The sequence below is a fragment of the Zosterops lateralis genome (assembly GCF_965231275.1).
Source record: "Zosterops lateralis genome assembly, chromosome: 6".
NCBI lineage: Eukaryota > Metazoa > Chordata > Aves > Passeriformes > Zosteropidae > Zosterops > Zosterops lateralis.
The window spans coordinates 1830135-1968325 of record NC_139761.1 but is presented as its reverse complement, the minus strand read 5'-3'; the positions used below and the strand labels follow the sequence as shown (position 1 = coordinate 1968325).

The window sequence follows — 138191 nt, the reverse complement described above, 5'->3', positions numbered from 1 at the left end:
GAATTACCTTCCAAACTAACAGGATTGAATATTTTTGTTCCACTTGGCCAAGACTTTATTGACCGTGGAGAGGCAGAAATCGCTGCCGCACACCCACAACGCGGGTGGAGACGCCGAGGTCGGGGATGGGGCAGCCGGATTGACATCCCAAACCCAAAGGGACTTGGGGAAGCAGCAACTTTGGCATCGTTTTTTTTTTTTTTTCCTCTGTGCTTCCCCCAAAAGCCTGGCTGTTGGCACTTAACTGACTCCAGACACGCTGTATGTGCACGTACATTCCTTGGCCATGCGATCAGCCCGGAAAAGATTGCCTTGAGCCCAGGAACCGCAGCGGGAAGGAGGCTGGGAAGAGCTGTGCAGTCACCGGGGCGGGAGCGCTGCAGCCTCCAGAAAAGCTGCAGTCAACACTTTTTACTTTTTTTTTTTTTTTTTTTTTTTTTTTTTTTTTTTTTTTTAAGGAGACGTAGTACTAAAAGAGGAACCGCTGCGGGACGCGCGGATGGAAAGGCTGAGATGGGTGTGGGGAGGGAAGTGCTGTTACTTTGGCAAAATCCCTCTTTCCTCCAGCAAATCTCCCTTTTATTAGTGTCCCAACCCTCACAGCGAGTCTTGCTCCAGTCCCTCAAGCCTTGTGCTCCAGATCCCACCAAACAACCCCCCGAGCTGCCATTGGGAACCTCAGCATCCTCAAAACACCTCCAGTCCCCCGACCATCAGGAATTTTGGCAACACCGGTGTGGCTGATGATCACTGAGTGATGGTGTCAGCTCCAAGCAGGGGGTGTTGGGGCAGGAACTGGGGTGGGCTGGGATGCTCAGGAGCTGCGGCAGGAGGGCTCTGAGCCCCTGTTTTTACCGGGATAAGATGGGCCTTCCATGCTCCACCAGCCCATCCCCAGGCCAGGAGCGCGTCACTCACTCACCGGTGCCGCACCGGCATTTGCATAATTCCAATTACGTTTCCAAAACGGGGAACAGGCTCTGACAACTCTGCAGTGCCTCCAACAATCGGAGAAGATGGGAAATCGTTGTCTCGGACCTGATGGCCCCGCAAGCGCCTTTTGCTGGCACCGAGTCAGCGGCGGGATTGCGGCGTGGGAAAGGATGCGGCAATCCGGGTTTTGCCATCGAAACCGATGGATGTTAATGTGCTGGAGCCTCCCCCGGGCACTGCTCTGCCTCTCTGTCCTCTTGTCCCTTCATCCTCCACCCCCTGCCTCCCCAGGGGCCACCACAGCTCCTGCCTTTCCCGGTTTTCCCTCTGCCTGGAGGCAAAAGAAAAGCAGGAATGACGGAGCCTTGGTGTGTTGAGCCATCGTTGCCCACGAGGCGGGCACAGCAGGATATTTCATCTCCCTGAGTCACCTCTCCCTCTCTCCCTTATCTGCCATCTGCAAGTGCTCGGGCCTGAACTGCAGGTTTGGGAAGGGGCTGCGGCTGTCCCGGAGCCTTTCCCGATGCCGCCGTGAACATTTTTGGCAACCTGGGAATGCCGGGGAGTTGGTAGGTGTTTGTTAAACGAGTCCAAGGCTCCCATGCCTTAAATAGCAGCTGGTTTCCCAAGGGCGGATTCTGGCAGGTGGGACAGAGCCCAGGAGGAAGCTGCGGGTGCCCCAAGCCTCCTCTGCAGACTGAGGAACCAAACGCTCCGGCTCTGCTGTTTAATTGCCCGCGGTTAATTGGCAATCCAAGCTCAATTCATAAACCCTCAAGTGTTGGGAAGCTCCAGATTTTCCGAAGGCCCGAAAACAGCCCGGCTGCTGAATAATGCATCAGGCTGCCGAGAAGTTGGCAAACACCGGAACCAGTTAATCCACAGATCCCTCTCGGATGCCAGCACTCCTCCAGTGCCAACGGGATTAACCAGTTTCACTACTGGGAGCGTTTCTGGGAGCTGGAGAGGGGAAGGAGGAGATGCGGAGCCCCTTCTCCCCCATGGCAGGACGGGGTTGGGGGGGGCACTGGAGTGGTGAGGAGAGAAAAAGTGAGTGTGACATCAAGGCAAGACATTCCAGGCTTTGACCTGGAGGCCTTGGGTCAGGGAAACCCACAGGCAACTCCAAACAAGGTGGAAAATCTGCAGTTCATCCTGGTGGGGAGATGCATCCCCCTCCAAAAATCATAATAATGGCCATGATGAAATAAAAAAAAACTGGGAAGTTTTGGTGCTGCGGGTAAAAGTGTAACCTCACATCCAGGGGAAAATGCAGAGCAGGATTTCTCTGTGAGGCATCGGCCAAACAGGTACAGCAGGAGCTGAGATCCTGAGATTGCAGGCAGCGTTCCTTAAAGGAGAACACACCTCTGCTCTATTCCCTGCAACATTCCCAGCCCTCCCTAAAGAGCCTGAAACGCTGCAGCCAACGTGGCCAGGAGCAGACCCAAAGCAGAGCTGCAGGAGAGAGCAGGAGCAGCCCAGGAGCATTGCCAGAGCTGGATGGTGACCCTGGCTCTCAAATGCCACATATTCCAAATGTTTGGAGGCAAGGGCTGCAGGACTTGGGCTTCATTAAGGAGTCCAAGGTTGTAAGATGAGCCAGATCCAGGGACGGCTCGTTGGCAGCCGTTCAACTCCTTCCACGAGGCAGCGCCGGAGGCCAGCGGCTTCCACACCGGCCCTGGCTGGGCTTGGCTCTTCTTCCAGAGAGCAAATGCCAGGGAGGATCATCCCAAAGCTTTGTGTCAGGCAGCAAGGAGCCACCGAGCACACCCAGCAGTGTCTGTCCTGCTGCTGCCCCTCACCTCCCTGCCCAAACTCTTCTATTTTCAGTGCTGATGTGAAAACCAGTCCAGTCTGAGTCATCACAGCCCCAAAAAACTCATTATATTGAAAATACGAGCAGCTCCAGAATATAGAGGATGGAATTTGAACACTGAGCAGACATTCTTTGGAGGCAGAGGTAAAGCCAATCCCTGCTGGCCTGCCAAAGTGTGAGTGTGAGGAGGGTGCTGGGGTTGGTTACAGCCTGCAAGCCACAAGTAAGTGATAGGAAAAGCTTCCTGGAGAGCTGGGTCAGCTCCAGCCTCATCCAGCCCCTGTGGGGAAAGGCATCCTGGCAGACGTTGAGCTAATGGGATCTCACTGCAGGCACATCCCGCTCCAATGGTGTGTGGTGGTCCCCAGCCACGGGCTCGTGCTGCTCCACAGGAGCCTCCTGCTTCCTGGGGGAAAATGTACAGAGCTCCTCAGGGCAAAAATAACAAACAGCAACAGCACAGGGACTTTGCAATCCCACGTTCCACTCACAAAGTGCAAAGTCTCCCTTGGAGAGAGCCAGCGGTGCTGCCCAGTTAGGAGCTGTCAGCACCAGGCACGGCAGACCCTGGAACTCCCAGCCTTCATGGAATGAGTTCCTTCCCCAGTAGCAGCTTTGCAGGAATGGCAGAGGTATTTCTGGGGCTGGATTGGCACTGGATGCTTCCCTCTGCTCCTCTCTGTCCCCTGCAGTGATGAGCCAGGCTGGTGCCTTCCTCTGATGGACCCGGGTGGGATGAGAATCATCCACAAAGAAAGCAATGAGGTCTTCTCAAAAATCCAGGGTAATCCTGGGAAATTCCTTCCCTTGCTTCTGAGGTTTCCCAACCAGCCCACCCCGTGTCCTACTCTCTTGTAACTACAGAGGCTGCTTGAGGTTTTCCCCCTAAAATGTGAAATAAAAGTGCATTCTCATAAAACAGCTCAACAATAATTGGATGCAATGCAGCGTTTGCTGCAGCTTTCCACAGGTTTTCATGCCTTGCAATGATGAGAGAGGAAACCTCCCCTCCTGCTCCATCAGAAACTTCAGGATAGAGCCAGTGCCTGATCCAGGCAGTGGAAAACCAAACAAGGAGTCCATTCTAGGCACAAGCATGGGGATAATTTTAGGAGTTCACAGAATCATGAAATCTCAGAATGGTTCGAGCAGGGACCTTAAAACACATCCAGTGCCACCCCTGCCATGGGCAAGGACAACTTCCACTATCCCAGGTTGATCCAAGCCCCATCCAAACTGGCCTTGGACACTTCCAGGGATCCAGGGGCAGCCACAGCTTCTCTGGGCACTCTGCACCAGGGCCTCATCACCCTCACAGCCAGGAATTCAGGATCTTTTCTACACCTTGGCTTCCTCCTCTTCTCTGTTTAACCCCCAAGGGAGTTTTCACCCACTGAAAGGCAGCTGGGGACAGGGATCCTGTAGAGATCCAGGAGCTGGTGGCACCCCTGGGAGTTGCTCCCACCTGGTTGCTCTAACAAAGCTGAAGTGTTTTATGTGTTACCAATTTCCAAGCATCACCGATTTCCATCTCGCAGGACACCCATTAAACCCTGCTGAAGCATTTTTCCTAACTAAAGCTATCTTGGAAGATGCAACTAAAAAAACCAGGAACAGAGGAGCAAAGTGGAGCCTCTGGAAGGGAAAACTTGAGGCAAAGCAAGGGCCAGAGCCTGTTAAACTACTGTGAGACTCAGCAGTGACTCACATCTTGACTTTTTTCCCCCACTCCTTTCTTAAGGAGGCCAGAGATACCTGTTCTTAAGCAAGAGCAGAGCCACTTCCTGGACAACCCCCTGCACACCCCATTTCGCGCCTGTAAAAACCACCTTCCACAGAGCTCTGACTCACCCCTGCACCTTCCAGAGCTGACACAGGGTGAAAATTACACCATCCTGCTGCTCTCGGGGTGCTCCCACTTTTGAAAAGGAGATGGATTTGGGGCTCCACCTCAGCCTGAAGCCCTGAGAGCCTTTGCTCAGATCTAATTCCGAAACACGAGCGGCGCTGGGACCTCAGAAGAGGAACTGAGTCAGTCAGTGGTGGTGACACTCACTCACCAACAGCCCCTGGGAGCTGATGCTTCCCCATGAGACGAGAAGAAAGTTTTTTTTTTTAACTTCCAGAAAGCACCAAAGCTGAGGGGATTTCAGATTGCCCACACTGAGCCTGTCAGGTTGGACAGATATTAGAAGCAAATCTGAGATAAAAAGCACAGACTTGTGTTAGAGGGAAGTCTGAGTCACAGTGTTCACACCGAGGCTGCTTCCTAATCCACAGCAAGTTCTCTGCTCCTGGCACTGCCTTTTTCCCCATTCCCAAATCCCAGTGAGAAGGGAGATCACCTCAGCTCCACCAGCTCTCCCCAGCTGTTCTGACAACGCTTTTTAAGCGAGACACATTCCTTTGGAAGGACTTGCATTAATAATTTCCAATTAGGAATGGTGGGCACACTTTTCCCAAGGCCTTCCCATGAGGACAGGGCCCTGTGACTGGGGGCAGAGCCCTGGCACAGTCTGGTCCCAGGCTCACCACGCTCCGATGGGACACGATAAGCGCCGGCATTTTGAAATGTGACTCACTGCTACAGACACCGGTTCCCCCTGCTTGTCTCTCCAAGCTCCAGAGGAGTTTAATTAAGTCAGAGTAAGTTCATTTACACAGCCACACCCTGGACTGACAGCCAGGCAGAACCTGAACACCCGGGAAGGGGAAGGTTCTGCAGAGAATTGTGGCTGTGGTGGCCCCACGGTCCTGGCTGGATAATTATGGAATCACAGAATGCTTGGGGTGGGAAGGGACCTCAAAGCTCAGCTCATTCCACACGCAGGGATGATCCTCCTGAGCATTCCCAAAGCTTTGCAAACAAGGAGGCAGTTCCAGGGCTGTGCCTGGCCTGGCACCTGCAGCTGTGGGAGCAGCCCTGGAGCCCCCTGTGTTCCCTGTGCCTGCAGAGCTCCGGCTGGGAGGTCCCTGCTGCCTGTCCCAGGGGGTGGCAGCTGTCACAGGAGCCAGACCCTGCTGCTCCCCAGCCCCCCCGCAGCCCCAGCACCTGCCCAAGTCCTTTTATCGGCTCACTCGTGTCCTATCCAGGCACTACAGAGTCCCAAGGCCACATCTGTCACTCCACAAGCACCCTTAGTCACTCATCAGCCCCTTTGTCCATCCCTGAATGTTCCACACTGGCCTCGTGGCTCCCCTTTGCAGGGAATTTCCTCCCTGGAACACGGCAGTGACAGTCCCTCTGTGCTCTCACCTTCCCAAGTTACGTGGGGCTGGCACCGAGGCTGGAGAACCCTGACAATGAAGTGGGAACATTAAAGCAGCATCCTCCTTTTCCACTTATAATAAAAATAGTCTCTCATCTAATTCTCAAAGGAATTACAGCCAGGCTTCCAATCTGGGAGATCCAGAACAGAGCCCTCTTTATGCCAGCACAACGCCCGACTCCAGCACCAGATTGCCCCTTTCTGCTTCTCTCAGAATTCAATACAAGTAACATACCAGGAGAGCTCCGCTGTATAATTGCTTTATTTTCTGCTTATTAGTTCTTTACCAACACTACAGCCATATTGAGAACACAAAAATTCCTGGGTACTTCAGTCAGGGAGATCACAGGCCACAAACTCAGTCACTTGGTCGGACACGATTGAACGCCATTCAAAACTGAACTCCATAAATTCAACACGAACACAAATCGATGCACTTGGAACTCCAGACTGGTTTGTTTCGTACAGAATTCCCACTTTATCCTACTGACAGCCACTACCTCGTGCTGAGGTCCAGCTACAGCCTAGAAAGGGCGTGTTGGAAGTGAAACCTGTGGGGTTTTTGTTCGGTGGCCGCAGCCGTCGGTCGTTGACGGCTCTGCCACATGTTCCAGTAACTTTTGTCTCCCCCATCTCTTCCTCCCCACTCCCTCCCACCAAAAAAAAAAAAAAAAAAAATTAAAAAAAAAAATCCAGAAGCAAAAAGCAATTTTCTTTCACCTACAAAACAGAATTACAAAGTTACTTCTAAGGGGATACAAAATTGTGAAGCCAACTTAATGCAAAGGCTGCCCCAGCGCTTGGAAACACAGGAAACCAACTCAGACAAAAAAAAAAAAAAATGAAGGTATTGAAGTTGTGTTGACTGAGAATAGGTTTAAGAAAGTTCAAGAACCATTAATAGAGCTTCAAGTTTTCCAGTTTAGGCATTTACTTTGTGCTTGGCTATTTTATTGATGCTCCAGAAGAAAACAGTAACCATATTGTTGTAATTTGAAGTTTTTATACCACCACACTGTTCATTAAGTTACAGCAACAGGAAAAGAAAAATAAAAAGCTAGAAAATAGAGCAATGATATTCCAATGGCAAAAAAACCCTTGGATTAAAAGAAACTAATCTCATTTCCTCTTCTTTAGGGCTGAGATGGAAGAGTTATTTCTACATTAAGCTTCTGCAGACTCTCTCTGATTCACAAAGTCCATCAATGCTCTATCTTCTAGCACCAAGAACCCATCCAGTCCCATTTTACAACCCACATCCAGAAAAGTCTTTTTTTTATTATTATTATTTTTTGGAACCACACTCTAAAAGGACTTTGAAGTGCTCCAAAGCATTGGATTTCAGAAGTGAATTCAGGATTTTTAATCTTCCCATACATCTTTGGTAAGAGCTCCATGTACAAGGTACTCAGCATGCAGAGTCTCCACTGCAGCAATGTAGTGTAATGCCCCCAATTCCATGTAAAACTTATATTCTTGAAAAAGAGAAAACAATTAAGGAAAAAAAAAAAAAAAAAAGGAAAATAAAAGCCATTTTCTTCTGGTTTTGTAGCATACATTCCTAGAATTCCCCAAAGGGAGTTTTAACTCCTTGAGGAAATCTGAAGTTAATCCTTAAGGCTGAATAAGAACCAGCTGCTTTAACAGTTTGTGCACCCAGCGTTAATTAATACTTGATTGAGTTTTTATGCAAATACTCGCTCTGGGTGGGGTTTTTGATTGGCCAGTCCCAGCTACAGGCTGTGACATGGCTAACGAGCTGCTTTGCCCTTTAAGAACTAATTATGGAAGTTTACATTCAGCGTCGATTCTCTCTCTCTCTCCCCTCCCCGCTCTCATTAGGAGTTTCTCAATGGGCCTCAGGGTTCCAACATAGTCCATACAGGACTAGAGCAACAACCGGGACACAGCCGGGCTCCAGCTGCTGCAGGAGCTCACTCCAGCCTGGGAAAACTAAAGCAAGAAGTGATTTCCTCAAAATGGCCATTCCTGATGTCAGAAGGCCCGGGCTGGAGCAGGGCCGGGCACGGGACTCGCCCCTTCGCGAGGCTCCAGCAGGGAAAAAGAACAATAATAATAATAACAACAACAATTTCCTTCTCGCTGTTGGAAAGACTCAGGAATCCTTTCAAGGTTTAGGTGTTTCCAGCTGCCTTGAGATGGAAGCGAGAGGCAAAGTCAGAGCTGGACTTTTGCCAAAACATCTGATTTAAAGTCAAAACTCGCTGCAACATTTTATTGCTGCATCTGCTGGAAGGAGCCTCGGCCCGGGGACCGACACCAAATAGTAAAAAACTGCAACTAAACCTCATTTTAGACAAAAACCAAAAAAAAACCCTGCCCAGTTGCCTACCCTGGAACTACATTCATGCCTCGTTTGCTATGTGGTGTGGGGAGCTGGTTCTGCATCCCTCCTCATGCACGATGGATGGGTCAGAACTTCCCAGCTGATATTCCAAAGCAGTTCTCACATCTCCCGGTGCCCGTTACGGTGGAATTCCCACTCTCTGCCACTGCAGGCAAGAATTCCCCTCATTAGCCTGAGCCGTGGAGCCAGACTGAGTCACTGTTTAGTTACAGATTAACAGAACTTTTTTTTTTTTCTCTCTTTAAAAAAAAAAAAAAAAAAAAAAAAAAAGTCCTTAATATAAAAAGACAGACTGCGGTTTGATTTTAAGCAACAATTTTCAGTTTACTAGATGAAAGTCGACCTAGCAACATATCCTGCAGGAATGCAAAAAAGTAGCAATCTACAGCAAAGTGAGAGAAGAGAGAGAAGAAGAAGAAAAAAATAATATATATAATCAAAGAAAAGTAGACCCAGAAAGCATACACTGAAAATGGACCCCCTCCCCCAACATCCCCCAAAATAATCAAACCAGCAAAGGGCTATCGAGAGGAAAAAGGAAAAAAAAAACCAACGAAAAAAAAAACCAAATCGAAAAAAAAAAGTTACTTAGCAAGTCTATAATGTGTCCTTCCCCTGTTTGCTGGAAGTCTGCCATAGCATCTAGTGCCTGTGTTCGTGTCACATTCGGAGGTTAGAGCATCCTAACGCCAAGCAGGAGGAGTTAGAACAGGAATCCAGCCAAGGGTGCAGGAGGAAAGGGTGGCAACTGGAGAAAGGTGATCATAATCCTATGGATGCGGTTTTTTGTTTTTACTTTTTTCAGTAGAGAATCATTCTTCTGGAAAGCCACGTGGGTTATTTAATTTTTTTTTTGTTTGTTTCTTTTTATTTTTGTTTAATTTTTTTTTGTTTGTTTTATTTTGTTTTGTTTCTTTAATTCTTTGTAGACTAAATAGTTCCTCTCCCATTAGGATTTATAATTGGACGTTAACCACGTCAGCCCTTCGTAGAGTCCATCCCCCGTCGTGGCACAGGAGGGCTGCACATACCAATTCCTATCCCTGATCCGGGTCAGGCCCAGTTTCTCCTGGATCTCGTGGGGTTTCATGGCGTCGGGCAGGTCCTGCTTGTTGGCGAAGATGAGGATGATGGCGTCCCGCATCTCCCGGTCGTTGATGATGCGGTGCAGCTCCTGCCGCGCCTCGTCGATGCGGTCGCGGTCGGCGCAGTCCACCACGAAGATGAGCCCCTGCGTGCCCGTGTAGTAGTGCCGCCACAGCGGCCGGATCTTGTCCTGGCCGCCCACGTCCCACACGTTGAACTTGACGTTCTTGTAGGTGACGGTCTCCACGTTGAAGCCCACGGTGGGGATGGTGGTCACCGACTGGCCCAGCTTCAGCTTGTACAGGATCGTGGTCTTGCCGGCCGCGTCCAGCCCCAGCATCAGGATCCGCATCTCCTTGTTCCCGAAGATCTTGGACAGCACCTTGCCCATCTCGGCGGCATCCAAGGGAGGGCGAGAGGGCGAGCGCCGGCCCGGCGGGGAAGGGCGGGCGGGGCTCAGCGCGGGCCGCGCATGGGGCGGCGGGGAGGCGGCTCCGCTGCTCCGCCGGGCCCGCGGCGGCGGCTCCGCCCGCTGCTGCCTGGGCTCCCGCCGCGGCGCCTCAGCTCATGGGTGCCGGCGCGGTGTCGGCGGGAAAGGTCCCGGGGGCCGGGGAGCGGCGGGAAAGCGCCGGGAGTGCCGGGGAGGGCCCGGGAGCTCCGGCCGTACCTGAGGGCCCCGCGCGCCGCTCCCTCCGCCCGCGCCGCCGGAAAGGGGCTGCGCGCGCCCGCGCCCGCTTCCGCCCTGCCGCCGCCGCCCCGCGCATGCGCCCGCGCGGGCCCCGCCACGCCCCGCCGCGGCCCCGCCCTCCTTCCGCCCGCGCCTTCCCGCCCGCCCCGCGCGCATGCGCCGACCTCGCCGCCCCGCCCCCGGCGGCTGGGCGGGAAGCGCGGGGAGCGGCCGCTGATTGGCCGGCGCGCGGAGGGGGCGGGGCCGCGGTGGGGAGAGGCGCCACGCGATCGCGCGTCAGCGTCTTAAAGGGGCCGCGCCCGGGGGGACGGGGCGGGAGCGGCCTCGGGACCGAGCCCCGAGCGGGGCGATAAAACCCGCCCTGGGCCGGGCGCGCTGTCAGTGAGGGCGGGGAGCCCTGGCACAGGGGCCCGGAGCAGCTGTGGGTGCCCCCGGATCACCGCTGTGCCCCAGGCCGGGCGCACACGGCGCTCGGGGCGGCCCGGGCCGGCGGGAGTTGTCCCTGCCTTGGCGGGGCGGGGCGGGATGAGCTGTCCGGGCCCGCCCAGCCCCGGCCGTGCCGTGAGTCACCGGTGCATCACCGCCTTTGTGACTCCACCTTGTCTCGGGTCACTCCCTGCGAGTCCAGCGGGTGAAACTCCGCGGAGCAGCGCTGGGGACACGGCCCTGCCCGGGCCTGGAGCGGTGCCCGGGCCCGCCCAGCCCAGAGCGGGGCGGCTTCTGCTCACACAGATACACACACCCCACACACACAGGCCGGGCCGTGTCCCACCCGCGCCCCGGGGCCAGGACACGGGAATGTGTTGAGGTGTCTTGTCTCTGCCTGGGCCAGCCCTGACACCTCGACAGTGAAGGGTTTGGTAGCAGGATGAACCTCACCCACCCCTGTGAGTTCTTGTTTGCCCCAAGGAGTGAAGCAACGACAGCAGGAAAAAAGAGGAGGCTGTTCTGGGTTAACTGCTGGCTTTATTCTTCAGGGGATCTGCCCCAGCAGACACCCCTCAGCAGAAGCAGCAGGGGAAAAAGCAAGGAAAAAAAGCGGGAAACCCCCTAATGCAACACCTTTTATTGGGGGAGGAACTCAGGGATGGGTTTAACTGGGGACAAATCAGGGCCCAAGGGGGTCTGGCTCTGCAGGTAAATGACACACGTTGTAACAAATCAATAACTCGGGTAGGGAGACAGCTGAAGTCTTGTCCAATCACTTGGGGTCCTCACTGGAACTTTCCAGACTTTTGGGAGAGACCCCAAAGTGACAGATAAGGCCCAGGGGCTGGATAACTTCTGACTGACACAGAACTGGGGTTGGGGCGAAACCAATAAGGGTGGAACACGGGTGACATGGGGCAAACCATTACAACTTATAAAAATGAACTTAATACAAGGAACAAACACATACATAAAACTGATAAAACCAAAACCACTCCACTGCAGGAATGGGGCCGGGACACGGGAATGGGCCAGGAATATTTATCTGCTCCTCTGGGCCGGGGCTTGGAGAGCCCAGCCTGGGCTGGCGGCTGCTCCAGAGCTCGTGGGGGCACCTGGAACACAAATCCCCCAAAATCACAGACTCACAGACTGGCCTGGGTTGGAAGGGAGCTTAAAACCCATCTCCCCCCAGCCCTGCCATGGGAATCCTTTAACCACTTCACTCCATCACTTTGGGGTCTCCTCCTGGAGTTCATTCCCTTGAGCCTGTGTAGGATTGACTTCACTGTATCTCCCCCTTTCCCTTCAAAAATACCAAATTTTGGGTTGATTTATATGGTTCCAATCCTTCTTGGAGCTGCCAAAGGGAATGTTTTGGTGTCTTTAAGGGAACAGGACTCCTAGACTGCAGAATTATGAATGGATCAAACCCTTTGGTGAGGAACAACTGGGAGGTTGAGGTTGGAGATCAGGGAAAGGTTCTGGCTCTTCCCCCAGAGGGTGATTTGTGCAGGGCCAGGGGTTGGATCCACAATCCCTGAAGGTCCTTTCCAGCTCAGGATTTTCCACGATTCTGTGCTGTCAGCAGGAGTTCTCCAGGAAGGCTTTGCTGATGCCAAGGAAAACAGAAAACACAAATCCATGGCCTCTCCTGCTGCCCCCAGGGCTCAGGAGTGTCCCTGCCTGTGCTGCCACTGCCAGAGTTCACTGTTCTGGTGATTAAACCAGATAAAGCTGCTCATTATCATTCGGGATTGGGGGTTCCAGCCAGCCCTGACCCCGCTGGATGCAGCTGGTTCAGGCTCCTCTCTCACCAGCCTGGGATATTTATCTAAACAGAGATGTAAATATTTGCAGGGCTAAAATTAACCTCAGGATGTGGATATTGGTGGGTTTTCACTTGGCTCTGCTCCGTGTGACCATTTCTGTGCTGGGGAGTTCAGTAAATCAGGCAGCAGGAGCCCACAAAGGTTCAAAATAGCCGGGAAAGGTGATGCCAGGAGCTTTAAAATCCTTCTTTTGCCCATGAGCAAATCAGTCGTTCTTCCCTCAGCCTCGGAGCAGCTTTTTGTGCTGTCAGGAAATGACTTTTGTTGCCTTTGTTCTGACAGTGCAAAGCGTTGAGAGGAGGGTGTGACTGTGCTGAGGTTGTTCTGCTTTCCTTTTCCAGAGCTCAGGGCTCCTCTGGGGCTCTGTCCCAGCACCCAGCAGGGTGAGGAGGGTGAATCTCGAGTGAAAATAAAGCACAGGGGGTGGAACACACGGGGTGGGGTTTGGGCTCAGCTCCCTGAGCTGTGTCACCCACTGTGAAACCCCCTGGAATGAGGAACTGCAGAGTGGGGAGTGCCCTTTCCATCATCTGCTCACCTTTTTGCACCCAGAGCTGCTGTTCCTTGGGTCTCTCCTCTTCAATCTTGGCCTTTTTTGGGGGCTGGGTGCAGGTAGGGCTTGGCCTGCTTTGGCTTTGCCCATTTCACCTGGGAAACAGCTCTGCTGAACTCCTGCTGTCCTTTCCCTCCTGGAAAAGTGACAGGAACTGTGCAACTCCTGCCCAGAGTTTCTGCACTGGAGCTCCACACACAGGGCCCTGTTCCCATCCCTCTGCCTGCTCCTTTCCCTGCCAGGGATGAGTTGAGCAGTTCCAGGCTGTGCTTGCAGCTTCTGCCTCTGCATGACCCACTGGAAGCACCCAAAATTGATCTTTCCCTGATCACCCACAGCTCAAAACCTGCACATCATCCCACAGAAATCCCAGACTGAGGTGGGGATGTGCCCTGAGTGGCTCAGGGTGGAAGGTGGTGCCACCCCCCAGCTCCAGCAGGGCCATCTCAGGTTGTGTCCAGCTGGTTCTGGAATATCTCCAGGGAAGGAAACTCTGTTCCAGTGCCTGGGCACTGCACAGTAAGGAATTCTTCCTCAGAAGAGAAATGGGATTCACTCAGGCAAAAAAATGCTTTTCCACCTGTGCAGGGATTTATTCCCAAGGATCCTCCCTGCCCTTCAGGAAAACTTCCCAACCTCACACTCTGTGCACCAGGGGAAGATTTTGTGCTTTTGAAGGAATTATTCCTGCTCTTTAGGAGGGTAGATAGCAAGGAGCCATTTGAACACTCAGCACTTGGGGTAGTTAAGATCTCAAATTAGTCACTAATGAACTCTGTGCACGTCAATCCCTGCAGGGAACGGGGGAGAAGCTGGAGACAGAGCACCACCTACTTTTGGAACATTTTAGTGGAGAGTCCTCTTGGTTTCCCTAAGTGCACAGGAAGGAGGGTAAACAGGAAGCAAGTGGAAATAACTTTAGTAAAGCAATAAATAAATAATTTTAAAAAAAGGCTTTGCTGTCTGAGGGATCCCAGTGCAGCTCACCTGGGAGAGCCAGGACACAGCACAGCCTGCAAAATGGGAAATTGTTTGGGTTCTTATTTTTAACAAATAGGTGGAGGTGGGGATTTGTCACCACAGATGAAGTGTGATGGTCTGAGCAAAGCAGGTTCTTCATCTCAGGATGGATATAAATCTGCTCCCTGTAACCACCCTCAGGGAAAGAAATGCACCTCTGGGCATTACCTGCTCCTTATAGCTCAGCCTTACACTGCTGATTGATTCTCAAGGTAAAACACCCCCCAAAAAAGCACCTAAAATACCCAAATATGTTCTAAATTACCTGACAAACGTGAGCTCTTAGGAGAGGTTCAGTTTTCACACACCTGCCTGAGAATTAAAACCCTTCTCAGGTCCTTGGCAATCCCCAGTGAGTTACTGGGTAGCCTGCAGGAGTTAAATATTTTAAAAGTGAGTTTAATATTTTAGAAGTGAGTTGAATGTTTTAAAAGTGAGGTAAATGTTTTAAAAACCAGGTAAATGTTTTAAAAATGAGGTAAATGTTTTAAAAACGAGCACTGGCTGTCAGTGGAGGGGATGTCCCTTGTACCTGCTGAGGATTTACAGCCCAGAGAGTAAAAAACAATTATGGTTATAAAGTGCTTAGGGGTTACACAGGGCAGCAAATACCTGTGGGACCTTGTGGGAGCTCAGCCGGGCCTGGCTGCTCCTTATCTTTCCTTATTTTTATCTTTCCTTATCCACAAGGAGCCTTAGGGTGGTGCAGGTACCAAGGTTTGCCTTTGTTGTTTTCCTGGGATTTGTTTCCATGTTCTGCCCTCCACCAGAGGTCCAGGTGCTGTCACAGCAACATGAACACACCCAATTAACCAAACCTCGAGGAAATCGATACTCATCAATCAGAGATTTTTTATCTCTTTGAATATAAATCAAATTCCAGTCACTTTGGACCTTCAGGCCAAGCCTGTTGTGATGTGGTGCAGCCCATCTTTCCTCACTTCCCTCTTGGCAGAGATGGGAAATCCTCTGTTGACTGATCCTTCAAAGACCTTTGTGGCTTTCCAAGGGAGGAAAAGGGAACATAATAATGGTCCGGGCTTGGGATCCGTGTTAGATAAATTCTCCTGTTGTGAAAACAAATGACATCCTCCAGCCAACAATGGCATTGCAGGGGTAGATCTGTCACGTCGATATCTGACACAATGGGCCGAGTGTCCTGAGCAGGGGTGACTCAGGGAGAGTCCCTTTCCCAGAGCACTTGGCCTGGTGTCCTGGTCTGAAAAGCAAAACGAGTGAGAGGCTCCAAGTCAGAAATACAATTTAATAAAAAGAAAGGTAAAAAGGTAAAAATAAAATAAGATCAATGCAATAACACAAAGGAGCACTGCCAGAGTCAGAACACACCCTGAGCAGGGTGGGGGGAGCAGTCCAGGTGAGGGGCTCTTCCTGAAGCCACAGTGATCCCACAGAAAGGTCTGGGAGCTCTGCTCCTCTGGGAATCCAGTGGCTCAGGGCTGCTTGTCCTGTCCCAAATCCCAGATTCTCTCCAGGTGGGAATGCTTGGCTCCTCCCCCTGGGCATTGGGAGCATCTCCCAATGGGATGAGGAGTCGTGCAGTGGCTCCTTGATGGCCCATTAAACAGAGAGAGCTCCTGGAGGGAGTTCCCTGTGAGTCCTGGGCAAGGCATTGATGGGCCATGAGCAGAAGAGCCCAAAGGAGGGGCCTGGGAAAACACTGCCCCACCTGGTTCCAACAGCTCATGGGGATGGAGATGGAATAAATACTTTGTGTACATCCTACACTGCAACCCAGGACACCTGGTCATCCCTGCCTGAGGCCAGGGAGGGTGGGGATGGTTCCCATCCATGTCTCAGCCCCGTGTCCTGTGATTTGGGATTGGCAGGAAGCTGAACCTGAAACCTCCAAGTAGCAGCAGAGACATCTCTGGATCTTCCATTAATGGAATGGAGGAGTGGAGGTGGGAGAGGGTGTTGGAGAATGTCCTGACAGGTCTCTGTGAGCCTGAGTGGGCTGAAACAATGCCTTGAGGAGCCTGAAGAATCAATAAAATCCCACAGGAGCCATCAGGAGAAAGCCCTGGCCAGGCCTCCAGGTATTCCTCCTTCTCCCTCTGGAAATGAGGAAGAGACTTTAATTTCCTTTCATTTCCTCATTCCTTTCCCAGCAGGAGAACCAGTCTGACACCCTGGAGAGGAGAAGGATCCAGGGAGAGCTCAGAGCCCCTGGCAGGGCCTGAAGGGGCTCCAGGAGAGCTGGAGAGGGACTGGGGATGGAGGGACAGGACAAAGGGAATGGCTTCACACTGGCAGAGGGCAGGGATGGATGGGAGATTGGGAAGGAATATTTTATTCAGAGGGTGGTGAGGTATTGAAACAGGTTTTCAATACCTTTGGCTCCCTATGAATCCCTGGAAATGTCCAAGGCCAGCTTGGACAGGGCTTGGAGCACCCTGGGATAGTGGAAGGTGTCCCTGCCCATGGCAGGGGTGGAATGGGATGGGATTTAAGCTCCTTTCCCACACAAACCATCCTGGCATATCCTGATTCCAGAATATTTAGGGGTTTTTATATATCTTAAGTACCTCAAGATGTCTTTACAGGTACTATTGACAAACAATCTGGGCCCTCCTTTCCCAGGGTGTTCTCAGGAACAGGAGAGGAAATGAGGGGAGTGAAAACTGCCTGACCAAACCTACATCTGCCAAAATCCTGGGTCACCACCATGGCAACACCAGCCTGAAAAACCCAGAAGCCTTAATAAGAATATGAATAATTTGAGGCCCATGGTGGGATTTTGGGGTGTCCTGTGCAGGGCCAGGAGCTGCACTCGATGATCCTTCTGGATCCCCTCAGCTCAGGGTATTCTGTGGCTCTGTTCTGTGATTCTGTCGTTGCTTTGCCCTTGGAAGGAGGAGTTTTGGAGCTCAGTGGGATCCCCAGGCTGGTTATTTGTGGGGCTGGAGCCCGGCTTAGCTGTAACTCTGTGCACAAAGCCCCAGCTCCAGCTCCCAGCAGGATTCTGGAGCAGCTGCTCCCGCTGTGGGATGAGCTGCAGAGGGCAGGGCACCCCCTGGGCTCAGGGATGAGCTCCTGAGCTGTCCCCAGCTCTCAGTGGGCTCATTTTCCATCTCAGATGTTGCTTTTGGTGCTGTCAGACCCTCTGTTTGCATCCTCGCTCTGCCTGGGCCCTCCTCAGCCTGCCAAGCCTGTTCCCATCAGACTTTCTCTGGGAAATCACATAGTTTCATGCCCTTGTTCTCTCAAATCCCTTCTGCTGTGGTTTTTTCACATGAGGAAAAATGTGTGTGTTTGTGGCAGGAAGAAGAATCTCTGTGTCAGTGGCAGGAGGAGGTGCCTGGATGTGTTCAGTGTTATTTCTGTGTCATTTCAGCCTTATTTTCTGTTATTTGCCTTTCTCTCCTGTTTGTGGGTGCCAGGCCTCCCTCTCCTCATGCCTTGACCCCTAAATCATTATCCTAATGCCTTTAGCCAAAACTCCAGCTGTCACCAACAGCTCTTCCTTAAGGAGCTAAAAAAAAAGCCCAGAACAAAATCTGGGATCTCTCCCATGCAGCCCTGACACCCTTACGGCTCCAGGCTTGTGCAGCACTGGGGGAAAATCTTATTTTCCTTCTCTGAGATGGGATTGCCCTGTGGACTTTAGCCCTGGACTTTGCTGCAGTGGCTCGGGATGGGCTGGAGAAGTGCTCAGACACCTCCTGAGCAGGGCTGGCAGGGCAGGACACCCTGGCCTTGGCCTCTGCGCTGCAGAAACACAATCCCAAGAGCCACCCGAGGAGGAGAGAAACCAGCCAGTTATCCCCATGGCTTACCCAGGGCAGGTCTCTTTGACAGAGAGGCAAAACACAGAGTTAAGATGAAAAATCCTCAGTGAAAGTGTTCCCAGGCAGCTGCAGGGAGTGGATAAAAGCAGGAAGCGGCTGGATTTTATTCCTTACCTTAGGTTTTTGTTATTTTTATTGCTGAGAATCATTCAGCTCATTACACCTGCCGGGAGCAGCCTGGCTCTCAGACATTCTGCAAATCCTTCTGAGCTCTCCCTGGACCACGAATTTAAATCTCCATCCTGCAACAGCATAACCCGGCCTCTCTAAACCAAAAAGCCTCGCGTCGGACGCTCCCACCAAGAGCTGAATTTCGCTCCCTGTGCCTGCTGCTCCTCCCACCGAGGGGGGGGGCCGGGGGAGCGGGTCCAGGAGTGATGGAGAGCAGAGACAGCCCCGAGGAGCAGCCGGGCACGGTGGCTTGTGCCTGTAATCCAAGCTCCGGGGAGGCTGAGGCTGGCGGATCGCTGAGCCCGGGGGTTCTGGGCTGCCGTGCGCTGTGCCGAGCGGGCGTCCAGGCTAAGGCCGGCATCGATATGGTGACCCCGGGGGAGCCGGGGGCCACCAGGTCGCCTAAGGAGGGGTGAACCGGCCCAGGTCGGAGACGGAGCAGGTCAAAGCTCCCGTGGCGGTCAGTAGCGGGATCGCGCCTGTGAACAGACCCTGCAGCGCAGCCCGGGTGACAGGACGGGACCCAGCCTCTTTTGGCATCTCTGTCCCTGGTCCCGGCCTCTTTTGGCATCTCTGTCCCTGGTCCCGGCCTCTTTTAGCATCTCTGTCCCTGGTCCAGGCTGCTTTTGGCATCTCTGTCCCTGGTCCCGGCCTCTTTTGGCATCTCTGTCCCTGGTCCCGGCCTCTTTTGGCATCTCTGTCCCTGGTCCCGGCCTCTTTTGGCATCTCTGTCCCTGGTCCCGGCCTCTTTTAGCATCTCTGTCCCTGGTCCAGGCTGCTTTTGGCATCTCTGTCCCTGGTCCCGGCCTCTTTTGGCATCTCTGTCCCTGGTCCCGGCCTCTTTTGGCATCTCTGTCCCTTGTCCCGGCCTCTTTTGGTATCTCTGTCCCTTGTCCTAGCTGCTTTTGGCATCTTTGTTCCTGGTCCCGACCTCTTTTGGCATCTTTGTCTCTGGTCCTGGTCTCTTTTGGCATCTTTGTCCCTGGTCCCGGCCGCTTTTGGGATCTTTTCCCCTCGGACCCAGCTCTTCTTTCCCCAGCAGCCGGGAAAGGCAGATGCTCCTCCTGAAGATGCTGTCCCCACCCAGGCGCGCTCAGGGCTCGGTGGGATGTGTTGGGGTTGGGATGGCAGCAGATTGATGTGGGTGTTAAACGGGGAAATGCCGGATTCGTGCGCCGGGCAGGAGGAATTCCCAGCCTGGTTGTGGCTGTGAGTCCCTCTAAAGCTGCCGCTCCAGCCCGGGGTGTCCCAGCTCCCGGGAGTCTCTCATTATTCTGCTCCGGGTGGAATTTACTGTCACAGCTCATCGGTGTCCTGGCTCTGAGCTTTACACCCTCAGGAGAAGGCTGGAATCCCGGGAAGCTTTGCTCCATGAATTTTCCAAAGCAGGACATTCCTGGTCTTCTCAGTCGGGGACAGAGCTCCGGGCTGTGCCTCACTCGGCTTGAAATGAAAACAGCATCAACAAAACAGCCCAAACGAGGGGTTTGGGCTGTTTCAGCAGCTTAAACCTCCTCAAAAACCACTCCTGTCTATCCAAGCGTTTTGAGACATAACCCAGAGGGAGCTCAAGGATGTTCCCTTGCTCTGTGTGGGCAGCAGAGCTCACACAGGACGGATGTGAGAACAGCACAGCTGGGTCTGGGGATTGTGGATGGGATCCCAGTGCTGGGAAGGACGAGGTTGGGATTTTGGGCTGCAGTTGTTGTGCTGGTGGAAGTTCAGTGGGGATATGGGAGCCCCTGATGCAAAATCCCACTGTGGATCTCTGGTAACAACACCCAAATTGTGTAAGAAGTGAAGAGTTTGGGTTTGTGCTAAAGATGGGGAGGGGGAGATCCTTCCTTGGCCTGGCTGCTCCCTCAGCAGGGAAAACTGAAATGTGTGCTGGGAGTGAGACAGGGATGGAGGGAAAGGGGAAATAGGAGGGGAGGGAGAAGGGAAAGAGGGAAAGAGAACTGAGAAGGAGAAAGGGTGAGGATGGGAAGAAGAAGGGGAAGGGGTAAGGGAAAATGGGGAAGAAAGTGAAAGCGGCAAAGGGGAAAGGGAAAGGAGGAAGGAGAGGAAGGAGAATGGGAAGAGATAAGGAAAAGGAGAAGGGGAAAGAAGAAAGGGGGAGGATGAATGGGAAGGGGGAAAGAAAAGAGGAAAGGGGAAGGTGGAAAAGGATAAAGGGAAAGAAGGAGAAGAAGAAGGAGGAGGAGGAAGAATAGGAGGAGAAGGAAATAGAGAAGGAGAATAAGAAGGAGAAAGAGGAGGACGAGAAGCAGGAGGAAGAAGACAAGGAGGAGAAGGCGGAGAAGGAGAAGAAGGTGGAAGACGAGGAGAAGGAGAGGAGAAAGAGAGGAGGAGGAGGAGGAGAAGAAGTTGGAAGAGGAGGAGAAGGAGAAGGAGCAGGAAAACAGGAGGAGAAGCGGGAACAGCAGAGGCAGCAGCAGGAGGAGCAGGAGGAGAAGCCGGATCAGCAAGAGGAGGATCAGGAGGCGGGGCAGGAGCAGGAGGAGGGTCAGAAGGCGGGCCCGGGGCGGCTCCACACAAACCATGTCTCCTCCAGAGCGGCTCTGCAGCGCCGGGCGCGGTGGCGCGCGCCTGTAGTCCCAGCTGCCGGGGAGGCTGAGCCCGACGGATCGCTTGAGCCCAGGAGTTCTGGGCTGCCGTGCGCTGTGCCGAGCGGGCGTCCAAGCTAAGGCCGCCATCAATATGGTGACCCGCGGGGAGCTGCGGGACACCAGGTTGACTAAGGAGGGGTGAACCGGCCCAGGTCGGAGACGGAGCAGGTCAAAGCTCCCGTGGCGGTCAGTAGCGGGATCGCGCCTGTGAATAGCCACGCCAGCGTAGCCTGGGCAACACAGAGACACGCGGGCTCCCCTTTTGCCCCCAAAACACACACACACCCTCTTCAAAACGCCACAAAAACCCCTTTTACACACCGCACACACGCACCCAAACACCGCCTCCTACTGACCAAAACACGCAACGCAACAACCCGCTCCATTCCTACATTCGCACCGACAACCCAACCTCAAACACAAACACCAACCTCAAATAACACACCTGGACAAACACTGCTCAAAAGAGTCCCCTTTGCTGCCCTCACGGACACTCCTTTGTGTGCCCCTTTGCCCCCTCAGCACACACAGACGGGCCCCTTTCCTGCCCCCGCACCCCTTTCCCACACACGGGACCCTCTGGCGCCCCTTTCTGTCCCCCTTTCGCCGGCCTCTCCCTGGGCCCTTTGATCACACACGGACCCTTTTCTGTCACCCCGGACCCTTTTCTGTCACCTCTGGATCCTTTTTTGTCACCTCTGGACCCATTTTTGTCCCCCCCGGGCCCCGCTGGCCGCCCGCCCCCTCAGCGCCCCCGCGCCCACAGCGCCTCCTGTCGGTCCCGCGCGGCACCGCCCCGCCCAGCTCGGCCCGTGAGCGGCCGCGGAGCGCCGGGGATTGGCACCGGGCGCGACCCGTAGCGGCCCTGAGCGCAGGCGCGGGAGCGGTGAGGGAGCGGGGCCGGTGCGGGGCCGGGATCGGGGTCCCGGTGGGTCCCGGCGGGTCCCGGCGGGCGGCGCCGGCGCCATGAAGTCCCGCTTCAGCACCGTCGATATCCGCGCGGTGCTCGCCGAGCTGCGGCAGAGGTACCGGCACTTCCCGCCCGTGCGGTCCCGGGGAGCGGGGCCCGGCCCGGTGGGTCCTGGTCCTGCTGCTGGCCCTGGCCCTGGCCCTGGCCCTGGCCCCGTTTCTGGTTCTGGCCCCGGTTCTGGTTCTGTCCCCGCCGTGGTTCTGGTCCTTGCCCGGTCTCCCCGCCCCGGCGTAGTGTCAGGGTTGTGAGGGCTCTGCTCCTCCATCGTGTCCTGCTCTCACTGCTCTGCCCTGCCCGGGCTCTGCGGACCCCCCTCAGCCCCTGTGCCGGCCCGTCCCGCCCCTGCCCCAGGCTGTTCCCAGCCCCAGTGCCCAGCCTGGCCTTGGGCACTGCCAGGGATCCAGGGGCAGCCACAGCTGCTCTGTGCCAGGGCCTCACCACCCTCACAGGGAAGAATTCCCTCCCACTCTCCCATCCATCCCTGATCTCTGGCAGTGAGAAGCCATTCCCTGTGTCCTGTCCCTCCATCCCTTGTCCCCAGTCCCTCTCCAGCTCTCCTGGAGCCCCTTCAGGCCCTGAAAGAGGCTCTGACTCTCCCTGGAGCTTCTCTTCCAGACTGAACATTTCCCAGTTGGGAAACTCCTCACATCCCTGTGGAGCTGTGACACATTCCCGTGTCCAGGGCACTCTGCATGTCCAGCCCCACCCTGAAGGGAGTGACTGACCCCCCCCAGGCCAGTTCAGTTCCCCAGCTCCAGTATAACCAGTCAAAACCCACAAACCATGGGCAGGAGCTGCCAGCTTTCTGCATTATACACAGTAATATAAATTTCTCCACCTGGTTTTTCTCCTCCTAATTGCTGTGTCTTAAGAGCAGTTTCTCCATCTCCCCATGGTTGTTGTTTGCAGCTCATTCCATGAATCTTCCTTTGCTGCCCTTTTGGTTACTCCTAGGCAATTTTTTGTAACTGATCATAACTTGATAATTAATAATTATAACTTGAATAATAACTTGAAACTTGGTAATAATAACTTGAAACTTGGTAATTTATCATAACTTGAGAATTTATGTAATTTGGTAATTTAACTTTAATTTATTTAACTTATTTTTCTGTGTGCTTTAATTGCCCCTGGGATTTTTCCAGCCAGTTGAGTTTTGGGTTGTCCAAAGCATTCCTTGTTTTCCTTTTGGCAGCTTGTTGGGGATGAGGGTGAACAACGTTTATGATGTGGACAACAAGACCTATCTCATTCGCCTGCAGAAGTAAGAGCTTGAAATTACCTTCATTTAAAAATTCTTTAGAAATGCTGTGTAAAATTTAAGTTTTTTTTAATATTGTCTGCAATAATTTCTGACTCGTTTTCAGTGAAATTCTGCCAGATTTTGGTAAAACGCAGTAATTTTTAGCCCAAAAAGTTCTCAGGAAAGAGGATATGGTGGGGGTGGCTGCTCCTGTGCCTCGTGGCATCCCAGAATACCCTCCTTTGGAAGGGATCCCTGTGGATTTTGGGGTTTCAGCTCCTTTGTTTTTCCCCTCCCCAGGCCGGACTGCAAGGCCACGCTGCTGCTGGAATCCGGGATCCGCCTGCACCTCACCGAGTTTGAGTGGCCAAAGAACATGATGCCATCCAGCTTTGCCATGAAGGTAAACCCACCAGAGCTTGGTTTTTAATGGAATGTCTGTACAGCAAGAGGGAATGTTCATCTTCTGTCCTTAGAGGTGAGAAAATAGGGAAGGGTTGTCCCAGTGAATCCTGATCCGGCAGATCTGAAGACAAGACAAGAGCAAATCTGGGCTTGGGGGTCACATCACTGATGTTCAGTGCCTGAAACAGTGAATATTTAAATTTATAAAATTACTGTTGATGTCCTGGGTGTCTCTTCTGGACCTCCCAGACCTTCTGGAATGATGCTCCAGCAAAATCCTTGTCATTCCAGTTGGGTTGTGTGAATTTTCCCTGTGGTGCAGAGTCCTCTGTTCAGGCTGCTGAGCTCTGAGGATTCAGGCCTTGCTCCAGGCTCTTAGGCTGGGCTGCTGCAGGTGCATCCACAGGCAGATCCACGGGGATACAGCCTGGGATGACTCCCAGGGATCTGTTCATCCTCTGGGTGCAGCCAGAAATGACTCAGCACAGATTCCCTGGGGTGGCTTTCCATGGATGCAGGGATAATCCCAGTTCTCTTTACAAAAGAAACTCTTAGAATATGAACCAGCTGCTTCCTTGAGCTAAACAACCTGGATAAAATGTCTTCATGTTGAGAATTGGGCTCAATTATATTTATAATTATAAAAATGAAAGAGTTACTTTGGTGAGCACCAACATTTTTACTCCTGTGATGAGTTAAATAGGAAGTGGTTGGTGCCACAGGAGGGCTCTACAGCCAAGCCATTCCCAGATGTTTTCAAATGTTTCCCAGACATTTTCCCCACCCTTCTGATGCTTAGATAGGCTACCTAGAACAGAGACTAGACAGAGTTGGAGGATAAAGGCAGGTAATTATAGGGAGGATTTCAAAGGGTACACCTTGGGCAGTGCAGGAGTCTTGCAGAGAGTACACCCAAAATGGATGACAGTATGACAGTCTTGAGTTTTTTTGACAGATATAAGTTTGGTCTAATTTACATATCAGAAGTTAATTGCCCAATTACACTCTCAGCTAATGAACTTACTCCAGGTTTTCCCCCCTGATGAATTCACTGTTCACACTCTCCGGGCCCTGAGGCAGTCAGGCGTCCTTGACTTTCTCCCCTATCCCTGAGTGTCAGGCCTGGAGAGGAGCTGCCTGAACAAAGCAGGAGAGCAGTAGCTGACAGTTTTAGGGTCCCCCACTAAAGCAGCAGTGGTTTGAGAGCTCTGTGAGCCCAGCCTGAGGCTGATCCATGCCCTGCAGTGCCGGAAGCACCTGAAGACACGGCGCCTGGTGAGCGTCAACCAGCTGGGCATCGACCGCATCGTGGACCTGCAGTTCGGCAGCGACGAGGCCGCCTACCACCTCATCGTGGAGCTCTATGACAGGGTGAGGGAGGCCTCCAGCAGTGTCCCAGGGGCCAGGGACACCTGGGTGGCCTCACTGAGGGTCCCTGTGCTCCCAGGGGAACGTTGTCCTCACCGACCACGAGTACCTCATCCTCAACATCCTGAGGTTCCGCACGGACGAGGCTGACGACGTCAGGTTTGCGGTGCGGGAGCGGTACCCGGTGGACAGTGCAAAGACTGCTGTGCCTCTGCCCACCCTGGACAGGTAATCTCAGTTCCAGAGCTCAGAAATTGTGTATTTATTGTGGGTAGTGCCTCTGCCCACCCTGGACAGGTAATTTCAGTTCCAGAGCTCATTAATGGTGTATTTATTGTGGGCAGTGCAAAAGCTCATGTGCCTCTGCCCACCTTGGACAGGTAATTTCAGTTCCAGAGCTCAGAAATTGTGGGGTTTTTATCTTCTTTTCTTCTGGTAGAGCTGGGATTAAATACTCGAGTGACGCAGTTTTTGTGTTCAGATGTTTATTAATTCTTATCTATGTCACAGTCTCACAAGTTGTGAGTTCCAGCTAACAAAGTGAAAAATTACTCTATCTCTTTCCAGGGTCTTTTAAGCACTAATTGTCCAATTATGAAATGACATCTAAATTATTTTGACTTTTAACCCAATAACCAACCACCCGTGGCCACAATGCAGATTTTTCTACCCAATTACAAAAAAACCCCCACCCAAACCCATGGAGAAGAAGGTGAAAAAGAAGGACTCAGCCTCCGCCCTAAATTCTCCGTCTTGCTTTATGTATTACTACAGTCTAAAACCTTAAATTCTTAAGTTTTGCACCCTGTGATATCACACACTTCTATCCCAACCCCACCCCCACAATCCCAGTGCTGTCACTCAATTTTGGAAACCTTTCCCAAGGACTCAGGTCAATGCAGTGTTTGCTTGGGGGTCAGTGCCTGTCAGCACAGAGAGTCTGGAATTCTCAGTGCCCAGGGCTCCAACAATAAATGTATTTCTTGTGGGCAGTGCAAAAGCTCCTGTGCCTCTGCCAACCATGGACAGGTAATTTCAATTTCAGAGCTCATAAATGGTGCATTTCTTGGGATAAACCCAAATTGATCAGAGCTGTGAAAATCTCTGGGTGGTTCCTCACCTATTACAGGCCATTTTTAGTTTCATTTTTTAAGGCTAGAAATATTTTGTAGCTTCTAAGCAATGCAATGTTGTTTTAAAACACTCTTTGGAACTGCAGCTCTCCATTTTCTCCTGCAGGTTGACTGAAATCATATCAAATGCACCCAAAGGGGAGCAGCTGAAGAGGGTTCTGAACCCACTCCTTCGTAAGCAGAGAATTTCCAAATCACACCTAAGCATTACTTCCCCCATCTCTTAATTCTCTTTTTCACCACCTTTTTCTTTCTCTTTCTCTACCCTGGTCTGCTAAATAATTACTATTGCTATATAATAATAATATTACTGTATGATTGCTAATTATTGTCCCCCACTGATCCCAGTTTTGCTGGAATTTGATGTTTCTGTTCCTGCCACGTAGGAAACCTTGGCCTTGGTTTTACTGATCCAGTTACCAGGCTCAGCTGCTCCACTCTAAAATCCTCACCATTTTTCCCTTTGTGGGAATTTTGGCTGTTTCTCACCCCCTCCTCTTTACCCACCCATCCCTCCTGCCCCTTTCCCTGATTTTTGGCACTTCTCACACTCTTGTGTCCAGATTTTAAATGCAAATTGTGAATTTTTTCTACAGATTCACAATTTTATTTTTTTTAACAGCTTATGGGGCCACTCTCATCGAGCACTGCCTTATAGAAGCTGGATTTTCTGGAGCTGTCAAAATAGATCAACATCTGGAAAATAAAGGTGCCATATTTTAAAAGTTGGGCCACAAATACGGGGATTTTTATGTCCTTATAATGGTTGGTGGTTTTTTTTTTTTTTCTTTTCCCAAAGAGATGAGTAAACCTCTGGTTCTGATAATGAGGTTTTATTTTTAATATTTTTAGCTTGGGGACCAAACTTGTTTACATTAAAACTCTTTATTTGTGCATCAATTGGAGAAAAAATATCAGATTGTTCCTGCAGTCTAAATGGTTTTATGGTGAGACCTCAGTCATGAGGTGAGTTCAAAGGGTGTTTGACAAGAAGAAGTTACATCCAAGTCTTTATTTGTGGCAAACATTGGGGATTTGGTAAAGAAGCAGCTTTACATTCATTGGGAAATTAAAGATTTGCGTAATAAAATCAGAAAATATTTTCCTGCAGTCTTATTTTCCTCGTGTGCTTTACATTTGCCATAAATCCAGAGGGATTTTTCCTTCCTACTGCATTATGGTGCTGTAAAAAAATAACTTCTCACAGCTTCTGGTTTATGCTTTGCCCCTGCAGCTTTAATTTCATAAAGTGCTGGTATTTGTGGGGTCTTTTTTTTCTCCTGAAACTTGAATAATTACGTGCTAAAAGCATCTAAACAGATTTTTATATTAAAAAATTCCCTGATGTAAAATTAACCTCCTGTTTAATGATTGAAAGTGAAGCACCAGGGCTGAAACATTTCTGCTGTTTTCTCTTCAGAAAACCTTGAAAAGGTTCTTTCAGCTCTAGAGAAAGCAGAAGAATACATGGCCCTCACTGACAACTTCAGTGGAAAGGTGGGTCTGGGGTGGGTCAGCAATGATTTGGAATTGCAGAGTTAAAGTGGCATCAGGAATTCCTCAGGGTGGGCAATTCCTGCTTTTCCCAGCTGTGGATTTGATTCCTGGGTGTCAGGTGGAATAAAAATTGCTGGGCAGCAATTCAGTAATGCACAGGCAGATTGTATAAATCCTGGGAGATTTACACTGGGGTTTTAATGGGTTCTGTAATAAATTCTGCACATAAACTCTGCATTTATGGGTTGGAAGAAATTCAGTTCTTTCTCCAGAAGAAATTGGGAGTCAAGGCAAGCCAGTGGGTCAGGCACAGCTGGAATTATTTATTGATGATCCCTAAACCTTTCCACAGACAAATGATGTTTTTGGATTCTTTCAGGGTTATGTTATCCAGAAAAAGGAGAAAAAGCCAAGTCTGGAACCAGATAAACCAGCAGAAGAATTCTACACGTAAATATTTGAAATATTTCTTCCCTTTCTTGCTACTAGCCTGCATAACAGAGATTAGTTTTCAGGTGATAATATCAAATGTGTATTTTACAGATATGAGGAGTTTCATCCTTTCTTGTTTTCTCAACATTCAAAATGTCCCTACTTGGAATTTGACTCATTCAATAAGGTACAGTGCTTTTGCTGATGCTGCACTTAAGAGCTTGAATTGACTGCTGCTACAAGGAGTGATTAAAGCACAGTGCAGGGGGTGTTAATGAAAGCAGAGGAAGGGATAATTCATTTTATGAATGTTTGATGAGGAAAGGGCAGCTCAGACAGGACTTTTAGGCTGCAGCTGTCCCTGGAGTTGACAGTTCTGACAGACATCACATTTACACTTCTGTTACTGCTCTGAAAACCTCAGGCCTCTTATTTGGTGATTCCTTGGGCATTGTCCTTTCTGGTCCTGGACTCATTAACATCTGGAGTAGTTAATTAACATCTGGAGTCATTCACTGCCTCGTGTTCCTGACCTTGATCTCCAGAATTCCCACTCCACACTCCTGTCCTGCTTCCTGCCTGGATTTTTTCATCTCCTTCAGTGGTCACAGAATCCCAGAATGGTTTGGGCTCAAAGGGCTCATCCCATTCCACCCCTGCCATGGGCAGGGACATCTCCCACTGTCCCAGCCTGGCCTTGGGCACTGCCAGGGATGGAGCAGCCACAGCAAATCTGGGAATTCTATTCCAGGGCCTCCCCACCCTCCCAGCCAGGAATTCCTTCCCAATCTCCCATCCATCGCTTCCCTCTGGCACTGGGAAGTCATTCCCTGTGTCCTGTCACTCCATCCCTTGTCCCCAGTCCCTCTGATGAGCCCCAAACCTTCCTCACCTGCACAGCTGGAGCACCAGGAGCACTTCTGGGGCATTTTGGGTCTTTGTGCTTTTTTAACTGACCCAGTGAAGCAGCAGGAATTCAGGGCAGGCAGATCTGGCTTTGCAATCATTTAATCTGAACCAAAGCAGCTGCTTTGCCATCATTTTTTAGCAAAACAGAAAAAAAAAAAGGCTGAGCCATTGCTTGGCCACTTTTTTCCTTCTGTGTTTGCAGAGAGACACAGCCCTGAGTGTCCTGCTGGACTCATCCCATGGGAAGGGAAATGGGGAAAGCTCCTGGAGGTCCTTTCAGCCTCTGTCACTTCTTTTAGTGCTTTGCAGCCCCTTCTCTGCAGAGAGCCTCCTCTGCCTGCTCTGGGTCAGGCCACATTCTCCAGAGTTCTCCAGGATCTGGGGATGCTCCAACCTGGTTCTCTCCTGCAGGCCACGGATGAGTTCTACTCCAAGCTGGAGGGGCAGAAGATTGATCTGAAGGCTTTGCAGCAGGTGTGTCTTGATCCCTGATCCAAGCCTGGGCAGCTGGGGTGGCTCCCAGATTTCCAGAGGTGATTCCCTGATGGCATTTGGATTTATATTTCTAATTTTTTTTTGTTGTTTTGTATTTAACAGGAAAAACAAGCCTTGAAGAAGCTGGAAAACGTCCGTAAGGACCATGAGCACAGACTGGAAGCTCTCCAGCAGGCTCAGGTAAGACAGATTTTGGGTTTTAATTTAAAAAAATGCATAATCACACCACCATGGGATGGTTTGGGTGGGAGGGAACTTCAATCCCATCCAGCTCCAGAGGGAGCTTCCGCTATCCCAGGCTGCTCCAAGCCCTGTCCAGCCTGGCCTTGGACACTTCAGGGATCCAGGGGCAGCCACAGCTTCTCTGGGCACCCTGTGCCAGGGCCTTCCCACCCTCACAGCCAGGAATTCCATCCCAAAATCCCATCCATCCCTCCCTCTGGCAGTGGGAAGCCATTCCCCCTTGTCCTATCCCTACACTTCCTGAGGTAGAGTGTCCAAATTCCTACACTTCATGTAGCCTCTTCAGATCCTGGAATGTTGCTATGAGGTCTGTACACAACCTCCTCTTCTCGAGGCTGAACAGCCCCAATTTCCATGCTCCAGCCTGGCCTGGAACACTTCCAGGGATTGGCAGCACTGGAGTTGGACCTTCTCCTGTGCCACCACTTCAACCCATCCTTGGATTCCTTCACCGCTCCCTCCTTCCATTTCTTTAAGAAAAGCCCCTGCTGAGCAGGTGTGTGTGTAGCTGCAGTGTCCCCAAGGTGCTCTTTCCCCAAGGAAGCTGACCAGCTGAAGGGGGAGCTGATAGAGATGAACCTGGAGGTGGTGGACAGGGCCATCCAGGTGGTCAGGAGCGCCTTGGCCAACCAGATCGACTGGACCGAGATCGGCGCCATCGTCAAGGAGGCCCAGGCCCAGGGGGACCCCGTGGCCACGGCAATCAAAGAGTTAAAGCTGCAGACAAACCACATCACCATGCTGCTCAGGTCAGTGCCTGCTGCAGGAGCTTAGAGATTAAAAAAAAAAGCAAAAAAACCCATCCAAAATGTCATTTTTACACCCAGAAGTTTCGGTGTAGAAGCTGGGATGTTGCAAAGTTAAGCTGTGAATTTTTAGTCACCTCAGTTTCAGAAGTGAGGTAATAAACTAGTAGAACTACATGTCTGTTTAGAGAATAAACTTGTTTTCAGTCAGTTTCCTTGGGTTGGAAATACTGAAAATACTCTTTATGTTCTGGAAAAGAAGATAGATAGATATACATATATATATATGTGTGTGTATATATATATTTTTATATATATATATATATATATATACACATATATACACAGACATATCTCTTCTCTATAAAGAGTATTTCCAGTAGATAAAGAGTATTTTATATATATATATGTATGTGTGGAGATATATATATATATATATATATATATATATATACATACATACATACATACATATATTTATAAAATACTCTTTATCTACTGGAAATACTCTTATGTTCTGGAAAAGAAGATATATGTGTATATGTATATATATGTATATATATAAAAAATACTCTTTACTGGAAATACTCTTTATCTTCTGGAACAGAAGATATATATGTATATATATATGTATGTATGTATATTAAAAAATACTCTTTATCTCCTGGAAATACTCTTTATCTTCTGCTTTTATTTTTTTTCCCCCACAAATTTGGCTGACCAAAAAAAAAAAAGACAAAAGGTTGGCACATGAAGCATTGCAGGGCTTCCTGTGTCTGCACAGTTTAGAGGCTCCTTGGGCCAAACTTTTCAGAGAATTAAATTAAAAGCACATTGCACCAAGGATTAAAAATGAGCCAGTTCTCTTATCTTAATCTTATGATGGAATCTTGACTCTTTTTAGGAACCCCTATGTGTTTTCTGAAGAGGAGGAGGAGGAGGATGATGCTGTTGTAGAGAAGGAAGGAACAGAAGAACCAAAGGGAAAAAAGAAAAAGAACAAAACCAAACAGTTGAAGAAACCTCAGAAAAACAAACCCTCATTGGTTGATGTTGATCTCAATCTGTCTGCCTATGCCAATGCCAAAAAGTAAGATTTTTCAGTAAATGTGTGTTTTTGGAGGAGAAATTTCTCTGGGTGTGCAGTTGTTGATAATATTGCAAGAGAAAGGGTAAAAAATCAGAGTTAAAAATTGAAAGAGCAGCTTGTCCTGAGCTCTGGGATGGGAATTCCCCTGTGCAGACCCAGTGGTGCAGAGCAGCTGCTCTGTGCCTGTGACACTGATTGAATTTGGAGTCCAGTTCTGCCCAAACAAAATGCAGAGGCCTGGGCTGAGTGGGGTGAGGATCAAGGAGTGGATCTGCTGGGATTTCAGTGCCAAACCTTGTGTCTCACAGGTACTATGACCACAAAAGACACGCAGCCAAGAAAACTCAGAAGACAGTGGAAGCTGCAGAAAAGGTATTTTTGTTTTTCCCTTGGATTTTAGAAGATGTTTGAAAGGAAAATTCCTGCCAGTGTTCAGTGGGGAATTCTGAGCCCTAACAAAACATAAAAGGGGAAAAACAATCAGCCAGGGTTGGTTAATTCTTGACATTTTTGAGCTCAGTGGAGAATTGCAGATCCCTGATGGATCCTCCTTTTGCACCAGCAGCATTGGGGATACTCAGAGCAGGTGGAGATACTGACAGAGTGGAAAATCAGTGGAAATCCTTCCAAAATCCAAGAGCTGGTTATTTCAGCTCTCCAGGGTTTGGAGATCAGGGCTGGGTGGAGCCTGCCCTGTGACCAAGTCCGGAGCCGTTTCCTACCAACTTTCCCAGTGTTCAGTCAGGAATTTTGGGATTCCTGCTGGATGGTGACACTGCTTTCTGTCCAAATAGGCGTTTAAATCAGCTGAGAAGAAGACCAAGCAAACCCTGAGGGAAGTTCAGACAGTCACCACCATCCAGAAGGCCAGAAAGGTCTATTGGCAAGTACAGCTCCATCACCCTTCTCTAATGTCTTGTGTCAGGATGAGTTTGCCCTGCTTTGGGAGTGAAGTTATTTAGGATTTCTGGGCACTGCACTTTGGCTGGAGTCTCCTTAAAGGTGCTGCTCAAAGTCAGAGAATCCCAGAATGGTTCCCAGGGGGAGCAGCTGTGGCTGCCACATCCCTGGAAGTGTCCAGGGCCAGCTTGGAGCATCCCGGGATAGTGGAAAGTGGGGACTGGATCATCTTTAAGGTCCCTTCCAACCCAAACCGTTCTGTGCTTTAAAAAAACAAACAAATGAAACAAAATCTCAAAGCTTTTAATCACTCTAATGACTGAATCATTAAAATAGAAATAAATAGGAGGACTCTGGTGGTGGTGCTTCTTGTTCCATCTCCAAATCTCACTGCCAGTGGTGCTGTAGTTGTCCCAAGCCTTGTTTTTATATCCCAAATATGTGGATGGAAGTAAAAATGTTTTCAGTGTCATCAATTGTAGATGCTGAGATGGATAATCCTGAGTTTGGTATCAAAAACCACCTTGTGCAATGTCCTGTTAGTTCCAGGTGTTTCTCACACCGTGGATTTGCTGGAATTTGGCAGGTTTGAGAAGTTCCTGTGGTTCATCAGTTCTGAGAATTACCTGGTCATTGCTGGCAGGGATCAGCAGCAGAACGAGCTGATCGTCAAGCGCTACCTCAAACCTGGTGAGTCCACGGGGGGGATGTGGGGGTTTCCTCCTCTTCCCCAGCTCTGGGAATGTCCAGGAGTGACATGGGAAGGTCTCTCTGCTTTGTCCTTGAGCTGGGCCTTGGATCAAAGGGAATTTTGGCAATGGGAGTTCCCCGTTGCCGTGGGGCGAGAGCAGCTTGGACGGGCTCCCCTCAGGAGGAGAAGCTGATTCTCCCTGGGACAAGGATGGGCTAAAAGGCTTCTGTGTCTCCACCCTGCCCCTTGCAGCCAGACCAGGCATTTCCATCTAAGTTTAGAGGCTCCAGGGCTGTGTGGGTGTGACTGAAGCCTCCCTTTTCCCAGGGGACATCTACGTGCACGCGGATCTGCACGGAGCCACCAGCTGCGTCATCAAGAACCCCTCAGGTACCCCGGGGACTCTGGGGCTGGCAGTGGGATGGGGATCAATCCTCCCTGGGGAGCTCCCAGGCTGGATTAGGGCAGGGTTTAATGAGTTCTGGCTGTTCCCAGGTGAGCCCATCCCACCACGGACGCTGACGGAGGCGGGGACCATGGCCCTGTGCTACAGCGCTGCCTGGGACGCCCGAGTGGTCACCAGTGCCTGGTGGGTCACCCACAGCCAGGTGAGCACTGCAGACAGGAGCTTTCCCACAGCATCCCAGGGCATTGGGCTGTGACCACAGGCAGTTTGTGGATCAGACTGCAGTGTCAGAGTTGTGGTTTTATTCCCTGAGTGCTGCTGAGCACATCCCGGGTTTATTTCCTGAGTTCCTCACCCAGGGGTCCTAAAGCACAGTGTGTGTTTGGATTGAAACATCCCTTAGGAGAGAAAAAACCCCTTGGATAGAGTCCTGCAGAGCTGTTCCCAGGAGTTCAGCTCTGGTTGAGTCAATGTTTCTCTTGGTGCTGTTGTCACCTGATGTTGGCTTCCTGTCACAGAGATTTTATCATGGTTTTCTTTTAGGTTTCTAAAACTGCCCCCACGGGAGAATATCTCACCACTGGGAGCTTCATGATCCGAGGTGAGGCACGAGGGAACAGTGGGAATGGGAGGTTTTCCCAAAGGTGCTGGGCTGTCCTGCAGTGGCAGCAGATCCCAGAAATCTGTTGGGAATGGCCTAGTCTGAGCATCAGGCAGGTGCTGCAGCACTTTGAGCTGAGCCCTGGGCAGAAGTTCATTAACTCAGCTGCTTTTGAGCTCTCCTGTTCTCGTCCTAGAGATAAAATAAGCCCCAGTGTAATTTTTGGTAGCCTAAAGCCTCTAATAAAAATGAATTTTGGAAGTACATCCTGCAGCATGGCTGCTAAACCTCCTCATGAGACTCTCTCTTTGTTTTTCAGGGAAAAAGAATTTCCTTCCACCTTCCTATCTGATGATGGGCTTCAGCTTCTTGTTTAAGGTACAGCTTTTCCCATGCAGCCCCTGCTGGCTTTTGTAATTTGCTTTGAGCTGCAGGAGGCTTCTTTTCTGCATCTTGCTTATCAGTATATTCCCAATTACTTCTTTTCCCACTGGGACAAATCCCATAAAAGGCTTCTTGCTGATAATGGCTCTGCTTTCATTTCCATCTCAGCCCAGTGTGCACTGTCTGCATTTCAAACAGGCTCTGGGCCTTCCTGCCTCTGCCAGGGTTGTTATCCCAGCTCTGTTTGGAGCTTGGGAATGTTCAGGGAATCTGGGAGTGCAGCTCTGTGTGTGTCACCCTGACTTCTGAGCCTGGCACACTCGGGTCCGGCTTAATTTTCTTGCCTTTTGATGGCAAAAAGTGTTAAAAAGGGAAGAAAAAAGCTGAGGGAGGTGTTGTGTGAACAGCACCAGGCCTGACACAGGCTCCTGTTCTCAGGTGGACGAGAGCTGTGTGTGGAGACACCGGGAGGAGAGGAAGGTCAAAGTGCAGGATGAGGATCTGGACACGGTTTCCAGCAGTGCCAGTGAGCTGGTGGCTGAGGACGTGGAGCTTTTAGGTACAGGGGAGGGGACTGAGTGCTGTGGGTGCTGCTGGGGGGATCCTCCAGGCTCTGGGTGATCCCAGGGCTTGGAGCACTGATGGGACACAGGGAATGGTCTCACACTGCCAGAGGGCAGGGATGGATGGGATATGGGGAGGAATTCCTGGCTGGGAGGGTGGGGAGGCCCTGGCACAGGGTGCCCAGAGAAGCTGTGGCTGCCCCTGGATCCCTGGCAGTGTCCAAGGCCAGGCTGGACAGGGCTTGGATCACCCTGGGACAGTGGGAGGTGTCCCTGCCATGGCAGGAGTGGAACTGGATGGGATTTAATGTCCCTTCCAACCCAAACCATGCTGGGATCATGGCTCAGTTTGGTGTTTCTATGTTTTCCTGCCCTGGGTGGCCCAGATGGAGGAGACAGCAGCAGTGAGGAGGAAAAAGCTGAGGGTGAGGAAGCTCCAGAGGATGTGGAAGCCCCAGCTGAGAGTGCCCATGAGGAGGGTGTTGCTGAGCTGGAGCAGGGAGGAGGGAACACTCCTGCTCCAGAGGCTGACTCCGAGGAGGAGGATGGAGAATCTGAGGAGGAACATGCAGAGCCCAAGAGGGAAGTGAAGGAGGAAGAGGTGAATTACCCAGATACCACAATCGACCTGTCACACCTTCAGTCCCAGAGGTGAGAGAAGCAGCAGCACCTGAGAGTCTCCTGAAAAAACCCTGCCAGGACAAGGCTGGGATGTGTTGCCATTCCTTTCCATGCTCAGGATTGGGAATGCTGCCTCATTGTCCTTTCAGGGCTGAGAAACTGAGCCCTGAGCTGCCTCTGCTGTGCCGAGCTGGTGCTCTGTGAGCTCTGGGATGAGCTCATCTCCCTGTTGTCCCTGGAAGTGGGAGCCCTTGGAGGGTGCAAGGAGCAGGGCCTGGCTGGGTGCTCATGGGGTTTTGTGCCTGGGATGCTGCACTTTAGGGCTCCCTTGGTGCCCAGGCTGTGTGTGTTTGTGTGGGAGAGGAGCTGAGATTGTTTTCTGAAGTGACTCCCAGTATTCTGCCTTTTCCAGTCACCAAAGCTGGGATTGCCTCTCTAGAAAGCTGAAAGTTACAACCAGGTTGGTGTGAACATGGGGAGCTGCCCTACATCTGCTGATGAGCTCCTTTTCCATCTCCCCACAGGTCCCTGCAGAAAATCATCCCCAGAGAGGAAGAGCCCAGCTTGGTAAGGTCCCAGCTCTGCTGGGTGGCCCAGAGCAGTGGGAGCTGCTGGGCAGGACCTGCCCTGACCTGCCTTTCCCTCCCCAGAGTGACAGCAGGGCCCAGGGCCGGCGGCATCTCTCTGCCAAGGAGAGGAGGTGAGGCCCAGTGGGTGTTCCAGGGAATCCCAGGATGGTTTGGGGTAGAAGTGACCTTAAATCCCATCCCATTCTACCCCTGCCATGGGCAGGGACACCTTCCACTGTCCCAGATTGCTCCAAGCCTCATCCAGCCTGGCCTTGGACACTTCCAGGGATCCAGGGGCAGCCACAGCTTTTCTGGGCTGTGTCTCTTCCCAATTCCCTCCCCATGTCTGTACCCAGCCTGATCCGTGCCCATTGTCCATCCTGCATTTCCAGGGTGAGGTGCTGCTCCTGTCCCTTGGGAATGCTGCCTGGGAACAGTTTTACTCGTGGGCTGGGGAGGTTTTTCTGAGGACAGGCTGTTTCCAGAGTCCCTCTGGGTCCCTGTGGAAGGGAAGCAGGGTGGGATTGCTGTCAGAAGAGCAGCAGCCTCTCTCATCACAACAAATGAGGATTCTGTGATTGTTCTCCTTAGAGAAATGAAGAAAAAGAAGCAGCAGAACAACTCTGAGAACTCGGAGCTGCCTGAAGAGAAGCAGAAGGAGGCAGAGACAGAGACCCAACCTGCAGCTGCTCCCAACAGCCACAAGGCTGCCCCAGCCCCTCAGCCCATCAAACGGGGCCAGAAGGTGGGCAGGGAGCAGGGGGACCCTGGGCTGAGCTGTTGGCATGGAAATACGGACAGAAATCCCAGATTTCCCAGATATCCAAGGTGGTTTTAGGCTGGTGGTGGTTTCAGGATGATGGTGGTGGGGGTTGGCATGGAGCTCACTGGAACCAGTCCCTTGGCTGCTGGTGAGCTGCTCTGAAAAGAGTTTGGGACACTGGGAAGGAAAGAACACATGGGGTCACCATCTGGGCTTGCAAAACTCTGCTGGAAGTTGTCATTTCTGAGGCTGCTGGTGTTTCCCCTGCAGAGTAAAATGAAGAAGATGAAGGAGAAGTACAGGGACCAGGACGAGGAGGACCGGGAGCTCATCATGAAGCTGCTGGGGGTGAGGGGGAGCTGTGCCCTCCCTGTGGTGGCTCTGGTGGCTCCAGTCACCAGCCCTGACCCCCTGTGTCACCACAGTCTGCAGGCTCCAACAGGGAGGACAAAGGGAAAAAGGGGAAGAAGGGGAAGACAAAAGAAGAGGCAGCAAAGAAGCAACAACAACAGCAGAAAAGCAAACCCCAGCGTCGTGCAGGGGGCAAGGAGCCCCTCCCAGCAGGAATTCTGCACGAGGCACAGGAGCCAGGCCTGGAGGAGCTGCAGGAGGAGAAGGTGAGGAGTGGGATGGGAAAGGTGAGGAACAGGGTGGGAAGGTGAGCAGCAGGAGGGGAAAGTGAGCAGCTCTCTGTCCCCGTGTCTGTCCCTTGCTGGGGCTCTCCTGGCTCAGTGTAGCTCTCCCACCCAGAGGCTGAGCAGCTCCCCATGGATTCTGGGCACTGTGCAGAGCTCTGTGCCTGCTGCCAGGGCTCAGGGAGCTCACTGGATTCCCAGAGCAGCCCAAAGCCCTGCAGCAATCCCTGTGCTCCTCCTGTTCCCAGCACAGCCAGAACTGGGGCTCGCAGCAGTCCCGAGGATCCGTTGATCCAACACCTCCCCCTCAGCCAATGGGGCCGAGTTCCCAGCCCTGGAGTTGGGCTTTGGTATCTCTGGGCTCCATCTCCCTCCTCCCAGCTCGGTGTGTGCCAGGCAGATTAGAGGTTGGAAAGAAACACTCCACCCTCCACCCACGGCAAAGTGCTGCTCTTACCTGGGTTGTGAAATGAGTTCAGTTCTCTTTGCAAGGACGGGGCTTTCTGGGGCCTCCTCATTAAAGGATTTACTGGGGACAGGGGAGGAAGAAGCAGCTCTGTGGTTTCTGCAGCCCTGATGTATTCTCTGTCTGTGTGTGCAGGAGGAGCAGGACCAGGAGCAGCCAGGACTGGAGGTAAATAAAGGCTCAGTTCTGTAAGTGCTGAGGTGGAGGCTGTGTTCCTGCTGGGACTGGGACATGTGGGAGCTAGCTCTCCAGGACTGTTTGAACGCACCTGAATTGTAGTTTTAATTGTATTTTTAAAAATTCATCTCCTTTTGTGCCTGCCCTGCTCATCTCCACATCTTCCATAAACCCAGAGCTGCCTCCATGGATGTTTGCCCTTGGTTTTGCCTTGGTGGCTCTGGGCTGACACAGTGAGCAGGGCAGGTTCTTCTTTAGTTTAGAAGTTTATTTACATAGAAAATTGCTTCAAACTTTCCTGTAATTACTTCTGTGTAATTACAGGCTGTGGGTGTTGCCCAGGGCTGGGAATTAGTGAATTCCTCTAAATTCCCTAATGGAGGATAACGGTGTCTGCTGGGGGAAGCTCCCTGTGACTCCATTGGGGAGCCCAAACCAAGATCCAGCACAGGCTGTGATTTTAGTGATGGAACACAAATCTGCCTGGGAAATTCCATGGAATGGTTTGGGTTGGAAGGGACCTCAAAGGCTGCCTGTTCCCACCTCCTGCCCCGTGGCTCCAGGGAGGGCTGAGCTCAGGGCCTGGTCCCAGTGGAATTTTGTCTCCCAGGACAGCGAGGCCCTGCTGGACTCCCTGACTGGGCAGCCCCATCCCGAGGACATCCTGCTCTTTGCTGTCCCCATCTGTGCTCCCTACACAGCCATGACCAACTACAAGTGAGTGGCAGCACCTTCCTGGGAGGGGACGTGCTGAGCTCGTTTCATTTACAGAAACTTTTCCTCTGGGCAGGTATAAAGTCAAGCTCACCCCGGGCACCCAGAAGAAGGGCAAAGGTAGGTGTGAGAGCCCTGAACCCTTCCCTGTGCTCTGCCTGCTGCAGCCAGCCTGCTTTTCCAGGCTGTTTCACTCTTCCCTGTGGTGTTTTTGCAGCTGCCAAGATCGCCTTGCACAATTTCATGCAGTCCAAAGAAGCCAGTGCACGAGAGAAGGATCTGTTCCGCAGCGTCAAGGTGAGGTTTTCTCTGCAGAGCAGCAAAATGTTCATAAAGTGCAATTTGGGGAGGAAATGCTGCCAAAACTGAGAGTGCTGGTGGGTTTTTTTTGTCAGTACTCCTGAGGAAGGTCAGAGTCCTGCAATGGTTTGGGGTGGAAAGGATCTGATCCATGGGCAGGGTGACCTTCCACTCTCCCAGGCTGCTCCAAGCCCTGATGTCCAGCCTGGCCTGGGACACTTCCAGCTGCTCTGGGGAGGACCATGAGGAGCTGAGCTTTGGCCCTTTGTTTCTGCATTGTCACTCATCTGACAAAAGCAGCATCTTCCAATAAACCCTCAGCGTTTGGGAGGGGAATTCCTGGAGCAGGGGCTTGCACTGGGAGTTGAGGCTGGAGCTGTCCTGGGCCCCTCTCCCAGCCAGGTGCTCACCAGGGCCAAGGAAAGGGATAATCCCAGTGCTCCAGAAAGGCTTTCCTTTCCTGCTGTGCTCACTTTCTCCTCTTCCATGTTTCCATAGGACACTGATTTGTCAAGAAATATTCCTGGGAAGGTGAAAGTGTCTGCACCTCACCTCCAGAACATGAAGAAGAAGTGATTCCATGCTGGGGGCTCTCATCCCAAACCAGACCCAGGGACACAGACCCATGACCAGGACTGAATTCCAACACCCAGGACCTCCATTCCTGGTGCTTTAGCTGGACTCTGATACAAATTGCAGATAAACATGGAAGTAAATTGCTGCCATTTGGTCAGGAACGTCCTTCCCTGCTGCTGCTTCTGTGCTCATTCCCCACACTGGGCAAAGGCTCTGGAATTTGGGGCAGGAAATCTCCAGGGTGTTCAGTTCCAGAGAGAATGTTTCCTTTGGGAAGGTGCAACTGTTTCCCCCCAAACACTCCCTGGCTGTGGAGAGAACCCTGTGGAGGGGAGGAAGAGCAGGGCTGGGAGTCAGGAGAAACCCCCGGGGATCTCTCAGGAATTACAGCACAGGAATTGTTCTACAAGTCAACGTTTTTAATTGGTTCTTGAAGACAGCTTAAAACATGATTCCCCCGCCTTTCCCCACAGCAGCACGGCCTGGCCCTGTCCCCAGTGTCCCCACAGAGCTGGGGCAGCCAGGGCAGGGCTGTCCCTGTCCCCACAGCCAGGGGACACCCCTGGGGCTGTTCCAAGTGCAGGGGAGCTCCACAGGGCCAGGAACAGGCACAAACACTCTCAGTTACACTCCCAGGGCAGAATATCTGCTACCTAAGGTTCACAATTGAAGTTCCACAACATAAAAATTAAAAAAAAAAAAACAAACAATCAAAAAACAAAACCCCAAACTACAGCCAAGCAGAGAATAGTGGTGCTTTAACATCTCAAAGTTTTACGACAGTTTATCGACCGACAATGGGACAACTTCCAGATCCTGCTTCTAACTTCCAGATCCTGCTTCTCTGACCTTAAGCATCTGTGGCAAAAGGTGAAGTTGTGGCCTGAACAGCACTAAAGCCAGGCTCCAGAGCCGTGGTGTGCTCAGCATTCCCAGCTCCTGTCCCCACGGACACCCCCCGCTCTCGGCCCCTCGGGGCGCAGACCTGCTCGCAGCAGCAGCTTAAGCTCAGGCTCGTCTCCTCTGGCATTCAATACATTTATTGGAACATCTCACACAAAAAGAGGTTCTCTCTAGGCCATTCACATGCACGGGAGGGCGAGAAGCGACTACCTACACACAGAGGGGTCAGCACACACCTTTAATGTGCCCGGGGGGGCTCAGGAGCCCGAGGTGTTGTTGCTGCCGAAGCGCTGGTTCACGCTGTGCAGCAGGTGCTTGGGAAGGCAGTGCCACGAGCTGGCCAACATCTCCTTGAAGCAAATCACTGCCTCGAGGCACAGCCTGGAACAACAGGGAGAAGGCTGCACTTGTGCCAGGGGTCCTGAGGGGAATCCTCCTTCCTCAGCCCTGGCTGCGGATCTGGCAGCGTTTGGTGGAGGTGGAAATGTCCTCCAGGGTTTGAGGAACATGAACAGGGCTAATGGTAACCCTGTCCCGCTTGTCAGAGGATCCCAGGATGGTTTGGGTTGGAAGGACCTTAAATCCCATCCCATTCCACCCTTTTTCCATGGGCAGGGACACCTTCCACCATCCCCACCCTCCCAGGAATTCCCTGCTCCCAGCCAAGCTGGGACAGGACAGTTCCCTGCTGAAGTCCTGCTCTTACCTTACAAGAGATCTTGGTTGTAGGGAGAACACAAGGATTTCGTTACTGTGAGCCTGGAGGGTGGGAGAGAGACAGAGACAGAGAATTGGTTCTGTGGGTGCTCAGCAGGAGCCAAAGCAGCCCAGGCTCACACAACCACAATCAGGGAATCCCAGAATGGCTTGGCTTGGAAGGAGCTTAAAGCTCATCCCACTGCAACCTGCCCTGGGCAGGGACACTGGAGGAAGCCTTGAGGTTTCCAAGCCTTGAGGCATCTGCACCAAGGGATTCTGGACAGGAGCAGAGCATTTCCCCCTCAGGCTTTGCACCTTTGTGATCCAGCACTGCAGATCCCATGGGAAAGGCAAGCTCAAAAGCAACTCACAGCTTTGGAATGGGCCAGAAGGTTGTTGGCACAGCCCCCAAAGATGATCACCTCGCCCTCCTCGCTGGCACAGGCCGTGTGCCACAGCCTGGGAACAGAGAGCAGCACTGCATTAACCCCAAATCCCAGCTCTGGGGAGCTCCCTCCTCATCCCAGCCAGGCCAAAGGCAGAACACCAGGAAACACCAGTGCTTTAACTCCTTAACCTGGCTCAGACCACTTCCCAAACCAGAGGGAGGAAGACTCATGTTTTCCATGCCACACTTGTGCAACACAGAGGTTTTGGGGCTTTAAACTGCAGGTCACCAACTCCTATTTCCTCAGCAGGAAGCCAAGAACAGCCCTGGGTGTGCACAGGAGGACCCTGGTGACACCAGCCTGTGCCTGGTTGGTGGCAGAGCAAGGACACTGGTGCTGCCACTCACAGCTCCGAGTCCTCTGCAGCCACATCAAACCTTAAACCCCAGGAACAAACCCTAAATTCTGTGTTTCCTGCTGTTTCACAGACTGCCTGCCCTGTGTGGCCCTCCCCCAGAATTCTGGGAGCACACAACCACCTGCACCTCTGGGACACATGGAACAAAAGGAGAGCTGTGAGGAGGAACCAGTGTCCTCTCTCTGGCAGCCACCACCCCTTCTGTACCCAACTTCCAGGGAATTGTTTGCCATACCTTGGTTTTTCAGAGTAGTTATGCTCAAACTGTACCCACTCGTTCTTGCTGATACAATAAATCCAGGCATCACCTGAAAACAAGCAAAATCCCAGATCAAACCAGGATTTTTTTCAGTTCAAATACTCCGGTGTAGCACATCCCATTTCTGTTCTTAGATAAATCAAATATTTTAGGAAAAACCTTATAAAACATTGGCTGCTGTTTGACAACAGGTGTTCAACGTAACAAAGATTTATGGGGGTGAAGGTGGAGGATTGTAAAGCTGTCACTAATTGCAATTTGCACCTTTAAATACATTTTTAGAGCAGATGAACTGCTGGAAGTTCTGGTGTCACCACACCCTCAGCAACTCGTGCTCTGTGCAATGAGGAGTTGGAGCACAGGGGAAGAATTCAGAAAGAATTCAAGGCAATCACTCGAGCTCCTGTGCACAGCTGCTCAGCAGAGCACAAAGCCACCAGCAAATCCCTTTGTGGAATGACTTACTCAGGGGCTGCTTGTCCGTGGTGAATCCTCCAAAGAGGAAGAGGTGATCCGAGGAAATGGGCGTTAAGGAATGCCACGAGCGGCCCACGGGGCAGATGCCTTGGGTGAGTCTGGCAATAAAAACACCCCAAATCACCAGCAGGGACAGCAAAATCCTGCTGCTCTCTCCTGCTCTGATGATTTCTCAGGGATCTGCAGGATACTGCAGCGACCCAGGGACAACTTTAATTTCTTTAATGTTACGTGGCTGCAGCCTGAGCACGCACATTTCGTTCCACTCCCACGTGTCCAGGTTCAGGTAGTAAAAGTCGTTCATCCTGGACTCCTGAAACAGAGCAGAGCGTGGCTCAAACCTCCTGCTGAGGGATTTGTGTTTAGGCACAGCTCAAAAAGGGGCTGGGCTTACCCTGTATCTGCCTCCAAAGACGTACCCCCTGTTCCCGATGGTGGCGCAGGCGTGAGCGGCGCGAGGGGACGGGGTCTTGCCCTGGGGAAGGGACAGGGACAGGGACAGCACAGATCAGGCACCAGGGGACAACACAGGCTCAGCTCAACTCGGATTTAAAGCCAGCAAGGAACAGAGTGAAGAAAAAAAAACACAGCCAGTGAATCATCCTGTGTGTGCAGGCTTGTTGGTTTTTTTTTTTTTTTTTTTTTTGATTGATGGAAGATCAGAGAACTCATTAAAAATGGGGTTTATTTTTTCCCTCCTGAAGTGTATAAATTTTGGTTTTAGCACAGGGTTCAGCCACAGAAGACAGACTGTAAATGAGACAGTGACATAATAACTACTTATATTCATAAATCTGTCCAAGGCCGGGTTGGACAGGGCTTGGAGCAGCTTGGGACAGTGGAAGGTGTCCCTGCCTGGATGATTTTAAGGTCCCCCTCACCCAAACCACTCTCAGATCCCATTAAAAACCATTTTCCTTGACTTTCTGAACTACCTGAGACCTGTCTGAAGTAACCAGAGCAACTCTTTGGCAATCTGGAGTTCCTGGTCTCATATTTCACTTCCTCCAACCCTGGTGGCCTCACCAGCCCATTTCCCTGTTCCTGAACACTCCTGGAACACTCCAAATGCGTGGATTTGCAATTAGCAGTGTTTAATTGTCTCCTGACCACAATTCAGCACCCCAGGGACAGGTCCCAAGCATCCCCTGGCAGGAGGGTGACAGCAAACCGCACATTCCACTGTCCGGAGCACAAGGCAGCTGGGGCATCAACCAAAGCAACAGAGAGGAAAAAATAGATGAAGCCAGATCAAAACAAAAGGCAAATTTTCTCTTTTTGCAGAGTGGATCTGTCTAAATGAATGGTTTAAATTCAGTGGAAATGCCTCCAAGAACACTCCTAAATAACATTACTGAGCTGTGATTTAATTAACTGAGAGCAGAGCATTAATTACCGTAGTTATGGGCTGGCTCCAAGTGAAAGTTTCAAGGTCCAGAACATGCACATGGTCATTCCACCCTCTAGGAAGACCTGAATTCTTAAAACAAAACCATAAAGAAGCAACAAGTTTTAACAAGCACTGATTAAATATTAAATATTTATTAAATATTCAAAGTTGAAATGGTTTCCAGGGTTACTTACCCAAAAAGAGGTTTCATCGAATTCAAATGTTCCACGTTGTTTCCCTTCAGGAAAATAGCCATAGCCTCCAAAAAAGATCAGCCTGGAGGAAAACAAGAGCTATCAGAAATTCTGTCACATCTGCTATTATAAATATAAATAGATAAATATAAATATATAAATATATGTAAATGTAAATAAAAATATAAATGCTGTGCTCAGAAAAGCAGGGCAGCTCCTTTGGTTTTCCAGGTGTGGGGCTCTGTTGCCTCATGGATCTTCCCACCCACACTAAATCCCTCTGGAGCAGTTTCCAGCCTCAGGCTCCCCTAGTTTTGCTCCATTTCCTGGCAATCCATGGAGCTGTCAGGGTGTGCAGCCTGGTCACTGCACTTTGGCCTTTGCCACGCTGTTCTCCTGGAGTTTAAATGGGAATTATCTCCAAGTTTTTATCTTTGGGGTTTAGCCTGAATTAGGAACTGGCATGGCTTTGCCAGAAATTCCTGCAGGATTATGGAGTGACAGGAAAAAAAAAATTAAAATATTGCAGCACCTAATTAACCACCCACAAGTGTTTAGATTGACATCTAAACTGATGCTGGCAGGTGTGGTAATGAGGAGCTCACTCCCCACATCAAGGAGCTGGAAAAGCAGCACTGTGGGCAATTCCACGGAATCACGGAGTATCCCGGGCTGGAAGGGACACACAAGGATTTCCCCACCTTTCCTCAGTGTCTGCAGCAAATCCCACAGCAAATATCCCAGCTGGGAGCTCTCCCCACGGAGTGGCCAAAGCAGCACAAGAGTGAAACTCCAAAATCATGGAATGGTTTGGGTGGGAAGGGACATTAAAAGTCCATCCAGTTTCACCCCCTACCATGGGCAGGGACACCTCCCACTGTTCCAGGGTGATCCAATCCCCATCCAGCCTGGCCTTGGACAATTCCAGGGATCCAGGGGCAGCCACAGCAAATCTGGGAATTCCAGCCCAGCCAGGAATTCCTTCCCAATCTCCCACCCAAATCTCCCCTTTTCCAGCCTAAAGCCATTCCCTGTGTCCTGTCCCTCCATCCCTTGTCCCCAGTCCCTCTCCAGCTCTCCTGGAGCCCCTTCAGGCCCTGCCAGGGGCTCTGAGCGCTCCCTGGAGCTTCTCCTCTCCAGGGGAACATTCCCATGGTGACTGCAGGGAGGAGGAGGAGGAGGAGGAAGAAGGAGAATCCAAAAGAGAGCAGAGCCCTCCCTGGGCCCTCACCTGTTCTTGTGCACCCACACTCCCAGCTTGTCCTTGGAGGAGGGGGGCACCCCCTGGCACTCCACTCTCACCCACTGCAGCACCTTGTCTGTGGATCTGGCGTTCAACATGTAGAACTGGGAAAATAAAGAGATTTTTTAAACTCACATGGTCAGCTTAAAGTCTGCTGTTAAAACAGCAACTTCAAATTAATGTGTGTTGGCATAGAAATAGTAGTAAATGGAAAGTTCTTTTCCTAGCTGAAAAGTAGAGCACTGAGAATACTGGGAACAAAATATGGATTCACAAATCCTGACCTTTCTGCAGAGTCAAACACCTTCACACCACACACAGGGCTGTGGACACTGAGCTTCAGCATCCAAAAGCTGTTGTGGGATACAGTGAAGGTGTGTACAGAGCACAACTGTCTCACAACTAAAAACTGGTTAAAAAGTTTACAAAGTGACATTTTTTTACAGTATTACCCCTCCTCTGCATTAATATAGAGGAAGAGAAGGGGTAATACTGTAAGAAGTGGTTTTTTATTTCTCTGCAGGAAGAGAACCAGCTGCTGCACTGACACACAGGAACTGCAGTGTAAGAATGGCACAGCACGAAGGGAGGAAATCACACCTTACAAATGAGGTTTGGTTCAATCTCTCCGCAAAGATTCCTTCAAAGTCCTTCTAGTTTATATTTACATATGAAATATATCATCTTATATTTAAATATATAAAGTACATATTTAGATAGACCAAAACTATTTAATTTAAGCCACACTGCCAGACTATCAGAAAAGATCATTAATTAATTCTGGTTGATGGGGTGGTGTTTGGTCAGTGATCTTGGAGGACTTTTCCAACCTCAATGATTTTGGGATTCTGGGATTACCACAGACTCCAGGGAATAGAAACACTTCAAGAGCAGTTCCAGATCAGCTCCTGATATTATCCAGGCAGCTCTGGCAATTCCCACCTTTTAAAATCAGCCAGCTCAGAGGCTCAGAGGCAGGGACAGACACAATCCAAGTGCTCGGGGGAATTGCACAAGGGCAGGAGTGATGCCAGCTCTGCAGGGCTGGGAAGTCCCCACGGGAAAGGAGGGGATGAAGGGATTGCTGACCTTGTTGGTGTTGCCCCGGGCATGGTGGCCCCCGAAGAGATAAACCACTCTGTCCACACACACGGCACAGCTGCCAGACATGGAGGGGGGAATGTCTCCCTCTGTCTTGCTCTTCTTCCTGCAAAACCAGGCTGGAAGATTTCACCTGCTCCCACTGAGCCAGGATGGGTTTGTTTGGAGGGTTTTAACGACAGCAGTTCTCAGCTCTTCCCACCTTTTCAGATGGAACAATTCACAAAGCTACTCTGTTATGATGGAAAAGGCAGTTTAGTTAATACACAGAGTTTTTGGGGGTAGGAATCCCATCTGCCCAGCTCAGGGGTTTGGAATGCTCAGAAGCCTCAAGCAAAGAGGATTCACCCGTGTAAACTGCAGGTTTCCACTTTGCTGCAGGATTTTTTTCCTGTTTGTAAACATCATAACCACAGAGAGGAGATTCCTGCCCCTGTCCAAGGTTGTCCCTGACCCCAGGGAAGGCTGGGAGTGGAATCTCACTTCCTGCAAAGCACTGAGCAGCTTCTTTGCCTGCATCAACCTTTAAAAACAACTGGAAAGGCCAAAAACTCAACAGGGATTCCCTGAAGCACCACTGGCATCAACAGTGGTACAAACACACAATTTCCAGCTGCTCTATCCTGCCCCAGGAATCCCAAACACCTCACACTGGTGATCACACACTCCTATCCAGGCTGCCTGTCCCAGCTGCCTCTCCTACTTCATCCTGGAAAAACATATTGGATGCTTTCACAGAAAATAAAAAAAACCCACCAAACCTGAGATATTTTACATGTTTTTTCAATAGTTTGATTAGTGGAAACAAAGAGATCAAGGAATTCTCTCTCCCTGCTCAGTCCCTCAGCGTGCTTTCCACACCAATTAAAGGATTTATCAATTTTTCCCCCCCCAAATTAATGATTTACTGTACCATCTTCCAGTTTCCATGTTGTAGATCCATATTTCATCCCTAGGCAGGTAGAAGTCATAAAACCCCCGGACCTGGGCGTTCTGCAGGACAGGTCAGAGAAGGGAAAACAGCGTTGGAAGGATGTTTGACACACGGAATTACAGAATTACAGACTCCTGGGAATGCTGACACCCCCTGTGGCACCTAATGACAGCAGAGATCACAGCAGGAGCAGTGCCTGTACCTCCCACACTCCTGTGCCTCCCACCTGCACTGAGAGTAGGAATCAGCCCAATTTAGCACCTGCTGGGGACAATCAGCTCCCAGCAGAGGCAGATGGGGGTAAATAGAAGTTAAACCTCTGTTTTACAGCCTGAGCCAGAGAGCAGAAAACAACTAAAAGCTCCTTGTTCATTCCCCCAGCCCCTCCACGACAGAAGTTTATTTACTGAGCTCACTGACAACGATTTTGTCAAGGAAACGATTCTGTGGTGCTGCACACCCCCCTCAGTGTGACAACAACAAACCCGGGATCCTCAACACCCAAAACAAAACTTGTGCAAATAAAACCACCACTCCCAGCCCGGAACAACACCCCAAAAAAACCCCTCCAGCGTGCCTGCCAAGCTTTAACACCCGCGATGTTGCAAAACCCCCCTGAAGGCCGCGTTACAAACTGTCCACTGCGGTTCGGGGGAGGAATAATTTCCCAGAGTAATGGATAGAACACAAGGAATGAACCCAGGCGGTGCAGAGGAGCTGCTGTTACCTTGTATCCTCCCCAGACGTACATGCAGCGCCCGTCGGTGACGGCCACATGCCCGCTGCGCTCGGCGGGGCTGTCGTTCTCCAGCTGCTCGAAGGCCTCCTCGGCCGGCGCCGGCAGCTCCTCGTCGGCCGGCAGCTCCTCGTTCTCATCTGCCATGGCGGGACGTGCTGCGGGCACAGGGGACACACAGGGGGATTCCCTGGGCTGGAGCGGCCCGAGCAGCCCCTGGTCCCTCCCAGAGATCCCACCCGGGGCAGCCCTGAGGATGTCCGAACGCTCCTGGAGCTCTGGTTCTGGAAATCCGCCCCGAGGGCACCTGAATCGCCTCAAAAATCACCCTGAGGGCACTTGAACCACCCCAAATTTCATCCTGGGGGCACCAGACACCTCCAAAATTCACCCTGGGGGCACCTGAACTACCCCGAAATCTGCCCGAGGGCACCTGAATCGCCTCAAAAATCACCCTGTGGGCACCTGAACTACCCTAAAAATCACCCTGAGGGCACCTGGACCACCTTGAAATTCATCCTGGGGGCACAAGGCACCCCAAAATTCATCCTGAGGGCACCTGAACTGCCCCAGAATTCACCCCGGGGGCACCTGAACTACCCTAAAATCTGCCCCGAGGGCACCTGAATCACCTCAAAAATCACCTTGGGGACCTGGACTACCCCAAAAATCACCCTGAGGGCACCTGAACCACCTGAAATTCATCTTGGAGGCATCAGGCACCCCAAAATTCATCCTGAAGGTACCTGAACTGCCCGAAATTCATCCTGGGGGCACCAGGCACCCCCAAAATTCACACCCAGAATTCACCCCGGGGGCACCTGAACTACCCCGAAATCTGCCCGAGGGCACCTGAATCCTCTCAAAAATCACCCTGAGGGGACCTGAACTACCCTAAAAATCACCCTGAGGGCACCTGGACCACCTTGAAATTCATCCTGGGGGCACCAGGCACCCCAAAATTCATCCTGAGGGCACCTGAACCACCCCCAAAATTCACCGCGGGGGCACCTGGACTACCCCGAAATCTGCCCCGAGGGCGCCTGAATCGCCTCTAAAATCACCCTGTGGGTACTCGAACTACCCCAAAAATCACCCTGAGGGCACCTGAACCACCTGAAATTCATCTTGGAGGCATCAGGCACCCCAAAATTCATCCTGAAGGTACCTGAACTGCCCGAAATTCACCCCGGGGGCACCGGGCACTCCAAAATTCATCCTGGGGCCACCTGAACCACCCCCAGAATTCACCCCAGGGGCACCTGAACTACCCCGAAATCTGCCCCGAGGGTGCCTGAATTACCCTGGGGGAGTTTTTCCAGTGTTTATTCCACCCTCTGAGGGAGGAATCTTTTCCTGAAATACAACTTGACACTCCTCTGACACACTGTGAGGCTTGGGAGAAAAAGAGAGAAAACCAGGAGAAGCTACACACGGTTGGAGTAAAAAAAAAACCCAAACATTTGAAGTGGGGACTCCTCAGTGGTGCACGGTTTGTAATGGGTTTTCAGTTGCCAAGGTGACTCAAAAGTGACCGTTTTTAAAAATATTTTAAATTTTACCTATCGATATTTGATTGATTTGCCCAGAGAAGCTGTGGCTGCCCCTGGATCCCTGGAAATATCCAAGGCCAGGCTGGATATTGGGGCTTGGAGCAGCCTGGGATAGTGGAAGGTGTCCCTGCCCATGGACAGGATGGGCATTAAGGTCCCTTCCAACCCACACCGTTCCACCACGTCAAAAAAAACCCCCAACAATCCAATCCAAAGAGGAATAAATTTAACAGCTTCGCCAACAACAGCAGCAAATCCCGGAGCTTTCCAGTGTCCCCCCACACAAACCTCCCCACAGCGGGTCAGTGCAGGACAATGTCACTTATCCTACACAAAATCCCACAGAATATTCCTGCCCCAAACCCATGCAGGACGCCAAAACCCAGATTGTCCTGGGAAGACACAGATCCAAAGCTCAGGGAAGCCAAAAAAGCCCAAATTTGTGCACTCAAAGCCAGGGAAAAGGACCTTAGTGGGACAATCCCGCACTCCAGGGTTGGATATCCTGGCTCTGATATTTCCTGAAGGATTTTTTGCTGTTTAATTTTAATCTCTCCCGCCACGGAGACGCTGCACCACCTTCGGAGGGTTTTACCCGTACGCTTTAATTACGATTTTTAATTTAGATTAGCAAGCCTTGCCCACGGCCCCGAGAAACCTGCCCGCTTCGAGCTAGCGGTGTCTTCACCGCCTCGGAGCAATAACGCAGAGAGATAATATTTATATATAATAAATATGTATCGCATTCTATTACTCATTTTACCCCTCAGACAGGCCGGGCCGTGTCCCTCCAGCCATTTCCCCCTGAGCGCCCCTCACACACCGCGGGGAGCAGCGGCGGCTCCTCACGACACCATCTCCTGTCGCGACATGCCCGAGGCGCAGGGCGGGCCCGGGGGGGCTCCTCACCGCACCACCCTCAACTGTCGCGACACGGAGCCCGCCCGAGCGCCGTTACCGGCCCGGCCCGAGCCCGCCCCGCTTCCCTCAGAGCCCCGAGAGCCCCCCGGGCCCGTCCCGCTCCTACCGCGGCCCCGGCGCTGCCGCTCCGCCGTCCGGCCCCCCCTCCTTCCCTCCGCCCCTCCCTCCCTCCTTCCCCCAGCGCGGCCGCGCCGCAACTTCCGCCGGGCGGGCCGCGCCTTCCGGCTGCGCTGCGCAGGCGCGGAACCCCCAAATAATTGACACTGGGGGTAACCGGCACCCCGAAATCAGCGCTGAGGGGGCCTGAGCCACCCCGAAAATCATCCTGAGAGTACCTGAACCACCCCCCAAAATTACCCTGAGGGCACCTGAACTACCCGAAATTCATCCTGAGGGCACCTGAGCCACCCCAAAAATCACCCTGAGGGTACCTGAACCACCTCGAAATTAACACTGGGGGCAGCGGGCACCCCCAAATCTGCCCTGAGGGCAGCTGAACTACCCCAAAAATCACCCTGAGGGTGACTGAACCACCTCGAAATTAACACTGAGGGCACCAGGCACTCCCAAAATCACCCTGAGGGTACCTCAACCACCCCAAAAATCACCGAGGGCATCTGAACGACCCCCAAATTAACACTGGGGGCAGCGGGCACCCCGAAATCAGCCCTAAGGGTACCTCAACCACCCCAAAATCATCCTCAGGGTACCTGAACTACCCCAAAATTAACACTGGGGGCACCAGGCACCCCGAAATCCGCCCTGAGGGTGCCTGATCCACCCCAAAAATCACCCTCAGGGTACCTGAACCACCTCGAAATTAACACTGAGGGCACCGGGCACCCCCAAAATCACCCTGAGGGTACCTCAACCACCCCAAAATCACCCTCAGGGTACCTGAACTACCCCAACATTTAACCCTGGGGGCACTGGGCACCCCGAAATCCGCGCTGGGGCCCCTCAACCACCCCAAAAATCATCCTGAGGGCACTGGGCACCCCGAAATCCGCCCTGAGGGTACCTGAGCCACCCCAAATATCACCCTCAGGGTACCTGAACTACTCCAAAAATCATCCTGAGGGCACTGGGCACCCCGAAATCGGCCATGAGGGTACCTGATCCACCCCAAAAATCACCGAGGGCATCGGGCACCTCGAAATTAACACTGGGGGTACCTGATCCACCCCAAAAATCATCCTGAGAGCACCGGGCACCCCCAAATCCACGCTGAGGGCGCCTCAGTAACCCCAAAAATCACCTTGAGAGCACCGGGCACCCCCAAATCCGCCCTGAGGGCGCCTCAACCACCCTAAAAAATCACCCTGAGGGCACCAGAACTACCCCAAAAATCACACTGAGGGCACTGGGCACCCTGAAATCCGCCCTGAGGGTACCTGAATCACCCCAAAAATCACCCTGAGGGCACCAGGCACCCCAAAATTCATCCTGAGGGTGCCTCAGCCACCCCAAAAATCATCCTGGGGGCACCTAACTACCCCAAAAATCACCCTGAGGGCATCTGAACTACCCCAAAATTAACACTGAGGGCACCGGGCACCCCAAAATCAACCCCGGGGGCACCTGAACCACCCCAAAACTAACACTGGTGGCTCCTGAACTACCCTGGAATTAACATCAGAGCACCCAAACCACCCCAAATTCACACTTGGGACATCTGAAGCTCCCAAAATCAACACTGGGAGCAAAAATAACCATGAGGGCACCTGATGTCCCCAAATTCACATTTGGGGCACTTGAGCCACCCCAAAATTAACATTGGGAACTCCTGATCAACCCCTAAATTAACCATGAGGGGACTTGAATCCCCCAAATTCACACTGGGGGCACCTGAACCTCCCCAAATTAACCATGAAGGCACCTGAACAACCCCAAAAATTTACCTTGGGGGCACCTGAGCTCCCCAAAATTCCCACTGGGGGCACTGGAACCACTCCAAAATTAATCTCAGGGACACTTGAACATCACAAATTCACAGTGGGGGCACCTGAACCCCAAAAAATTCACACTGGGGGCATCTGAACCTCCCCAAATTAATATTGGGGGCATCTGAAACTCCCAAATTAACCACGGGGGGCAACTCAACCCTCCCAAAATTAACTTTGAGGGAACTTGAACTCAATAAAATGAACCCTGGGGGGCACCTGAGCCCCTGAAAATTGACCTTGGAGGCATCTGAATCCACCAAGTCAACCCCAAACCCCCAAAATCAAACCTTGGGGGGCACCTGAACCCCCCAAAATCAAATCTTGGGGCTCAGGGGGGGCATCTGAACTTCCCCTCCCCAAAAAAGGAGGGAGTTCAGCACACAAAATTGGGCTGTTAAAATAACCAGTCACAAAAACTTCCTTTTTGAAACAAATTCGCTCCTCCCAAACCTCCCTTCCCCCAAAGAATTAATTTTTACAGATTAACAAAAACATTAAAAAAAATGTGTCCAAATGCCCCTTGCTTCAACTCTCTATAAAATTTTAATGACTGTGCTCCTGTTTAACCAAATATTTGAAACAGAAAAATAACCAGTACTACATTTGCCTGGTTGGTTTTTCTTAAACAAACAATAAATAAGCAACTTCTTCGTTGTTTTGTGTTTTTTTTAAACAAGAATGAAATATAAACTTTGCACATCCAAAATACAATATACAACTTATTTCCCAAAGGACTTCCTGATGACAGAAAACAGCAAAACCAAGTGATGAACTGAAGTTTTTCCTATAGAGACCAGGTGATAGTTGCTCGTTGCAGCTTTTTTCTTTCAAGTTTCACAATTCCCTGATGGATTTTTTCCTGCTTGGAGTGTGAGATGTGGGGGCTCCACGGTTGGATTTTGGTGGAATCAACATTTGGTGGTGGTGGTAAATTTGTTACCTTTAAGACTGAGAAAGTGTAAATGTCCCCAAGACACCGAGCTGAATTTATCTTTTTTGGGAAGACTGATGGGGGTAAGGCCAAGGAGGATTTTTAGACTTAAACCATATTTTATCCAGCTGAAATGGATCATGTCCCCTTCCAAAAGAACAAAAAGGTTGTGAGGGCTGTGTGCTGAAAACCAGAGGTGAGCAATTATCTAGAAATGAAGCTGTATCAGTTTTCCATAACTCAGGAAACCAGAGATTCCCATAAAAAGGATTTGTTGTCAAACTTCACTCAGAAACCCAGCTGAACACAGAGCTGCAGTGGAACAGCAGCAAAGTTCATGAACAAACCACTCTGAGGTGCCCCAGCAGCTGCCTGGCCCTGCCTCATGTGGAGTGGAGCTGGTTTTGTCTCTCAGTCTCAGCTTTCCTCTCCTGCCTGTGGGTCATGGCAGCCCAAAAGGTGATTTTTTTCAGCACTTCCTGCAGGAGTTTGGATGGCAAACAGGGGATTTGGTTTTCCAGGAGAGCTGCGTTCTTCCCAATGCAGTCAAGACACAGCCTGAGGAAGGGAAACACAAAAAAAAAAAAAAAAAAAAAAAAAAAAATTGAAGTAAATGATTTATATTCTAACAAATGACACCTAATAGAAGTTGGTGATGTGCATTAATTACAGGTGTTAATTACAGGTGTTGTGGGTGCATTACACAGCACCAGTGATTAAACTGCTGTGCAGCATCACACACTAAAAGGCTCAAGCATTTCCTGAGGAGAATAATAACCAAATAATTGGTTATTTCACCCAATTTCTGCCGGAGCACGTGGCTAAAACAGCACCTGGGATAGTGGGAGGTGTCCCTGCCATGGAACACGATGGGATTTAAGGTCCCTCCCAGCCTAAAGTGGGATTTAAACCCTATTTTTAAATCCTAATTGTGGGATTCTGTAACTCCAACTCACCTGAGCAGGGAGTAAGGCTGAGTCTGAAATATCAACAAGTCACTGCAGTGACCCTGATCAAGAGGAAAAAAAAAAAAGAACCATTAAAATTGCAAACAATTTCTCTACCTCAGCAATTTCCTACATTAATGTCACATTTATTACCACATGCATGATTTAGAAATTTTATACTTAACCAACTATTTATAAGGATTCTGAATTATAAATTCCTTTTTATTCTGTCAGTCAGTCTCAAGTGGGGATTCCTCAGTGGAATCAGTGGTGTGTAAATGATAATTAACTTACAATCTGTGGTGTGTAAATTATAATAATTTCCTCAGTGGGTGTGTAATTTGTAATGGTTTCAAGTTACCAATTTGAGCAAAGTGTTTGAGCCAAACTCAATCTGTTTTTTTTTTTATTATTATTTATTTATTTTTTCCAATTAAAATCCTATATAAATTTACCAATTTGAGGAAAGTGTTCGAGTCAAACTCAATATGGGTTTTTTTGGTGTGTTTTTTTTTTCTCCAATTAAAATCCTATATCAAAATATATTTATTAATTGATTTGCTCAGAGGTTTTGGACTCCAAGGCCAGGCTGGATGATGCCTGGAGCAACCTGGGATAGTGGGAGGTGTCCCTGCCCATGGCAGGGGTGGATTAAATGGATTTTAACCTCCCTCCCAAGTGAAACCATTCCATGATTTTTTACTGAATTATAATTATCCCAGTGATGGGATTTATTGTGCAGTTTACTGACCGTGTCCATAAAAAGCAAATCATCTTTGCTGCCCCCAAACACCATCACTTCCCCCTCCTGCCCAAGGCAGGCTGTGTGCCACAACCTGGAAATCAAACCAGAAACACAATCAGTGCCCAAAAACAAAAACTTGTGTGTTATCAGCAAGACAAAGCCATTATTTCAGAGGTAAAAAATAACACCTTAAAATAGATTACTTGTTTGTTTAATAATATAAAATAAAAAGAGCATTGTGACTCCCCACCTCATGAGAGTTCTGTTCATACAGACCAATGGATTTTGTCATCATTTGACTTTTCTGTACTCTGGGCATATAAACTTTGTCTTATTTATCACCACAGTGGAAAATTTGCAGGCATCTCTCCAAACCAAGCTTTTTCCTTTGGCAATTTTCCACTTTCTTTGGTTCAGAAGTACAATTTGCTGGGGGAGTTCTCAGTGCTGACACAGATCCCTGAGCACTTGGATCTGCAGTTCTCCTGTTCCAGTCTCACCCTTTCCCAGGGATTCCTGGGGTCACTTTCTGGGAGTCAGTAACTGACATCACACCAAGGAAGGTTCATGATAAGAGACCCCACAAAAGCAAAGCCTGACTTTATCATCTTTCAGAAAGCCACTCCTTGTGGGATTTATTTTGTCATGATTAGATTTTTCTGGTCTATCACCACTTGCTGCTGGGCTTTAAGAGCTACTGAACCAAAAAAAAAAAATAAATCAAAAACACCACTGAAGTTTCATGCAAAAAACAAACGTCCCCACTTTGTCTCTCCCTTGACATCAGTCCTTAGCAGGTTCCTCACCTTTTCCCTTCCTCATACCTGTGGATAGATCTGTCTCTGCCTGATTTAGGGGAACTCTGGGCTTGGTCACGGAGAACACTGGGAAGCCTTTCCTGCCTGGACTCTGGTGACACATCCTAGCTCGCTGAAACCTGAGGCTTTTCCTACTGCCTGAGAGTTTTCTGTCCTCCCATGGGCTGCTCTAAACTTATCACCTAAACATTCTAACAAAGCACGTTATTGAAATCACACACAGGGCTCTTCCAGCTACAGCAACAGCATCACATGGGGAATGAAAACATTGGGAATCCAGGGGTTAAACAGTTGGTTCTCTATTGAAACCCAGCATGCAAAACCTTGGCTGAGGTAAAACAGAGAGAGGAACGGTGTTTTCTACCAATTCAGGATCACCTGAGAAGGCAGTTTGTTAGAAATGGCTAACACTGGAGGTGGAAGGAAATTATTCTCTATGGAATTTAGGGGAGGGAATCAGAGTTGCAGAAGCACACTCATGAATTTTATTACTAAATAAGAGAAATGTATAAAAGAAGAACTCATAGATGTATTATTGCTCTGCATTTTACATTTTAAGAACAATTTAAACTATTTAATGCTTTTCCAGCTGCAGAACATAAAATTATGGTACAAATACTTGACATTTAACCAGTTCAGTGTAGGGACAAGGCTTTTGGTGTGGCTCCCCAGCCCTTCCCAGCCTCTTCCAGGAAAAAATCACATCACAGGGAAGGTTTGGGACACTCAGGAACTGAGCACAGAGCCCTGGCTGCTCCTGCTGTGCTGTTTAAAGACTCCTCAGTCCTTAAATACCATAAAAACATCACTGATCGTAAAACCAAAATATATTCGGTGAGGTTGAGGTCTGAGTTTATTTGGGCTGGAAAGAGTTTGAAGGGTAAGAAGGCAGAAAAGTTGGTTTGGCTGTGGCTGTTGTGTTTAAAAGACAGCCCAAAGTAGGAGAAAACAGGAAGAAAATTAATTAAGGTAAAGATATTTCAGTAACAAGGCAGGGAGCAGAGCAGAACTGGATATTTTTGTATGAGAAAAAAAAAAAGATATAAAATTGTGCTGGGAGTTCCTAGGTGAATGCAGGGAATGGATTCAATGAAAATCTGAATATTTACTATCTACAGCAAATCAGTTCAATAGTTTTTAACTCAGAAACACAGATAATGCTTCAAACACTGGATTAACACTCAATTTTGCTTTTGAAAGAGGCAGAAACTTTTTCATGGTTCTCTCCTCCCCTGTTTCTAATAATGTATAAATATTAATGAGCTTTTATTATTCCCCTTGGTTTATTCATTCCTCCAATTTTTATGGTTTTGTTCATGTAACAATAATTTGGCTACAGAGCACCAGGTTGTTGGACACCCAGATCCTGCACCACAAAAACATCTTTTTATGCAAATAAGCATCAAATACACAAATAAAAAAATAAGGTATGAAGGCAGAAAAGGCATAAAAGCAAACTATTTCAACCACACTGCATTAATATTCTAAACTATTTGTTAAATTACTGTCCAAGGATATAAAAATTGGTTCATTTTGGAAAATGATTCCATTTGAGCACAAATTTTGTGTTTCTGTACCTGGGCCTGCTCTTGGGCAGATGGGTGAGCTGCTTCCATCCATTTGTTGCAATGCTGTGGATCCAACCATCACCTGCAATGGGAGAACACTCAATAATGGGGGTTTTGGGGACAAAAAAATTACCATTTTATTCATACAAATAACTCTAAGAGAATGTTTATTTAGGCAATAGTAACATCAGCACTTCATGAAGCTGCATCTTTTCACTCTTTGTAATTTAATGGTGTCACAGAATCCTCACTGCACAGAAATCTGGAATTAAACCACACCTCATTTCCTTCTTTTGGGTAAATAGACAAAATCACCTCCTCCCAGTGGATTTATCTGTGAAATTATTATTTACCTTAAAATAATTTTTGCCAATTTCAGGGTTTTTTTCATGGAAATAAATCACCTTCTCTACAAAAATAACTCCTGTAACCAATCCCACAACCCTGTGTGTGTGATCTGAAATGCACACTAGAATTATAATTACTTTTATACCTCTGAATTACTTACTCAAAGGAACATTATCAGAGCTTAGTCCACCAAAAAGGAAAAGTCTGTCATCCCCAATGGGGGTCAGGGTGTGCCAGGAGCGATCCCGGGGTTTCTCTCCACTGATATTAATCCTGGGGCAAACAAAGAAACAAAAAACCCCCAAAATTTTCAAACAATGCTGAAAACTAATATCAATTTGGCAGGAAAATTTCAGTTTGTCCAAGAACCACCTTTGGGTTTTTACCCCAGTGAAAAATCAGATTAAATACTCAAATAAATTGCAGTTAATTGAGATAAAATTGGATTATAAAATTCCTCTGCTCCAAGGAAAATGATTTTAAATAACACAAGGATTGTGTCAATCCTAAATCTGATCCAAAAGCTACCACCTCTTCAACTGGATGCTCACCAGAGTTTGAAATAATTATTACTAAAGAGGGGATTTCCTAAGTACAAAACAGATGGAGGTTTATTATTGATAAAATCTTGTGTTAAAAAATCAGAGATTTGAAATCTGTTTCAGCTGAGCTGCATTGAAATTGATTTTATTTTAGTTGGCTTTGCCTGAGAATGTGAAAAGTAAAGATCCTGATATCCCCCAAAAAAACTAATTCATCAGAAATAATTAAATAGGGATTGCAAAAGTGCTCTGCTAAATTGGGCACTCAAGTTCAGGCCAAGTTGCAACATTTATTTGAATCCAAGTGAAGGAAAGAGACTTTTAAAATTGGCCAAGGGGCAGCCTGGGCTTTGATGGTTAAAAAAAATACATCAGATACTGATAATTGATAAAATTTCAATTTTCATGCACAAGAAATGATCCCAGTGCCAGAAATAACTAAATATTGAATAACAATTTAGTAGAGCTCAGGGTAGGGAAAGCAACTTTTGGGTAGTGGCAGCAGAAATGAATTTTGCAATCTCCTGCTGGATGATAATCCTGGGTTAGCAGGATCATATTAAGCAATTCCTTAAGAAAGCTGTGTAGAGTTGAGTGAGGAAAAAAAAACCAAAACCTTGACTGGTTAGTAAATAAAATCATTATTTATTAATAAATAATTATTGGCTCCTTTTGTGATTAGGAGACGAAAGAAATAATGAATAAATACAAACACTTTATCTCCTGTGAGGTGCCAACAGCAGCAGACACTGTGAAAACTCTTTTTTTCCCCTCAATATCTTAAAATTTTTTTTTAAGTCTTAAATCTCTTTTTTTCAGTCTCTCCAAGACTCTTTGCAGAGGTTCTGCAACAGCTGAACAGAAGATTCCTAAATTTACAGTGATCCTATATATATATATATATATATTTATGTACTAAATCACAGGTAAGTCTTATGAGTTATTCTTGGATCACAAAATAGAAATAACTTGAATTTTGGAAAAAAAAATCTTCATTTTTTAAAGATTTCATGGCTTTTTATGGAAGAGACCTTTTCCCAATTTGTGCTGTAATTAGCCAGTAAACCCAGCACTGAAAAAGCCCAAAAACCTGGAATTCCATATGGATAAATGTAGCCAGCCTGAAAATGAGGGTGTTAAATCACTCCACACTGTGCTTTAAACAGCACCATCAGTGCTCTGGTGCAGAGCAGGAAAAGCTCAGTAACCACTATCAAATTCAATTCAATTGAAATCACAACCCAACAGCTGTTAGGAGTCTCCAAACCCTCATTTTCCTCTTGGAAAAGCTGCAGGAACAGCTCTGGAACTATTTAACAATCTGTTTCCATCTTCTGAATTCAGGTTTTTAAGTGTTACAAAAGCAAACTTACCTTCCAGACCAAGTCCAAGTGTCTAAATTCAGGCAGTGCAAATCATTCATTCTGGTTTGCTAAAACAAAGAAATAAAATCCCACTCGGGTTATTTTAAGCAAACAATCAACAAAATGTTTCAGTGAGGCCTTCCTGAGACAGAATATTCCAAGCATCAATAGTTTGAAGAAATCTGTACCCATGTGCCTTAATATAAATCTGAATTATGTGGCAGATGAGAAGCTTTTCTCCTCACAAAAACCATGCAACTCTCAGGGAAGTGCCTGGCAGAAATATCTCCAGTCATGCAACAGAACTAGTGGGGCCAATTTTAGCTTCTAAAAGTGAAGAATTTTGTGGTTATTTATCCAGCTCCTGCAAATGTTTTTTTAACTTCCATCCACAGAACTTCCTGGCAGGGAAATGCAGAAGGTGTTTTACTCTCCTATTGTTGCCTCCTGTTATTTTTTCCTTGACACTGTGAGCAGAAGTTTGTTATCCTCCTGTCTGGTCACTACTCCTGGAGTATCCTGGTAGTGCTGTACTCCGTATATTCCCAGAAAAAAAGTCCAGCATTTGTGCTTTTCCCTCTTTTCCTTTTCACAAAGTGACCACCAGCAAGGTTTTAGGACCCTTTAGCTTTTTGCCATAAAATAAAAGGGGAGATCTTTCCACTTGCTCATCTGCCTGGGATTGGAGGTGCAGGAAATCTCTGACTGCCTTGGGGGTGGTGGAGAAGGTGATAAAAGGATTTCTTTCCTTGCCTGGGAGCTGTGATTCCCCTGGGGACTACAAAAACCATCTGGGAAGTAGGGAAATGTTTCTTGCCTTACCTTCCAACTCCTTTTCTCCCTGGGCAGTCCATAGATCTATTAGAAAAAGCCTTTCTCCAGCTTGCAGATCCTCCTGAGGCAGAACTAGGCTGAAAGGAGTGTTTGTAACCCCTAGGAGTGAGGCTGAGGGACTTCCAGAGCTTGTCCAGCAGAGCTCTGGGAAGTCTCTCAGGGATTTCAGGGAACAGCAAAGTTTTTCAGGAATGCTACAACCTCCTCTGCCAAGTGCTGCTGACCCTGCTGTCCTGGCAAGGGAATGGGAACTAGCATTTTGGGGAGGGCAACAGGATAAAGACAAGATTGTGAGGGTTTGGGGCATTGCCTGAGACATTTTATCCCTCAAGAGGGTGACTAAAAACAACCAAGTGTGACCAGGGGAACAGATCTGTCTTCCATGACAACTCTATCCAGCTTCCTGCTCCTTCTGGAAGGGGATGAGGGGATCAAATCATCCAAGCAGAAAGCAAAATGTAGCTGGGATCTTCTGCACATGTGGGGCAAACCCAACATCCTGGCCTCTACAGCTGAAAATATTCAATCATGGTGGAGTAATACAATTTGATATGAAGGGCATCTATCACAGGAAGTTGCTGTTGGGTTGAAAATTAAGGTTTCAAGAGGATCCTGCTCAAGAGCTCCTCACTGACTTTCCTTTCCTGGGCTTTAGGCAGAGGATGGAGAAGTTCTCTGTTTCCTGCTCCCTGGGAAATCAACGTTACCATCTTTGCATTCTCAGCTGGACAGATGCAGCATTACAGCAACCTCATTTTGAATTTTTGAATTCAAACCACCAGCAGCTGTCCAAGCTTCAGGCCTGTAACAAATCAAAGCACTTTCTACCCAGCCTTTCTTTGGGAAACTGGAACCACACAGGATCATCCCTTGCCAAGCAGTTTCTCCTGCAGCTTCTCACAGATTTCTGTTTCCAGCTGTATTTCATCATTCTGCTGCCAATCCTAACATGATTTTTAACTGGCTTAAGAGCACCAAACCTCCAAATAGGGTTGGCATTTCCCTTGGAGCTCCAAGGGCTCCTGAGACACTCTGCTCATCTCTGGCAAGTTCATTTCTTTGCAGCCCAGTCAAGCAGGACCTGCTTTGTCTCAGGATTAGCACAAGAAAGGCTGTCAGGGTGACATTATTCCCAGCTCACTGCTGGCACAGGGAATTCTGCAGCTCTCCCTCCTGGATTTACAATCAGCTATTCCAGCTCCAAGCTTTGCCAAGAGAAGGATTGCAGCTCCATGGATCTTCTGAGCTTTGCTGACAAGGAGGGGTGACAGGAAATTATAAACATGCTTACATTAAGGCACCAGATGTGTGGAGAGCTGCTGCAAAGGCTTTGGTTTATTTACTTCATTCTCAACATGAAATTTTTTTTCCACTTAAATCAAACACAAGACTCGCATCAACTTCTGGACTAACTCTCCTTCCTTCCCACTTTCTCCCATTTCTGTTTTTCCAGGGGCTTACCTGAAGGAACTGAGTCCACATAACACTTCTGAGCCTGTTTTCAAATGATTCCTGGTACAACTGATTCTCTCATCATCATCATCATCACCATCATCATCTTCTTTTACCAGTTCTAGCTCCAAGTTTGGAAAAAGGTGCCCTTTCCTCCCAGAAAGATGAATAGGAGAAGCCTCATGACACTTCCTGGCCCTTTCTGGTTCCTTGCAGAGCCTTTTCCCTGGGAAGATTTGTATTATGGTGAACTAGAAGGAGAAGGAGGAGCAGAGCAACCCCGTGTTTGCTCCTTAATTTCTGGAGAAAAGCAAAACTTCATCCTTTGGGGAGGGATTATTGCTGGTGTCAGGAAATTTAAGTGTTTTTCTGCTGTCTTTAGCTCTTTCTTTTCATGACTTACATTAATTCCTCAAGCCCCACTGAATGTTCCCTCACCTTTTTAATGTCTCCTTCCATTTATTTCTAGGACAGAAAAAGGATCAATAATAATCACCAAGGTGAAAATTACACTTTGCTGCTCCCCTACAGAATTAAACACAGCTTTCCACAATTTCACTCTTCTCTGACATGGCTTCCCAAGTGGCTTCACTGAAATTTAGCAAGTTTCTAAGGAAGCTGAAGAGAAAAACCTTTTGAGATCAGAATGCTGCAGTCAAACAGAGTTAAAACAGAAGCCTGAGGGCAGATCCTCTGAGGGCAGTGCAGGAATGACAGGCTGAGCTCCAGCTAAATCTGAATTTCACTGCACAAAACCCCAGCTGGAGTCAGAGCAGTTCAAGAGTGCAGCAAGGCCAGGGTGAGCTCACTGACACAACCCTGAGGGAAGGAGGCTTTGGAGGTGCTCAGGAGGAACTGGCAGGGCAGGACCAAACCATCCAAGGGACATTTACATCTCCACATTTGGGTTTTTCCCCCCTCTCAGCTCCCTGAGGGAGGAGCAGAACTTGGCTGTGGGTCAGCAAAGGTTCAGCTGTGAGCACACAGGACAGGGATAACCCTGATTTTTCTCCAATCTCTTTATTTCCATAAGTTATTTGCAAAGTTTGTCCAAGCCTACAGCTCTGGGAAGTGCTGAGTGCAGCTCTCTCAGGCTTGAGCAACAATTCCAGAGATCCTGAATCAAAGGTCACATAAATGGCAAGAACAAACAGGATCAATTTTCTTTTTTTTTCTTTTCTGTTTGCTCTGGAAAAGCACTTAAATAAAAACCTTCCTGCAGGTGTGGGAGGCAATGGAGAGTGGGTCACTGTGCTCCCTGCCTGGTATGTGGGGCTGGTTTCTGCCTGGAAGGGATGCAGATCTGCCAGAGGAATGTTCCAGCAGGGAAATCAGGGAATGGGGAACAAAGGGCACTTTTACACTGCTCTGTTTGCCAGGATTTGGGAATACAGGGGTGAGGCTGTGGCAGCTTTCCAAGGTGGAGCTGGAATATGTTCATTCCCAAACTTCTTTTCATTCCCTTCGCTTTTTTTTTTTTTTTAGACCAGAACTACAGGAACACAGCACTGGGAGCTCTCAGAAACTTCTTCACTGTCACTTTTTTTGGAGAGAGAAAACATCCAGGCTCATCCTCTAGCTGAGTAGGATTAAAGGCTCTAAATCAGCTGTAGTGAAAAGAGCTAAAAACTTCAATTAAAAATAAACCACAAGAGTTCACAGTCACTGAAATTGGGAGGGTTTTGCACTTGCCTTACAGGACCTGCTCCTTACATCAGTGCTTCAGCAGAGAGGAACTGAGTAGAAAATCTCCTTTAATTAGCACTGGAGAAATTCCAAGTGCTGCTGAGAGGTTTGAGTATCTCCCTGCTTACCAGTGGTGGCTTCATGCAATTTAATCAGGGGGGTGGTGCCTGTGGCTTTTTTTTTTTTTTTTTAAGTTAAAAAGAGTCAGGAAGAGTTAAAACTACACAGCCACAATCCAAGCTTAAATTATTTATGCACAGATTGCATCTTTTTGTCTGTTACCTCTTCCAGACATCTGTATTTCAGTCACTTATGAGCAAAAAAAAAGGCAAAATTCAATGATAAAGCCAACTCTAATCTGTTATTTACCACACAATCATCTGTGTTTTACCTTTTTCTGGGACAATCATTAACATTACAGACAGAAATATTCTTCTTTTTGTAGAGGGTGATGACAAGCAGCATCCTGGATTCAGAGCCCTGAACATTCAGGTTAGGCCAAAGACATTTGGGATTTTTTTTTTTTTCTCCTACTACAAAATGACAAAAAAGAAAAGAAAAAAAAACCTGCCAGGAAAATGATAGAACTGTCAAGAAAATATTGAATTACCAGCACTCGTCCTCCAAAGATGTAACCTTTGTTTCCCAGCACAGCACATGTGTGAGCTGCTCGAGGCTGAGGTGGATCTCCACCCTGAAAGGAGCAAAAAAAATTCATCAGAACAGCAAAAAAAATCTCCTGGGCAGTTTTATTTTCTGACCTACAAATCATCAAGAGATGCTACTAAAACCTTTGGAAATCACATCTTGAAATTTGATGTTAAATCCACGTGCCACAAAGTCCTCCCTGTGGAAATCAGAACCAAAGGTGGCAAAAGTGGCTTTTACTTTGCAGCGGTAATTTTAGATTTTGCATTTGGTTTTAGAGGAATTTTAGGACATCTTGTAAATCCCATAAAATTCTGCCAGACAGTCCTTAAAGTATACGACTTCTGCTGAGTTCTTAGATAAATTCACCTGGATTTTATGAACTTTATAGAATATTTTCATCTCAATAAGGCAGAGCTCTCCTGTTCTCAGGTTATCCATGGTAACTGTACATGGATACAGTTTTCCAAAGCTGGAGCCAGGCTGGGAGAGCTGGGAATGTTCCCCTGGAGAGGAGAAGCTCCAGGGAGAGCTCAGAGCCCCTGGCAGGGCCTGAAGGGGCTCCAGGAGAGCTGGAGAGGGACTGGGGACAAGGGATGGAGGGACAGGACACAGGGAATGGCTTTAGGCTGGAAAAGGGGAGATTTGGGTGGGAGATTGGGAATTGGGAATTCCTGGTTGGGCTGGAATTCCCAGATTTGCTGTGGCTGCCCCTGGATCCCTGGCAGTGCCCAAGGCCAGGCTGGATGAGGCTTGGAGCAGCCTGGGACAGTGGGAGGTGTCCCTGCCCAATTTCTAGAGCACAATAATTATCCCAAACTCAGTAAAATCCCAATTGTTGTCGAGATGTGAGATTGAAAACCACTCACTCGAATTGTTGGTTGAGACCAAGTCTGTGTGGTTGTATCAAAAACATGAACATCATTGTGCCATCCCCAGAATATCTGTCCTTCCTTAAAAAAAAAAAGAAGAAATAATAATAAAAATATATTTTATTTTAAAATAAAAAAGATATTGAAGGATACAAACCTGGAAGGGATATGTCTAGATAGAAAATACACCTAAAATAGGCAATTTCATTAGAAGATGTGGTGATATTTTTAACAATGCTGCACCATTGAAGGTCAGCAGCACCTGGGCAAGTTCAGGTTGGTGACACCTGAAAATCAGACACTGCAGCAAATTTCACCTTTTAAATTTTATTGTAACACACTGAGAAATAAATAGATTGTAAAAACCCCAATTCTTTAACATTTGATGTCAGGAGCTTCCTGTCAATACTCTGCTCAGTCATCTTTGTATTAACTATAAGGAATTACTGTAGAAAAGTTGATAATCCAGGCATCTTTCTGGAGAATAAATTCAATAAATTAAATCAGACTATTTGTCAGTTTGACTTGGGAAGCTATAAATTCCCTGATGTTACTTCAAAGAAATAAATCATAAATTTTTCTGATGAAAATTTTGCCTTTTTCCTGCTTTGACAGCATTTCATTTATTGCACTCCAAGCCCAGCACTGGGAACTTGGAATATGTGGAACAACCACCACTCCCAACGTGCAATATCTGGAATTTCAAACCTTAAAAAGATTCCAAATTTGCATTTCTGCTGATGCCAGAAATAAAAATCAGATTCTCATGCTCATCAAGGATGATAAAAAGGATCTTTTTCTCTCAATCAGAAAGGACAAATCAGAGGGAATGGGGACAAATCCCTTACCCAAAATGCATCGTGGACATCGAAACAATCACTGAGCTCGTTGTGCTTCCTGCAGCCATAACCTCCAAAATAAATGAGCCTGAAACAACAAAGGCAGTTCATTGAGCTGTTCTGTAAATAAGATTAAAATGAAGAAGCTGCATTAATGAGTGTTTTGGGTTCCTACTGCAGTCACACCAACAATGGGAATGTTTTGTGTAGCACCTGATGATGCAAACCCCAAAGCAGGTGAAGGTCACAGCCACACCCTCAACAAACCTGACTGGAACCCACACAAGGAAATTATTGAGGCTTTGACACCTCAAAGTCTCTGTTTCTCTCTGCAGAAGTTTATTTCCAGTGCTCTTTGCAGCCAGGACAGTGAAATGCCTCATTCTTTGCCCTTCCCCAGTGAAATTCCTGTGCTCCTGATGTATTTTCTGACCTTTTGGTCTAACTTTTGGTGAGAAATGTTCCCAAGGTTTGTCCTACAGTCTTTTTTTGGCTTAAAGTCAGATTTTTCAACCAAGCACTACTGAATCTCCCATTGCCAGGATCCTCAAGCACCTCCCAGCCCAATATTCCAGCCAGGAAAGGGCCATTCATAAATCATCTTTATTTTTTTTTTTTTTTTTTTTTTTTTTTTTTTTTTACACATCAAAAGGTTTTATTCCATCATCTAAAACAGGTGATTTGCTCAGCATGCAGATGACACAATACTCTGAATAAATGCATTTAGTATTGAATAGTCTTGTGTTAACAGCCAGGGAGTTGTTCAAATACCTGTATTTTCCTATCTCCTGCAGTTAAATTAGAATTACAAAAGCAAGATGTGGCACCCAGGGGCATTGCAGAGCTCATGCAAAACCTCCATAGATGTGGAGTCCAGAAAGAGATAAATCACTTCCATCTGATAATGTTCACAATAAATCCATTCTGACTCATTTGTAACAGATTTAATAATAAATCACTGACATGGCACCTGCTTGTGATCACTTCTGCCTCATTATCCAGCCATTTTCCAAAACAAACACACAATCTGGAGTATTTCTGTTTGGCCAAGTCTGTTTTCTAAACACCCTCAGTCACTTTTCCACCACAAATCTCCAGGCTGACTCAGTCCTTGCAAGATAAAAATAATCACTGGGATGCCTTTGCAACTGCCAGCTGTTAAAATCCTTGGATAAAATTAAAATCCTTGGAAATGCACTCAATGGATTTATTGCAGGTAAATATTTAAGGCTTAAAATAATGCATGTGACAGAGAAAGTGATTTTTATGGTATTTTTCAATATAATAGATGCAAAATAGCTTTCTAAAGTATAAAACATTCCATAAACTTTCCATAAATTTCCCAGCCCTCTCTCAAAGTGGGATTTTATTTACCATTAATTCAGCTCAAATGTGAGGAAACTCTGGTACAAAGTTGTTACAAAATCCCCCAGCAAGTCAAGCTAAAAATCAGAGTTTCCTCCATCCCAAACCCGAGTTCCCTTCACTTTTAACACTTCCTCTCTGCAATTAACACAAATTAAATATTTTTTTTTAAATCAGTTACCTGTTTTTGTACACCCAGCAGGAGAGTTTGTCACGAGGTGTGGGAGGTTGACCTTTAAAGTTTGTGATTTTTTTCCACCTGTAGGTTCCGGTTTTTGTTCTCAAATTGACGTAATACAGCTTGAAAGGAACAACAAAAAAATGACAATTTTTCAGTCTAAAGCACAAATCATCACCAGAAAAAAACCCCAACCCACCACCTCCAGAAGCCTGGAAGTAAAAGAGGAACTGGCAGTGAGTTTATGATGGCAAATACAGCACAAAAACAAAGTTAAAGGGGGAGAATTGGCAGAAAGTTTCACATTTCACTGATTTTCTACTCAGGAGTCAACTCTTTATTGACTTTATTTATATTAAATGATGAAATAACTGATTTCATCTCTTTTGTTAATTCAGTTTTCACTTACAAGGAAAGCTGGTAGCTTTATTTTAACCTGGATTATTTAAAGAAGTGAATTGCTATCAAAGAGCAAAAATAAAAGTGATATTCAGAGATTAGTCTCAATGAAGAGTGTCAAAATATTTTTTTAAAACCACTTGTGGAAGCACTGGCATAAATATAGAAAGTTTTAGAAAAAAAATAAAGCTTTTCCTCAAATTTCTCTTTAATTTATATACAAATACACCAGATAAACAGCAAGGTCAGGATTAGCATTTATTAAAATACAATTTTATGGAAAGAAACAAAGATTACAATACCCTGTTGCTGTATCCTTTGTCATCAAATCCCCCAAAAATGTACAGCTTGCCATTGATGCTGGCCCCACAGCTGCCTGACATGGAGGTGGGTAACTCCCCTTCCATCAGGTGCATTGTCCTGCAATTTCAAAAAAAAACCACATTCAGCCCCTTCAAATCTGCCCAAAATGTAACAATCCCAAACAGGTTTATTCAGAATTTTCAGATTTTAAAAGGTGAAAATAAAGTTTGGGCCATAATGAGGATTAGGAGCTACAGGTGAAGTTGGGCTCCTGTGGTGGGATGAAACTTCCAGGTGGGTATTGTGTGATTTATAAAGTATCTTGATTTTTCTGGAGGTGAAATTCACATTAGCAGAGCTTTAGTAGAGCTGAAACGTTAATTATTTGAAATCTGGAAATACTGTTAACTCCAGGAATTCCTGAAATGAGGATCTGGCATTGCTGGGATGTCAGAAATGGAAAACTGAGGCTCCTGCTGGGCCCTGCACGTGTGAAACTGTGCTGAGAGCTCAGCCAGGTCAGCAGCACATTCCTGGGTAAATATAACCCTGAAGGAAAAAAAAGTTCTGTTTAACCCAGATCACTTTCCTGATCCCTGGGAACACAAACTGCTGCACTGGGACAGCAGGGAAAAAAAAAATAAGGGAGTGTGGAGCAACTCTGGCCCACAGGAAAGGGATAAAAAATCATGGGCTGTGGGAGGAAAAAAAATGGGGAGAAAAAAGGAAAAAAAAAGGGGGAAAAGGGAACAAAAGGGGGCAAAAGATTGAGGGGAAAGGGAACAAAAGGGGGGAGAGGAAAAAGGAGAGGAAAAAGGAGAGGAAAAAGGAGAGGAAAAAGGAGAGGAAAAAGGAGAAAACAAAAAAGGGGAGGAAAAAAGAAAGTGGAGAGAAAAAGAAAAAAAAGGAGTGGAGGGAAACAGAAAAAAGGGAAGTTCTGAGTTATTTTTGAGTTGCAGTGTATATGGAATTAATACTGAAAATAACAAATACATAACTGTAAGTAGATCAAGAGCCCAAGCAGCCAGTGTTTAACTGTTCTAACATAAAAATTAATGTAAAAAAAATAAAGTGCCAAGTAAATGCACCTGTGTTAACAGAGCCTGGAGCCAACCATTTCCACCATCCCCTTGCACACCATCATTACACCTCAGCAAGGGTTGTGTTTCCTGGAGTTGTTTACATCCAACACCTGCTATTTATCATGACCAACATCCCTGAAGGCTTTTCCCTGCCCATCAGTGACAAAAACCAGCTTTAGGGAACAATTCAATGGGAATGGAGGCACTTGCCATAGGCCACTGTCCATGTCGTAGATCCAGAGCTCGTCGCTGGGCAGATAAACTTCATTCTCTTCAATGGACTGGAAGGGGAACAAGGGGAAAATGTTAAACCAGTTCTGCTTTCCCTTGTTTGCACATGAAATGCCAAACCATGTAACTCAGCAACACTGAGTGAGCTGGAGGAAACCAGAGCAGGAGTCACACCCCAGTGTTACAGCTCTGATCAGAAAACTAATTTATTGTATAAATAAACAACTTAATTCCTCATCAGGGCTGCTTGATAAAGGCACAGATTGACCAACTCAACATTTGGCCACGGGAAGATGTGGAACAACATCAGCCAGGTTTGAAGCTCCTGAATTAAAACTCATTTTAGGTACTTTTATTCAAGAGCTGTTTCCATTGGCATAGTGGAAAACTGTAGAGTAAAAAACAGAATGTAAAAAGTGGACTAAAAACACAAAGTCACTTGCAGCAGTTAAGCTGAAAGACCAAGATGTCAAACATAAAGGAGTAAATTAATTCTTCTGTGGAAAAAAAAAAGATTTATGAAAGCTCCCTTAATGACAGAGGTCATTAAGAAAGAAAAATAATTTAGGAACTAATGATGAGGAATAACAACAAACAGGAGAGGAAGCCCCAAAAAAATGTAGTATTCATGGTGAGTAACAGCTACAGCATTAATTACTGCCTTGGCACTGGAAAGAAATTAAAGCCTGGCAGTGAGCAAGCAGCCAGAGTCAGTAAATAAATAAAAACTGGCTCAAAATTAAATGAACGTGAAGCAGCTGAACGCAAAACTAAAATTTAATTACTGACAATTCAGTTGCTGATATTGCTGACTTCAAACTGAGTTTTATTATGACTTTCTCACTGTGAAAGGTGCCAAGCAGGCAGGTACATCCTATTTTTGGTACATTTATCCTGGCAGCTTCTGCAACCTGCACAAGTCGAGTCAATTTGATCTGGATATGTCAGAGGTCGGGCACTTGCCAAAAATAAAGTTTGCTGGGCAGGACTCCACCAGCAACACATGAAAATTGATTTATCTGTGTAAAGGGCTGCTTAGAGAGCAACAATTTTCATAATATTCTCAACAGATAAATAAGTAAAGCTACTAAGAACACTTGCAAAGTTTATCTGCCAAACTTCATACACGTTGTGTTTTGAATGTGCCACGGACACACAGTTTTTTATTTGAAAATGTTATTTGTGCTCAGTAGTTCACCCTCAGTTTTAAAGAGCAGAGCATAAAAACTACTTTTTATGATTTAGATTTTTATGATTTTATTATTTTTATGATTTAGATTACCAGTGATTATGGGGATATTTAGTTATACAGAGTATTATGGAGTTTAAATCCAGGAGTCTCCCACTAAAGTTGAGTATGGAAGGACAAGCTTTGAACATTTTAAAGTTACTTTAGCCTGTGAAAAATATAGATAAGAATATGAAATATCTTTACAGAAATAACAGTTTCCACCTGACCAGGAATTACACCAAGCACAGGTATTTTCAATTTTATGGCCGATGTGCCCAGCAGACAAAATGAACAGATAAATATAAACAGGAAAACAACACTTAGTAAAACTCAGTGGGTGTATTTAATGTAGTATCATTCTTAGCTCCCTTTTGGGTCGAATTCATAGAGTTAAAAGACACAAGGAGTTATGACAGAAACAGAAGTGTTCTGTCTATGAAAAACAAAAACCAAAACCAAACAAAAATAAAATTTGTGGCTTTTAGCCTGCCATCAGCTTGTTTTTAAGGTGACAGCAGCACTTTGTACGGGAGGAAAACACACTGCAAGCTGCACAATGAATAGAAATCTCGGGGACTCGGCAGCGAGAACACGAATTACACCCTGGAAAAGCCGAGCCACAAATTCCAGCCATTGCGGCTCGGAGGGAGACGCGCTCTGAGGAGCGGAGGGTGCGATGGAAAAGGGCCGGGAGCGAAGCGGCTCCGCCAGCCCTTCCCCACACGGGCTCCGTGACGGGGGCGCCGCAGCCGGGCCGGGAGGAGGGCGCTGACCGCGGGCTGCCCGCGCCGGGGAAGGGCGGCGGGACGAGGGGACCGGAGCGGCCAGCGCCGACCCCTCAGCGCCATCCCCGCCGTCCCCTCAGCGTTGTCTCCTCAGTGTTGTCCCCTCAGCGCCATTCCCTCAGCGTTCTCCCCTCAGCGCCGTCCCCTCAGTGTTGTCCCTTCAGCGCCGTCCCCTCAGTGCTGTCCCCTCAGCCCTCTCAGCGTTGTCCCCTCAGCGCCGTCCCCTCTGCGTTGCCCCCTCAGCGCCATCCCCCCAGCGTTGTCCCCTCAGTGCCCTCCCCGCCGTCCCCTCAGTGTTGTCCCCTCAGCGCCATCCCCTCAGCGTTATCCCCGCTGTCCCCTCAGCGCCGTCCCTCCAGTGTTGTCCCCTCAGCGCCATCCCCTCAGTGCCGTCCTCGCCGTCCCCCTCAGCGTTGCCCCCTCAGTATTGTCCCCTCAGTGCTGTCCCCGCCGTCCCCTCAGTTGTTCTCCCCTCAGCGCCTCCCGCCGCCATTCGAACGGCGCGCGGCGGCCACAGCCAATCAGCGCCCGCGCCGCGGCCCGGGCGCCCGCCGAGGGCTGAGGGGCGGCGGGGGGACCCCCCCCCCTTCTCTCCCTGCCCCGCCCGAGGCTCCGCTCCCCGCTCCCGGAGCCGCGCTCCCGCCGCTCCTTCCCGGTTCCTCCCGCACTCCCCCCACGCCCGCCTTACCACGTATCCTCCCCACACGTAGAGAAAGTTCCCGTCCACCACGGCGCAGTGGCCGCTGCGCTCCTCGGCCACGCAGAACTGATCCGCGGGGTCCGCCGCCATCTTGCGGGGGGAGGAAGAGGAGGAGGAGGGAGGAGGAGGAGGAAGCGGCTCGGCCGCCTCAGGGCTCGCGTCCCGCCACCGCCTCCTCCGGGTGAAGCTGCGGCTCCGCCGCCGGTCGCTCCCCTGGGGCGGACGGGAAGCCGGGAGGGTCCAAAGTGTGGGGCGGCACCCGGCGCGGGTCTGGCTGGGAGCGGACGGGGAGAGCCCCGTGCTGCCCTCGGTCCCGGGCCGGAGTGTGAGGCGGAATGAACCGCGCGGGAGGATGTGAATAATGCGGGAGGATGTGAATAATGTGCGCGAGAGGAGGAAAGAAGCGCCGGGAATGGGAGAGCGAAACACAAACCACAGGGCAAAGGAGGGAAAGAGGAGCTGGGGCTCAGAGCGGGACGGCGTTTAAGGCTTCGGGCAAGGGCACGGAGTGATGGACAAGGGGGAATGGCTTCAAACGGCCCGAGGGCAGGGATGGGTGGGATTTTAGGAAGGAATTCCGCCCTGTGAGGGTGGGGAGGCCCTGCCAGAGCAGCTGTGGCTGCCCCTGGATCCCTGGAAGTGTCCAAGGCCAGGCTGGACGGGATTTGGAGCACCCTGGCATAGTGGAAGGTGTCTCTGCCCATGGCAGCGGTGTGATGAGAGGGGATTTAATGTCCCTTCCAACCCAAACCATTCCACGATCCTGTGGATGCTGTGATAAGAACAGCAGAACTTCCTGTCTCTCTGGAGGTGAGACAAGCCACGCTCCTGCCAGAAACAGCAGCTGGTATTAAACAGTCGGACGGTTCCAGTTCTTACTCTCTTTTATCAACAACTGAGTCAGTTCCAGCTGAACTCTGTGTTGGGCTGGAATTAATGGAATGCAAAATAAAACAGGTACAGCTCTTCAGAATTAGTAGAGTAGAACCTGGGAGAAATGTGCACTTTAGCATCTTATAAAAGGGCACCAGAAAGTGATGTCCTTTCTTGTGGCAGTAGGACATACACTTCCTCTGTTGGATCTTGGAGGGAAGATACTAATTATTCACATTCATAAACTGGTAATATTAATCACAGAATCTTCTGAATTGGAAGAGACCCACAAGGATCATCCAGTCCAGCTCCTGTCCCTCCACAGACCCCCCAACAATCCCACCCTGGGCATCCCTGGCAGTGCTGTCCAAACACTCCTGGAGCTCTGGCAGCCTTGGGAATGTCACCATTCCCTGGGGAGCCTGGGCAGTGCCCAGCACCCTCTGGAACCTTTCCCTGAAATCCAACCTAAACCTCCCTAACACAGCTCCAGGTGTTCTCTCAGTGGTGACACAGAGATCAGCACCTGTCCTGAACCCTTAAAATCAGGCAATATACTGATGGTGCATTGGGCTGGTGGTGAAAATGCAGGAGTCAGCATTTGGAAGAGGTAAAAAAAAGATGGGAAGCAGACAAATTCTATCTATAGATCTCTAGGTCAGGTAGAGCTGCAATGTGCTGTCTCAGGAGATGGGATTTTGCCAGTGGAGCAGTGACAGACAAGAAAATGAGCTGTGTTGTCAGTGTAACAAAACAATTCCATGGATCCAGGTGGATGCAGTCTGGCTGATCCTGGAGCACTGGGCTCCCTCCAGCTGCTGTGATGTCCAGCAAAGCCACGGAAGGTGATGGAGACAAAGATCTGGGTATGGCTTGCAGAGCTCCAGATGGCTCAGTGAAACACAAGTCTGCAGCTCATGCTGGAATACTTTTATATCTCTGGTGGGAGGCAGCCTAAGAGAGCCCCCAAATCCAGCAGGATGCTGTAGGAATGTAATGCTTTGCATTCCCTGTTTGGTCATGGCTTTAGAGAGAACTATTTTTGGACAAGGGGCACATCCCTTCTCCAGGTGCACCTTCCTTCGTGTGGCAAGACAGGAGCTGAATGGCAAGATCAGGTTTTCTCAGAAAGAGAATAAGCAGTAATTTTAGCAAATGATGGTACTTATGTAAGAATTGGGCTTATAATTTGCACCTAGCTGCATGCCTGCGACGAGAAATGAATCATATTTCCTGCCAAAATAGCTGAGACCTGTCAGATGGCAGCTCTTTGTCTGAAGAGAGTAGCAGCAGCTTCACCCATGAGCTCACTCCCCCGATGAGGAGCGATTATAAATTATGCAGTTGAGAATGGGCTATAGAAAATAGCTGACATTTTCTGTCTGTCTTTAAATCCCCGCAGTTTTCCGATCAAACTCTCTTTCAGGAGTTGCTTTGTGAGCCTTGTGTGGAATCAAGGTGTACTTTGAGAGATGGGGATGAGTGTTTGAATGAGACATCAGGTGTTTTTCATGTGGAGAGAAGGCAGCTACCCCACAATCCTGGAACTGTGGCTTTCCCTGGATTCCTGGAAGTGTCCAAGGCCAGGTTGGATGAGGCTTGGAGCAACCTGGGATAGTGGAAAGTGTCCCTGCCCATGGCAGGGGGTGGGATTAGATGGGTTTTAAGGACTCTTCCCATCCAAATAATTCTGGGATGCTGTGATTTTGTAAAAACAGCCCTGGAGAGTATCCTGTGCTCGTAGGAGCAATTCACAGCCAGATGTATTTGAAGGATGTTTTGTGGCAAGAAAATCTGAAGTGGGAGAGACCCTGGAGTACTGGAGATGCAGAGGAACCTGTGCTCGGCCTGCAGAGAGAGAGAGAGAAATAGTGTGAACTGCAATACCTGTAAAGGAACAAAATGATACTGTGGATAATTGTGTTGGGTGACTTGTGTCACTCACAGCAAGTGTTTTCAATGGAATCAGGGAATTGTTTAGGTTGGAAAAGCCGTCTGTGAAAGTGGAGTCGGCCAAGGCCATCACTGCCCCATGTCCCCTTATGCCACATCCACGTGGCATTTAAATCTTTCCAAAGATGGGGAAACTCCAGTACTGCTCTGGAAGCCCGTCAGGGACGGACATCCATTTCCATGGAGAAATTCCTGCTGATGTCCAACCTGATGCCATTCCCTCTCCTCCTGTCCCTGTTCCCTGGGAGCAGAGCCCGACCCCCCCGGCTGTCCCCTCCTGGCAGGGACTTGTGCAGAGCCACAAGGTCCCCCCTGAGCCTCCTTTTCTCCAGGCTCAGCCCCTTCCCAGCTCCCTCAGGGATTCTCCAGCCCCTTCCCCAGCTCCCTCAGCCTCTCCTGGTGCTCCAGACCCTTCCCCAGCTCCCTCAGCCTCTCCTGGTGCTCCAGATCCTTCCCCAGCTCCGTTCCTTTCTCCGGACACGCTCCAGCCCCTCCATGTCTCCTGTCACGAAGGGCCCGGGGCCGCCCTCAGGACTGGCGGTGCCCCAGCTGAGGGGACTAACTGGTGCCCCAGTCAGTGGCAGGGGACAGTCGCTGCCCCAGGCCGGCTCTCACACCAGCCCTGTCCCCACACGGGCGGAGCGGGGCCGGCCCGGGCTCCTCCCGCGGCGGGGCCGGTCGGGGCTGAGGGGGCGGCCCGGCCGCTTTTGGCGCCATGGCCGCCATGGAGCCCGAGCGGCTGCGGCGCCGCCTCAGCTCCGCGTTCCGCCTGCGGGGGCTCGTCCTGCGCCCGTGAGTAGCGCCGGGCCGGTTCCCGCTCCGGTTCCTGCCCCGGACCCGCGGGGATGAGCCCCGGGCGGGCCTCGGGCCGGGGCTGTGGCGGTACCGGGACGGGATCGGGGCCGCTCCGCATCCCCCGCGGGATGTGCTGCTGCTTTTCCCGCCTCTTCCTCCTTCCCCCGCATCGAGGCTCCTCCAAAGTCATCTTTTGCCTGTGCTGCTGTTGCTGCGGGCCCCTTCCTTCCACCTCTCCATCCCTCTCGTGGCCGTGGGTGCCACCAAAAGCCACCCGTGGTCTCCCCTTGGAGCCCGCCCTGATGCTGGGCCGGGTGTTTGTTGAGGTTTTTTTGTTTGCCTCTGACCCTGACAACTCTGGGATCTCTTTCCGAGTTCCGCTTGCTCAGCATCCTTTGCTGCAGGAAGAAATGGCATTTCCAAAGACAGGAATGGTGTATTTTCAAATATAATAGGATGTATTTTTTAGAGATGCCCAGGTCAATGAAAAGGGGCACCTGCTTACAGTGGAAGGTGTCATGATTTATAGAGTTATCTCTCTTATTTTCCCTTTCTTTCTCATGTGTTAATATCAATTAAATTCTGTCGTGGATAGGATGTGATTATTTTGGACAGTGCCCTGATATTTTCATTAGAGAGGAGCACAAGTCCACAACTCCCAACTCCACAGCTTGTGAGACATTTTGAAGGTCAGGCTGATCACCAAAATGCCAGTTTGGTTGGCCAGCAGATGACATTAATAAGATTTTTTAATTTTTTTTTTTTTAATGTGAGACTCTAGTCTAAGGTTGAGGGGAGAACCATATTTCTAAGTCTTGTATTGTCGATAATTAAAATAACTCCAATTTCAAAGATATTGATAAACTGGAGCAGATCCTGTGGGGGCTGTTTGAGGTGTTCCTGTGGTGTGTGAGGGGAGCAGGGAGAGCTGGAAGCTCTGCTCTGGTGACATCCCAACTTCAGGGCTGCATCCAGCTTTGGAGTCCAAAATGAGAGGGATGTGGAGCTGCTGGAGTGAGTCCAGAGAAGCCACGGAGCTGCTCCAAGGGCTGGAGCCCCTCTGGAGCCAGGCTGGGAGAGCTGGGAATGTTCCCCTGGAGAGGAGAAGCTCCAGGGAGAGCTCAGAGCCCCTGGCAGGGCCTGAAGGGGCTCCAGGAGAGCTGGAGAGGGACTGGGGACAAGGGATGGAGGGACAGGACACAGGGAATGGCTTTAGGCTGGAAAAGGGGAGATTTGGGTGGGAGATTGGGAATTGGGAATTCCTGTCTGGGCTGGAATTCCCAGATTTGCTGTGGCTGCCCCTGGATCTCTGGAGGTGTCCCAGGCCAGGTTGGATGAAGCTTGGAAAAACCTGGGATAGTGGAAGGTGTCCCTGCCCATGGCAGGGAGTTGGCACTGGATGGGATTTAATGTCCCTTCCAACCCAAACCATTCTGGGATTCTGTGATTAGAGGGTCAGAGAACCTGACATGGAGAGGATGTGAAGGATTTGGGGATTTTGTACCCTCAGGAAGGGAAGATTCATGAGGAGCTAATCCCAGTCTTCCTAAAAGTGAGAAGTGTTCTCCAGGATGCACAGTGACAATGGACACAAGTTTAATTCTTCATTGCAATAGTAATTAACCTTTGAAGTTGATGGGGTAGAGAAGTGCTGGAATCTCCCTCAGTGGGAATACTCCAGGCTTGGCTCCACAGGGCCCTGGACACCAGAACCCCAGCCCTGCCTTCAGGAGAGGATTGGACCACACATTCTCCAGAATTCCCTTCCAACATGGAATTTTTTGTGTGAAGCTGAGCTCTTCCACTTTTTTCCCCTGATATTTTCAGTCCCAATAATTTTTTTTTTTTTTTGCTTTGATTTAAACCAAGGTGCTGTTTTGCAGTACTAATTATTTCTGCTTTTTAACCACGAACTGTGTGGTGATGAGGTGCACACCTGCCAAAATCAGCACAGATTGTGTGAACTATTGAATATTAATTGCTTTTTTGTGCTCTCTCCTCTGGGATTAGGGATGCCCTGAAGTATCTCACTGAAGCTTTCCAGTCCACCAGTGAGGGAGAACTTGACGATGTAATTGAAAATGTCATCGATGCCGTTGAAAAACAATCTTGTAAGTAAACAATTCCTTTTTCTTGAGCCCCTTTTCCTGGCATTTCTGATGTTACCAAGACAGAGACAGTTACTGGCAGCAGAGGCACTGAGGTGTCATGGTAGTTGATTGAGATAAATGTATTTTTTTGGCCTTTTGGTTGAACACTGAAGTTTGCAATGTCAGCAGGAGACATTTCTGCCATTTAAAGTTGGCAGTGCAGAATATCCTGACTTTTCCAAGAGTCATAACATTTTTCAGTGACAGTCACTAAAAGTTTGTATGGACATTGTTGTACCTCAAAGTGTAATTTTAAATATTAAAATGGAGAGAGACTATTTACACATGGAGTGACAGGAATGGCTTCGCACTGCCGGAGGGCAGGGATGGATGGGATATTTTGAAGGAATTCTTACCTGTGAGGGTGAGGAGGCCTTCATACTAATTTCAATTGTCAGTTCAGATCCATAAAAACAACAATGTGCCCATCTCCAGAATTGTGTTGGAATACTTATGGCAGCAATGCTCTGCAACCAAATTAACCTCCAGAATGTGATAGCTCAGCTCTCACACATTTGTGATGTATTTGGCAGCTTTGCATGAGCTATAATTGTCTTGTTCTCCATGTTTAGGGAATTCAGGGTGGGCACAGGCATTATTTATTTCCCAGGAATGTGTCCTTTTAGTGGCAATATTAACTAATCCATCCATGTGTCATTACAGAAAACATGCATTATTTGTGTGTGTTCCTGTCAGGAGACTCAGCCATTTTCTATGAAATATTAGAGACCCACTTCCCCTCCTTTCTGCAGGTTTAATTTTTGGGATTTTTTCTTTCCAGTGTCATCCAACATGATCGAGCAGCCCGTGGTGGAAGCGGCTGTCCAGGAATGCAGCCGGGCCCCGGATGAGGCCATGTAGGGTGACATCTTTCATTTGATTGGAACTTCTGGGAGCTGCTGTCATTTCCTTCTTCCTCCTGGGAAAATGAGCCATTCATTTTCTGCATTTTCTACATTTTCTGCAGAGCTCCACTTGCAGTCATTGCTCTGTGCTTTTGCTTCAGGTTGTTCCTCTGTTGCAAGAGGACACGAAGGAATTATATTCACTTGTTAGGTTGTGAGATGAAAAGGGAAGTTTATTTAGGGGATTTTAACTTAACAGCGTTTTTAAGATTTGGTCAAAGATTAGAAGACAAGAAAAACACCTTTTTAACCATAGTAGTTAACTCAGAAGTTTATCAATTTGTTTTTCTACTTAGAAAAAATTAATAAATCTTTGTTTATGTCACAAGCATAAAAAAAACTCCAGTAAAAATATAAAAACAAAAACAAAAGCAAATAAAAAAAAAAAAAAAAAGCAAGGTGACACTCCTTGGAGTCTTTGTTCTCCTGGCTGGGCCTCCAGGGGGTTCTGAATATAACCTGACTTTCTGGAATTCAGCTGCTGGGCTTGTGTGTGGTGTGTGCCACAGGTTGAATATTAACCAACATTTCTCTCCATGCTTTGTTTGCTTTGCCCTGCATGAAAGTTATCTCAGGTTGGTTTTGTTCCTTTCTTTCTCTGAAACCACTTTGGAAAAGTTTTCCTCTGGGGTAGCTGCTCCTGCTTTTTTTGTTTAGTTTTTTGAAGGCCTGATTGATTTCCCTTCTGTGATAACAAAATTGTGGAGCAATTACTGGAGTTTCTGAGGACTTTGTGATCCTGATGGATGTGTCTCCTTTCGTGATGCAAAGCATGAAAGGAGATGGTTTGCTGGGCATGTCAATTAGATCCTGTCATCCCACAGCCCCTCAGGATAGAGAAAATTTGGGTTTAACTTTGCTCCTTGCCATTGGAATCTTTATGATGCAGATGGTTTGAGTGTGACTTGACTTCATGGTGCTTTTTTGTACTTTATGTAGGTTTTTTTTTCTGCAGAAGTGAAGAGAAATCCATATGTACAAATTCTCAGTGCAGAGTCCTGAAGGGAAAAGCTCTACAGATCACAGGAACAAATCTTTTTAATTATTTAACTAGAAGATGCATGAGAAAATAAAATAGAAAATAGAATATAAAATAGAAAGAGAAAGGGTTATGATAGTGAACAAAACAAATGTCATTTTATCCAGTAGATTTGTTAGTTTGTTTCATCCACCTCCTGGAATTACAGAGTGGTTTTGGTTGCAAGGTAACATTCAGTTGATGCTCTAACTCTTCTTATTTCAGAGAAAATGTTTTCAACATCATCGGAGCCTTTGACATCCCACGTTATATTTATAATTCAGAGAGAAAGAAGTTTCTGCCGTAAGTCTCCCATATTTTAAATTTCAACCATATTTATTTAAGTTTCTCCCATATTTTAAATTTCCTGTTTTAAGAACAAAGCCTCTATTTCTATAGGATAAGTCTGGTTTTAATCTTTCCCTCTTGTCTCTGTTCAGCTGAAGCCTGAATGAGAAAGGTAATAAATGTTTAAGATCATAAACCAAGTTTATGCTACTAATGAATAAAAAAGACAGTGAGGCTAAGGACATACATCACTAAAGATGGTTTGGGTTGTTTTTTTGTTTTTGTTTTTTTTTTTTTCTCACACTGGGCTGTTTAAATTTATTTTTGTAATAAATTTGATCTGTCTGTTGCCTGTATTTATTTCTCAGTCTGTATCTTGCAGCTCCCTGAAGCCCTGGGGGGTTTCTAAGGAGAGCTCCAAATGGTAGAAAAGAAAAATTAGGAGCAGCTGGTGAGAAACTGGAGGAATAATGCTTTTGTCCACAACTGCTTGAAGGCATAACTACTTTTCCTAAAGTGGATTTCTGCAGAGGTTTCTTTGGGTGGAAGGATAAATCTCAAGGCCTGTGGGTCAGAAATGCAGAAACCAGGAATTCCTGAGCAGGAACGTCCCTCACTGAGTTCCTAAATCCTGGTGTAGCTTTTACAGCCCCCCAGACCTTTTAGATCAGGAAATCATTTTGATGTGTGGAATATCCTCTTTTTTTTTTTTTTTTTTTTTTTTTTAATTGTGTCTATGTTAATTCCTTGCAGCCTGTCCATGACTGACCTGCCTGGGCCGAGTTTATTTGGGACTGCCAGGGACAAGGCAGAGCTGTTCCGGGAGCGCTACTCCATCCTGCAGCAGGTCAGGAATGTCCTCAGGGAGGGATCCCACACCTCCTGCCAAAAATCCATCCTGCCACTGCACCTCTCTGCCTCCCAGCTTGTCACAAATAACTTCTTTCAGCACTTCATGACGCTTTTTTTTTAGGCTTGGTTTTATTACCCGATGTGTTTTTTAGGCTTAGTTTTATTATCTAGTGTTACTGATCATCTGTTTCTCAGAAGCAGATTCTTGTCAAAGGGGCTGAATTATTAAGAGCTGCTGGATGAAATAGAGTAAGAACTTTCTGGAGTGTTTTGCATAGTGCTGGTAGCAAACTGCCTTTTTGACAGTGCTCATTTATTTTTAAACTGAATCGCTTCAATTTCGATTTCTGCAGAGGACTCACAGACATGAGCTCTTCACTCCTTCGCCAGTTGTTGCTCATCCTGATGACAGCAAGAGCAAATTCCAGGTGAAAAATTGAGTTCTTTCCACTTTTAATCCAAATAATCACAGCAGTTCTTTATGCTAGGAGCCATTATTGGGAATCTTCTCCTAAGCCACGTTCAAAAATATGACTCTGATTTTTGTAATGAGCCCACACCCTCTGGCTCATCTGTGTGTTTGTGTAAAACCAGGTCCTGTGTGGGGCTTTGTCTTGCTTGAGAAAAGGCACCTGGAGAGTTTGATTGAATTCTGATTGGATTTTTCTGCCTTTGATCCCAGCTAAAGACAGTAGAAACTCTCTTGGGCAATACAGCCAAAGTGGGAGAAGTGATTGTGCTTGGGATGATCACTCAGCTCAAGGAGGTGAGTTCCTTTTTATTGTGGAGTCTCTGATCACTGCTCATCCAGCCCTAAAATACATTTAAAAATGAGAAAACTTTAATATCTCACACTTGGCCCATTCTGAGAGACTTTTCCATGAGCAGTCAGTTCCAATGTGTGTGGAAAATGTCTTTCTTTGTCTTCACGCTCTGAAATTTTTAATGTCAGCAACCAGAAGCTGTTGGGATTTTTTGGCATGTCCCTTCTTGAGAGGCTGGAGCCTCCAATGGCTGAGTTTGGACTTGTCAAAGCCCTGGACTGTGATTTTAGTGAGGGAAGCAGCAGCAATCCCAAATACAGCTGCTCCCAGGGAAGCTGCTGAGATACATTTACTATAAACTACATTATTTTCTTGCCAGTTTAAAGCATTAAACCCAGCCAAATTATTTCTAAATGCTGACTGATAGATGCTTCTGATTGAAGCTTTTGTGTGTTTGGTATATTTTGCTTTATTAATGAATCCTGGTTTTTTTAGGGGAAATATTTCCTGGAAGACCCCACAGGAGTGGTCCAGCTGGACCTTAGTAAAGCAATATCCTTTTGCTGTGATGGAAGAGCTGGAGGAATTTCCTGTAGACCTGCAGGCTTTTAAATGGAACAGTAAATCAATGCTGGCCATTTAAAATTGTACATTGAGAGTTGCAGCTCTGTCTTTCTCCTTCATTTCCAATTCCTTGGCTGCTGCAGCTCCTGCCTTTCTCTTGGATGTGCTCACTTCTCCTCCCCTGTGGAAGCAGAGCCGGTTCCAGTTCCTGGGCTTAATCTGGATTTACCTGCTCAGGTACCAAGGAATTTCCAGGCTCTCCAGGTAGCCTGTGAACTTTCAGTGCTGTCCAAACCTATTACAGCAAATTTTGGTAAAAAAAAACTACTTGAAATCTAAGAAAAAATACATTCCTTAACCTTCCTGCACCAGTTCCACAGTGGGTTATACACTGAATCCTGCTTTGTTCTGGCAGAAGGTAAAGCAGACTGGGGTTTATTTTTTTTTTAGCTTGTAATAAATTATGCTGTTGATTTATTACAGGTGTGGCTGAGCAGAGAAGTCTCATTTTGGGGACCATCAGTGAGTTTGTGACTGGGATTTTTGGCCTGTGACCTCTGGAGGCAGAGAGGAGGAATTTGAGGGTTTTGGGGCATATGAGGGTCTGGAGCAGCTTTGAGGATTGGCCCCAGAATGCTTGGAGAAGTTATAACTGGATTAGGAAGACAGCCTAGAATAACCAAAGGAATGATTTAACGATCTGAAAATGCTGCTTTGTGCTGGCAAAGCTTTAATGAGGCTTCTCATTAGGATGATGTAAGAGCTTGCAGATTTGGAGCCTTGTTTTAGCAAAAAAAAAAAGGCTATTTCTGTATGTAGAATATTCCTCTGTGCAAGATTCACAATCTCAGCCTGTTTTTTAGTGTGTTTTGTGTTTGTAAGTAGAAGTTGGGAGCAGAAATGAGAGTGGGGATAAATAAACATCATCACCCTGTTCCTTCTGTTCTCAACAGTGGGATTTGAGACAAGGAGCAGTTGGATGGGGACCCTTCCAGGACAGGGCCAGCAAAATGATTCCTGTTCCCCTGCATTCCTCCTCCTTGGCTTGAGGGGCTTGTTCATGTGGCTGTGCTGCAAATCCATGCACAGAACTGGCTGGGGTTTGGGAAAAAAAAAAAAAAAAAAAAGTTGATTTCTTGCTCAGCCCTTTTTCCATTTGGATCGTTCCGTGCTCTGGTTGTGTGGAGCTGCCACAAGAGAGGGATTGATGGAGGCTGGGGCTGGCAGTGCAGCACAGCTGCCAACTCTCTGACTAATGTCTAGGACATGATGCTGTTAGAGAAACTTAAGGGTTATTTTGCTGTTCCAAACCCCTCCTAGGTTGGTATGAGGATCAAGTTTTTCATGTGAACGCTTTTGGATTTCCGCCCACTGAGCCTTCTGCTACCACGAGGTACAAAAAGTGACTTTTGGCAGCCTCACTCCATGTTTTCCTATGGGTTTCTAAGTAAGATCATTGTTATTCTGTAATTTCTCTGACATTCAAGTATGTTATTTTTCCTCCCCTCCAAATGCTTTAAAATAAATATCATTTTAAGGAAGCAATTCTGGGACTTGCAGGCACTAGAAACCTGTAATGTTGGCAGAAAAACTCTTCCAAAGGCCTTTGGGTTCTGCATATTAATGGAAATTGGGATGTGAGGCCAGGTAACTGGTACATGGGAAAGATAAATTCCTTGTTGCTGAGAGAATGGGATAGAGGAAGGTGTCCCTGCCCAGGGCAGGGGCTGGAATGGGATGAGCTTTAAGGCCCCTTCCAACCCAAACTGTTCTGGGATCCTAACTGGAGCGTTTTAATGATACCAGAGCCTTCTATGGGAGTATCAACTTCTTTGGAGGGCCTTCCTCATCCTCAGTGAAGGCTTCTGCAAAACTGAAGCAGCTGGAGGAGGAGAATGAAGATGCCATGTTTGTGTTTGTGTCTGACGTGTGGCTGGACCAAGCCGAAGTGCTGGAGAAGCTTCGCGTGATGTTTTCAGGTAGGTGAGAATTGCTTTCACTCTAAACCTCACTCTAAACCTTGTTTTCATGGCTTGTTTTGTTCTAAACCTTGTTTCCATGGCTTGTTTCCATAAATTCTCAGTGAAAATAGTGTTTTGACCAGCAGCCATTTTCTGGGCTGTGGTAAGAATGTTTCCCTTGCTGCTCAGAGTTTTTCCTGGGCTTAGCTTAAAGACAATTCCTTAGTTCAGGAGATGAACTAAGAGGACAGGGATGGGTGGGATATTGGGAAGGAATTCCTGGCTGGGAATTCCTCCTATTCCCTCCTAATCCTGGGAGGCCCTGGAATAGAATTCCCAGAGAAGCTGTGGCTGCCCCTGGATCCCTGGCAGCATCCAAGGCCAGGCTGGATGGGGTTTGGAGCAGCCTGGGACAGTGGAAGGTGTCCCTGCCATGTCAGGGATTTAGAATGGGATTTAAGGTATTTTCCAACCCAAACCTTTCCAGGATTCTGGGATCAGTAAGGTGGACAACACTGGGAAAAACAAGCATTTATGAATTGCTCCTTTGTGTTGCAGCAGTTTTGGAACAGCTTGTCCCTCCTGCCTCGGGGAGAATGGAAGTGTGAGAGGATGACTGGTTTAAAAACAACACAGAATTCAGGGTGGGAAACTGCTCCTCACCAAAAGGGAACTGGACACAAATTAGCAGAAGTTACAAAACCAGTTCAGTATCTGGATCAGAGCTGGCAAATCCTGGGGGCAAACTGGGCCTGTCCCAGGGTTGCAGGTGCTGGGGGCAGAAAGGGGCTTGGGTCAGGGACACTCGTGTGCTGAGCTCACCTGGCAGAGATGCAGACCTTGCATTTGCTGTTTTGAGGCTTGAACAGGCAAGTGATAACCTTCTTAATTATAAACTAAATGAGCAGCTGGGGGGGAGAGCAAGGGAAAAATATTGATGAGCCATTTCTCTGGGATAAGCAATTCTGTTCTATTTACCAGCCCCTTTGAAAACCAGTGAAGTAAATCCAAGTGTGATTCTGTGTGTCAGGAAAATGGAGAGTAACTGGGATGTGAGATGAATGCCTGAGTAGCTGTTTCTATTTTTATTTCAGGGATGGGAATCAGGTTTCTTTTTTCCCCCCTTTGCTCTGAAGTGGGTGATGGGTGAGCACTCATCAGATCCTCAAACTGCTCAGGCAATTCCAGTTATTGTTGCTTTGTAATGCCAAAGGGGGAATTGGATGTTGGGAGAGCCCTTAAATTGGAATGATCATGGAGGTTAATAGCAATCCAGTGCTGCCTGCTTGCTGTTTTCCTCTTGAAGGCAATAATATGTTTTAAAACAGCATTATTTATTATAATTGCACTTTGTATGATTCTCTGACTGGATCAGCAGTGGGATACACACAAACACTGCTGGAACTCAGCCTGAAAATGCTAAAAGTGGCATTTCTACATTGCCACCACCTTTTGGAGCTAAAACCAGCCTGGATCAAGAAAATCAGTCAGGTGTATTAATAGCAGCAGAGCTTGAGGTGCAGTTTCAGTTGCTGCTTTTCCTGGAATGGGCTGAGTGCTGGAAGATGCTGGAGTGAATGGATACACTCACAGATCCTCTCTTTTCCAGGTTATTCCTCTGCACCTCCCACCTGCTTTTTCTTCTGTGGAAATTTTTCATCAGCACCATATGGCAAAAATCAAATCCAGGCCCTGAAAGGTAGGGAGGTCTTTGTAAACAGCTAGACATGTGCATTGAATTAAAATAATGATGGCAAACAAATGAAGAGAGCAGAAAAGAAACCCTTCTTTTTAAAGTGCACTGCAGCTGAGGGGGGATTGATCCATCCAAGGTGTGTTTATTCCTAACCAGGTGTTGTGTCCTGTTTTTCCCAGGTTCTTTGAAGGCTCTGGCAGATATTATATGTGAACATCCCAGCATCCATAAAAGGTACAGAGCAAGGGGAAAAATCTCATTATTTTGTGAAGCCTTTTAATTACTTGAAGAAGCTGAGAGTTACCCTATTTTCTCTGTCTGGTGAGCAGATAAAAAGCTGGTTTTGTAACAGGCCTGCAGGTTTGTTTGGGAGCAGGAGAAGTTTGATTTTATCTAAAATAGCCTGGGCATGGAAACTGCTAATGAGGGAGCCAAGGTCTCTCCCTGGAATACTTTTCCTGGCTCCTGCTCTCTAAATTCAGAACATCAGACCCAGTTTTTAGGATCAGTTTATATAAAAGAGATTTGTTAAACTTTTTTTTTTTTTTTTTTTTTAGTAGTCGATTTGTGTTCGTCCCTGGTCCTGAAGATCCCGGGCCTGGTTCTATTTTACCAAGGTCAGTTTGCTTCACTTCCTCAAAATCTTGCAATTTTTAGTGAAATTTGAGTTAAAGATGGTAAGAGTTCTTTGTTGATACCTCTGTTATTCATTTTAGACCTCCCCTGGCTGAACATATCACTCAGGAATTCAGAGAGCTGGTGCCATTTTCAGTTTTCACCACAAATCCCTGCAGGTAACCATGTAACTGCTACTTTTTATTACATTTTCTTTTTTTTACTAAAAAAATTTTTGAAAGCTACAGATTTTGGGGAAAAATTGCCTTCAATTTTTTCAAATGAATAGGATTCTTCACTTGCATGAATTGTAACTAGTTTTAAATGCATTAAGACACAAAGAATCAGTGAAGAAAGGAAGTAATGCTAAAAAAATGGATATTGAATACAAAAATCCTGCTCAAAAGCATCATGTCTTTTCTGAATCAGAAGGGAAAGAATTATTTTCATTCAATTGGTTGCATTAGAACTTTATAATGCATCTTCCTCATTTTTAGGTTAACCTGAATTAATCCCAGTGCTGTTCTCCACTCAGGATTCAATACTGCACCCAGGAAATCATCATTTTTCGGGAAGATTTGGTCAACAAAATGTGCAGGAACTGTGTCCGTTTCCCAAACAGCAACATGGACATTCCCAACCACGTGAGTGAGTCGAGTCCACTCATTTTTTGCCAAGATTTTTGATTTTATTGATCAGCAGGGCTGGATTTTGGGGACTCTCATCCTCATTCTTGTGTGAGGAGTAACCCAGAAGGATTTATACATTTAGTATTCATAGTTTTCTTTATATTTTGTCAGGAAAATAACTCAAACCACAATAGTCAGAGCAGCCAACTGTGTGTGCACCAACCATCAATGGCCTGCCAACAAACACTGACTCCTAAAGGCAAATTTTAATGCAAATTGCCATTTTTTCCAAGATTTTTTGGGTTACCCAGTGCCATTTGCAGTAAAGCAGCAGGTCACTTGCTCTGAAATCCATCTGCTTGTTTTGTCTCCTCACTTGGAATTGAAATTCTGCTTCTCTCCCATCAGCAAAGGGCTCTGGGTGGTGGTTCCTTAATGAATCCACAGCAGGAGCTGATGGGATTTACTGAAATAATTGGATGGGAAGGATCCAGGTACTCCTGGCTCATTGCAGTGATGGATGGAGTCTGGTTTTATTTATTTTACAGGAGGTTTTTTTTTTGTTTGCTTGACTCAGAAAGTTGTTTTAGCTCAGTGTCTCTGTGAACAACCCCCATGGACACTGAAGTACCTTGATTTTGTTGGGCACATTTTAATTCCTGACACTTCCCTGTCCTCATCCAGGGCTTTCCAGGAAGGAAATGTAGAATTGCAGAACTTTCTGCAGGTTGTTTTTTTGCATATTCCACTTTTCCTCTGCCTTTTTTTTTTTTTTTTTTGCCTATTTTAATTTAGCCATCAGTGTAAAAAGCAAAAAGAGAGAGGGAAAATGAGGGAAATTTTGTTACTCAGAAAGGAAAATCATCTGGGAATCAAATAATTTCTTCAGTTCAGGGAAAAGACTTTTCAAGGGTGGGTCTTGTGGTTAAATGGAAAGCAGTAAGGAAAATAAAAATCAAAAAATGAGAGTTGTGGCAATGTTGGTACTTTTTGGGCTGGAGGAACAGGTGAGTAGATTCTTCTGGAGAGTCTGATTGATGAGAGAGTTTTGACATCTTCAAATACTGGCTGATGTGCTTTAAAAAGGCCTTTGTGTATTAAAACCCCCACAATTCAAGAAGAAGAGCAGCTCAGTGCTGCAGGAGAGTTGCTGCTTTACTCTAGAAATCATTAATAATCAGAAAGAAACGAGATACAAAAAAACCCCCATCATTTCTGGGTTCCAAAAACTCCTTTATTAACACACACTGGCACATGCAGGGATCAACTGAGCTTGCAGCAAACGTTTCAAACCAAGTGTTTGTGTTTTGTTGTTTTTTTTTGCAGTTTGTAAAAACTATTTTATCCCAGGAGATAAATGTTTCAAAACCAAGTGTTTTTGGGGTTTTTTGCTGTTCATAAAGACAATTCTGTCACAGGGGATAAATGCTCTAAATGTTCCAAACCAAGTGTTTGTGGGGCTTTTTTTGCTATTTGTAAAGACCATTTTATCCCAGGGGATAAATGTTTAAAAAAATGTGGGGTTTTTTTTGCAGTTTGTAAAGACCATTTTACCCCAGGGGATAAATGTTTCAAAACTGTGGGGTTTGGGATGTTTTTGTAGTTTGTAAAGACCATTTTATTCCAGGTGATAAAACGCTTCAGATGTTTAAAAAAAAAGTGTTTGTGGGGCTTTTTTTGCAATTTGTAAAGACCATTTTATCCCAGGGGATAAATGTTTCAAAATTGTGGGGTTTTGGGGGTTTTTGCAGTTTGTAAAGACCATTTTATTCCAGGGGATGTTTCAAAACTGTGGGGTTTGGGTGGTTTTTTTTGGTTTTTTTTTCAGTTTGTAAAGACCATTTTATTCCAGGGGGTAAATGCTCTAAATATTCCAACCAAGTCTTTGTGGGGTGGTTTTTTTTGTAGTTTGTAAAGACCATTTTATCCCAAGGGTTAAATGTTTCAAAACTGTGGGGTTTGAGGTGTTTTTTTGCAGTTTGTAAAGACCATTTTATGGCTTCAAATGTTTCAAACCAAGTGTCTGTGGGGTGGTTTTTTTTTTTCAGTTTGTAAAACCCATTTTATTCCAGGTGATAAAACACTTCAGGTCTCAAACCCAAGTGTTTGTGAATTTTTTTATTTTGTTTTGCAGTTTGTAAAGACCATTTTATCACAGGAGATAAATATTTCAAAATTGTGGGGTTTTGTGTGGTTTTTTTTGGTTGTTTTTTTTTTTTTTTTTTTTTTTCAGTTTGTAAAAACCATTTTATCCCAAGGGATAAACGCTTCAAATATTCCAACCAAGTCTTTGTGGGGTGTTTTTTTTTTTTTGTAGTTTGTAAAGACCATTTTGTCCCAAGGGATAAATGTTTCAAAATTGTGGGGTTTGCGTTTTTTTTGGGTTTTTTTTTTTTAGTTTGTAAAGACCATTTTATTCCAGGGAATAAATGTTTCAGAACTGTGGGTTTTGGGGTGTTTTTGGAGTTTGTAAAGACCATTTTATCCCAGAGGATAAATGTTAAAAAATTGTAGGGTTTTGTGGTTTTTTTTGCAGTTTGTAAAGACCATTTTATTCCAGGAGGTAAACACTTTAAATATTGCAAACCAAGTGTTTGTGGGGTGGTGTTTTTTGCAGTTTGTAAAGAGCATTTTATTCCAGGGGATGTTTCAAAACTGTAGGGTTTGTTTTGTTTTGTGGGTTTTTTTTGCAGTTTGTAAAGACCATTTTATCCCAAAGGATAAGTGCTTAAAAAATTGTGGGGTTTGGGGTATTTTTGCAGTTTGTAAAGACAATTTTATCACGGGATAAATGGCTTCAGATATCCCAATCAAGTGTCTGTGGGGTGGTTTGTAAAGACCATTTTATCCCAGGGGATAAATGTTTCAAAATTGTGGGGTTTTTTTTCAGTTTGTAAAAACCATTTTATCCCAAGGGATAAATGTTTCAAAACTGTGGGGTTTGGTTTTTGGTGGTTTTTTTTTTTTTTTTTTTTTTTTTTTTTCAGTTTGTAAAGATAATTTTATTCCAGGTGATAAAACGCTTCAGATCTCAAACCCAAGTGTTTGTGACTTGTTTTTTTCTTTTGTTTTGCAGTTTGTAAAGACCATTTTATTCCAGGGGATGTTTCAAAATTGTGGGGTTTTGGGGTTTTTTTTTTTGCAGTTTGTAAAAACTATTTTATCCCAAGGGATAAACGCTTCAAATATTCCAACCAAGTGTTTGTGGGGTGGTTTTTTTTTTTTGTAGTTTGTAAAGACCATTTTGTCCCAAGGGATAAATGTTTCAAAATTGTGGGGTTTGCGGTTTTTTTGGGTTTTTTTTCTTTAGTTTGTAAAGACCATTTTATTCCAGGGAATAAATGTTTCAGAACTGTGGGTTTTGGGGTGTTTTTGGAGTTTGTAAAGACCATTTTATCCCAGAGGATAAATGTTAAAAAATTGTAGGGTTTTGTGGTTTTTTTTTGCAGTTTGTAAAGACCATTTTATTCCAGGAGGTAAACACTTTAAATATTGCAAACCAAGTGTTTGTGGGGTGGTGTTTTTTGCAGTTTGTAAAGAGCATTTTATTCCAGGGGATGTTTCAAAACTGTAGGGTTTGTTTTGTTTTGTGGTTTTTTTTTTTGCAGTTTGTAAAACCCATGTTATTCCAGGAGATAAATGCTTCAGATGTTTCCAACCAAGTCTTTGTGGGGTGGTTTTTTTTTGTAGTTTGTAAAGACCATTTTATCCCAAAGGATAAGTGCTTAAAAAATTGTGGGGTTTGGGGTTTTTTTTTGCAGTTTGTAAAGACAATTTTATTCTAGGTGATAAAACGCTTCAGATCTCAAACCCAAGTGTTTGTGACTTGTATTTTTCTTTTGTTTTGCAGTTTGTAAAGACCATTTTATCCCAGGAGATAAATATTTCAAAATTGTGGTGTTTTGGATTTCTTTTTTTTGCAATTTGTTAAGTCCATTTTAAACGCCTCAGATCTCAAACCCAAGTGTTTGTGACTTGTTTTTTTCTTTTGTTTTGCAGTTTGTAAAGACCATTTTATCGCAGGAGATAAATATTTCAAAACAGTGGAGTTTGGGGTGTTTTTGGAGTTTGTAAAGACCATTTTATCCCAGGAGATAAATATTTCAAAATTGTGGGGTTTGGGGTATTTTTGCAGTTTGTAAAGACAATTTTATCATGGGATAAATGGCTTCAAATATCCCAACCAAGTGTCTGTGGGGTGGTTTGTAAAGACCATTTTATCCCAGGGGATAAATGTTTCAAAACTGTGGGGTTTGGATTTTTTTTTTTTTTTGCAGTTTGTAAAGATAATTTTATTCCAGGTGATAAAACACTTCAGATCTCAAACCCAAGTGTTTGTGACTTGTATTTTTCTTTTGTTTTGCAGTTTGTAAAGACCATTTTATCCCAAGGCCACCTGTGCCCGCTGCCCCTGTACGTGTGTCCCGTGTTCTGGGCCTACGACTATTCCCTGCGGGTTTACCCGCTGCCCGACGTGCTGGTCACGGCTGACAAACACGACCCCTTCACTGTCACCAACACTGAGTGCCTCTGCATCAACCCTGTAAGGGTCAAACACAGTCTGATCGCTGCCTGTACTGTGTTGTGCTTGCTGATGTGGGGTTTTCTCCCCCTTTTCTTCACATAAATGTGGTTTTTTCCACTTTTCCGCTGCGTTTTCCTCACTAATGTGGTGTTTCCCCCCGCCCCTTTTCTCATATAAATGTGTTTTTTTCCCCTTTTCCACACCAATGTGTTTTTTCTTCCCCTTTCCCACTGCATTTTCCTCACACAAATGTGTTTTCTTCCCTCACACAAATGTGTTTTCTTCCTCCCTTTTCCGCTGCATTTTCCTCATACAAATGTGGTTTTCCTCCTTTTCTGCTGCATTTTCCTCACACAAATGTGGGTTTCACCTCCTTTTCCTCACACAAATGTGTTTTCTTCTCCCCTTTTCCACTGTATTTTCCTCACACAAATGTGTTTTTTTCCTCCCCTTTCCCACTGCATTGTCCTCACACAAATGTGGTTTTTTCCCCCCCTTTTAATTTTCCTCATACAAATGTGGTTTTTTCCACTTTTCTGCTGCATTTTCCTCACTAATGCGGATTTTTTCCCCCCTTTTCCTCACACAAATGTGTTTTTTCCCCCATTTTCCTCACACAAATGTGGGTTTTTTCCCCTTTTCCACTGTATTTTCCTCACACAAATGTAGTTTTTCCCCCCCTTTCCGTTTTCCTCACACAAACGTGGATTTTCCCCCTTTACCTCATACAAATGTGGTTTTTTTCACTTTCCACTTAAATTTCTTCACACAAATACGGTTTTTTCCCCCTTTTCCACTGCATTTTCCTCACACAAATGTGTTTTTTTCCCCCTTTTCCTTATACAAATGTGGTTTTCCCCCTTTTCATTTTCCTCACACCAATGTGTTTTTTCCCCTTTTTCACTATGTTTTCCTCACACAAATGTGTTTTTTTTCCCCTTTTCTACTGTATTTTCCTCACAGAAATGTGGTTTTCCCCGTTTTTCACTTCATTTTCCTCACGCAAATGTTTTTTTCCCTTTTCCGCTGCATTTTCCTGACACAAACGTGGATTTTTCCCCCTTTTCCTCATACAAATGTGTTTTTTTCCACTTTTCTGCTGCATTTTCCTCACTAATGCGGATTTTTCCCCCATTTTCCTCACACAAATGTGTTTTTTCCCCCATTTTCCTCACAGAAATGTGTTTTTTCCCCCTCTCCACTGCATTTTCCTCACAAATGTGTTTTTTCCCCCCTTTCCATTTTCCTCACACAAACGTGGATTTTTCCCCCTTTTCCTCATACAAATGTGGTCTTTTCCACTTTCCACTTCTATTTCTTCACACAAATATGTTTTTTCCCCCCTTTTCCACTGCATCTTCCTCACACAAATGTGGATTTTTCCCCTTTTTCCCACACAAATATGTTTTTCCCCTCCTTTTCATTTTCCTCACACAAATGTGTTTTTTTCCTCCCCTTTTCCACTTCAATTTCCTCACACAAATGTGTTTTTTTCCTCCCCTTTTCCACTTCAATTTCCTCACACAAATGTTTTTTCCCCTTTTCCACTTCCCTTTTCCTCACACAAATTTGTTTTTTCCCCTTTTTCCACTGCATTTTCCTCACACAAATGTGGTTTTCCCCCCCCCCTTTTAATTTTCCTCACAGAAATATATTTTTCCCCCTTTTCCACTGCCTTTTCCTCACACAAATGTGATTTTTTCCCCCTTTTCCTTCCCCAGGGTTCATTTCCCAGAAGTGGATTTTCCTTCAAGGTGTTCTACCCCTCCAACAAGACAGTTGAAGACAGGTAAATGCATTTTTTTTTAATTATCAGGAGAGAAATCACAGAAAATTGGTAATATCTGAATGTTCCAGCAGCTTTAATTTATACTTCATACTTAAACAGTGTAACAAAATCAAAAGCCCAGAACTAAAGCAATAAATTTAGGAATTACAAAGCTCAATGATGGGAAGCACAATCCAAAAGTAAAAGAAGAGATAAATTATTGCACTGCCTGATTTTCAGTGATACAGACCTAATTGGGAAAGCAGATTTGTTCCTGGGGATGATGGTTTTTACATAAATTAATTAAATTTAGGAACAATTTTTGCTTCATTCCCTGATAATCATCAAGCCCTGAAGCCACTTTCAGGCTTTGATTTCACATAATTTTTAAATCTGCACTTGTTCATTCCACTAAGTGGGAAAAAAAAACCAACTGCAACATCAAGAAAGTATTAAAATGTATCAAAAGGGGCTTAAAATGGATGAAAATCTACCTGTTTAAATGATGGTATAACCCAGTAAGAAAAGCATAAATTTAATCTCTTTATTGGAGAGACCTTCCCAGGGAATTAATAATGGCTCAACCCAATTTAACTTCTTGACTATAAAAAATACCCATCATGAGATACTGCAGGTCTTCAAATAGCTGAAAACATGATCAAGTCTTTCTTAGATAAACAGAGAATTATTAACTGTGAATACATAATAATATATTATTATAAAGTGTGAATTATTTTAAAAATAAACCTTCTAAATACTGTTTTTCTTTGGTATTTTCAGCAAGCTCCAAGGACTCTGAATTCCTGTGGCACAGAAAAAAGGGGCAGTGAACCCATGTGAAACCAGCTGTAGATCTTATTTTTTACATGCCTTAGTTTTATTATGGACTTTTTATAATAAATGTCAAAGTCAAAACCCATTTGTTTTGTACCCAAATAAACTTTTACAGGAAAAGACACTGGTGTCAGTTTAGATAAAGTCAAGAGTGAGAAATAATTGGCCAAGCATTAAAAAAAAGGTAAGTGGAGGAACCAGCTGTGTCAAACAGGAAAAGGAGCATTTTAAATAAAGAATTGAAGATAAGGAGAACTTGGATGGCTGGTTATCTGCAAGGGAGTCTGGAAATAGAAATAGAATTTTTCTTTGGGAAATGCCCAGGAAAGATCTGTGAGGTGTTTTTATGATGGCAGCACCTGTCTGAAGATGGTGTTCTGAACCAAACAGGACAAGGAGTGGTAAAAGCGAGGACATGATGCTTTAGAGCTTCTGGAGAAGGAAATCTTGATGAAAGAAAGTGAGAAAAAGTGAAACTAAACCAAAAGCTGCTCCAGGTGCTTTTGAACGTGGAGAACAGAGTGGGGCCACCCCAAAGTGCCCACACGAGCACAGGGGGGCCTCGGCCAGGGCAGGAACGAGGAGGGACAGACAGGGGGACACGGGCTCTGAGGGGACACAGCAGGGCTGGGGTGGAAGGCGGGTCCTGGACTGCCGGGGATTTAAAAGAGCTCTCTGTGAGGGGATGGCCGTGGAGCTCAGAGCTCTGGGATGGGGAGAGAACATAAACTTTGCAGAAGGATGAGATGACGGTGATAAACCAGCCCTGCTGATGCCAGGAAGCCACTGAGAAGAGGGAAAACGCGAAGCCAGGATAGAGGCCTCAGCCCTGAGGGACAGCCGCCATATTGTTTGCCGTCTCCATAGCAACCACAGCGCCGCCGCCATCTTGTTTACCGTTACCACAGCAACGCCCGCCATCTTGTCTGGCGTCCCCACAGCAGCTCCGGGCCGTGCCGGGGCCATGGCGGGCGCGGGGCGGCTGCACGACCTGGACCTCAGCGCCGAGGAGGCCGAGCGGCTCCGGAGCGCCTTCCGCGACCAGCGCTTCCGCGAGCTGTTCGCAGAATTCGCGGCCGAGCTGAACGACCCCGAGCAGCGGCGGCTGTACGAGGAGGAGGTGGCGGCGCTGGAGCGGGAGCGCGGCGTGGAGGTGCGTTTCGTGCACCCCACACCAGGCTTCGTGCTGCGGACGAGCCAGGAGGGCTCCCGCCGCTGCTACATCAACGTCTGCAGCAACGCGCTGATGGGGGAGCCGCGGGCCCGCGCCGAGCGCGGCGGGCAGCGCTGGGAGCTGCCCTACAGCCTGGCCCCGGGCCGCGAGGAGCTGCGCCGCGCCGGCCGCCGCCGCCTCCTGTACGACGTGGTGTTCCACCCCGCCGCGCTGCGCCTGGCCGCCCGCAGCGCCCGCTTCCGCCGCCTGCTCTGCGACACGGCGCTGGAGGCCGTGGAGAGCCGCTGCGGGGTGCGCCTGGACCGCAACAACGCCACCGTCCTAAAAGGAGTCTCCTACAAGGGCGTCCCGCAGGCGCCCGTCATCCGCTCCCCGCTGCCCGGCGGCGCCCCGAAGCCGCCCGACGACGGGGAGTCCCCGCTGCCGCCTTTCCCTTTCCCCTTCCCGCCCGCCGCCGCCCCGGCACCGCCCGCCGCGCCCCCGCCGCCCCCCGGCCCCACCACGCCGCGCTGGAGCATCCGCCACCGCTCCTACGTGGACCTGCAGGACTACCGGCACTGCCGCGACTCGGCGCCCAGCCCGGTGCCGCGGGAGCTGGTGGTGACGGTGGAGCTGCCGCTGCTGCGCTCGGCCGAGCAGGCGGAGCTGGAGATCCGCGGGCGGGAGCTGCGGCTGGACTCGCGGCGTCCCGCCTACCGCCTGCGCCTGCTCCTCCCCTACGACGTGGACGAGAGCGCCGGGCGGGCCGCCTTCAACCGGGCCCAGCGGCAGCTGCAGGTGACGCTGCCCGTGGTGCTGCCGCCAAACCCGCGGGAACGACCGAATTCGGGCGGGGAGCGGCTGGAGGAGGCCGAGCCCGGTGCCGAGGGGCCGGCGGAGGCAGGGCCGGCGGAGGAGGGCGGCGGGGCGGCTCCACCCCCGGAGCTGGGCCCTGGCGGCGCGGCCCGGAGCACGTGTGGCGGCGGGGAGCCCGGGGATGTACCCGCTGAGGGGCTTTGTGATCCTCCCGCTGCTCCATCTGCCCAGCCCCTCGCTGGAGCACCCGCTGAACTGCCCGTAGAACCACTCTGTGATCCACCCGCTGAACCCCTCACTAAACCCGCTGATCCAGCCTCTGAACTCTTTGCTGACTCCCCCGCTGAACCTGCCACTGATCCAACCACTGACCCCCTCTCTGAACCCTCCACCGAACCCGCCGCTGAACCCCTCACTGAAGCCTCGAGTGAACCCCCTGTTGATCCAGCCTCTGAACCCTTTGCTGACTCCCCCGCTGAACTCCCCACTGAACCTGCTACTGATCCAACCTGTGAACCTCCTGCTGGTCCAACCACTGAGCCCCCCTCTGAACCCTTCCCCGAACCCGCCGCTGAACCCCTCACTGAACCCTCGGGTGAACCCCTTGTTGAACCCCCTGTTGATCCAGCCTCTGAACCCTTTGCTGACTCCCCCGCTGAACCTGCCACTGATCCAACCTGTGAACCTCCTGCTGGTCCAACCACTGACCCCCCCTCTGAACCCTTCCCCGAACCCGCCGCTGCCCCCCCCAGCGAGCCCCCGGCCCCAGCGCTGCCCCGCTCCGGGGCCGCTTCCCCCACCGCCATCCCCGGGCCGGCCATGCCCAGCGGGGACACCCCTCCTCAGGCCTCCGAGGGCCGCCCCAGCCACACGGCCACCTGCCCTCCCTTCCGTGCCCGGCAGGACGAGGCCTCCCTCACCCTGCTGCTGCTGGTGCCCGGCATCCAGCCCCGGAGCCTGCAGGGGGATGTGGGCGCCCATCACTACAGCCTCCGCTTCTGCACCGACACCGCCGCCTTCGCCCTGTTCCTGCGCTTCCCTCCCGCGGCCGCGCTGCTGTCCCCCGAGAGCAGCATCAGCATCTCGGCCCACAACGCCGTGGTGGGGCTCGCCAAAGCCCCCGGCAGCACCGGCCTCTGGGACAGGTTCAGCTTCGGCCTGGACCCCTCCGCTCTGCAGGTAACGCCGGCACCTTCGGGGCGTCGCCTGCCCGAGGTGCCGCTGCTGTTTTGTTTGGCTCAGTGGTGCCTTGGGGAGGTGCGAGGGGAAGATCCGAATTGCTGCTTCCTCCGAGAGCTGCTCCCGGATGTGTCAGTGCCGTGACCTGATTTGTGCGAGTCTTGTATGAGCAGCGCCAGGGTCACACCGTGGAGCTGACACCTCCATCCTTGGAATTGGAGTGACTTCTTGCCTCCCATACCAATTTTTTTTTTTAGGGAAATTCTGGTGATGAATGAAACCGGCGCCTATGTCCTTAGTTTTCACTTTTAAAGCTCTATAAATTGCTCATGCAGCCTGTTCACACAAAGAAAGATCTTTATGATACACCAGGCTCACACACGTGTGCATTCACCATCATGGAGTGCAGTGGGAGTGTCTGTCTGTGTTTTGGGACAGAATTCCCATTTACAGCCACAGGAACACCCATTAATTCAGCCAGAGCAGGACAGCAATCAGCAGCTGTGAACTGTCCCAGTTTGCTGGGGTAAATCTTCACCTGCTCTGTCTGAATATGACTCTAACTTAGTATTTTCTAACTTTATGGATTGTTGGGCAGTGATACTCCCGTGGTGGGGAGAAGGTGAGGTGGCGGCATCCACTGTCCCCAAAGGGATGCCCACCTTGTGACACTCTCTGATCAGCTCCACTCACACAAGTTTTGTGGAGAACCACGTTCCTCTGTGAGCTCAAACTTTCAGACAGTTTCTCATGAGCTGAGATTAAAGCTGCACAGTTCTTGTGTAACCTTCCAGCCATGGGATTTGGAGTTTGGCTGGAGTTGAGAGCACTAAAATCCTCTGCAGTTTGGATGACGTGCCGTGGGAGTGCAAGTCCAGGAAGCTGGCAGGCTTCAGGCACATCCACTGGGATACACTTGGCTTGGAGCAGCCTAATTGCTCCATCCCTGCAACTAGAAATGACTTGTGCATGAGTTTGAAAGGTATTTATCCAATTAGTGTTTGTGCAGCTGAAACCACGTTGAATTTCCCATTTAGCAGCCACACACCTTTTACAACAGCAGCTCCTGTGAAAGGAGGAGCTGATCATTTCGGGGAAGTATCAAAGATGATGAATTTATGGAGAACCACCCACGCTGAGCTGTTTGCAGAGCATTTCCTTTTGCTTTTACCCAAGCAGAAGCCTGCAAGTCTGTGCAAGTGGGGCCACAGAACACTCAGTGCTGCTGCCACGTCAAAAAAGCCACTGTGTAAACTCCTGCCTGTTTTCTGGGCAGGTACAGAGGCTGCCCACGGCATCTGGTGGAGTCCCCATCCCTGGAAATGCTCAAAAAACCTGTGGATGTGGCACTTGAGAACATGGTTTAGTGGTGAACATGATGGGTGGCTGCTCTAATGGTTGGAGTTTGTGATACGGATTTGTTCTTGCAATTGGAGGAACATTTTGTGATTGAAAGTTGTTAAAAGGCCACCCAGTAATGATATTTTTGACTCTGTGAGTTATAAAAACCCCTTGAATGTGCTCATTTTATTATATATTGCAAAATGTTTTGGGTGGAGTAGGAGAAAGAGGTTGGGAATTAGTCATCACCTTCCTGGCCATTCAAGAGGATTCTCCTGGCCTCCAGTCCTTTTGGACACTGGGCCTGCAAATTGAAGCAGGAGAAATGAACTGAAGTAATTTATCCTGTTTGTGCTTTTTTAAACCTGTGCAATTTCCCCAAAGTGCCTGAGAGCTGCACTCGCTCAGAGTGAAGGGAGAAAAATGAATATTTAATTGGAGCCACTATTACGTGCTGCCTTCTGGCCATTAACCATTTGTTCCTGGTCGCTTTTCTTCTGCTTATGTTGATTTCTTCAATTTGTCTGATGCCACCTCGGGGGTTTTTTCTGCCTTGAGTCTCATTCTATAAATCAGAGCTGTGGTTTCTCTCACTGAGACCTGTAACGAGTGGCATCAGTCACTGCTGAGTGCAGAGCAGTGCCCTGTTAATGCCTCCAGGGAGCTTTTGGGGCTGAGGCCAGCAGGAATTTTCTCCTGGGGCAGGAATTTTTTTTCCCAATCTGCTTCTTGGTCATCTTCCTCTCACACAGCAGCCTTGCCAGAGGATGGTGCCTGGCAAAAGTGAAAGTGGAATGGTTTAGGTTGGAGGGGATTTTAAAACTCCACCAATTCCACCCCTTTTGATGGGCAGGGACATCTTCCCCTACCTCAGGTTGTTCCAAGTGTTTTTAACAACTCTGGAATTCCTGCTCTGCTCTATTCTGGGAAGTTGGTTCCTGCTGGAGGTGGAGAGTTGCAGGTTCCTCTCTGGGTTAGTTCAGAGTCTGCCCCTCTTTGGTGCCTCATCATTGTTGAGGCTGCCTGCCCAAATCATTGAATTTACTGCCACTTCCTTCTGGGAGCTTGGTCTGATCCACACATTGGTAGAAGAAGGAGTTGAGAGCTCGTCCTTAGAACACCATGCTTGAAACAGAACTTCAAGAGCTGCTTTTTCCTTTTGTAGTCAGCTGTGCCTGAATCCCCGTGCTGGAAGATGATCTATTCTGAGCTCAGTTTCCATAGATGCCGAGCAGTTGGAATTCCCACCCCAGCAAGTGCCTCTTTTCAGGAAATCTTTACACTGCCCTGCTCCTCCCTGGACTTTAACTGAGAGGAGATTCACTCCTTGGCCAAACCAGAATGTCCACACTGCAGCTGGACTTGGTGGTCTTGGAGGCCTTTTCCATCCTATTGATTCTATGACTCGTTATGGTGACCAGAAATCCTATAAAAGGAAAGATTACATCACTTTGGATGTTGTGGGCTTATTTCAGGGCTTTAAGAGCCACCTTTTGTCACTGCTCTGGTGCTCAGTCATTGCACCAGAGACCACAAGGCTGATCCTTCTCCAGGCCCTGCTTTTCCAGGGCTGATCCTTCTCCAGGCCCTGCTTTTCCAAGGCTGATTCTTCTCCAGGCCCTGCTTTTCCAGGGCTGATCCTTCTCCAGGCCCTGCTTTTCCAAGGCTGATCCTTCTCCAGGCCCTGCTTTTCCAAGGCCGATTCTTCTCCAGGCCCTGCTTTTCCAAGGCCGATCCTTCTCCAGGCCCTGCTTTTCCAAGGCTGATCCTTCTCCAGGCCCTGCTTTTCCAAGGCTGATCCTTCTCCAGGCCCTGCTTTTCCAAGGCTGATCCTTCTCCAGGCCCTGCTTTTCCAAGGCCGATCCTTCTCCAGGCCCTGCTTTTCCAAGGCCGATCCTTCTCCAGGCCCTGCTTTTCCAAGGCTGATCCTTCTCCAGGCCCTGCTTTTCCAAGGCTGATCCTTCTCCAGGCCCTGCTTTTCCAGGGCTGATCCTTCTCCAGGCCCTGCTTTTCCAAGGCCGATTCTTCTCCAGGCCCTGCTTTTCCAAGGCCGATCCTTCTCCAGGCCCTGCTTTTCCAAGGCTGATCCTTCTCCAGGCCCTGCTTTTCCAAGGCTGATCCTTCTCCAGGCCCTGCTTTTCCAAGGCTGATCCTTCTCCAGGCCCTGCTTTTCCAAGGCCGATCCTTCTCCAGGCCCTGCTTTTCCAAGGCCGATCCTTCTCCAGGCCCTGCTTTTCCAAGGCTGATCCTTCTCCAGGCCCTGCTTTTCCAAGGCTGATCCTTCTCCAGGCCCTGCTTTTCCAAGGCTGATCCTTCTCCAGGCCCTGCTTTTCCAGGGCTGATCCTTCTCCAGGCCCTGCTTTTCCAAGGCTGATTCTTCTCCAGGCCCTGCTTTTCCAGGGAATAATCTCAAGACCTGAGGAAGCTGCCTGATTTCCCCACTGCCAAAATCTCTGCTCTTTGCCTCCAAATACCACCCATGGGCTGTGCTCTCTCCATTGCAGTTCACCCTCTCTAACCTTCTCCACCTTTTCTCTAAATCCTGGGAATTCGGACCTGGGAAACTCCTTCATCAGAGAATCCCCCTTCATTTCCAGACAACACAGCCTGGGGAGTAAATGACGAAGGAAGAACAGTTGGGAGTTAAAATAACCATTAATAAAATTTGTGAGCCTTCCAGGCAGGGTTTCTGAGAACGTCCCAGTGTGTCCTGGTTTATGGTAGTGCTTGGAGCTGGGAAATTATGGAAATTGTGCCTTTGGAAAGCACTTGGAATATCTTGGAATGTTTGGCCTCCTGGGGTTAAATGCTCGGTTCCTAGCAGAAATAAAAATCAGTTTTCTGGGGGTGTACTGAGCTGCTGAGACTCGGGGAGCTCAGTTCTGGGAGCATGGGAAACACATTTGGCAGGTAATTAATTTCTGCCAGCACTTTTGGGGTCGTGTCTGCTCATTTTCGTGGGATTAGAAAAAAAGTCTGGTTCATGCAGGAATTCCCTTTTAGGCTGATTCACACCCTTCCTGCCCTTCTCAGAGGCCTGGAATGGTTTGTTCAGAGGATGTGTGCTCAGCCCTCTGGTCAGTTCCCCCTTGCTGGGCAGGGAATTGCAGCCAGCCCATCCCTTTTCCTAAAAGACCCCTCAGATCTCCTGGAGAATATCAGGATTTAACTCACATAAACCCCCATGGGGCTCCAGAGAACAGCAGGGAGCAGAGCAAAACAGAGGAAATATTTCCTCTGCTTTCCTATGCATTGCTTTTTTTTTTTTTTTTTTTTTTTTTTTTTTTTTTTTTTTTTTTTTTTTTAACATTTACAGGCTGAAAAAGATTATAGTGAACATTCCTGAGGAGTTCATGGTTGGAGCTGAGTCTGAGTTATGCTCTGTGTGAGGGATCCAAATGGGAATTGCTCAGAGATAGGGAAGTTTTGTTTAACTTTTCTGGGAGCGTTGAGGCCTCCATACAGGATGTTCTACATGGATGTGATTTTTCTGCTTGGCTCAGCCACCAGTGCCTTGTGAAGGGGAGCTCCTGGTGCTTTTTCCTTCAGAAAGCAGCTGGTAAAAAAAGATGTGGAGCTGTTGGAGCAAATCCAGAGAGGCCACAGAGCTGCTCCAAGGGCTCTGGAGCCAGGCTGGGAGAGCTGGGAATGTTCCCCTGGAGAGGAGAAGCTCCAGGGAGAGCTCAGAGCCCCTGGCAGGGCCTGAAGGGGCTCCAGGAGAGCTGGAGAGGGACTGGGGACAAGGGATGGAGGGACAGGACACAGGGAATGGCTTTAGGCTGGGAAAGGGGAGATTTGGGTGGGATATTGGGAAGGAATTCCTGGCTGGGAGAGGAATTGAGCAGAGGTCACAGAGTGTCACACTCATTTATCATTGAACCCCAGACTAGTTTGGGTTAAAGGGACCTTAAATCCCACTCAGTGTCACCCCTGCCATGGCAGGGACACCTCCCACTGTCCCTAATGTCCAACCTGGCCTTGGGCACTGCCAGGGATCCAGGGGCAGCCACAGCAAATCTGGGAATTCTATTCCAGGGCATCACTCCCCTCATACCCAAGAATTCCCAATATCCCATCTAAATTTCCCGACATCCCTTTGTGTGGAGCTCTGGCTGGCAGAGTTTTGTTGCTCCTGGCACTGGGACCATGTGGAAAAGGCCAAGGGCTGGAAGTGCCCTCATGCTCAGAATTTGGGCTCTTGTGGATAAATGTTTGCTTTGGTTGGAGAGTCAACCAAGCATGAAACCTTGAGAGCTGTGCTGGGCAGTGTAAGACACGGATGTTGGAAACCTTTGCCACCTTTCCTGGAGAAATCCATCCTGGGGAGCTGCTTTGCCCTCATTTCCAAGCTGTTTTGTGGAGTTGTTACACAGTTTCTTTGAGAGGCAGGGTTATAATTTTCAATTTCCAAGCTACTATAAAGTGCTGTAATAATCAGGGGTTACTTCTAAAGAGATGCTGCTGGAAACTGGGGCTGTTGAATGTAATCCTCCAACAGTTTATTTTTGGTTCAGTTAATTCTGTGCTCAGCATTTCGAGACTCTTGGCAAGTTTTTTTTGGGAGGTCAGAGAAGGACAAAGAAGGAGAACACAACAAACTTATTATTTCCCATTTTTCAAAGTAATCTCTTTCCCAAGCTACATTAAGGACCATAATTAGTTTGCTTCTGCTATAAAACAAACTAATTTCTGGATAGTCTTTAATTGGTAGCTGCATTTTGGGAATAACGTGACTACACAACAGTTATGTCAGGAAACATTATTAACCTACTGATGAAGCTCATCAAAGCTGCTTTGGAGCTGTTTCATCTTGAGCATTGTGAGCAACTCGGAAAAGTTTTCATTTCACTCCATGTACCAAAACTTTGAGCTTTAAATTCTCAAGTCTCAGAGCTGGTTTTCACTGGGACCTCACAAATTCAGAGGTCAGAAAATCCAGATCCTTTTCCATATTGGCACGAATTGTTGGGTTTTGATGAGAGAGGTTGTGGCTGCCCCATCCCTGGAATTGTCCCAGGCCAGTTTGGATGGGCTTTGGAGCAGCCTGGGGCACTGGAAAGGGTTGGAACTGGATGGGATTTAAATCACTCTGAGAATTCCCTGCTCCTCTCTCATTACAGGAGCCACAAAAATAATCCAAGCCTGAAATCTGTCCTGCTTTTAAACTCACAGCCTGTGTGGGAGGTAACTGTGGATGGAAACTGTCTTCAGTTTGGATGAGTGGAGGCAGAATAAACCCATTTGGGTGCTGAGGGCAGCATGAGGAGCCGGGCTCTGCCTGTGAGACACAAGGACAGCTTTGGATGATGAAGTGTTCCACAGACCAAAGTCATCCCTGCTAACGTTTATGTTAATTTGGTCTCACTTTAGTCACAGGGAGAAATGAATGTGTACCAAACAGCAGATGACAGCGTGTGCAGGGAAAAACAAATTAAATTCGAAGTTGCTAAGAGAGCATCATAAATACCAGAAAATAAACGGCTTAAATTGAAGAATTATTTTACAGGGTCATTGAAATCAGCTGCAGATGGTTGTCCTCTGTTTGCTCTGGCTCAGAAGGCAGAGCAGGCTTTAGAATAAATTCCTGAATCATTTTTTTTTTCCCAAGGTCTGTGCTCTGATAACATCTGCAGTAATATAAATGCCTCGGTGTGTGCTCCCCGTGAATGCAAAGGCTGAGTTACAGTGGCTGGTGGAACAGGCTAATGATAATCACCTTATTGACAACAAACACATCCCAGGTCCTTGATTTATGGCAGGCCACGGGGTAGGGATGGGATAAAATGGTAAATACAGGAATTTGGTGTTGGGCTGGGGTGAAACTTGGGAAAATTGGTCTGCAGTAATGAGTCTGAATTAACAGAGCAACACCACATTTAGTTACTTTTCTATCCTCATTTAAAGTACTGATTAATCATGGAATTATAAAAGATCCTGAGCTGGAAGGGACCCACAGGGATCATCCAGTGCAGCTCCTGAGCCTGCACAGACACCCCAAAAATCCCACCCTGGGCATTCCTGGCTGTCCAAACACTCCTGGAGCTCTGGCAGCCTCGGGAATGTCACCATTGCCCAACACCCTCTGGGGGAAAAACCTTTCCCTGCTAATAGACCTCCCACTCAGTTTTTCTTTGGTAACAACATTTTCTGTGAAGAAAACAAATCCTTTTGTTTTTAATCAGGAAGAAATTCTCCAGGAAGATTCAGCGCGTTTGTTGCCAAATTGCAAAATCCCGATTGTGCTGAGGAGGAGAGGGTGTCCCTCACACAGCCACGGCTGCCAGATGCAGATTCAGAGGGAAAAGGGATTATTTTCCTCATTTTATGGAGGAAAAGTAGGATGGGACATGGAGCAACCTGGTCTAGGGGAAAGTAATGAAAGGTCCTGAAATAAAATAATAATAAATAATAATAAAAGGTCCTCCCATGGGAGGAGGTTGGAATGAGATGAGCTGTAAGGTCCCTTCCAACCCAAACCAGTGATTCCCCGACTTTCATTTTTCAGCTGGGGGAGGAGGGCTGTGCTTTGCTCTCCCTGGAAGTGCAGGCAGGGCACCAAAATCCCAAACCCCCTCCAGGGGAGGCTGAGCTCTCTGTCTGTTGCTCTGTGGGCCAAGAAATCTGGGACAGAAGTGGGAATTCTTCTCTGAGCCGCCCAAGGATGGAGTTCAGGAGCTTTGTGAGAGTTTTGGTGCTGCACAGATTTTGTGTCTGCAGCCCCAGCCTTGTTCCTGTACTCTGACACCTTCCCCTGAACTCTGCAGAGTATTTCCACAGCCTGAAGCTCTGGCAGGCAGGAGAGGAGGCAGCACCAGGGAATAAGAATTTTAGGCTTTGCATGCAGAAATGCAAAGAGCAGGGATGTTCTGAGAGGGTTTGCAGTCAGGGCAGCTCTGCTGCACTTTAATCTCTCCCCAAACCATCCCAGCATCCAGTGCTGGCTCTTTGCCTGGATTGTAATCTTCCTGGATAGAAAATGAATCCAATCCTCTGCCTTTAAAAACCAACAGTACGTGTGTTATGACTTTCCATATTGTGATTTCTAGTTTAACTAGTGGGAAAAAAATAGGACTCTGGCTTATTTTTCCAATCCTGGTTTGGATTTTTTTTTTTTTTTCAAGATGAGAGTTAAATTTTGTACCTCAGACACAATGTGACATCTGGCTGTGCATAAGGCTCCATCCACAGGGGGCCAAAAATGTGCAGAATTGCCTTTTTTGCCTCTCGGTCTGCAAGATGTCAGTGATAATTGAATTTAACTTTGATTGGATTGACAAGAGGGTTGAACTGGACCGAGAAATTGGAAAGTGTGACTTGATGTGGAAGAGTTGCAACTCGTCCCTGATATTTCCAATTAAAAAGGGAAGGTAATTCCCAGAACTTAAACTACTCCTCTAGGTCAGACCATTTTTATTGTGTCTGTCCTCACCCTCAGCCTACACAGAGGATGTAGGAATAACACCAGGACAGGGAAAACTCTGCAGTTCCTATGAAACAGCCCCTCCAGGATAGATTTTAGGACCTTTAATTACCTGTAACTGATTTAAATCTCCAAACCTGTAGCAGCACGTTTCAGGTTGTTTATGGAGAGCCTGGAAACACACCCCAGGCTATGTCTCTGCCTGTGGATTCCTCTCCTTGTTGGTTTTGTTTTTCCCCAACTGGCTTTTCTGCCTGGAGATCAGAGCAGCCTCAGTGGTTGGGTGTGAAATGGATCCAGCCCTGAGGGCTCCAGATCTGATCTTGGAGTGAAGATCCCGCAGTGCCTCTCCAGGGAGGTGTTTGTGTTTTCCTAGACAGACAAGAGGCAAACCCACAACAGTCTAACACCTTCCTGCTGTTAAGGCAGGTGAGGATGGTGGAGTGAGCTTGGTACAAACCAGTTTTCAGAGAGTCTAAATCTATGTTTTAGTCACCCATCCAAAGAGAGAAATAATATCTCTTATATTTTTACTTTCAAGCAAAATCAGCTAAGCACTGGTCTTAATTAATTTCACCTTCTTTGAATGTCTGGCTTAGAATTTCCCTGTCAAGACCTGAGTGTGCTGTGAAACTTGGGAATTGCTGTCCTGGCTTTCTTTGCAGTGAGTTTTTAGCTCCAATGCCTCTGAAGTTTAGCACAGAAAGAACTTAACCTGCTGTTTTGTCTCTTTTTCTTTAGGAAAGGTTGTTTGTCAGCGAGGAGAACGTTGATGGATTTCTAGGCACTGCTTTCTGCCCTTCCCCTTGCTCCCAATCAGCACTGGAAAGGGAGCCATTAATTGAAGTGCTGGATGTTACTGAGGACAGAATTCAAATCAGGGTGGAGGTAAGGATCCAGGAACAGCACAGGCTGATTTATGTTCTTCAGCAAGATCCTATCAAATCCCACTGAAACAGCTTTGTTCCTGTTTTGTCCTGAGGAAGCAGGGAAAACCCAGGACTGGGGTTATTTGTGAGTCTAAATGTCACTTTTCAGAAGTCAACCTTGTGTTTGTGCCATTTAATGTGACCAGAGGAGTGAAACCTCCTCTGTTTCATTGGGAAGATGCAGAACTGTGATCCAATAATTTTAAAAAGTCCTTTTTCCTTGCAGGAATAGCTCATTCACTCAGCCTTATACAGGTAGAGAAATCCTAGAGGGTTTTATCTGGGAAGAATTCTGCCTCATCTTTATTCAATCCATGTATTAGAATACTTGGTGGGTTCCTGTTGTGTAGATAATTAAACATGAGGCTATTAATCTTAAACACTGGTCTCAAATTCAATCCTTGTAGTTTCAGGCCTCATTCAAACTCTTCTTCCTCTGTCTAGAACAATTCAGGCTGTTTCTGGGATTAAACTGTCCTCCCTTGGCAAAATAGATGGACACAGGAAGAAATCAAAATGTTCATTTTATAAGGAGGAAAATCTGAGGTAAAGCCCCCACATTCACTGGGATTTCTGGGGAGGAGCTGTAACCAAAATTCAGGTGAAACTTTTCTTAAAGCAAACATAAAAAGCAGGAAAAAGCAAGTCAGTGCTGTGGCCATGAGCTGGGGCCTGCAGCTGGGGTTAATGTGTAACGTGTAATGGGAGGCAAGTTCAGATGAGGTACATGACCTCTGGAACTGGGCTGGAGGCCCGAGGAGTTTCCCAGAGATTGTGGATCCAGCTTAACTTTCACAGCTGCTGCGGGTTGGACATGAAAAAAATGAAATTCTAAGAGTTGGAGAGCAGATGAGTCTGTTTTGGGACCCTAAAGGCAGCTGAGGTACCTTAAATCATCACATTCCTGCTTCTGTGTGGGGCCAAGAGTTGGAGGTGATGATTCTTGAGGGTCCCTTCCATCCCAGGGTATTCCATGGTCGTGTTCCTTTGGGAGAATTGTCCAGGCTGGGAAGGACTGCCTGGTGTTTCTCGTGTTTCCTGCTGGGGTGAGCAGTGCCTTGGGGGTGTGAGAAAGAGACTCTGTCTCTGAATCCATGAATCCAGCTGCTCTTGGATAGATCCTGACTCTCCACTGACAGGGCCCTATGAATTACCAGCAGTTTCTTTGCCAAAACACCCAGTGGTGGTGAAACTGGGGAAGTGCTGTTTAGACAGCACCTCTCCCAGCTCCTCCTCTCCCGAGGCAAAGGCCAATTCCCAATGAGCTCCACAGGCCAGTAATTGCCCTAATTACAAGGTTCCAACCTTGCACCAAGAGCTGAGATCCCCTGGCTGATCCTGTGCCCGCTGGGATGTGGAGATTTGGGAATTGGGCTGGGTGTGGTGAATGGCTGTGGCTGCTGTGCCTTGGCTGCTGCTCAACGCCATTTCCTAGAGCAGGGGAAACCCTGGGGAGGCCCAGTGACCTCCCTGCCACATTCCCACGTGCCACACAAGAGCAGGAAAACCTCAGCACCCGCTCACTTGGCTTCTACAAGGAGAATCATGGAATCACAACCCGATTTGGAACCTTAAGCATCATCTGCTTCCAAACTCCCTGCCATGGGCAGGGACACTTGTCCAGTTATCCCAGTGCAGCTGAGCTGTTGGAGAAACAAATCTCTCCCATCTTTGCGTGCACAGTTTGTTCCAGCTAGAAAATAATTCATTTCTTTTCCTTGACAGCCACAGGAACGTGATGGAGAAGGAACACTTGGCAGCTCAGGGGGAAAGACCGATATCGACTACCCCGAAACAAAGGCAGAAACAAAGTGTCCCACAGCCGAGGGACGTGCTGCAGGATCCAGCCCAGCTCCCACAGCTGGAACAATGGGAAAAGCAGCCTGTGCTTCACACCATTGTTTGCAGCACGAACCTCCTGCCACCACCAGTTCAGCGATTCCTGGCGGCTCCGGCAGAGAGGAGCCCGATTTAGAAAGTGCTGTTGCAGCAGGAGACACGGCCCCAGCTTCCCCAGGCTGTGGGAAACAAGGAGAAGCGTTGGGGGGTGAGGATGAGGAGGCAGCCCCGGGGCTGGGCAGCAGGACAGGCTCCCCCATCCTGCGGGAGGTGAACCCCGAGGACGGCACCGTGCGCATCCTCCGCGACCACCGGACGCGCTGCCCCGTCGCCTTCCAAAACCCTTTGCTCTACGAGCTGGATTAGCTTCATTGTTTGAGGATTTCCTTCTGTTGTTTGGTGCTTGCTCTGACTTCCATCTGCTTCAGGGCTCAGAGGAGGTCATGGGTTCCCAGTGAAACTGCAACGTCCAAACTTTCTATTGTTAACGGTTTAACAATTTTCTAATCGCAGCCATGGCAGTAATTTTACTTACAAGAAAAGTTGCAGTTGGAGGTGACTCTGAGCTCCTGGAAAAAAAATATGTATCTTTATTGTTTACATAATTTTTTTTATTCTCTTCCCTCGTTTCAGGGATTATTTGTATATCTCCTCGGTCTAATGGTTCCCTCAGGAATTGAGCAGTAGTCATCATTTTCCAAACCTTTCATTTGGTGATAACTGCAGGATTAGACTCGCAGTGATTCTTAGCAATCAAATGAAATTTCTAATTACCCAGAGAAGTCCCAATTAGTCTCCTAGAAATAATCAGCATTTATACCCTGTATTCCATGCTAGTGCTGTGCTTCAGATCTGCAGCACCCAGATATCCCCGGCCGAACAAATTCCATTGCACAGCATCCTCTGGGTGCACGTCTGCTCTGAAGTATTTACAATTGGTGAAATGGAGTCTCTTTGTCCAGATTAGATTTATTTTTCTCCATTTCCCTCGAGTTTCAGCGTTTCTCACCCCCCTAAAGCACAATAACTGAGAGAACATATCTAATAATAAACTTCCTGTTCCCCTTTCTCACTGTGCTGAACCAACTTGTTTCTGTGTGAGAGGTGCTTTAGGGGAGAGTTCATTTTGCCTCCTTCCAGGGCTGCTCTGGCATTGCTGTCACACTTATCTGTGAAACACCAGCTTGGGTGTGTGGTTTCAGAGCTCAGGAGGAGCCACAGCTGCCCAAAACATCTGCCCTGCCCTTCACCATCCTGCTGGAGCTTTGCTGGGCTCAGCTTAACCCAAATCAGCTTTTTGGGAGAGGTCTCTGAGGGTGAGGCACCAGCAACAGCTTCAGCACAGCCCCCACCCAGTGGAACGGAACACGGAGCGATCACCTTGCAAAATTGTGGTTAAATAACCCCTGGAAAAAAAAAAAAAAAAAAAAAAAAAAAGCAGCATTTTCTTTCTCTGACACATTTCTGTGTTCTACAAAAGCTGCTGAGGTGCTTCTGCCACAGCTGAGTTCAAAGAGGAGTGGCATTAAAGCTGCTGTGGCATTCACAGAGTGCTCCATGGCCCCAGCTCAGCCCCTTCCCACCACACACCAGCAGCTTTTACACAGCTCATTTGAAACTACTTTTCTTTTTTTTAAAAAAAATCCAAACAAAAGAGGTGTTGTGCCACCAATTTGCTACTCTTTTCTGCCTCAATTAATGAGTGTCATTAAAAATTTAATGAAGTTAAATGTACACTGCTGGAAGGGGTGATGGCACGTGTCCAGCCCTTGGGATTAAAGAAGAGAAACTCCCCCCTCCCTCCCTCCCTCCCATCCTGACTTTTTAGGAACACCAGATGACATCATCTTTTTTTTGCTGACAATCAAGAACTTCTCTAGTTCTTACAAAACAACGGAATTTTTATTTCAGCAGAACTAAAAAAATCATATATTTATCTACATCATAGTAAAAACAATGAAATTTATTTTTGTTTTTTTTTTTCATCCTTCATATATTCATCGACACAGCGCAACCGAACCGGGACTGGGGGATCGGGTGTGAGGTGACCCCGGGTGGGACCCCAGGCACCACCAGAGCTTTGAAGCACCAAAAAAAGATGCACTTAAAAGTGTTCTCCTCCTCCTCCTCCTCCTCCTCCTCCCAGCAAACACAGCAGCAGGTCACTTTTTGCGTAGGGGCTGCAGCACGTCACCCGTTTTCCAAAACGTGGTTGCCAAACATGAGAGAGAGAGAGAGATGACTATTTTGGGACACCTTTAACAAGACTGTTTATTCAGATTAAAGCAGAAACCAACTGATAAATGCTGTTTATACACGTGCGTGCCTGGAAAAGACACGATGGGACAAGTCAAGGAGAAAAGGCGGCGGCGAGGAGGATCCTCACTGGAGTCTGCGGTAACTCTTACAGAGTTCGTGGTCCCTGATGTCTCCCCAGCCTCCGTTCTTGACGTGAGGGGACAGGGGAGCCATGGAGTACCTTTTACTGACACTCATCGCCTCGGGAAACAGGTACTGTTGGTTGCTGTTCAAGAGAGAATCGATTTTGGCACTCTGGGTGGACGGTCTGCAGGATTTCTTGTGGTGCATGCCACAGTCCCCCGTGTGAAAAATCCTGGGGATTTCGGGAACCAGCACTTTCCAGAACTTTGGAAGACAAGAGACAGTCAAGTGCTGCAGAGTCCAGTCCCAGTTATAATCATCGTAGGTGCAGAAGGCGTCCGTGCACTCGATGAGCTTCTGGTAGGTGTCTCTGCCGAAGGCCATGCCCATGTTGTGCTCCGTGGATTTCCACGTCTTCATCTCCACTTTATCAGCGCGGCCGGCGAATCCTCCCCGCACGGGGCTGTAGGTGCCCAGCGACACGAGCTGGCACTCGGGGCACTCCCGCTGCCGCAGCGCCCACAGCCGCTTCAGGACGTGGTAGAAATCGGGCGCCAGGTAATGATCCTCCTCCAGGAAGAGCACGGGCCCCGCGTGCTCCCGCAGCGCCCGCACGCGCTCCCAGACGAAGTGCAGCTTCCACCACCAGTGGTGCTTGGTCTGGGCGAAGCGAGCCTCGCGGTAGTGCCCGAACGAGTCCGGGAACTCGGCGTTGATGCAGCCCAGGCGCAGCGCCGCCGCCTTGCCCACGTCGCGGGGGCAGTCGCGGGGGTCGTGGCCCGGGAACTCGCGCGGGTACAGCTGGATGCTGAACGGGAAGAAGACCTGCAGCACCGGGCAGAAGTCCACGCGGGCCGCCAGCCGGTTCAGCTCCTCGGCCCACAGGTCGTGGCTGAGCACCAGCAGCACGTTCTCCACGCCCGGCGCCCGGCGCAGCGACTCGAGCAGCAGGCGCAGGTGCTCGGCGCGGTCGTGCACCTGCACCACCAGCACCACGTCGGGCCGCGCCGGGAAGCGCCCGGCGTTCCGCACCGGCTGGTCGAAGTTCAGGCGGTACACCAGCGAGCGGTAACTCAGCGTCGCGTTCTCGGACAGCGCCTCCGACGACACCACCGCGGCCGACGCGTTAGCGGCGGGGCGGCGCGGTACCGGCGGCGGGGGCTCGCTGACCCGCGGCGGTTCCCCGGTGCTACCGGGACCGCCCCGCTGCTGCTGCTGCAGCTGCTGCCGCCGCCGCCCGCCGCCGCCGCCGGTGCCCCAGAGCGCCAGGGCGCAGAGAGCCAGCGCCAGCGCCAGCAGCAGCACCTTGCGCTTGTAGACGCGCAGCCGCATCGTCCCGGCGGCGGCGGCCCCGCTCCGCCGCTCCCGCCGCCGCCGCCGCCGCCGCTCCCGCTCCCAGCGCGCCCGCGCCGCCGCCGCCCCGCGCGCACACGTCGCCGCTCCCCATTGGCCGCCGCCGCTGAGGCCGCGGCCTCGCTATTGGACGGAGGAGGCGTCAATCAAGTCCGCGGCGCTTCCGCCGCGCAGGGGGTGGGCGCGCAGCCGCCGCCGCCGCACCGCGCTCTGATTGGGCGGCGCCCAGAAGGGGCGGGGCCAAGGCGTGAGGCGGGGGGCGGGAAGGGGCAGCGGAATCCTTCGGGATTGGGGAAAAAAAGGGAAAATAAGGGGGAAAAAAGTCTGGAAATGCAGGGAAAACACACGGAAACCATCCGGGATTGGCGGGAGTAACATAAAAGATAAGTGAATACTAGGTTTGGGAAATAGCACGTTAAAAATCATTCTGCGGTGACAAGAATAAGGTGAGAAATCACTCTAGAAATGCAGGAATAAGATAAAATCATTTTAGGACTGAAAGAATAAGGTAAAATAATTCTAAGACTGAAAGGAAAAAAATCTAAGATTGACAGAATAAAATAATTCTACATTTGAAAGATCAGGGTTATAAACCCATTCTCGAATGGTGAGAATGAAAACATTCAGATTAATTAATTCTAGAATCACAATCACATTCAGATTAATTAATTCTAGAATCACAATCACTCCAAAGCTTTCAACATTATAATAAAGAGTATAATGTTTCCAGAACTGCAAGAACAAGATAAGGAAACCATCCTAGACTGGCAATTAAAATATACAGAAAGATAAAATAATTGTGGAATTGTAAGGACAAGGTAAGAAAACAATCCTGAGCTGGCAAAAAAAAACCGCAAAAAACACAAAACTATTTCAGGATTGCAAGAATGACAGAATAAAATCATTCTAGAGTGGCAAGGAGTAAGAAAAAAGTGTTCCAAAATGGTAAGAACAAGAGAAAAATATGTATAGATTTGAAAGAATAAGATAAAATCTAGAATGGTAACAGTGAGAAGTTTGTTCTGGGATTGCAAGAATAATTTATTGTAGATTTGCAAGAACATATGAACAAAATAGTTCTAGAAAGGCAACAATACAAGAGGAAAAAAAGTCTAGAACTGCAAAAATGATGGATTTAAAATCACTGGAATGGCAAGAATGTAAGAAAATAATTCAGGAATTGTGAGACTAAGGTAAGACAACAGAACTGCAAGAGTAAGGTAAGAACATAATTCTAAAAATTCAAGAATGATAACTAATCAAATAATTCTATTATTTCAGGGATAACACCTCATAAATCCAGAATTTCAGGATCATCAGGCATTCCAGAATGAGAAGAATAATTGGTAAGATATTGAAAATTTACGAGGCTACAATGAAATGAAATAAATCTGTAGTTACAAATGACAGCAAGATTATTATCTGATTTCCCTGTCACCCAGGCAGCACCCGGATAAACACATCCCTGATTTCTTGGCTGGGGAAGAGAATTTCCCCAATATCCAAATGAAACCTCCCCCACTTCTTTGTGCTGCCTCCAAACCCATCACATGTTCCAGGGAATGGGATCCCTCAAAACCTCTGAAAGGACCTTTGTTCCTGCTCTTCCCATCTCCCAGTCATGGGGCAGCTGACAGGATGGGAAATAAAAGAATTTGTGGATTTGCTCAACGTTTTGGTTCCTTCCCCAGAAAAAAATACCAGCAGTTGGAATTTCACTGGATGGGAAACTCCTCAGAGAAAACACAGGCCATGGAAAGGGTTTCAAAATTTATTAAGTCAACACAGTGAAACAAATTCAAGAATTGTTAAAACAGGAGGATTAAGAAACAAAGTTTCAGGCACGTATTTAGAAAAAAAAAAAAAAGAGACATTTCTGGTATCACAAAGAGAGAACACCCCCCAAAAAACCCCCCCCCATTTGCTCTGGTAAAAACCCAGCAATGCTGGTCCCTGCTCCGAGTGGGAATGTTTTAACAGAACCTTTAAAAAAAGAAGCACCTGGAAATTCCATAACTGGTCTGGATGTGAATTCTCCTCCTTTGGGAAGAATGGAGTGCAAGTCCTTGCCTGTGGTAAATCTGGGATAAATTCACTTTGTCCTTCTCCCCACAAAACACAGAAAACCCTGAGCAGAGCCCCGGGGACAGGAATAAGGAAATACATTCTAAGGAAAGTTGTCTCCAGCGTGTCCCAACCAGAGGAGACTCCACGAGGGGGAGAAGAGCCGGGCTGTGTCCCCTCACTCCCGGAGGGATTCGGGAAGAAGCACCAAACACCTTTAGGCTCCTCCAGCCCCACACACACCTCGGGCAGAGCCTGGCACCAGCTCCTGTCACTCCTGTCACCCGCTGCTCTGCAGGTGCCTGTCCAGGAACTGGGAGTAGCAGCCCAGGGAGCAGAAGTAGCAGAGCACGGGGGCCTCGGTGCCGCCCATGTTGTCCACCAGCACCACCGTGTGCGACACGTGGTGCAGGTTCATGGTCACCGTGATCTGGATGAAGCTGCTCAGGCAGGCGCTGCCACAGCGGCACGTCTTGGCCACTTCCAGGTCCTTGCACAGGTGGGAAGGCAGGAGGTGACAGCCATAGGGGATCCTGAGGGATGAAAACAGTGAGGGTGAGTTCAGCACAGAGTTCTCTGTGGTGCCCAAAGGCAATGACAGGTCACAGGTGGGAAAGGAAGGAGGTGACAGCCAAAAAGGATTCTGCGGGATGAGAGGAATGAAGGTGAGTTCAGCACAGAGTTCTCTGTGGTGCCCAAAGGCAGTGACAGGTCACAGGTGGGAAAGGAAGGAGGTGACAGCCAAAAAGGATTCTGCAGGATGAGAGGAATGAAGGTGAGTTCAGCACAGAGTTCTCTGTGGTGCCCAAAGGCAGTGACAGGACACAGGTGATGTAGGGAGGAGGTGACAGCCAAAAGGGATTCTGTGGGATGAGAGAAATGAAGGTGAGTTCAGCACAGAGTTCTCTCTGTGGTGCCCAAAGGCAGTGATAGGACACAGGTGATGTAGGGAGGGGACAGCCATAGGGGATCCTGTGGGATGAGAGCAGTGAGGGTGAGTTTTCTGTGGTGCCCAAAGGCAGTGTTAAGGACACAGGTGGAAAAGGGAGGAGGTGACAGCCATAAGGGATCTGTGGGATGAGAGCAATGAGGGTGAGTTCAGCACAGAGCTCTCTGTGGTGCCCAAAGGCAGTGACAAGACACAGGTGATGTAGGCAGGAGGTGACAGCCATAGGGGATCCTGTGGGATGAAAACAGTGAGGGTGAGTTCTCTGTGGTGCCCAAAGGCAGTGACAGGACACAGGTGTGTCACCAGAGAGAAGGAAGTTTGTCACCAGAGGACACAAAAGAACCACACTCACACTGTCCAGCTGTGCGAGTGGAAAGAAGGAAGTTTGTCACCAGAGGATACGAAAGAACCACACTCACCCGTCAAGTTGAGAAGTGAAAAGAGAGAGAGAGAGGAAGTTTATTATGATTTGGGATTTATATAGGGTTTGGAATTTGTTCAGGGGTTGGAGATGAGAGTTAACACTTCTCTGACCCCAGTGGTCAACTCAGAGGTCCATCAATTTGTCCTTCCCCCTGGAAATGAATGCATCTTTACAAAATATAAGTCTTTGTTTATGTCACAAGTGTGAGAAAGCTCCAGTACAGAACATAAACTCAGAAGGCTGAAAAAAATCAGGGTGACACAGTTGATGTGGTGGTATGTTTTTATGTTAAACATTTTATGTTTTGTTGTCACAGCTGGGACATGCCATTCCCAGAGCACCTGATGCCTTAAGTTTCAGATTCCATGTTTTGCAGATCCTGTGCTATGTTGGTTGGTATATAAATATACCAATAATATATAATTTCATGTCAATAGTTGTCGCCTCGATCTTTTTCAGCCTTCTGATGTTTACTTTTTTTTCCACTGGAGTTTTTCACAGACTTTTAAATACACAGAAAGTGATGTTTTGAAAATTGTGCATTAGAGGAGGGACAATTGATGGACAATTTAGTTTGACCAGAGAGGTCAGAGAGGTGCCAACCTCATTGTCCAGTCTCTGGGATCTATATAAATCTAGGTTGAAAATAAACCACCTCTCTTTTTTGCTTTTTCAACCTGACTGCATGAGTGTAGTTCTTTTGTGTCTGTCTAGTGACAAATAGTATATATTAGTATATAATAGTATATAATTTCATATAAATGTCATGTTAGCAAGTTCTCTTCACAGCTCAGTCAGACAAACCAATCCTTTTCCAGCCCCAGAACCAAGGACACTGTTGCAGCTTCAGCCCCAAAAAGTGCAAACAATTGATGGGAGCAAACTGGGAGGGTGGGGCTTCATTACCTGAAGCTGTAATTGGACAATTAACCCCAAGATGGAAATGGACCAAAACTTATAAAAGAGTGAAAACTCATGACCCTGGTCCATGTTGGGTGTTGTCCTGCCCAAGGTGTGCCCTTTGAAGATCTTTTAATAAATCCCCACTTTATTCCTTTAACTCTGCCCAGCCTCTGCTCCAGGCAGCCTCTCCAGGCATCACACAGACATGGAAACCCAGAGATTTGGGATTGGTTAGGGATGAAATGCCCCTTCCCAAGGCAATCCCTAAGGACATGAACTCCAGGAGACACCACAACAGGGAGCTCACAGCAATCCCTGCCAGCCTGGGCCACAGCCAGTCAGGGAATTAGAGAGATTAAGAGTAATGAGGGTTACAGAATTAAAGGAAGATTAAGACCAATGAGACAAATGGGCACATTCTGTTCTTCCCTCACATTCTCTGTCTCCCCCTGGCCTGGCACAGCACCCACGAGTTACTCCTCCCTCTCTTACACCCAGGAGTAGCAGAATTCAAACACAACTTGAGAAAGCAGGAGATAAATGGAGCCTTTTGCAGCAGCACTGCTCTGCAGGCATGAAATTAAAACTTCTCCTGCTCCACAGCTCTCTCCATCCATCGTGTCAGCAATGACATCCAGAGTTGGCAACGGGAATTGCTCCTTTTGGGATTGACACCAGTGTGGAGTTTGGGGTGCAAAATAAATAATTTCCCTCAGGAATTCTCTTGGGGCAGCTGAAATGTGGGTCTCAGCAGTGCCCAAACTCAGCACGGATCCCACTGACTCACATCCTGCCTCCACCCACACATTCCCAAATCTTTCCACACACCATCACTCACACAGCTAATCCTCGGGGGGGGGGGGGGGCGTTTATTTTTCACCACCTTAATTTCAGAACACCCTTTTTTTTTCTGGGAAAAGCATAATCAAGAACTCTGGTACTTTCCCAGAATGAAGACTGATTTCCAAACATTATTTTTGCATCTTCTCCTTCTGTTTTGTCCCTTTCTCAAGGTTTTATTTTTTTACAGGAACTGAAATCTGACCAGTGCTGAGGGATTAAATCCTCTAGAAAAAAAGCCTTGATATTTCCATCAAACCCACTGCAATTTATATAAACTTGGGAAAGGAGACGTGTGGGGTTTAATTATGAAATCAGCAAGGTCAGAAGTGGGTGATTTGGCCCAGAACATGTGGTGGCTCAGCTCCCTTCAGGGTGTGCCCCTGGATGCCTTTGGTGCAAATTTCTGCACAATTACCCCGAGTTTATGGGGCACTCCCCACCCCCAAGGCAGGAGCAGGCACAGGATGCAGATTAGGGACACTTCCAGCCTCTCTCTGCCCTTTCTGTGCCAAATTTCTGTCTCTGTGCTCCCTTCACACCCAGAGCAGGGCAGGAGCAGCTGCTGGCACACGAAGGATCAGGGGTGCACTGATGGAAGTGCTGTGGGGGAAGAGGAGGGAGCTGATAACAAACAGCAGGAGGATGGGATTTACTTGGTGAAATCATATTTTTTAAATTACCTCAGAGCTCTGAATAAGGCAGAACACCCTCACTCCAAGACCAAGGGAAATTAGGAGCTTAAAGAAAAAAAGAGAATCAATTCTACAACCCTGAGTCACTTCTGTAGGGAGAACTGTGGGGAAGAAGTGGCTCAGGGTTGTAGAATTCATTCTCTTTTCCCAAAGTTGGCCAAAGATACTCTGCTCATCCCCCTCTGGTGGATGAAAACACCTCAATCTCTGTCTTTCCTTCAGTCCTTCCAAAGACACCAATTCCCTGCCTTATCCTGATGACTTGACAAGGGGAATTCAAAGGAATTTTAATCTTAGGAAGTCAACAGGTGAGAAAACAGGCACTGAGAGGGAAGGGAAGGGAAGGGAAGGGAAGGGAAAAGGGGAAGGGAAGGGAAAAGGGAAGGGAAGAGGGAAGGGAAAAGGGAGGGGAAGAGGGAAGGGAAGGGAAGGGAAGGGAAGGGAAGGGAAGGGAAGGGAAGGGAAGGGAAGGGAAGGGAAGGGAAGGGAAGGGAAGGGAAGGGAAGGGAAGGGAAGGGAAGGGAAGGGAAGGGAAGGGAAGGGAAGGGAAGGGAAGGGAAGGGAAGGGAAGGGAAGGGAAGGGAAGGGAAGGGAAGGGAAGGGAAGGGAAGGAAAGGAAAGGAAAGGAAAGGAAAGGAAAGGAAAGGAAAGGAAAGGAAAGGAAAGGAAAGGAAAGGAAAGGAAAGGAAAGGAAAGGAAAGGAAAGGAAAGGAAAGGAAAGGAAAGGAAAGGAAAGGAAAGGAAAGGAAAGGAAAGGAAAGGAAAGGGCCAGGTGAGCGAGGACAGGTGTGAAGGAGCAGTGCCAGCTCTCTGTGCCCTCCCTGCCCTTACCCGTGGTTGACCGTGGCCCTGGCCGCACACTCCAGCAGAGTGGAGGGGATTTTCAGCTGGATGTTGGGCACCAGCGGGTTGGGCTGCTCGAAAGGATTCCCAAAGAGATCGAGGTTCTCCAGGGAGAGTTTCCTGAAGTCGGAGGGCAGGAAGGGCAGTTTGTTCCGTGCTGCCGACAGGAAGCGCAGGCGGCTGAGCTGCCCGATGCGGCAGGGCAGGCGCAGCAGCGCGTTGTCGTCCAGCCGCAGCCGCACCAGCGCCCGCAGCTGGCAGAACTCGATGGGCAGAGCCTGGATCTGGTTCTGGCTCAGGTCCAGGAACTGCAGGGATTTCTGCAGGCCCGAGCTGCACAGGGCACCGCTGAAGGCCTCCAGGTGGTTGTCGTGCAGGTCGAGCTCCTGCAGGCACACCAGGTCCCCCAGTGTGGCCGGCAGCTGCTTGATGTGGTTGTGGCTCAGGTCCAGCTTGCGCAGCTTCCTCAGGCACAGCACCCTGGCGTCCACCCTGGCCAGCTTGCAGTAGGAGGTCTGCAGGTGCTCCAGGGAGAAAGGGAAGCTCTTGGTGAGGGGATAATCCCTCCTGGAAGTGATGATCATTTTGGTTTTGGGTTTCTCCACGTCGGAGTTCTTTGCTGGGACCAGAGGTGAGAGAGGGAGGACGCCGGTGTCGTTGCCTTGGTGAGCCAGTCTCACGGCTGAAAGGAAAGTCTTTAAATTGGTCACATTTGCCTGCAGGGGAGGGAACACAAGGCTGGAGTTAAAAGTTCGTTATCCTGGTTATTAACACTTTCTGAGCTGTTCTGTGTGTGTCTCTCAGCAGGGAGAAGGAACAGCTCTGCTATGAATAATCTGAGTCAAATCCTGCAGCACCCAGGGGAGGAACAAAGCACCGAATCCACAGCTGGAAATGAAGTACAGAAAAAAAAAAAACCCTCATGCACTGGGAGCTCCCTAAAATCCACCAGGATAAAGAACAAACACAGATGGGGAAATCCCAGGTTTAAACCTGAGGCAATAATTCCTGGAAGCTTCTAGGAAAGAAAAGGATAGAAGCTGGAGTTGGAAGCCAAGTCAGTGCTTGTGGCCACAGGCAAGAGGGAAATTCTTTGCAAAGACCAAATAATGCTTGAGTTGGGATACAATATTTTGGCAGAAAATCCCAGGATGGTTTGGATTGGAAGGGATCCTAAATCCCATTCCCTGCCATAGGTAGGGACACCTTCCATTATCCCAGGCTGCTCCAAGCCCTGTCCAAGTTTGCCTTGGACACTTCCAGGGGCAGTCACAGCTTCTCTGGGAATTTTATTCCAGGTCCTCACCACCCTCACAGGAATTCCTTCCCAAATCCCACCTACTGCTGCCCTCTGGCATTAAAGGCTCCCACTGACTCTCAATATCAGAATATGAAGTGATCTGTATTTTAAATAAAGATCCAGAAAGCTCTGATGCATCTGTTGCACTGATTTAATTCACTTCTATGAACATTTATATGACCCAATATTTCTCTTCTAGATTTTCCAGCAAGTCTCTGCTTGACCTGATGTGCAGCTGACAGGAACTGAGCTAAAACCTGAATTCTAAAATAAAAATCCACATTGCAGCCATGGAAGGAAAAGCGAAGAACAAACTTGGAGTTCTGAGAGCCCAGAGATTGTCCTGTGTTCTCTCTCACCTGTCCAAGCCCAGTGACACATTTTGCACCTCAAAGACAATTTTATTCCTAAATGTGTTTATTTAGGCCAAATTCAAAGAGGGTTCAGGACTAAAACAGATAATGTGCTATAAACACCCAGCACAAGAAAACAGACACTGGAGATGATCCTGGAAATGTGAGAGAAATAAAGACATTAAAGGTCAAACTTAATTGACTGCATCTGTAAACCAAAATTATCACTTTCCTTAAGCATTCTGAGCACTCCTGCTGTGAACTCCTTCTGTGAACTCCTGCTGTGACACCTTCCAGAGGTGGGGACGATGCACAACAAACACTTTTGCATCCAAGGTTATCCAGAGAAGCTGTGGCTGCCCCTGGATCCCTGGAAATGTCCCAGGTTGGATAGGGTTTGGAGCACCCTGGGATAGTGGAAAGGGTGGGATTTAAGGTCCCTTCTGTCCCAAACCATCCTGGGATTCCAAGACCACCAACCCTCACTGTCTCAGCCAGTCTAACACACACATTTAGCTACAGAATTTCCCCTAATTCCAGGCAGATTTGTAGCATTTCCAAGATAACTAAAACAAGAATTAAATTCAAAAAGTCCCCCATATCTGTGAGGACCAATTGAAATCAATACTGTCCACCAGAATGAAGCTCCAGGCAGGATTTCTTTACTCTCAAGCACAATTCCCTCCCTAAGGGTCATGTAGGATCTCCAAACCTCTTGCTGAGAAACCCTGAACGTGCTGAGGAAAACACACATCTAAAGGAAAGGAAAAAAAAAAAAAAAAAAAAAAAAAAAAAAAAAAAAGCAGCCAATAATTATTTGGAAAAGCTCAGGATGCAATTTCCTGCCACAAGCCCCAAGCCTCAGCCACAGAGATGAAGTTGGGAGAGGAGTTTGAAGCTCTGTCAGTGCTGCTGAGGGAATTGGAGCTGAGGCGGATCTGGGGAGGCAGGTCCAGACCTGCTGAAGGGAAATAAACCCCACCAAACAGCCAGAATTTATTATTTCTGCTCCAGGGGTGAATGCTCTGCCCTGATGTTTCCTAATTCCATTCCTGGCCTGGCTGAGTGCAGCAAATCCTGGCAGAGCACAACAAGCAGGGGGATTTCACATAATCATTATTCCCATTTCCAGTATTTGGAAATCTCTTTTCCCCACAAAGTTTTTGTTCATCTTCAAGAGTTAAAAAGCTTTTCTGTAATGAAGTAATAAAAATCTGGCAGAAAACTACGGAAAAGTGATGAAACATCTTAAATTTGGGTTCTGGATTTGGAGAGCTTGAAAGGAACCTGTAATATTTTGAGATGAACTTTTTGACTTCTCACTCTTCGGCAGAAAAAATTCAGAGTAAAGGAAGCAGAATTGATTCTGATTCTAATGCAAAAGCCCCAATTTTTCCACAATACAGAGCACATTGGCTTCCAACAGGAAAAGAATAACTGGGTTTGGTGTCCTCCCTTCCTATTTAACCCTTTAACAGTTCATCAAATTCAGGCTGCTTTCCTCAGATTCAGATAACAGAAAGGAAAAAGGATTTTCTAAACCAGCAATCAACATTATTTGCTTTTATTTACACAGCCTGAGTGTAAAGTTTTAGGTAAGAACTCAGAGGTTTTAGAAAACCAGTCCCACTTTTCTCTCCTATGGGGCTACAAAAGATTCCTGCAACAGGCACAGAAGAGGAGGACACGAGAATTTAGTGATCATATGTGATTTTTTTTTTGTGTATATGACTTTAGTGCTGTTAAGAACACTTTACAAATCCTCTAGGAACTGTGGATAAATACAGTGGTATTTGAAATAAGGTGAGATGGTGCCTGTGCTCTGCTCTGTGTGCTTTAAAAGCCATGGTGAGCACACTGATGTTTTTGTCCACAAAAACAAGAGGATTCTCCATTTCTTTTTTCCATGAGAAAGACTGTAAGGAACAATTATTTAATGGAATTTAAGGCCAAAGGTCAACATTGCATCAGAGGGTTGAAAAAAGGTTTTTCTAAAGAAGCTGTGAAGCAAAGCATGAAAATGAACTTCTGAAGCAGAAGAGGGAGAAGAACAGAGCCCAGAAAGAAAGAATGGCTTCGCACTTCCAGAGGGCAGAGACGGATTGGATTTTGGGAAGGAATTCCTGGCTGGGAGGGTGGGGAGGCCCTGGAATAGAATTCCCAGATTTGCTGTGGCTGCCCCTGGACCCCTGGCAAGTGTCCAAGGCCAGGCTGGACAGGACTTAGATCACCCTGGGACAGTGGGAGGTGTCCCTGCCATGGCAGGGGGTGCAGTGTGACGGGATTTACTGTCCCTTCCAACCCAAACCATTGTGGAATTCTGCCGCCCCTTCCCCCCTTGCCGTGGCGGGTCAGACCCGTCCCGGTGCCGTTCCCGGTGCCGTTCCCGGCGCCGTTCCCACCTTGCTGAGGCACAGATCCACCGCGGGCTCCCGCAGCCGCACCGTGGCCTTTCCCTCCTCCACGAAGCGCGTGAAGAGCCGCTCCACGTTCTGCTGCACCTGCGGGCACAGCGGGCTGGGTCACTCAGCGGCCGCCCCGGGACCCCCCCGGCCCGCCCTCCGCCCCTCGCCCGCCGTGCCCACCTTGTAGCGGGCCCCGCCGCGGTCCCGGGCCGTGCACACCATCAGGTAAACCCCGGCTCCGGCAGCGCCGGGCGGCCGCCCCAGCGACAGCAGCGCCCGCGCCGCTCGGCCGCGGCCCCGCAGCCCGCAGCTGGGCAGGAGCCGGCTGAGCACCTCCACCTCGCACTGCAGCCGCATCCCGGTCACGGTGCCGGTTCTGGCGGTCCCGGTACCGGCCCCGATCCGGCACCGGCCCCGGCCCGCGCACGGCGGGCGGCGCCGCCGGGGGCCTCTCTCGCTGTGCGCGCACAGGCGGCCGCCGCTCTGCCCGCCCGCCGCTCTGCCCGCCCGCCGCTCTGCCCGCCCGCCGCTCTGTCTGCCGGCCCGCCCCGCTGCCCGGGCCCGCCCGCCGACCGGTGAGGGGCGCGGGGCCGCACCGAGAGCGGGATCGTGCACGGGAAAGGGGGATGGAGGCTCCGGTGGCCCCGGCGGCAGCGGCCGCACCGGCAGCAGCACCGGGCAGCCCCAGCGCGGGGCCTCAGAGCAGCGCCCGCCGCGCGGGGCCGGCGGATCGCACCGCCTGCTGGAGGCGGCGGGGCGGAAAGGGGAAAGGGCGGCGGGGGTGACGGGTGTGAGGAGATACAGAGTGTGAGGGGACATGGGGCTGTGAGGGGACATGGAGGGTGTGAGGGGACACGGGACTGTGAGGGGACATGGAAGATGAGGGGACATGGAGTGTGAGGGGACACAGAGTGTGAGGGGGGGAACGCGGGACTGTGAGGGGACACACGGGGTGTGAGGGGACATGGAAGATGAGGGGACATGGAAGATGAGGGGACATGGAGGGTGTGAGGGGACACGGGACTGTGAGGGGACATGGAAGATGAGGGGACATGGAGGGTGTGAGGGGACACGGGACTGTGAGGGGACATGGAAGATGAGGGGACGTGGAGGGTGTGAGGGGCATGGAGGGTGTGAGGGGACATGGAAGATGAGGGGACATGGAATGTGAGGGGACATGGAGGGTGTGAGGGGACACAGAGTGTGAGGGGAGACGGACTGTGAGAGGACAATGGAGTGTGAGGGGACATGGAGTGTGAGGGGACATGGAGGATGTGAGGGGACATGGAGGACGTGAGGGGACACAGAATGTGAGGGGACACGGAGTGTGAGGAGACATGGAAGATGAGGGGTCATGGAGGGTGTGAGGGGACACGGAGTGTGAAGGGACATGGAGTATGAGGGGACATGGAGGAGCTGAAAGGACGCGGGTATGAGCAGATGTGGAGGTATGAGAGGACATGAAGTGTGAGGGGACACTGAGGATACGAGGGGATCCTGAGGATATGAGGAGGCATGGAGGTGTGAAGGAGGCATGGAGGTGTGAAGAACACGGAGTTGTGGATGGACATGGAAGAGCTGAAGGGACATGGAGGAGCTGAGAGGACACAGGGGTGTGGGGGACATGGTGTGTGAGGGGACATGGAGGGTGTGAGGGGACATGGAGGGTGTGAGGGGACACGGGGAGCTGTGGGAGGACACAGAGGAGCTGAAGGTGTTGCCGAATCTTAGGGACTCCAAACACAAACATGGAGTCAGGTTTAGAAAGGAGACATTGTTTATTCAGCGCAGGGTGCAAGGTGGAAATTATACACAAATCAAGCACGCCAGAGAATAAAAAGCAAAATGATTTATACGCTGAACTTTACATAAATCCACCCATCTAATCTCCAGTTCCCGCCTACCTAATACACAGTCATGGGCAAGCACGACATAAAATATAAAGTCCTCCATAAACATCAAATAAAGCATAACACACCTGGTGGCATCTGTTGGCATTGAAAAGAGGGGTTAGAGAGGAGAATCCCACCAGCAACAGGGAGCAAAGGAAGGGACAGAGAATTCTGTGTAAGGACATCGAGGGGACAGCAGGTGTCAGGGAGGGGACATGGAGGAGATGAAGGGATGGTGGGTGGGAGGGGACACGGGGGAGCTGAGGGGACACGGGAGCTGAGGGGACACGGGGAGCTGAGGGGACACGGGGAGCTGAGGGGACACGGGGAGCTGAGGGGACAGAGAGGAGCTGAGGGGACACGGGGGAGCTGAGGGGACAGAGGAGCTGAGGGGACACAGAAAAGTTAAAGCAGGTGGGTGTGATAACAGCAGCTCAGGCTTCGTAAGCGACGGGAAGGCGCAGTGAGGGCTTGGTGTCGGCCCTGAGCCGGCTGTCACATTAACCGCCTAATGGGAGCAAAAAAAAAAAAAAAAAAAAAAAATTCGTGGGCCTCTTCGCTGAGTGTTTGTTTGTCCATCTGTATAATTTGAGGTTTGTGTTTGAGGTTGGGTTGTCGGTGCGAATGTAGGAATGGAGCGGGTTGTTGCGTTGCGTGTTTTGGTCAGTAGGAGGCGGTGTTTTGGGTTGTGCGTGCGGTGCGTAAAAGGGGTTTTTGTGGCGTTTTGAAGAGGGTGTGTGTGTTTTTGGGGGGCAAAAGGGGAGCCCGCGTGTCTCTGTGTTGCCCAGGCTACGCTGGCGTGGCTATTCACAGGCGCGATCCCGCTACTGACCGCCACGGGAGCTTTGACCTGCTCCGTCTCCGACCTGGGCCGGTTCACCCCTCCTTAGTCAACCTGGTGTCCCGCAGCTCCCCGCGGGTCACCATATTGATGGCGGCCTTAGCTTGGACGCCCGCTCGGCACAGCGCACGGCAGCCCAGAACTCCTGGGCTCAAGCGATCCGTCGGGCTCAGCCTCCCCGGCAGCTGGGACTACAGGCGCGCGCCACCGCGCCCGGCGCTGCAAAGCCGCTCTGGAGGCAACATGAGCTTTCACAGCCGTGACGTCACTCGGGGGTGGGCGGAGCGATGCCGCCCCGCTGCATGACGTCATGGGTGGGAGGAGAGAGCGGGTTCGCCCCCAGGTGCGGCGGCGGTGACGTCACGGGCGGGAAGAGGGGTGCACGCCGGGAAGGCGCCGGGAGCGGTATAAAAGCAGGCGGCGGCCGCCATCTTCCTCTCGGCCCCGCCGCGCAGCCATGGGACACCAGCAGCTCTACTGGAGCCACCCCAGGAAGTTCGGGCAGGGCTCCCGCTCTTGGTCAGTGCCGCTCCTTGCGCTACCCGTGTCTTACTCCTCAGCTTGGCGTCCCTTTCCTCTCGCGTTCCCGCTCCTTTCCCCGCCCTGACCCGCCTCTCTGTGTTCCCCTCACAGCCGCGTGTGCTCCAACCGCCACGGCCTCATCCGCAAATACGGCCTCAACATGTGCCGGCAGTGCTTCCGCCAGTACGCCAAGGACATCGGCTTCATCAAGGTGAGCCCTGTGGCCGCGGGACGGGGCTCGGGGGTGCCGGTTCCCGCTCACCGCCCTCGCCTCTCTGGTTCTCTTGCAGCTGGACTGAGCGCCCGCAGGATGAGGGGTGGATGGCCGGCAGCTCCCTGGACCTCCCTGACACATCTGCAGCATCTCGGCTCAGCTTAAATTAATAAATGATCTCCTAACCCACGTAATCTGTGCGTGTTTCCCTTCCGTGCGGGTTTTAGGTTTCTTTGTACAATATGGCTCGGCTTTCCAACCTCTCACTATCTCAGGCTGCTCCAGCCCCTCACCAGCCTGGCCTTGGACACTTCCAGGGATCCAGGGGCAGCCACAACTCCTGAAGTGAGTTAAAGACACAATTAAATATGCCAGAAGTCTGGAATGAGGGTCCCCAAGTCCTTTATAGGCAATTAAAAGTGTCTGGGTGCTGCTTTGCTGTTCAGTGCCATTGCTCTGAGGGGACTGAGCAGGTCCCATCACACCTGGGATCCCAAATGCTGATCCCTCCCAGCTGAGAGCTCTGCAGATCCTTTAAAATCTTCGTATTTTCCCCCTGGTTATTAAATCAATGAGATGAGGCCACGAGGAGGGAATGGGAGCGAACCCAGGTGTGCCCATAGCAAAAGCTGAAGGGCTCCTCACAGAATTTGGGTTTCACAGAAAGCATATTACAGAATTTGGAGTGGTTTTGGTTGGAGGGGACCTCAAAGCCCATCCAATTCCAGTCACCTTGCTCTGTGGATGGTGAGAAAGCAGCTCCTTCCACCTTCTAAATCCACCCAGGTGTGGCACAGGGATGAGGATTTGGCATCACCTGGGGAAGGGTTGCCCTTCCTCACCACCTTTTTTGAGTGAGAAATGGTTAAATCCTGGGTCTTACCAGAAAACTCTTCAGTGCGAAAGTTCCACACTAAAAAATATTCATTTGCTGTGGTGGTGGTTTTGGGCTTTTTGCTTGATGTATGCAGGGAAGGGAATCCTCTGGGATGTGTTTGTTTGGCCTCAGTGTGATTCTGAAAAAACAAACCCCTTGTTACCTTTTTAACCAAAACACTGAATTTTAACTGAGGTATAAAATTTCAGAGACACACAAAATCGATGAGGATGTGAAATGCTGTGTCCAGCTTTCCTCCTGCTGCCCCTCAGAGGTGCCTGAGGCACTTCCCAGTGGGAAATCCATGTTTTTCCCAGGATGTGGGACACAGGAGGGTTGTCCCATGCTGGAACTGTTGAGAGCCTTGGAAATGGCGGCAGGATTGGAGTTTTTTTGGATTCTCAGAGCTGCAAGAGCTGTCCAAGCCAGGCAGGGAATTGTGGATGTTTGTTCCTCTTTCCTGAGCGAAGCTCCTTCCCGATGGTAAAAGGGATTTGGGATCCTTTTCCCTGTGATTCCCTGAGGATCTGGGCCCCCAATCTCTCCCACAACATTTATTTCCCTCACAATGGAAAACAAAAATAAACAGCTGGGGATGGTAATTGCAAAGCAAATCCCTATTGAAACCAGAGCTAAAATATGTTTTTAAATTACCTCGAAAACATTCAAATACCTCTGTTGGGGCCTAATTTTGTAAAATTACAGAGTTATAATTGCCTTTTCCCTCTTCTGTTGCTCCCATCCTTTAAGCCTGGGGAGAAAGTGGTGTGGGACAAGCTGTAATTCCTTTTTTACCTCATTGCTGCCTTAACCAGGTATTTATTGCCCAATATACAACGACGCTGAGGTGCCAAAACCTCGAATTTCCTGAGCTCAGCGTGAAAATTGCATTTTGTTCCTGGTGGCTCCGAGTCTCTGGAGGTTCATGGACGTGGAGCTGCAACTTATTTGGATGCAGAGTGATTTATAAAGAGCTGCTGATTCCCCCAAAGAACAGGTGAAACCAAAACCCACTTCAAGGACTTTGCATTAATAATAAACATCTAATAAATGTTCTCCTTTAGGGAAATAAAATGTCCTGCTTGGAGCCAAGGAAAACACAGTGAGAGAGGGAGAGAGGAGCTTCCAACTGCTGCAATTGAGTTTAGAGGGGATTTGCTCTGCTGAAACCCCACTAAATTGCATTGGATTATGCACCAGATACAATCTGTGCTCGTCACAGGCTCCGGGAACAATTTCAAAGCCTTTGGGGAAAACTTTGGCTCCTCAGCTCATCCGAGGGTGGAAAAGGAAGCTGAGAGTGCTGGGATGGGAAACCAACCCCATTCCTGCTGGGAATCCCTGTGCCTCTGCTCTCCCTCCTGTGTTCATGGGGCTGGGGATGATTTTTGGGTTCTTCTCCTCCTCCCAGGTGGATCCCAATTGCCTGGATCAGGAATTCCCCAGCTGGGATAAACTTTCCGCTTGATATTCCCAAATTCCTGCAGGGATCAAGCTCCACCTGGGGCGGTTTGGAGGCTGCAGGTGACGCTCGGAGTGACACTGATTTTAGGGCTGTCCAGCATTCCAGGGGCAAACTGAGGGAAAAAAAACAAACCTGAACATGGAAAAAGGAAGGAAACCTCCAGAGGGTGGGAGCAGGGCCAGGCAGCCTGAGGGGATACAGGGAATTTATCCAAGCACACAGGAATTGGGAAAAATAACGCCCTGAGAGAATTTAATGTGTCCAGGACCATCAAGGGTGACACAAACGCTTCTGAAAGTACCTCGGTGATAAAAGGAAGAGCAGGGAAAATGTGAAGGAAACAGGGCTGGAGCCAGGCTGGGAGAGCTGGGAATGTTCCCCTGGAGAGGAGAAGCTCCAGGGAGAGCTCAGAGCCCCTGGCAGGGCCTGAAGGGGCTCCAGGAGAGCTGGAGAGGGACTGGGGACAAGGGATGGAGGGACAGGACACAGGGAATGGTTTCCCAGTGCAGCATTCCCGCTCCAGCAGCAGCAGGTAGATGGCACCGTCAGCCTGCAATTCCTCCTCCTCCTCCTCCTCGCTGTGTCCATGAATCCCAGGTTCCCTCCTTAAGCTGGAGCCTGCAGGAATTTGTCCTGCAGGTTCCCTGTCCTTGCTTTCGTTTGGAAAATCCCAATATTTTGTATCTTTGCTGCTGGACAGCAGGACTGGGGCAGAGCCGAGCTCTCCTTGCTCCCACTTGAGTTTGTGTGATGCTGGAAGCAAAATCTCCCCTTTCTCCCTTCCTTTTCCCCTTTCCTTTTCCCTTCCCTTTTCCCTTCCCTTTTCCCTTCCCTTTTCCCTTCCCTTTTCCCTTCCCTTTTCCCTTCCCTTTTCCCTTCCCTTTTCCCTTCCCTTTTCCCTTCCCTTTTCCCTTCCCTTCTCCCTTCCCTTCTCCCTTCCCTTCTCCCTTCCCTTCTCCCTTTTCCTTCTTCCTTTCCTTTTTCTTCCTTTCCCTTTTACCCCTGATTTTCTCCTGCTTCTTCACCAGCCCGTGCTGAGCTCTCCTCACCCTCACTGGGACCACGAATATTCCTGACCTGAGGTTTTTTTTTCCATAAATTCATTTCAGAAGACTCAAACTCAGTCAGTGACATTTGGGAGTCACTTCCTGGTGCCAAAATCTGTGCTGAGCTCCAGAACAGCCTTGTTCCTGCATCCAGCACCAGGGATTTGGGTAAATCCCGTGGATTTGGGTAAATCTCATGGATTTGGGTAAATCCCGTGGATTTATTTCTCCCTGCTGATTTCCAGCACCAAGCTGGAACTGCAGTGATGCTCCCATATCCCAAACTCCTGCTTTATAATTTGATTTATTCCTTTGCTAAACTTTCCCCATGGCAGAGCTGGGATGAGCCCCCCAGCACAGGGGGTGGCACCTGCTGGGCAGGAGAATTCTTCAGTAAAAAAATTATCCATGGAAAAGGTGTTCAGGCCTTGGAATTGGCTGCCCAGAGAGGTTTGGAATCCCCATCCCTGGTGGAATTTCCCCCAGGAATTCCGGGATGTGGCACTCAGTGCCCTGAGCTGAGGACAAGGTGGGGATGGGGCACAGCTTGGGCTGGATGATCCCAAAGATTATTTTTTTTTTTTCCCAACTCGATGATTCCATGATTCTGCTCCAACATCCAGGGAAATCCAGGCAGATGGGATCAGGCTCTTTGGTGAGCAGAAGTGCTTCTAAATAAATCATCCCCAAGGGCTGGGAGGAGGCACCAGTGGCTCCAATTCACACTTTTGTTGGGAGTGTGTTCCTTGCAGACAACGTTTATTTATGGCATGGGAAAAAAAAAAAATTAAATCTATTTCCATCCAATCATTTCCATAACTGAATATTTATGCCGACAGCCACCGAATGCTCCTCGACTAAACAGAAAAGTATTTATTCACTTATAAATGTTTACTTGTTTCGTGGTAAAACTGCTTTAAACAAAGTTAAAAAAAAGAATCAAATCGGTGTCTTCCCCCTTTGCAGGATTTCCGTGGTTTTCCAGGCACCAGCAATGGACCAGGTTGGAATTCTCATTCCAGCTCGAAGAACCTCTGTGTATTTATACCTTTAATCTCAGGGAGAGTTGGTTTAGGTGGGAGATTGGGAAGGAATTCCTGGCTGGGCTGGAATTCCCAGATTTGCTGTGGCTGCCCCTGGCAGTGCCCAAGGCCAGGTTGGACACTGGGGACAGTGGGAGTGTCCCTGCCATGGCTGGGGTGGATTTAATGTCCCTTCCATCCCAAACCATTCTGAGATAAACAGAAACCTGAAGCAGTGAGGAAATTACAGTTCATTTCACCTTTTTGAGCTTTAATTCCTTTTTCTGGCACTCAGGGAACAGATTTGGGGTTTAGCCCAGTCTGGGGCTCGGGGAAAGGGGAATTTCAGTCTGGCCACACTGTGGCTGGGAGGAAAAACACACACCTGGACATGTGCTGGTCTATTTATCTGATAAAAGTTCCCTCAGCTTTAATCACCACCCAGTTCAGGTCCTCAAAATCCCATTTCAGAGCCCCAAAATCCCATTTCAGAGCCCCAAAATCCCATTTCGGAGCCCCAAACCAGCCCCTTTTATCCCTTCCTGATGCTCAGAGCCCTTCCCATCCCAACCCCAGCCCATCCACTCAGCCCTGGGGGAGAAAAACACCGAGGAAATTACCATTCTTTTCACCTTTTTTGGGCTTTTATTCCCTTTTCTGGCACTCAGGGAAACAGATTTGTGGTTTGGACATCACAGATCAACCCAGTTGGGGCTTGGGGAGAGGGGGAATCCCAGTGTGGGCACACTGCAGGGGCTCTGTGGGGCTTTGGGATCTGCAGTGCCCCAAAAGGGGAGGGGGACACCCTTTTAGGGCAGAAATCTCCAACTGGGAGGGTCCCATCACCTCCCTGGAGTCAGTTTTGAAATTGGCACTGGCAGGGATGAGCTCCAACTGCTGCTCTGGCATCAAACATTCAAAGGGTGGTTGTCAGTTCTTCACTCCTCACCCCAAAATCTGAGTTTTCAGCCACACTTTGGTCAGTTCTCAGCCAGAAAAGGGACATTTTTTTGTGTCTTTTGTGTGACATCCCCACTCTGAGCAGGCCCTTTGGGAAGGGAGGTACCAATCCATCGTTTTCACCACCTTTCCCACTATTTTTGTCCTGATATTTTTGGGGCAGCCCCTCTGCCAACAAAATTGATCCCTTCAAATGTTTGCAAAGAGATAAATTGGAAACCTATAAACGTGACATTTCAAAGGCACATCGGGGCTGGCCTGGGGGCACAATGGAATTATGGAATTATGGAATTATGGCTGAGAAGGGATTTTAAATCCCATTTCATCCCACCCCTGCCATGGCAGGGACACTTTTCTCTCTCCCAGGCTGCTCCATCCTGGCCTTGGGCACTTCCAGGGATTGGGGCAGCCCCTCGCCATCCCAACCACCCAAACCCAACCCAAACAACCCCAAAAATCCAGAAATCTCCCCCATCCACCCAAAATTCCTCACAAATGAGTGATGCACAGCCAGACCTGACAATATTCACCAGAGAACACCCAGAGTTGTGAGCCCAAATTTATCCCATAAATTATTGAGGGATGAGCCATGGGAGCCCCAATTCCTTGAGCCCAATTCCAGCAAGGAAAAACAGAGCTGGGCATTGATTTTTTTGTCACCAGCTGCTGTGACACTTTCCATCAAACCCTGGGAACCACAGGGAGTTTTACAGCTCCAGACAAGGAGCCAGAAACTCAGGACAATCATTCCAGGGGGATTTCTGCTCTCCCAAGCCACAGGGGAATTCTTTTCTGGGGTTTGGGTGGTGTTGACCACCCTCAAAGCGGTGAGAAATGATGCCTGAATACATTAAAAAAATATTCTCTGTGTTCCCAGAGCTCAAAAAACATCCCCAAATTTATATTTTTATATATATATATAGTGCTGAGCAAAGCTGAGCCCCAGGCAGGGCTGGCTCCAGGGTTTTTCCTGCTTTTCCCATTTTTTTTATGAGTTAACAGAGAAGAAGAAGTGATGGAGGCATCAGAAGGCTCTGCAGGTGTGGGAGGATCCCGGGGCTTGGTTTGGGGGGGATTTCTGCAGCACAGGTGAGATCCCAGCTGAAATCTTCCTGTTTTTCCAATAAAATCCCAGCTCTGCAGAGCCCCCACAGGCACAGGAGGAGGAGGAGGATGGAGGGAGGCAAGGAAATGGTGCTGGATAAGCAAAATCCCCTCTGCAAAGCAGGGAGGTTTAACCAGAGGCAGGATTTCAGCTTTTTATGGGATGAAATCCAAGAAATCCCAGTTTTTGGCATGGATTTCCCTTCACAGAGCTCACCTACAAACCCCTCCCTGCTGAGGGCTGGGGGAAGAACCCCACCAGTGGGTCTGGAGCTGGATTTATTCACCAGCACAAGGACATCAACAAGGGCCCCTCATTCCCTAAAAGGAATTTTAACTTCAAGCCTCCACCACCACCTGAGAAAAGCCTCTCCCAATCCAGTGGCAGAAGAAAAAGACACAAATGCAGAGGGAGGAACTGTGGGATGGAGCGGGAGCTGCTCAGAGGGAGAGGAGGAGCAGCTCCAGGAGATCCCAGCTGTCAAAACCCTGCCAGGATGGGGCAGCAGGAGAATTCTGGATCTGCTCCAGGAACAGGGACAGGAGGAGAGGGAACAGCCTCAGGCTGGGCCAGGGGAGGTTTGGGGCTCTGAGATGGGATTTTGGGGCCCTGAACTGGGATTTTGGGGCTCTGAAATGGGATTTTGGAGCCCTGAAATGGGATTTTGGGGCTCTAAAATGGGATTTTGAGGACCTGAACTGGCTGGTGATTAAATCTGGGGGAACTTTTATCAGATAAACAGACAAACACATGTCCAGGTGTGTGTTTTTCCTCCCAAGCACATTCCAAGGATGGGCAAAAAAAATCTCAGGAAACAAATCCTGGGCTGACTTTGCTCCCAGCCTGGATAGAGCTGTCCAAAGCCCTCACCAGGTAACTTGAATTCCTTTAAAATAAACCCAAATTCCAGGCTTTTTAATTTTTTTTTTTTTTTTTTTTTTTTTGCTTTGATGAGTGGATTTTCCTCTCTGCAGAGGCAAAGCAAAGGCGGCAAATAAAAGTCAGCGGCAGCAGGAGCTGGATGGCTGCAACTGCAAAGGTCTTGGAGCGTCTGGAGGGAAAGGGAATGGATTGATTTATGATTTTAACAAGCCTGGCTGGGCAGGGAGTCGTGCCTAGATGGTTTGAAAGGCAGGAGGAGATATTAATCAAAATTAAGGCTGCTCTGAGCTGCTCTCTGAGCCACCGGGCCGGGTCCTGCCTAATTAATTCCAAGCCTAAAGCAGGAACAGGGAAAGGACAGTGTCTTAGTTTGAAAAGACAGGAGTCTGTAAAGGAAGGCAAAAGCCTTCTGTGAAGTGGGAAAGGTAAACCCCCTCCCTCCCTCTGAATTACCACAATTTCAAAATAAAAAAAAACAGCTCTTAGGCAAAGGTATGGGAATGGGAATAATAGTTATTTACTAGAAAAAACTAAAATAGAAAAAAAAGAACAACAAATGTAATTAGTACAAACAAAACTACTGATACAGTCAGAAAACCTGACACCCTGAGGAGTCAGGGTGTTGGTAAAAGTCCAGTTGGATGGTGGCTGTGCCTCCTGCAGTGGCAGATGAAATGCTGCTGAAGCAGAGATCCTGTAGAAGGGTATAGTTCTCTGTGAAGGTCTGGTGATAGAGTAGATGGGCTTGGTCCTCCTCTGGGAATCCAGCAGGGAAGAAGCTGCTTCTCTGGGAATCTAGCGAAGATGGCTGCTCCTCTGGGAATCCAGTGAAGAAAACTGGGCCGATGGCTTAGACCAAGCTTATTTTATGCAGGTAGGAATGCTTGGTTCCTCCTTCTGGGTGGAGCATCTCACAATGGGATGATGTACCTTATCAGTCATGCAGTGAGTCACTTAATGGCCCATTAGCAGGAGACATCTCCCCGGAGGGAGACATTGTTCTTGGAAGAGATAAGATAACTGCCCCCCACTTCCAACAGATGGCAAATAGAATACATTCTTATCTCACAAATCTAGGACATTATCCACCCCTTATTCTATTTCCATCTGCATCACAATGAAATCTTACACCTATTTCTCACTTAAGACTAGGTTTCCTTGTGGTACACAACGGGTTTCTCTATCTTTTTGCATTACCCACCAAGTATAACCAGGTCTTTGAGCAAAAACAATCCCACGGATGGGTTTGTCTTTGCCTGAGGTGGGATTAATCCAAACAGTTTTTCTTAAAATACTTTTCATATGTACCACAGGGACTTTATCTTCATTTACTGTGTGCACGGGTTCAGACTGGGCAGGACCAGCTCGATTGATGGACCCTCGGGTGTTGACCATCCAGGTTGCTTTTGCCAGGTTCATTTCCCAGTTTCTAAAAGTTCCACCACTAAGTGCCTTTAGGGTGGTCTTAAGGAGTCCGTTGCACTGTTCAACTTTGCCGGCAGCTGGAGCATGATAGGGAATATGATATATCCATTCGATACCATGTTCTCTGGCCCAGGTGTTGATAAGGCCGTTCTTGAAATGGGTTTTGTTGTCTGACTCTATTCTCTCAGGGGTGCCATGTCTCCACAGGACTTGCTTTTCCAGGCTTAAGATGGTGTTCCGGGCGGTGGCATGAGGCACAGGGTAGGTTTTCAGCTATCCAGTGGTGGCTTCCACCATGGTCAGCACGTAGCGCTTGCTTTGGCGTGTCTGGGGCAGTGTGATGTAGTCTATCTGCCAGGCTTCCCTATACTTGTACTTGGACCACCGTCCACCATACCATAGGGGCTTCACCCGCTTGGCCTGTTTGATGGCAGCACACGTCTCACAGTCATGGATAACCTGAGAAATGCTGTCCATGGTTAGGTCCACCCCTTGGTCTCGTGCCCACTTGTAGGTGGCATCTCTGCCTTGATGACCTGACACATTATGGGCCCATCGAGCCAGGAACAACTCCCCCTTATGGTGCCAATCTAGGTCTATCTTTGACACTTCTATTCTTGCTGCCTGATCTACTTGCTCGTTGTTTCGGTGCTCCTCATCAGCCCGACTTTTGGGGACATGGGCATCTACATGACGGACTTTCACTGTTAGTTTCTCCACCCGAGAGGCAATGTTTTTCCATATATCAGCAGCCCAGATGGGTTTTCCTCTGCGCTGCCAGTTGGCTTTTCTCCACCTTCCCAGCCACCTCCACAGAGCATTGGCTACCATCCACGAATTGGTGTAAAGGTAGAGCCTTGGCCACTTCTCCCTTTTAGCAATGTCCAGGGCCAGCTGAACAGCCTTGAGCTTAGCGAGTTGGCTTGATCCACCTTTTCCTTCGGTAGCCTGTGCAACCTGTCGTGTGGGGCTCCATACGGCTGCTTTCCACTTTCGGTTTATCCTTACGATGCGACAAGAACCGTCAGTGAAAAGAGCGTAGCATGTTTCCTCTGCTGGTAGTTGGTTATATGGTGGCGCTTCTTCAGCCCTTGTCACTTGTTCTTGTTTCTCATCATCAGTGAGACCGAAGTTTTCACTTTCCGGCCAGTTTGTAATTATCTCCAAAATCTCAGGGCGATTCGGATTTCCAATACGGGCACGCTGGGTGATAAGGGCAATCCATTTGCTCCATGTAGCATCAGTGGCATGGTGGGTAGTGGGAACCTTTCTTTTGAACATCTAGCCCAGCACCGGGAGTCGGGGTGCCAGGAGGAGTTGTGCTTCCGTGCCAATCACCTCCGAGGCGGCTTGAACTCTTTCATAGGCAGCTAAGATTTCTTTCTCTGTTGGGGTGTAGTTGGCTTCGGACTCTCTGTAACCTCGGCTCCAGAATCCCAAGGGTCGGCCTCGAGTCTCACCAGGCACCTTTTGCCAAAGGCTCCAGGACAAGCCATTGTTCCCGGCTGCAGAGTAGAGCACGTTCTTCACCTCTGGTCTCGTCCTGACTGGGCCAAGGGCTACCGCATGAGCAATCTCCTGCTTGATCTGGGTGAAGGCTTGCTGCTGTTCAGGGCCCCAGTGGAAATCGTTCTTCTTGCGGGTAACCAGGTAGAGAGGGCTCACAATCTGGCTATACTTGGGAATGTGCATTTTCCAAAATCCTATGGCACCCAGGAAAGCTTGTGTTTCTTTTTTGCTGGTTGGTGGAGACATCGCCGTGATCTTGTTGATGACTTCAGTGGGAATCTGGCGGCGTCCATCTTGCCATTTCACTCTAAGGAACTGGATCTTTCGGGCAGGTCTTTTGACTTTGCTCTTCTTAATGGCGAAACCGGCTTTTAGGAGAATTTGGATGATTTTTTCTCTTTTCTCAAACACCTCTGCCACTGTGCTCCCCCACACAATGATGTCATCGATGTATTGCAGGTGTTCTGGAGCCTCACCCTTTTCCAGTGCAGTTTGGATCAGTCCATGGCAGATGGTGGGGCTGTGTTTCCACCCCT

The 138191-nt window shown here is 48.5% G+C and overlaps 9 protein-coding genes and 1 long non-coding RNA gene across 13 annotated transcripts; 4 read left to right on the top strand and 6 right to left on the bottom strand.

The window, feature by feature from the left end:
* Positions 1-8690: 8690 nt before the first annotated feature.
* On the bottom strand, positions 8691-10152 carry ARF6 (ARF GTPase 6). The gene has a single exon (XM_083862753.1). It carries the CDS (start codon positions 9867-9869, stop codon positions 9342-9344), a length of 528 nt encoding a protein of 175 aa, XP_083718879.1. The 5' UTR covers positions 9870-10152; the 3' UTR covers positions 8691-9341.
* An 11335-nt stretch (positions 10153-21487) lies between these two features.
* On the top strand, positions 21488-39647 carry NEMF (nuclear export mediator factor). Its single transcript, XM_083863660.1, has 33 exons — positions 21488-21614; positions 22755-22823; positions 23103-23205; positions 24453-24578; positions 24655-24803; positions 25815-25882; positions 26331-26417; positions 27129-27205; positions 27585-27655; positions 27749-27824; positions 28958-29020; positions 29144-29221; positions 29825-30033; positions 30935-31120; positions 31429-31492; positions 31915-32003; positions 32607-32710; positions 33039-33101; positions 33207-33319; positions 33661-33718; positions 34038-34096; positions 34541-34661; positions 35052-35316; positions 35811-35853; positions 35937-35986; positions 36447-36600; positions 36889-36966; positions 37044-37235; positions 37855-37887; positions 38507-38613; positions 38687-38730; positions 38828-38907; positions 39409-39647. The coding sequence occupies exons 1-33, from the start codon at positions 21556-21558 to the stop codon at positions 39484-39486; spliced, it is 3216 nt and encodes a 1071-aa protein (XP_083719786.1). The 5' UTR covers positions 21488-21555; the 3' UTR covers positions 39487-39647.
* Positions 39648-39863: 216 nt separating this feature from the next.
* Positions 39864-48391, bottom strand: KLHDC2 (kelch domain containing 2). Of its 2 annotated transcripts, XM_083863662.1 has the most exons (14): positions 48221-48391; positions 47473-47552; positions 46548-46665; positions 45447-45562; positions 44216-44297; positions 44028-44111; positions 43026-43106; positions 42886-42944; positions 42620-42729; positions 42131-42203; positions 41460-41547; positions 41096-41148; positions 40626-40770; positions 39864-40139 (listed from the first exon to the last, which is right to left on the bottom strand). In XM_083863662.1, the coding sequence occupies exons 1-13, from the start codon at positions 48374-48376 to the stop codon at positions 40647-40649; spliced, it is 1224 nt and encodes a 407-aa protein (XP_083719788.1). In that variant the 5' UTR covers positions 48377-48391; the 3' UTR covers positions 39864-40139; positions 40626-40646. The 2 variants fall into 2 exon arrangements, with proteins under 2 accessions (XP_083719788.1, XP_083719787.1); XM_083863661.1 differs by lacking the exon at positions 39864-40139 and having other exon boundaries at positions 40255-40770; positions 48221-48387.
* A 4868-nt stretch (positions 48392-53259) lies between these two features.
* KLHDC1 (kelch domain containing 1) lies at positions 53260-72688 on the bottom strand. The gene is made up of 13 exons (XM_083863663.1): positions 72506-72688; positions 69781-69851; positions 68488-68605; positions 67790-67908; positions 66253-66331; positions 65402-65485; positions 64495-64578; positions 59922-59980; positions 58167-58279; positions 57668-57740; positions 55279-55363; positions 54537-54589; positions 53260-54138 (listed from the first exon to the last, which is right to left on the bottom strand). The coding sequence occupies exons 1-13, from the start codon at positions 72605-72607 to the stop codon at positions 53964-53966; spliced, it is 1215 nt and encodes a 404-aa protein (XP_083719789.1). The 5' UTR covers positions 72608-72688; the 3' UTR covers positions 53260-53963.
* A 3372-nt stretch (positions 72689-76060) lies between these two features.
* Positions 76061-95637, top strand: POLE2 (DNA polymerase epsilon 2, accessory subunit). Of its 3 annotated transcripts, XM_083864305.1 has the most exons (19): positions 76061-76135; positions 78149-78249; positions 79070-79145; positions 80437-80514; positions 81253-81346; positions 81705-81779; positions 82034-82117; positions 82611-82667; positions 83049-83097; positions 84000-84072; positions 84486-84658; positions 86250-86339; positions 86516-86570; positions 86894-86953; positions 87053-87130; positions 87487-87595; positions 91947-92123; positions 93827-93894; positions 94654-95637. In XM_083864305.1, exons 1-19 carry the CDS (start codon positions 76068-76070, stop codon positions 94670-94672), a joined length of 1584 nt encoding a protein of 527 aa, XP_083720431.1. In that variant the 5' UTR covers positions 76061-76067; the 3' UTR covers positions 94673-95637. The 3 variants fall into 3 exon arrangements, 2 of the variants coding, with proteins under 2 accessions (XP_083720431.1, XP_083720432.1); XR_014590444.1 differs by lacking the exon at positions 94654-95637 and having other exon boundaries at positions 87487-87599; XM_083864306.1 differs by lacking the exons at positions 91947-92123; positions 93827-93894; positions 94654-95637 and adding an exon at positions 89898-90212.
* LOC310911096 lies at positions 90406-92052 on the bottom strand. The gene is made up of 2 exons (XR_014590445.1): positions 91894-92052; positions 90406-91526 (listed from the first exon to the last, which is right to left on the bottom strand). It is a non-coding gene; the product is annotated as an uncharacterized lncRNA (long non-coding RNA).
* Positions 95638-95645: 8 nt separating the features above from the next.
* Positions 95646-110488, top strand: DNAAF2 (dynein axonemal assembly factor 2). The gene is given in 5 exon segments (XM_083864307.1): positions 95646-97265; positions 97268-97271; positions 97429-97855; positions 107358-107504; positions 109271-110488. Coding segments are annotated over 5 exon segments (2652 nt in total). The 5' UTR covers positions 95646-95671; the 3' UTR covers positions 109751-110488.
* An 841-nt stretch (positions 110489-111329) lies between these two features.
* Positions 111330-113098, bottom strand: MGAT2 (alpha-1,6-mannosyl-glycoprotein 2-beta-N-acetylglucosaminyltransferase; the record flags this gene model as incomplete). Its single annotated transcript, XM_083862751.1, has 1 exon — positions 111330-113098. The coding sequence occupies one exon, from the start codon at positions 113096-113098 to the stop codon at positions 111767-111769; it is 1332 nt and encodes a 443-aa protein (XP_083718877.1). The 3' UTR covers positions 111330-111766.
* A 1494-nt stretch (positions 113099-114592) lies between these two features.
* On the bottom strand, positions 114593-124252 carry LRR1 (leucine rich repeat protein 1; the record flags this gene model as incomplete). Its single annotated transcript, XM_083862752.1, has 4 exons — positions 114593-115716; positions 119826-120553; positions 123893-123991; positions 124076-124252. 4 exons carry the CDS (start codon positions 124250-124252, stop codon positions 115464-115466), a joined length of 1257 nt encoding a protein of 418 aa, XP_083718878.1. The 3' UTR covers positions 114593-115463.
* A 2740-nt stretch (positions 124253-126992) lies between these two features.
* On the top strand, positions 126993-127558 carry RPS29 (ribosomal protein S29). Its single transcript, XM_083863829.1, has 3 exons — positions 126993-127147; positions 127262-127361; positions 127441-127558. Exons 1-3 carry the CDS (start codon positions 127086-127088, stop codon positions 127447-127449), a joined length of 171 nt encoding a protein of 56 aa, XP_083719955.1. The 5' UTR covers positions 126993-127085; the 3' UTR covers positions 127450-127558.
* Positions 127559-138191: the final 10633 nt, after the last annotated feature.

Coding starts and splice junctions, on each gene's coding strand:
- ARF6 (XM_083862753.1), bottom strand. CDS start 9,869: ATGGGCAAGGTGCTGTCCAAGATCTTCGGGAACAAGGAGATGCGGATC.
- NEMF (XM_083863660.1), top strand. CDS start 21,556: ATGAAGTCCCGCTTCAGCACCGTCGATATCCGCGCGGTGCTCGCCGAG. Junction 23,206..24,452: donor CATCCAGCTTTGCCATGAAG/GTAAACCCACCA, acceptor CATGCCCTGCAG/TGCCGGAAGCACCTGAAGAC. Junction 38,731..38,827: donor CACCCAGAAGAAGGGCAAAG/GTAGGTGTGAGA, acceptor GTGTTTTTGCAG/CTGCCAAGATCGCCTTGCAC.
- KLHDC2 (XM_083863662.1), bottom strand. CDS start 48,376: ATGGCAGATGAGAACGAGGAGCTGCCGGCCGACGAGGAGCTGCCGGCG. Junction 42,730..42,885: donor ACGTGGGAGTGGAACGAAAT/GTGCGTGCTCAG, acceptor TTTTATTGCCAG/ACTCACCCAAGGCATCTGCC. Junction 40,771..41,095: donor CAACCAAGATCTCTTGTAAG/GTAAGAGCAGGA, acceptor CTGTTGTTCCAG/GCTGTGCCTCGAGGCAGTGA.
- KLHDC1 (XM_083863663.1), bottom strand. CDS start 72,607: ATGGCGGCGGACCCCGCGGATCAGTTCTGCGTGGCCGAGGAGCGCAGC. Junction 57,741..58,166: donor CTCTGATAATGTTCCTTTGA/GTAAGTAATTCA, acceptor CTCCCATTGCAG/GTGATGGTTGGATCCACAGC. Junction 55,364..57,667: donor CTGCCCAAGAGCAGGCCCAG/GTACAGAAACAC, acceptor TTTGATTTCCAG/GTTGTGGCACACAGCCTGCC.
- POLE2 (XM_083864305.1), top strand. CDS start 76,068: ATGGAGCCCGAGCGGCTGCGGCGCCGCCTCAGCTCCGCGTTCCGCCTG. Junction 81,780..82,033: donor ACAGCAAGAGCAAATTCCAG/GTGAAAAATTGA, acceptor CTTTGATCCCAG/CTAAAGACAGTAGAAACTCT. Junction 86,571..86,893: donor CATCCCAGCATCCATAAAAG/GTACAGAGCAAG, acceptor TTTTTTTTTTAG/TAGTCGATTTGTGTTCGTCC.
- RPS29 (XM_083863829.1), top strand. CDS start 127,086: ATGGGACACCAGCAGCTCTACTGGAGCCACCCCAGGAAGTTCGGGCAG. Junction 127,148..127,261: donor GGGCAGGGCTCCCGCTCTTG/GTCAGTGCCGCT, acceptor TTCCCCTCACAG/CCGCGTGTGCTCCAACCGCC.